The sequence below is a fragment of the Antechinus flavipes genome, chromosome 3 (genome assembly GCF_016432865.1).
Source record: "Antechinus flavipes isolate AdamAnt ecotype Samford, QLD, Australia chromosome 3, AdamAnt_v2, whole genome shotgun sequence".
NCBI classification, from domain to species: domain Eukaryota; kingdom Metazoa; phylum Chordata; class Mammalia; order Dasyuromorphia; family Dasyuridae; genus Antechinus; species Antechinus flavipes.
In genome coordinates, this window is record NC_067400.1 from 580,025,180 (window position 1) to 580,147,075 (window position 121,896).

A 121,896-nucleotide genomic window follows, 5' to 3' on the forward strand; every position below is an offset into this window, starting at 1 on the left:
GGGCATCCATTCATTTTCCAGTTTCTAGCCACTACAAACAGGGCTGCCACAAACATTTTGGCACATACAGGTCCCTTTCCCTTCTTTAGTATTTCTTTGGGATATAAGCCCAATAGAAACACTGCTGGACCAAAGGGTATGCACAATTTGATAATTTTTTGGGCATAATTCCAGATTGCTCTCCAGAATGGTTGGATTCGTTCACAACTCCACCAACAATGCATTAGTGTCCCAGTTTTCCCGCATCCCCTCCAACATTCATCATTATTTTTTCCTGTCATCTTAGCCAATCTGACAGGTGTGCAGTGGTATCTCAGAGTTGTCTTAATTTGCATTTCTCTGATCAATAATGATTTGGAACACTCTTTCATATGAGTGGTAATAGTTTCAATTTCATCCTCTGAAAATTGTCTGTTCATATCCTTTGACCATTTATCAATTGGAGAATGGCTTGATTTCTTATAAATTTGAGTCAGTTCTCTATATATTTTGGAAATGAGGCCTTTATCAGAACCTTTAACTGTGAAAATGTTTTCCCAGTTTGTTGGGAAGCGGATTTCTTCGACAAAGAGAAGATCCAATTCAGTCCCAGTTGATCGATGATGGACAGAAGCAGCTACACTCAGAGAAGAGACACTGGGAAATGAGTGTAAACTGTTTGCATTTTTGTTTTTCTTCCTGGGTTATTTTTACCTTCTGAATCCAACTCTTCCTGTGCAACAAGAGAACTGTTCGGTTCTGCAAACATATATTGTATCTAGGATATACTGTGGCATATTTAACATGTATAGGATTGCCTGCCATCTGGGGGAGGGGGTGGAGGGAGGGAGGGAAAAAGTCAGAACAGAAGTGAATGCAAGGGATGATGTTGTAAAAAAATTACCCAGGCATGGGTTCTGTCAATAAAAAGTTACAATTAAAAAAAAAAAAGAAATGGGAGTTGTTATTTACTCTTTGCTTGTCAATCACGATTAGAATACTATTATCATTACTTTTTTTGTCTTATGGATGGAACAAAAACAGATTCTTGAGGATAATAGCTGGTGAAAGAAGGGGAATAAATGGGGACCAGAATAGGGTCGGGAAGGAGTAGGAGAGGAATGAGTAGGGACTTACTGAGAATTTATTTAAAAAAAATTTTTTTGTCCAAGGAAGAATTAATTGAGCGATGATGGATGATGAAGGAGAACTGCGGATTTGATGTGTGTTGGGGTTTAAAAGAGGTGTGGAGCTGGAGAAGTGGGTGGTGTGAAAGGAGAAATATGTACATGCTCATGACAAAGAGATTTGTGAAGAAATAACTGAGTTAACATTAGTGAAAGATTGCAGAAAGGGGGTGGGGTAGGTAAGAATTCTCAATGGGGACCACAAAGGATATAATTTACTTAGGACAGCTAATGCTGATGGCCAGAGCTTGGTGGGGAGCTAGGGGGGAGGTGCAGGGAGAGACAAGGTCCAACCTGCTCTACAAGATATTTCTAAGGGAGGTGTATATCACTGGGGAGTGGCTGCATTGCATTGTTAGGCCAAATCTGCAAAGGAAGGTGGTGGCCAGGGATCATGGGAGTGCCAAAGGAGAAGTCAGAAAGGTACAATCAACAAGTCTTGGCAATGGATTGGTTATGGGGTGGGTCTGGGGGAGGGTGGAGGTGAAGGCAGTGACCAGGACACTAGATTTCCAGCCTGAGTGATGGGATGAATTTCCTTGGACACCATCACCATTCCAGGGCAGATCCTTTCACCTGGACTGTTGCAAGGAGCCTGCTGATGGGTCTGCTGCCCAAATCTCTCCCCACACTAGTCCGTCCACCCTTCGGCTGCCAAACTTTCTCTAAAGTGCAAATCTATGTCAATAAATTCCAGTCGCTCTCTTCTCCCTCCAGGATCAAACATAAAACCTTATTTGGTCTGCAAAGCTCTTCACAACCTGGTCCCCCTCCTACCTTTCTGGTCTGCTTACATTTTACTCCCAAGTACTTCCCCTATGACTGACTCTGACTTAGTAACAATGTCCTCACTGCTATTCTGGATAAAAGACATCTCCTGCCTCTGGGTATTCCCCATGCTTGGAATTTTCTCCTTAACCATCTCCATCTCCTTGTCTTCTTTCAAATCTTAGCTAATGACAAGTCTTTGCACTTCCCCTTAATTCTAGTGCCTTCCCTCTGCCGATTAGCTCCAAATTACCTTGGATTTATCATCTTTGTGCATGATTTGCATATTGCCTCTCACTAGATTGTGTGAGTCCTTTGAGCAAAGGATCCTCTTGAAAGAAAATATTGCCTTTTGCCCTTCTTTGTGGCCCTGGCACTTGGCACAGTGCCTGGCACATAATAGGTGTTTACTGATTGATTAAAGGATGGTGGACAGGAATAGGAAAATCATGAAGAAAGGAGGGCTTGAGGAAGAAGGGGGAAGTTGGGCAATTTCTCCTAGCTTTGTATCATCTGTACATTTGATAAGTATGCTATCCATGACTTTATACAAATCATTGATAAATAGTTCAAGAGTCCAGGGTCAAGTCCAGATTCCTGGGGAGGAAAGGGAGAAATCCATTATAGATTACCTTCCAAGATGACATTGAATTAATACCGCCTATTTGTTGATTCTGGGTATTTCACTGTTAGGAATCCATCAAATTATACTACTGTCCAGCTCATCTCTCTCTCTCTCTCTCTCTCTCTCTCTCTCTCTCTCTCTCTCTCTCTCTCTCTCTCTCTCTCTCTTCCATATTAATTGTGAGAAATTTCATTAATTTTTAAAACTAAAATCTAGATAAACTGACTTCTTTTCTCCAGCTACCCAGGCTTCTGTCTTCTCTGCTCCCTCCACCTAAATCCTGTAACTCAGACAGACATATTTCTCCCAAGAAGCCAAGATGTTGAACCAATGGACCAAAACGCCGTTAGTAGGCCACAGCCAGTATTTCTGTCTCAGATGGGTCCCAGATTCAGGATTTCATGGATGTCTTCAATAGGATCAAACAGAATAAAAAGGATGCTCACGTCAGGAAGATTCAGGAAGAACCCCACAGACAAATATCTGAAGAAAATGATGATCAAGGTTTTTGTCCTATGAGTTTTACAGCATCCCAGACTATATTTGGAGACTGATGCCCAGGATGTTTCCTAGAATGTTTTCACCTGCTTGGATGAGGAGTTTCATGAGTCATCCAAGAGAACCACTTTCTGGAGCTGCTCTCCACCATGAGTGACTGAGTCATGGAAAAGGAGGGGGACAAGATTGGTTTTGGGGGAACCCATTAACAAAAAGGACAGCTTTTCATGACATTTGCCCAGACCTTGAAACATGAGGCCATGACAAGGACCAGAACTCTCCACATCCTCCCTTCCTCTATCTTTCATGCTCCTCATGTTCTCTGCATTTTATAGAGACCTTCTGAGAGTTGATGAGCCCTTGTACTGGACTTTCTGCCATTGTTCAATTGTGTCTGGTGCTTGGGATCCATTTGGGGTTTTCTTGGCAAAGATATTGGAGTAGTTTTCCACTTTATTCTTCAGCTAATTTTTATAGATGAAGAAACTGGGGCAAACAGGGTGAAGTGTTTCCTACACTAGCATCATATAGCTAGGAAGTGTCTGAGGCTGGATTTGAACTCAGGAAGAGGAGTCTTCTTGATTCCAGGCCTGGTTCTTTATGCATTTTGGCACTCCCTAACTGCCTAGACCACACAAATTTGCCAATTGAGAAGGTTACGAGTCACTGGAATGGAACTCCCTTGATTTTGGTTGATGGGCATGGAAGCTCAGACTCTAGCTTTCCTGAGGATATTCAAGGGAAGGCAAATTGCCTCCTAATGAGTATTTACTCTAGATTCTGGGGACAACATAATTTAGTCATTTCATATCCCAGACTAAGGAGGGACCACTCTTGACTCTGAGATATCTATGGAATATTCAGTTCAAAATGTCTAAGAGGTATTTTGAGATTCAAGACTGGAACTTAGGAAGGAGACTGTAGCATTGGCCATATAGATCTAGGAGTCAGCTGGGAAGAAATGATCATTGAGTCCATGGAAGATGGGTTTTCCTCTCTAAAGAGGACCTAGGACGAAGTTTTGGGGTCCAATAGTTAATGGGCACGAGCAGAGTGAAGATCCAGCAAAAGAGACAGAAGAGTGGTCAGATTAGCAGAAAAAGAACCAAAAGAGAGCATTGTGAAAATGAGGAGGAAAGTCAATCAAGATAAGCTTTTATTAATCACTTAGTATGTGACAGACACTTGCTAATTTTTAAAAGATAAGTAGATCATCTATTAAAAACTTAAGAAAAAAGATGGTGGAAAATTATGCAGTAGAAGGCTTACATGACTGTGAGCTTATGAATGTAAGAAGTATTCATAGGGATAAGTCATGGATCTGCTTTGGGGTTACAAAAAAGACCAAAAAACAGTCCATAATGCATTATTGGTGGAGTTGTGAACTGATGCAATCATCCTGAAGAGCAATTGGGAACTATGGCCAAAGGGCTATAAAACTGTTGTATACCCTTTGATCCAGGAATGTCACTATCCCAAAGAGATCATAAAAAGGGGAAAAGGAAAGGTACAAAACTATAGCAGCTCTTTTTGTGGTGGAAGAACTGGACATTGAGGGATGTCCACCCACTGGGGAATGGCTAAACAAGTTGTGGTGTATGAATGTAATGGAATACTATTGCGTTGTAAGAAATAATGAGCAGGCAGATTTCAGAAAGATCTGCAAAGACTTATATGAACTGATACTGAGTGAAATGAGCAGAACCAGGAGAACATTATACCCATTAACAGCAACATTGTATAATGATCACCACTAATAAACTTAGTCCTTCTCAGCAACACAATGATCCAAGGCAGTTCCAAGGGATTTGTGATGGAAAATGCTGACCACATTCAGAGAAAAAGCTATGCAGTCTGAAAGCAGATTAGAACATACTATTTTCACTTTTTAAATTTTGTTTTTTTCCTTGTGTTTTTTTCTTTTTGTTCTTATTCTTCTTTCATAACACAACCAATGTGGAAATATCTTCAGCATGATTGTACATGTATAGCCTATATCAGATTGGCTGCTGTCTTGGGGAGGGGGAGAGAAGGGAGAGAAGGAGAAAAATCTGGAATTCAAAATCTTATAAAAATGAATGTTGAGAGCAGCTAGATGGTGCAGTGGATAGAACACAAGCCTTGGAGTCAGGAGGACCTGAGTTCAAATCTGGTCTCAGACACTTAACACTTCCTAGCTGTGTGACCCTGGAAAAGTCACTTAACCCCAGTTGCTTTAGGGGGGAAAAAAGAAAGAAAAAAGAAAAGAAAAAATGAATGTTTAAAACTATCTTTATATGTAATTGAGGAAAAAAAAAAACAACAACAAAAACAAAGTGCTATAAAGTGTGGAAAAGTCCCTGCCTTCAAGGAGCTCACAGTCTAATGGAGATAATGGTCAATGGTAGCAAGATTATTATAAGGAGAGAGAAAAGCTATTCAATCTGGCAATTAAGATATCATTGGGGGCAGCTACATGGCTCACTGGATGGACTCTGGCCCTGAAATCGGGAGGATCTGAGTTCAAATCTGGCTTCAGACACTTAATACTCACTAGTTGTATGACCTCAAGCAAGTCATTTAACCCCAATTGCCTCAAAAAAAAGGAGAGAGAAAAAAAATTGCAGAGACAGAGAGAGAGAAAGAGAGAGAGAGAAAGAAATCATTAGTAACTTTAGAGGGAAAAGCTTCAGCTGAATGATGAAGAAGGAAGCCAGCATTTAGAGGATTTAGAAGAGAATGAGAGAAATGGGGGGAGCCAAGTTTGGACTTCTTTTTTCAAGGAAATTAAATGAGGAGAAGAAGGATAATGTAAATGCTAGTTGTGTCTGGGTATATCCCACCCTTGAGGTCTCATACTTTTCATCTAGGTGTTTGGAATCTACTGAGTCTGACCTGCCACGTTTATTCTCACTCTGGTAGGTAGAAGGACCACCTTCTTGTGCGTCTACTCCAATTCTCTTGGGATTCTGGGAGTAACTCTAGTGAGAGGGGAGACTCTTTCTACTCACTTCCTGTCCCTTCTTCCTTTTACCTGCGAAGGCCAGCCTTCCCTCAGCCCTAATCCTGTCATAAAGTTCTGGTGAGAGAGAGAAAGGCCCTTTTCCAGGTGACCTGTTCTGTCACAAACCTTTCTCTTCTTAGCCACGTTCTCTACAAACAGACACACACACACACTCAATACTGCTCTTTCAAGTTATTCAGTTGTCCCATTTCAAGCTATACAAAAGGTGGGCCTGGCACCAGGGTGCCATCCAACTGCCAGGCAGGGGTATGATGAATGAGAATACATCCAAGCAAATGGGTACAGGAGTGAGTGTGCGAGCTATATGCATGTAAGCTTCTATGACTATAAATGTGGTTATAAATACAAACTGGGTATGGGCTAGAGTTGTGTTCATATGCCTGTCTCAAAGGCTTACCACTGACTCCTGATTTGGTTTGGGCAAATGAGAGAAGACTCAAAATAGAAAATTCTGGCACACAAAAAAAGAATTCAGGTAATTGAAATCTACAGTATTTCCCTATTTACCGGTTAGTAAAGTCATAAAAGGAAATGAAGTGACCTTGGCGTGACTCATTACTGATAAAGCCCTGCCAGAACTTTGTAATTGCCACTTCCTTTTAAAGGTGTTCATTAACCCTTTCTTTATCAATGGGTTCTAGAATTTTGCCAGGAATTGAACCTCTAGTTTTGCAGGCTCCATTCCATTCCATTCTTTTTTTTTTTTTTTTTTTTTTTAATTCAGAACAACAATGGCTCTTTCCCAATCCTGTAGTTCCTCTTCTAGTCTCCACAGCCTTTCAAATATCCTAGATAGTAACTAAACAGTCCCCACAGCTAAGATCTAAGGATTTGGATGCTGATGACTTGAAATCGTCAATAGTAGTTGGATTCTCTATGACTTCTATCCTTATTTATTCTAGATATCAGCTCCTTATTATTCATATTTGTTCTGCCCTTTCTTGCCTCTTCCTTAGCAGAAGCAAAAAATATAACAGAAACAAAAACCCAGAAGAAAAAAGTATTGAGCATCTTTACCCTCCCCATAGCTGGTTGTTGTTCCATCCATCCCACACAAAGTCTCTTCCCTTCTCTGCTATTCCCCTTTTTGTCCAAGTTACCTTTAAAGATAAGTAGGAGATCCCTGGAAAACTTAAGAAAAAAAATTGGTGGGAGATTATGCAGTAGAAGGTGTGCATGGACTATGAGCTGTATGAATATAGGAAATACTCACAGGGATCATGGATCTAAAAAACAAAAATCATGGATCTACTGAGGCATCTGCCTGAAGTTGGCACTGGATGATCAACTAACTGGTTGGGGAAGTTTCAAAACATCAGTATATAGGAGGCTATTAGAGCAACCAATTTAGTTAGACTATGAGCTCCTTGAGGGCAGGGGCTGTCTGTCGCTTTTCTTTGTATCTACACTAATTCACACAGTGGTAGGTATGTAATAAATATTTATTGATTTGACTTGACATATGTTGTCATTTCAGGGACTAATCCCTTAAACTGCAAAGATATTTGCTTGTATAAATCTGTAAGAGGTTAGAGTTTCTTTAGAATCATTACTCCCTCTGAAGACAGACCTCTTTGATTAGAAACAAAACAAAACAAAACTAGCACAGCTGATGAGAAGTGGGATCTGGGTCCAAAAGCATTTATTTAAAAATGGAAACTGGAAAATTAAATCTTGGAAACTAAAAACACTAACTCTGTCATTTCTACACTGGAAAGAAGTATTACAAAATGGCCACCTCTGTCTACTTTCAAATTCTATTTCCCAGCCTCCTTCCATCCTTCCCAATTAGGAATCTCTTTGGATTTCCCTAAAATGGTCCCTCTTCTCCTCTGAGAACAATTACGAAGATAATATATGTCTCCTAATGTCTCACGCTAATTTGCTTGGCTGAGAGAAACTAAAGAACTGAACTGAACAGCAGCAGAAAGGAATTGAAGGCCCTTTTACTATGCTTGTCAATTAATATATAGCAAACTACAAGAAAAAACTGTTCAATGGTTCTCTCTCTCTCTCTCTCTCTCTCTCTCTCTCTCTCTCTCTCTCTCTCATGTTTATTTATTTATTTTAAATAACTTTTTATTGACAGAACCCATGCCAGGGTAATTTTTTACAGCATTATCCCTTGCACTCACTTCTGTTCTGATTTTTCCCCTCCCTCCCTCCACCCCCTCCCCCAGATGGCAAGCAGTCTTTTACATTAAACTGTTCAATGTTGAAGGCAACCCTTCCTCCTTTTTTATTTTCCCAAAGCCTGTTAGGAATCACTGGAAAGTAACTATCAGTCCAGAAAGTAAGCAATAAATCAATGTTTTATAAGAGATTGATTTAATATTTCATTGAATCAAAGGGCTGGAAGTGATTCTTTTTTTGATAGCTTTTACACAGAAATATTTACTTTAGAAGGTATAATCATAAGTATACAAAATTACTGTTTGAAAGATGGGAGACATATAATCTTTCTCCTTCCTTTCACCACCTCAGTCTTTGGGGAGGGAAGAGGATTAGGTTCATAGTTTAGCTCTGTTCCCAGAGAATCCAGCTCTGGTTCCAAATCCAAACCCTCCCTCCCCCCCAACCTGTGCTGGCTCTTGTCCCAGGTGTCCGGGCTTCTCATGCAGACCTGGCTGGCTGCACCGTCCCACCTGCAATCCTGGCTCCACGGCCGCCACAGCTCAAACTCTCAGGTCTCATGAGGATCATGAAAGGAGGAGAACAACACAGAACAGAAACAAACATCTCCGGGCCCATTTCTCACAGGTGGGATTAAGGAGAAGAAAGAGGGGAGGGAAAGACTTTCCCTCTCATCCTTCAGTTCATCCTTTCATCCTTCAATTCATAGCATCTAGTCTGGGACTGGGAGCAGCAGGTAAGAGTTTCTGAAGAGAGCAAAATGGAAAGAGAAAGTGAAGGGCTCAGTCTTAACAATTTGAAAGGTTCAGGTCTCCTCCTTTGTGGTAGGGGACACAGAGGGCTCCATGTTAACCAAACTGAGCATAAACATTTATTAAGCACTTACTATGTGCCAGGCTAAGCACACAAAGAAAGGCCAAAAAACTCCCTGCCTTCAAGATGCTTACAATCTTATGGGTAAGACAAGATGTAAATAAATAAACAAACAAATAAATGAATAAATGAATGAACGACTAAATAAATAAATAAAAACTACACATGGAATAAGTAAACAATAGAGGAAAGGCACAGGAATTAGAAGGGGTTAAGAAAGGCTGTCTATTGAAGCCTATTGCCATGCTTTATTTATTCCCTATTATTTATGCCATTCTCAGCCTCATTTCCTTCCCAGCCTTAATCACTAAATGGGTGATGCGTCAGTCAAATTGAGATTTATTAATGACCTTAACTTAAAAGGACTAAGGTTTCCCACTGCATTCAAGGCCATCTTCAGTCTTCCTGGTCCAAATCTTGCCACTGGACCCAGATGGCTCTGGGGGAGAAAGTGAGACAGCTGACCTTGCAGAGCCCTCCCTCCCTTAAATCTAATTCACTTGCCTGTCGCCTTCCTGATGTCTTGGTTCTCTCTGAGAATCAGGGACAAACAATACCCCCACCACAAAATCTCCATGCTAAGACAAGTGGGCATTCTGAGAGAAGCCCTTGATGCACATTTCCTCTTGTCTGAAATCTGCCATCCCCAGCAAACAGGTAGAGGTGGGTATTTTTTTCACAGTCTCAATCCCAGATTCAGAACAGTTCCCTCTGATCACTTGTTTTGCCAGCACAGCACAGCACAAATATAACATGCAATCCCATATGTACAGATGAAAATCAATTCTCTTCAAATGCAAAGTTATTACACATTTACAGAACATGGGACATTTCACAAAATTCCCCAAAGAAGGCCCCCAAATAAGAAGCATCTGACAAAGTTTCTGAGATAGCTTTAGCTTAATAGGGTCTTTTACAACCCATGAGCAAAAGAGACAAGAAAAAGCTGCACCTGGGTTCCATCTCAGACAGAAACATGGTCTCCATGGAGCTCTTCCTACAAGAATTTGGTAGTTGGGGTCAATTTAGTCTGGCCCCTTTCTCAACTGTCCTAAGTGGAAATCTTCTAACTATTCCTTGAGTTCATCAGGCCATCTAACTGGGGACTGCACAAAAACTGTCTCATTTATTCAGGTCCATTGTTGAGTCCTGTATAAGCAGCAAGTTTGCTGTGAGAAATTTGGAATCACTGGGTTTTGCTGCTATCTAGTAGAGATGTTTCTACTGGGTTGGGTTTTGCTTTGTTTGGATATTTAAATAGATTACTTGGATTACTTGCCCTTTGTGAAAATAAAATTGTCTATTAACTTCTTAGGGTGAAAACACCTGAGCCTTAAGCTCCATTAAAAGCAATATTCTTTGCATCTTTTCTAGCTAAATCTACTTTGTTTTTTGTTCTGATGGGTGAGTTTCAGTTCCAATGGATTTACCCTGGCAGTAGCAATGATCCGTAGGGGTAGAAGGAAGGAGCTTGAGGGTCTTTTGGAATAAGGGATCTAGAGGAAATTTCCTAGACTTCGATGGGGATTGCCTTTACTAGAGGGATCACTGAAAGTGACTCTTGAGGAGCATCTGGTCTACTATATAACATGCTATAAGGATGTGTAAATAGCCATATCACTCAGGATGGAAACTTCTTTTTCTCAAAGTTCTCAACTGATTATGGCGGGGAAAAAATTATTGTCAAATTTATTATTTATGTATTTTAATATTTTTTCTTTTTAAATTCTGAGGCCCAAATTCTTTCCCTCTCTCTCAGCCTTCACCCAACCACTGAGAAAGCAAGTAATATGCTATCAATTATAAATGTGTATTCCTGAAAAACATATTTCTATCATTAGTCAAATTTCCCAAAAAAAAGAAAGTGAGAAAATTAATTTGTATTTAGAGTTCATAATTCTCTCTCTTTTTTTTTAAAATCATGAGTCTTTTGGATCACTGTATTGATCAGAGTAGCCAACTCTCACAGTTGATTATTGTTACAATATTACTGTTATTGTGCATAATCTTCTGTTTTTTCTCATTTCACTTTGCATCAGTTCGCATAGGTTTTGCCAGGTTTTTCTGAAACCACCATTTCTCACAGCACAATAATATTCCATCACAATCATATGCCCCAATTTGTTCAGCAATTCACCAATTAATGAGCATCTCTCAAACGTCCAGTGATTTGCAACCACAAATAGAGATGCTATAAAAATTTTGCTATAAATCTATGGGTCCTCTTCTTTTTTTGATCTCCTTAGAATACAGACCTAGTAGTTGTGTTTCGTTCTCAAAGAGGACCAAAATGACATTGCTATGTTAGAGTCGAGTTACAGTGTGTCTGACTGGGGCTGATCAACCATAAGAGCTCAGAGGGCTCTACCACAAGTCAGGCACAAATAATTCATGTGAACATTTGGGGTGGATTCTCTAAATCTGAGCATCAGGTTTTTCTTTTTCTTTTTCTTTCTTTCTTTCTTTCTTTCTTTCTTTCTTTCTTTCTTTCTTTCTTTCTTTCTTTCTTCTTTCTTTCTTTCTTTCTTTCTTTCTTTCTTTCTTTCTTTCTTTCTTTCTTTCTTTCTTTCTTTCTTTCTTTCTTTCTTTCTTTTTTTTGCTGAGGCAATTGGGGTTAAGTGACTTGCCCAGGGTCACACAGCTAGGAAGTGTTAAGTGTCTGAGATCTGATTTGAAGTCAGGTCCTGCTGACTTCAGGGCTGGTGCTCTATCCACTGCTGCCCCAGATTTTTCTTTTGAATTTCATTTTTGCTTTGTTAATGAGGGCATTCCATGCTGGGCAGTCCTGTGCCAGTGTCTCCCATGTCATACAATCAATTCCAAAGTTTTTAAGTTCCTGAGAGCGTCCTTTCATCTCTTTTTCTGACCACAACATGAGCATTTGACCAGTGTGAGTTCTCCATAAAATACTCTTTTAGGCAAAGCATAAGTTTGGTGGTTGATGTTTGAGGATGTATTCTGATGGAAGTGGATCTCTTCGATAAAGAGAGCTTTAATTGATCAAAGATGGACAGAAGCAGCTACACCCAGAGAAAGAACACTGGGAAATGAATATAAACTGCTTGCATTTTTGTTTTTCTTCCCGGGTTATTTATACCTTCTGAATGCAATTCTCCCTGTGCAACAAGAAAACTGTTCGGTTCTGCAAACATATATTGTATCTAGGATATACTGCAACCCATTCAACATGTAAAGGACTGCTTGCCATCTGGGGGAGGGGTGGAGGGAGGGAGGGGAAAAATCGGAACAGAAATGAATGCAAGGGATAATGCTGTAAAAAATTACCCTGGCATGGGTTCTGTCAATAAAAAGTTAAAAAAAAAAGTTTGGCGGTTGAACAATATGGCCAACTCATAGAAGCAGAATTTGGATGCTTGACAGCTTAATTGGAGAAAGGACTTTAGTATCCAGGACCTCATCCTGCCAAATGAGCTTCCCAATCTTCCCAAGAGATTAGTTTTCCTGGCATGGCACTGATATTCTGCCCTGGATTTACAAGTTTCGACAGGGGGCTCAGCAGATGGTTCTGTAGACCTTCTCTTAGGTGCTCAGTCTAATCCCTCTCCTCTCCCACACTTTCCTTTGGAGCCTCCCAAACACTGAAAACACCTGCATTAATCTCATTATCAATGAATACATTCCTGGAAAGCAAACTCTGCCCACAGCATTGAAAACTTCTCCATTTGCTGTAACTGATGGATCCACACATGGAGCTGTTTTCTTGGTGTTAATTGTAAGACTAAAATAAGCACAAGCTGTAGAGAATCAACCCATACTTTGTTACACCCAAGCTTCAAATTTTTTTTTTAACATTTTTTACTCAGTTTACAAATTGAGTGTAAAATCATCTCCTAACAAAGAGTCACTCTAATTCTCCCTCCACTTTGGTCTCTGTTCATTTCTATAAAGGCAAAGGAAATAGATTATCCTATGCTAATCACAATAGGCAGCGATGGAGGGATGGAAGGTGGGAAGGGGCAGGGGGAGAGGGTAGTCTCTCTTTTAGTCACTGCTACTTGCCAGAGTCCTCCTGTAACAGGCTGGCCCTTCAGCCAGAGGATGGTCATCTATCAGGTAGCCAATATGGTGTTTGCTGTTGGACAACTCCAGGAGAAATCCAGGAGAACAGAGTTCTACACGCAAAGTTTGTCAATCTATCCAAAGCCTATGGTACTGTCAGTTGTGAAAATTATGTCAAAATTTGGTTGCCTGGAGAAGTTCATCAATATTGTACATCAATTTCACCAAAGCCTGCTTGCCTGGGTCCTGGATAATGGATGATGCTCTTGCCCTTGCCCAATTACCAACGAGGGCTGTGTACTTGCCTCCATGGTTTTTAGCAGGATGTTTTCCTTCATGTTATCAGACACCTTCAATGAGGAGGAACACAGCATCATGTTCAGTTCCTGCACTGATGGTAAATAATTTAACTTGAAATGGCTATCAGCCTACTAGTTATATTACTAGATCAAAGGGTTTTTATAGCCTTGTTCCATGTTGCAACTCCACCTGTCACAATTCACTAGTGTACCTATTTTCCCTTGCCCCCTTCAGCATTTGTCATTTCTCATAAGTATGAAGTAGTAATTCAGAGTTGTTTTAGTTTGTATTTCTCTGATCAATGATTTGGAGCATTTTTCATATGACTATGATATAGCTTTGATGAGGGAGAGAATTTTTAACCAAATAAGAAATAGAGGTCATAGGAAATAAAAGACAATTTGTAAAATTAAAATGCTTTTCCATGTATAAGATCATTAAAAACAAAATTAGAAGAGAAATAAGAGAACAGGAAAATATTTGCATCAAATATCACTAATAAAAGTCCAATATAAAATATAAACAAGGAACTGGTACAAATATGTAACAGTAATAGGTATTCCCAATAAATAATTGATCCAGGGCAATGAACCATTTTCATAAGAATTTCAGACTAAATATGATCACATGAAAACATGCTCCAAATCACAATAGCAAGAAAAAGCAAATTAAAACAACGCTGAGATTTCACTTTACTCAGTGTAAATTGGCAAAGATGACAAAAGATTACATGTTAGGATTGGAGGGGTAGTATAATGGATAAGATTTGGAGTCAGAAGTTGTTGTTCAGTGGTGTTCTGAGGCCCCCATTTGGGGTTTTCTTGAAAGAAATACTGGAATATTTTTGCCATTTCCTTTTACAAATGAAGAAATTTACACAAATGGGTTACACAGCTAGCAAGTGTCTGAAAACAGATTTGAACTCATAAAGATGGCACTGTCGGCTTTATGGTGCCTCCTAGCTGCCCTGTACACAATAACTACAATTATATAAGTAAAAAGATCACTAAAGTCAGTCTTTGAATAAGGGGAAATAAATCACTTTAGTTTTTAGGGAACAGGTAATAAGACATAATTATCTCTCATAGCAATGGGGTGAAGGACCATTAAAGATAAGATGTAGTATAAATTGATATGGCTGCTATAGCTTATATTTTGACTGAATCATTTTTCATCACAAGGAAGAATGTCATTTGGAAGGGGGTGGGGAGAAATTATAAGGAAGTAAAGATAGACATACACCTCCTAAAATAAAAGGTGGTCACTCTTAGAAAATCACTTTTCCTATGAACACTGACTTTGCAGTTATCTTTATTTCCCAAACATGTGTATAACATAAAGAAAATGGCTATTTATATATTCCCCAAACATGGATGTATAACATAAAGAAAATAGCTATTTATATCTATCTCTTTATATATATATTCCTTTCTTTTCCATTCTTATTATTAGTTGCTATTTTCACAGTCAACTATGGCCCATATTTCTATTACATACATAGAAAGGGTAGAAACCTGGATTCTGTTGCAAGTCAGACCATACAGCAATATTTTCAAAACAGTAGACACTTTAAAGTTGGTTCATCTCTTTTTATGATGAATGTAAATGTCTTCTTTTGGTTGAATCTGTGCCGAATTAAAATTGTGAACTTATTATTTTAATGACATTAAAAATAGGACCAAAGAAGAACAAAATAATTTGTTTCCAGGGCACATGCTTTAAAAGCAAATAGTCATCTTCCTTTCATCTTTATAGGACCAAATCTAGTGGGCAATCTAGGTTCCTTTCTTGATAATATTTCCTTTGCACATGTAGCATCTGAAGATTTTCTGCTGAATGCCTTGCTATCAAATCATATGCAAAAACATTAACAGGAAAGCTGATCTAGTGGTGCTTTTTCTGTGGCCAAACTTTTTGTCTTTGACCTTCTTCAGAGATGGCAAGGCTATGGTGAGTTAATGCAACCTATCCTCAAAAGTTTTCTTATCAGAACTGTTCGGTTCTGCACACACATATATTGTATCTAGGATATACTATAATCTATTTAACATATAAAGGACTGCTTGCCATCTGGGGGAGGGGGTGGAGGGAGGGAGGGGAAAAATCGGAACAGAAGTGAGTGCAAGGGATTATGCTGTAAAAAATTACCCTGACATGGGTTCTATCAATAAAAAGTTAAAAAAAAAAAAAAGTTTTCTTATCTAGTAAATCTACTCCAGCACTCAGAAAACTGGACTTTTTGGGAACTTAAGGTCACTTCCTTTTATGAGGAAAGCTTCTGAAAAGGAAAAGTAAATTTAGTAAAAAAAAGAGCATCTCAGATTTTTTCTGATTGGAGCAATAAAATAGGGGGGAAATGTGCAATTTTAAATTCCCTTTAATGCAAAATTGAAGTGATGCAGAAGTTCTAAGCAACATGCATCATTCAGTTATTGCCCTACTCCCTCTAGTGGCTTTTTCTAAATTTGTACTTTAGCCTTTCAGAGAACATAAAGGAATTTTAATTCACAATCTTATACTTCTGAGAACATCTATGTTCCATCTTAAAAGTTTAATATTTTCTTTAACTGTTATTTTCAGATGGGGTTTATGGATAAATTCCCTACAATTAGACTGAGAAGGACACTTTTAAATATTACTTCTTTATAAAGACTCATTTAATGAAAAAAAAAAAAAAAAAAAAACAACTGCTCTCCATGCTATAGGAACTCCTGGACATCCCTGATGGCATAATTTTGTTCTCTCCTCACGTCCTCGGCATTTAGCACACAGCCTCTTCCATAGTTAACAAATGTTTGTTGAATTGACTTGTCTTCTTCCTTTATCAGGCACCTTGGAAAGACACACCTGTGTTCCCATTACATTTCCATTGATTGAAATGTTGTCAGAACTTTGAATACATTGACCAGTTGAAAATGTCTGCCTTGGGAAGGTGGAATTGATTTGAGGATTAATCAAAATCAATTGAAGCTCAGTCTGGTGATTAAAGAGAGTAAAACTGTGTAATACCATTTCTGGAAAAAATGAACAACCAGATTGTGACTATAAGGTAATAAGATATCTCATGGCTTAAAAGAGTCGGTTTTAAAAGCGATGTCCTAAGAACATTTTGAGAGATGAACCTATACAGACTCTGAAGGTGATGAATTTGTTGAAGAAAAATCACTTTAATTCATTAATATTTATTTATTTTTAAAAATAGTTTTTTAATTTTCAAAATATATGCAAAGATATTTTCAATATTCACCCTTGCAAATCCTTGTGTTCCAAATTTTTTCTCCCCCCCTTCTCTCCATCCCTCCCCTAAACATCAAGTAATCCAATATATTAAACTGCAATTCTTCCATACATAATTCCACAATTTTCATGCTGTACAAGAAAAATCAGATCAAAAAAGAAAAAAAGAATCAGAAAGAAAAGAAAAAGCAAGCAAATAACAAAAAAGGTGAAAATACTATGTTGTGATCCACATCCAGTCCCCAGCAATTTTAATCAAATAATGAGTTCTTGTCCCAGAAGTTGGGGTCTTTGGATTTATCAAACACTAGATTACATTGGCTATTATATCTTATGAACTTAACCTCTTTCACTGTAATATGTTAGTTTTGACAAATTTATCAATAATAATTTTGGGCAGCAAGGTACAGTGGAGAGAATGCCAGGCCTGAATCAGGAAAACCTAATTCAAATTTAGTCTCTGACTTTTCTTAGCTCTGCAATCCTAGGCAAATCATTTACCCTCTGCCAGCCTTGGTTTCTTCGACTTTAAAATGAGGATAAAAATAACATCTATCTCCCAAGGTTGTAGTGAATATCAAAGGAGATAATATTTGTTTTCAAGGCACTTAGTACAATATCTGGCACAAAACAGGAGCTTAAAAATGCTTGTTCCCTATCAGATTAGCTAAAATAATAGAAAGGGAAAAGGACAAAAATTTTGGAGGACGTTGAAAAATTGAGACACTAATACACTGTTGGCAGAATTATGAACAGATTCAATCATTTTGAAGAGCAATATAGAATTATGCCCAAAGAGTTATAAAACTCTTGATCCATAAATACCCTTATTAGGACTGTTCCCAAGGTGATCAGGGAAAAAGGAGAAGAACCTATCTGTTCTAAAATATTTAAAGCAGCTTTTTTGTGGGGGCAAAGAATTGGAAATCAAAGGGTTGACTATCAATTGGGGAAAGGCTAAACAAGTTATGTTATATTATTGTGATGAAATTCTACTGTGCCATAAGAAATGATGAGCTGGCTGATTTTAGAAAGATTTGCATGAAGTAATGAAAAATGAAGTGAACAGAACAAGAGGATATTGTATATAGTAATATCAACATTTTTTTTGAAGAAATCTTCTTTAATAGATCTTTTATAGTTAATATGAATATTTATAGTACCCAGAATAACTTGGGTTACTATACTTGGGTAGTATTCAGTTATTCTAGGTAATATATATATATATATATATATATATATATATATATATATATATACTCATATCAATTATAAAAGATCTATTAAGGAATATGCTATCCATCTCCATAGCAAGAACTAGTAAATAAAAGTACACATAGCAGAATTTTACATATATTTATAAATCTTCATCAAATGATGACCTACCTTAGTGTGGGGTAGGGAGGGAGAGAGGATGACAGTTGGGAATTTAAAATGTAACCCACAAAAAGAGAGAAACAAAAAATAAAAACAAAAAAAGGGGACTCTGTTGTTTAAATTGTATTATTCTCTTAGCCCATCATCCTATATATTTTTTTGGTCGATCAAAAAGCACATATTAAGCACCTACTATGTGCCAGGCACTACATCAATGATAGGAATGCAAAGAAAGGCAAATGTCCTCCAGGAGTTCAGATTCTAACAAGGGAGACAAAACTCCAGCAACTGTACCTGTAAGAGATGAGACATACATAGGGCAAGAGAGGGTAACCTCAGAGGGAAGGTGCTTGGTTCTTAGCAAATCTGTCCGTAGGAGGAAATACAGATTACCTCTTACATAAGGGAACGTTTCTGCTGGGCTTCGAAGGGAGTCAGGGGAACTAAGAGGCGAGCGTTCCAGCTATGTGGAACACAGTGCAAAATCCCAGCTGGTGCTTATTGGAATAATACTTAGAATAATAATATTATTATTAATATTAACTAATATCAATAATTATTATTTTAATAATAATTATAATGGGCAGCTGCCTATTCTAATGGGGGCCACTCTCACACTAATTGCAGATTCTCCCTTGCCACTTCACCACTCAGCTAAGACTGCTTTCCTGGCAAGATGGACATGGCTCTGGCCAAGATAAAACACTCCTATGGCCATGAGCCATCAACATTTCATGGAAAACCCATCCTAATCCAGGGACAGTGATAAACTGCCCTGGTGTGTCTATTTCCAAGTCCAACTAATGAGTAACCACGAAATACTGATTTCTTGAACACCTCCCACATCATATTGAACAAAGTGCTTTTTTCTTACTTCCTATAGATTGACTTTGCTGTTGTCAATTGATCAGCACCAGAATATTGGGAATATTTAAAAAATATTGGGAAAACCTCCTAGAGACTGTTTTCTCTGCTGGATTTTCATCCTCATCTGTAAATGTGTTCTACCTTTTGCCTTCCACTGGGCTGGCTTCTAATTGGTAAGAGTTCCCCATATTTCATCCATCCCAGACTCCCAGTCCTGCTCTTCATTTTTTTTTCTGCCATGGCACCTTCATCTTGTGGCACTTCACAAGACTGGCCCTCAGTATTCTCCCTCTCTGGCTTTCCCTGATGGGGCTCGCTCCTCTTCTATTTGTTCATTGCCCGGATCCTATCGGCTAACTGTGGATAACTCTCCGGGCTCCGTCCAGAACCCTTTTTTCTATCTGCCTTCATGGCTTCTTTAGCATTCGTGGATCCATATGATAACAGAACCCCCAGATGACTCCCTGTGTTCTCAATCCTAGTCCTTCTTTTGATCCAGTTTGGCCCCAGCATCTTCCTAACGGACATTTCAAGGATGCAGGTACCTATCTCAACTTCATTATCTTTCCCTCCTAAAGCCAATAGTCTTCCAAATTCTGAAGGGCTAGAACCCAGGATCCCTCTCTTCCCAGTCCTGTGGTTCTGTCAATTAACAAATCATCCCTTCTCCTTTCCCTCAGCGCCTCCTGTTTTCTCGCATCTCCACCAACATACCACCCGTCGTCAGGACGACTACCATGGCCTTTTAGTTGCTCTTCCTGCCTCAAGCTCCAAACCATCTCCACAGTTATCAGAAGACAAACTCTTAAAAGCAGGGGTTGGACCATTAAACTCAAATAGCTCCTTATTATCAGTCAGTCTACTAGCATCTATCCATTAGTTAATAAACATTTATTAAGTGACTATCATTGATGGGGATCCAGAGAAAGGTAAAAGCATTATCCCCTTCTATTAAGGAGGACAGCTAGGGGACACATAATGCATAAAGTCCCTGATCTTCCCGAGTTCAAATCCAGCCCCAGACACTTACTTGCTGTGTGACCCTGAGTCAGTCACTTTCCCTGATAACTTGTTTCCTCATCAGTAAAATGATCTGTGAAAGGAAATGGCAACCCACCCAGTATCTTTGCCACCCAAATGGGATCACAAAGAGCTGGACATGACTGAACAGGAACTGAACAAACTCTCAAGGAGGTCACAATCTTTTTTTTTTTTAATTAAAGTTTTTATCTACAAAGCACATGCAATTTTTCCAACATTGACTCTTGCATAACCTTTTGTTGCAAATTTCCCCTCTTCCCCCCCACTCTCTCCCCTAGCTGGCAGGTAGTCCAATACATGTTAAATATATTGAAATATATATTAGATCCAATCTATGTATACATATTTATACAGTTATCTTGCTGCACAAGAAAAATCAGATCAAGAAGGAAGAAAAAATATACTGTAACCTATTCAACATGTAAAGGACTGTTCGCCATGTGGGGGTGGGGGTGGAAGGAGGGAGGGGAAAAATCGGAACAGAAGTGAATGCAAGGGATAATGCTGTAAAAAATTACCCTGGCAAGAAGGAAGAAAAAGAAAAAACTGAGAAAAAAATGCAAAATGCAAGCAAATAACAGAGAAAGTGTTAATGCTATGTTGTGTTCCACACTTATTTCCCATAGTCCTCTTTCTGGGTATAGATGGCTCTCTTTATCACTGAACAATTGGAACTGGTTTGAATCATCTCATTGTTGAAGAGAGCCACGTCTGTCAGAATTGATCATCAGATAGTCTTGTTGCTGCTGTGTACAATGATCTCCTGGTTCTTCTCGTTTCATTCAGCATCAGTTCATGTAAGTCTCTCCAGGCTTTTCTAAAATCATCCTGCTCATAAATTTCTTACAGACCAATAATATTCTATAACATTCATATATCACAATTTATTCAGCCATTCTCTAACTGATGGGCATCCACTCAATTTCCAGTTTCTGGCCACTACAAAGAGGGCTACCACAAACGTTTTTGCACATGTGGGTCCCTTTTCCTTCTTTAGTATCTCTTTGGGCTAAAAACCCAGTAGAAAACACTGCTGGGTCAAATGGTATGCACAGTTTGATAACTTTTTGATTATTGTTCCAAATCTCTGGAAAGGCTGTATCCATTCACAATTCCACCAACAATGTATCAGCATCCCAGTTTTCCCACATCCCCTCCAACATTCGTCATTATCTTTTCCTGTCATCTTAGCCAATCTGGTAGATATGTAGTGGTATCTCAGTGTTATCTTAATTTGCATTTCTCTGATCAATAGTGATTTGGAGCACGTTTTCATGTGGCTACAAATAGTTTCAATTTCTTCATCTGAAAATTGTCTGTTCACGTCCTTTGACTATTTATTAATTGGAGAATGGTTTGAACTATTAAAAATTTGAGTCAATTCTCTATGTATTTTAGAAATGAGGCCTTTATTAGAACCTTTGGATGTAAAAATGCTTTCCAAGTTTATTGCTTCCCTGCTAATCTTGTCTGCATTAGTTTTGTTTGTACAAAAACTTTTTAAGTTAATATAATCAAAATGATCTATTTTGTGATTAGTAATGATCTCTAGTTCTTCTTTGGCCACAAATTCCTTCCTCCTCCACAAATCTGAGAGGTAAACTATTTTATGTTCTTTTAATTTGTTTATAGTATCATTCTTTATGTCTAGATCATGAACCCACTTTGATCTTATCTTGGTATATGGTGTTAGGTGTGGATCAATGCCTAATTTCTGCCATACTAGTTTCCAATTTCCCCAGCAGTTTTTGTCAAATAGTGAATTCTTATCCTCAAAGCTGGGGCTTTCGGGTTTGTCAAACACTAAATTGCTATAGTTATTAACTATTTTGTCCTGTGAACTTAACCTATTCCACTGATCAACTAATCTATTTCTTAGCCAACACCAAATGGTTTTGGTGACTCCTGCTATTGTTAGATCTGGTACAGCTAGGCCACCTTCATTTGCTTTTCTCTTCATTAATTCCCTTGAAATTCTTGACCTTGTGTTCTTCCAGATGAATTTTGTTATTTTTTCTAGGTCAGTGAAATAGTTTCTTGGGAGTTTGATTGGTATAGTACTAAATAAATAGATTGGTTTAGGGAGTATTGTCATCTTTATTATATTTGCTTGACTTATCCACAAGCATTTGATATTTTTCCAATTGTTTAGATCTGTGGAAAGTCTTTTGTAGTTTTGCTCATATAATTTCTAACTTTCCCTTGGCAGATAGATTACTTGGTTTCCTCATTACCTTACTCTAATTCCTTTAATCTCTTTTTTTTTTCTTATTGCTGAAGCTAGCATTTCTAATACAATATTGAATAGCAATGGTGATAATGGGCAACCTTGTTTCACCCCTGATCTTATTGGAAATGGTTCCAGTTTATCCCCATTACATATGATATATGCTGATGGTTTTAAAAAGAGGCTACTATTTTAAGGAAAAGTCCATTTAAGGGAAGTCACAATCTAAATGAGGAAAAACATACAAACAAGATCAACTGGGTTCAATTTCACAGTCCTTAAAAAGGCCTAGAAAAGGCTTTAAAAATTTTTTTTTCTTTTTTTAAATTAAAGCTTTTTATTTTCAAAATATATATATGGATAATTTTCAACATTCACTCTTACAAAACCTTGTGTTCTAATTTTTTTCCCCTCCCTTTCCTCTCCCCTCTCCCCTTGATGGCAAGTAATCTTGGTTAAACATGTATAATTCTTCTGTAAATATTTCCAGGAGTATCATGCTGCACAAGAAAAATCAGATCAAAAAGGAAAAAAAAAAGGGGAAAGAAGAGAAAAGTTTTCTTAAGAAAAGCTGAGACAATTCTTTTTGGCATTTAAGTCTTGAGAGCCTTTCAGACCGGCCTTGGTCTCAGTGGGGGGGAACAGAAGGACAGGCCAGCCACCATGAGGCTGATGAAGATGAAATGAATCTCTCTGACTCTGAGGGCTTGTGCTCTTTCAGCCTCCAGCCACCACAAAGGTGGACGATAGAATGAATCTATCTCTGTATCCCTTCCAAGTCTGTGTCTGGACCTTCTGAGTCTCTCTCTGAGACCTTCTGAGTCTGTTTCTGGCTTTGAGTCTGAGCTTATAAGCTCTACACTGAATATAAACCAGTCATTATATCAATATGAAACCATTATTTGTTGTAAGATTAAGTCAATCATACTGAATTTAGAGAACTAGAATTCCCCATGCTAAACTAGATAAACATTGTCTCATCAATTCCACTGAATTAACATCTTGTAAGAATCCTTGTTTCAGAGTTCTGGCCCATAACATTGAAGGACCCTCACACTGAGACTCCAACCTAACTTTCTGGCTTTATACATTATTTCCTTTAATGCATTTCCCAGTCCAGTCACGCTGGCCTCTTGGCTGTTCCTCATATGTGACATCTTGTCTCTCATCTCCAAACTGCTGCACAGGTCTCCCAACTTTCTCCCTTTCCTCATTACTAAGTACTTGGAATGAATTATTCCTTCATATCTAGTTTGAAAACACCAAATTTCCTTCAAAGTTCAGCACAAATGCTACCTTGTACATAAATGAACTAAGTAACTCTAGGAAATTGTCCCACTTTTGTGGACCTCAGTTTCCCCATCTGTAAAATGGATGGGTTGAACCAGATGATTACTGCAGTTCCTTCCAATTCTATATTCTATGATCTCAGGTCTAAGGTTCCTGCCAAGATTTGTGCCTTTGGTCATGTTTCACTTCAAGATGTAAAAATACCACTTCATTGAGAGTCGACAATTCTGGAATTGAAGCAACCGACACCATCACCATAATCATCAGATTCATATTTATAATACTTCATATACACGATCCCATTTCATTCTTAGGACAACAGTGGTGGCAAAGAACTGGAAATCATCAATTGAGAAATGGCTGAACAAGTTGGAGTATATGATTGTGAAGTAGTACTACTGTTCTCTGAGAAATGATAAGCAAACGGATTTCAGAAAAACCTGGAAAGATTTACATGAACTGATATAAAATGAAATCAGCAGAACCTGGAAAACACTGTATACAGTAACAGCAATACCATGATTCTGAAGGATTATGATGAAAGGTGTTGTCCATCTCCAGAGAAAGAACTGGGGGAGCCTGCATTTTTGGGCAAAGTTTTCCACCTACATGTGCCCCTGACTCTCTTTTTTTTTTTTTTTGGGGGGGGGAGGCTTATTCTATTATAAGTGCAGCAGGGAGTTACCTACTTTGAACTTTGTCAGAACCCTGGAGTTAAGGTAAAGGACTGCATATCACACACTGTGCTTTTCTGTCTTAATTCAATATCACCCACATATTACTGACCACAGAATGAAATTGCCACACAAAGAACAACTCACTATGTTATTTTTAAAAAATTAAGTTTATTTCTTACAGTTTTGAAAAACAAATAATTTCTTAGCAGGAATCATGAAGCTTCCAAAAGAATTACATTCTGCTTTTGCTATCTTTACAGCACAAGGTACATTAACTGTCCTTGCAGCATAGTATGCTCAATAATTGTTAATAACACACAAGACTAACTACAATTAAGACCATCACCTCAAGGACACTAAAATGTAGACAGTGTGTACAGATTACTGACTGGTCTTTTAAAGTTAATGACACACAACATATCTCCCAGGACCCTAAAGGGAAGGAGGGCCTCTAAAACAGAACACAAGCTCAAAGCCGTAATCAGGGAAAACAATTACTCAACACACAAAGTTAGAGATTGGGGTGGTCATGTGTAGGGAAACGAAGCAGAGGTTGGGCAAAACAGTCTAAAGAGAACTCTCTTTTTGCAGGGACTATCTTAGGACAGGATGAGCAGTGGAAATGGACATCAGTAAATCCTGTAAATACTCTTTCTGGTTTTGAAAAACTACAGGAAGAGTAAGAGAGAAATCATATGGCACACCAATGACAAGATGACTGCCTTTATCTAATCCTTGTCTCATTCCCAAATCATGGCTATCAGAAGCTTTCAATGAGTCAAACAATAGGGAAGACCCCCCACTATGTGAACAGGCAGGCCTTTCATTATAATGAGGATGTACATTTAAGAAAAGAGCCTTCAAGGAGCACAAGAACTCACTGGGAACAGGATTCTACTTCAAGAAAGGGAGAAGGATGGGGAAATAAGCATTTATATAGTGCCTACTGTGTGTCAGGAACTGTGCTAAGCTTTATAAATATTAGCTCATTTGATTTCAGAAGGAGAGATACGGGCCCAGAAGAGCTCAAATTCCAGGGGACTAAGTCAGCAGGGAGTCAGGAAAGTCATGGTTTTTATCACCCAAGGATCCTTCGCTCAGGAGGAAGGGCATTCCCAATCCTGGGGGATAGTTTCTACTCTGAGCAACATAAGTTCCAGTACTTTTTTGATCACTAAGTCTAGTGATTACTCTCTTCCAGTTGGCTTTAACCTATGCTGGTTATAAAAGGTCTCCTGGGCATCTAAAACATGTCTTCAATAAGCAAAACAATGGCATTTACAGAAAATGCCTAATTCATTGCAAACAATATGGCAGAAAGGAAATTATGCTATTGAGTCAACGTATCTAAACAATGGGCCAAATCTGAGTCTTATTTTCAATCATTCATTGACTGCTTGGTGAATGTTTATTATTACACAGATAGGTCTAGATAAGAAGCAAATAGCTGGCCAGATCTCCCCTCTCTTCCCTTATTATAGCCAATATAAATTTGGATTTTCAGTACTAGAAAATTAAATGCAACATGTGCTCCCAGCAGATGGGACTATACAAAGCAGGGAAAATAAAGCGGTTCACAGAAGTTTAATTCATGTCACACAACATAAGGTGCACAACTCTCGAGAAAACAGAAAAGCTAAAGTGAACAATAGCACCAGGAGATCGCTTTGGATTTCAGATTTCCTATTGCTTTTGTACACTAGTGCGTACCTTCCGACTAAAGCCACAATCTAAGAAGGCCAAGGGATGCTGGGCAGCCCCCCATACTTGGTCCCAAAGGGATCCTTGCTTTATTATCTATCATGATTCCCATTGATCATTCCCCTCCCTCCCTCCCCTCCAAAGCACAAAGCTGTAAGTTGGGCTCTGGAGAGACTTCCACATGGTTTCAGGGTCTTATTTTATCACATTAGATACAGATTTTAAGCATAATAGTTATCTTAAAATCTCATTACAAAGACCAATACATACTGCTGGTATGGCTGACTCTGGAGAGGATAAGCGAGCCCCTTAAATTCCACAGGACTGAACCAAACTGGAAAGCTAGCTCGTGAGTCAAAAGCACTGTGGCCCATGACAGGGCAGACCGTGCCCTCTTTGATGCACCCTGTGCCAAGGACTCAATGGCTTCCATGGCACCAAGTGGTCTCAAGAGCGTCAGGCTTCATTTTTTCCTCTTGTGCAGCTTTATTCAGGGAGGATTTCAAGGGTTCTTTGGAAGAAAATCGGGTAATTTCGTGCTGCGCTTTTTGGCAGTGTGTGTTTGGTGAGAAGCAGCTGTTCAGAGGCCTCCATGGCACAGCTGGCATGAGCCCACCCACAGAGGAGCCAAAGCAGATCTCTGGAGGACAAAGGGACATAAAGCCTCTGGGCCAGGAGACCTCGACATTGTCTCCTTGAAAACACTCCTTCAACACCCACAATTTTGAGGTCATTTTTCCTTTCTCAGAAGCCCTGGGTGGCTTCTGCCCTCCTCAACGGCACCTGCCACCCGTGAATGAACAAAAGGGGGCAGGAAGGGTAGCTTCCTTCTTGGTCACTCCAATTTCTGTATTAAAACCAATCACTTTCCTTCTCTCCTTTCCTCACAAGGCACTGTTTTCTTTCCCAGAATTCTCTAAGCTATAGAGATTATAAACTCCAAAGAAAACATGGTCATTAAAGTTACTCAGACTTGGGTACAAACGTTAATTTGATTTACAATAATACAATTTCGATAGCAAAAATGTTGAAGGAATTTAGTTAAAAAATATTAAGTGGTGCATAGGAGAGTTCCTCATTTTTCAAGAGTTATGTGACCAGGATGCATAATTGCCCCAAAGGCAGAAGTTACAAAGTGATTCCAAAAGTGAGAAACTGAAAGGCATGGATAATTTTTATTTAAAACATTCGCTTCGTGAAAAATATGCCCTGGAATTGTCAATGTGCCACCCTCACAAAAAACATAGAACACTGGCACTGGGAGGGACCTCAGAAAGCTTTTCATTTTACAGACGAGGAATGCCATCTTCAGGAGACACAAGGGATCTCTGTGACAGGACTGGGTTCCAGCCTCTGGATTCTGGATTCAATGTCCTCTCCAAGTGTAGATCATGATGATTCCTTCCTTCAATACTTTGCTGGTAGTTTGTTTAAAAAGAATTCATTTGTTTGTTTGTGTGTGTGTGTGTGTGTGTGTATGTATGTGACTCATCTAACATTCTCAAAAAAGGAGGAAAAGTGGGCAGCTGGGACTGCACAGATACAAAATTTCTCATATCTCATTGATAGGACATATTAAAACTGGCAGGTGAGGGACAAGGTGGAATGAAAACTAAAGCAACAATTGTATTGATTACATGGATTGGGGATATTGGGAAAATTATGATAATTATGGCTACTAGTGCGGAATCTGAAAATAATCTTAAGCAGATTTAAAATACATGTTGTTTCCTTCCTTAGAAGACTCATTTTGCAGCTCTAAACTGGTGTCTAGTGAGTAAGAGCAGTAACTGGAACTTTTCTGAATTCAGATTTATAAAGTGACTTCATTAACTGGTTGCCAAATAAACTGCCAAATGCTGATCAGAATCCAAAAAGTTGCTAATTAATCACATAGTTCCACCAAATTTACATTGGAATTTAATAATGATCAATTCCAGAAGTACATACATGAATATGTGTGTGTGTGCACACATGTTTAATAAACATTTCAGAATGTGGAAGGACCAGGGACACGTGAGAGATCAAAAAACAAAACCTTGCAGTGAAATAGAAGCCCACCAAAACCTATCTCACTATCATTAGCACAGGTGCCAGAACATCTGGGGAGCACGCTCAGAGAGGCTCCCTCTTAGGAGGATTCTGGGCACGATGGAGAAGCCACGTTGTGCACAAACGAACACAAGGCTCCATCCCTGATGCACAGGTGAAGAGTCAGCTGATTTCTCTTCTCCCCATCATGCTCAGAGACAGAAAATGGAGAGTATGTGAACTTGTTTTCAGATTGTAAACCACCTTCAGAACATCAATCATCTCCTTTTCTCTGGACTATAGGCAGACATGAGCAAACACACAACAACGAACAGTCTCGAGGACCAGTGGTTAATACAATAGAAAATATGTCAGACAGGAACACAGTTAGGTGCAGGTGGCCATCCATGATTAGCCATCTGACCCCACAGTCAATCGTGCCTACTGGCAGGTGTCCCGCTCTGAAAGGGGCCACCAGGGAGCGGGCCCCCCAAGGGCTTGTACATTGGGAAGGAGGGCCTGGGGCTCTCTTTCCTCCAGACTCTGTTAAGGTTAAAGAATGACAATATGCACATGGAAAGATGTCAAATTCATTCATTAAATGTGAATTTGACACTTCTTTCCAAAAAGTTGAAGGAAAAAATACTTTGAAATGGGCCATTCTCCTAGATATTAGATTTCTAGCCGTGCAAAATGTTAGTATATACTGAATAGCATTTAACATTTGATCAATATATTTGTTAGAAGCTAGTATACCAGTACAAAAATACCCACGCTGAACTGTTAAACTAGAGACTATATCTTTAAATCCATAAAATGGTACTGTACTGGGTGAATATAGTTCCAGTTTTTGGTACCCCATGCTACATATTAGAGAAGTTAACATTGCTGGAAAAAATAAAACCAACTGCCTAATTTCCCACAATTAAAATATGTCAGAGATGCTACATTGGGGTACTATTCTTCAAAGTAAAGTGCTTTTTAGAATCTCACCTAAAATTCTGAACATGAAAGACAACCACTAGTAAATCTGCTGTTACCTGTACTATGTATAACATACGTGGCTCTCAGAGCAGGACAGGACTGTGGAAGCCACGGCATCTCCAGCCCCTCGCACCCTCCTGACCCACACCAGTCGCAGGTGCAGAAACCCTCCCTTCGTCACTAAGCCACGGGAGGTCACTGCTCAGATCGGCCGCCCTTATAGTGCACAGCCAAAGGCTGGTGGCTCGCTGCGAACTGTTGGAGGTGCTTCTGGACGCCGGGTCGGGGCAATTTTCTGTTTGGGATTTTTCATTTCTTCTTCCTCTTCAGTCTCACTTTCACAGACATGAACCACCACACTTGGAGTAGACTCGGTCCCTGCGTGAAGCTCATATTTCTCTCCTACAGAAGAAATGAAAAGTTAAGAATGGGGCAACAGGTTCCTGAAGACTGTTTCACAAAATATGCTTAAGAGAGGAGCAGCAGTGAAAATCATGGAATTAAATCAGTCCTTTTAATATCAAGCTGCCTGACGACCCCCTCTAGGATCCTGAAGATATTTATGAATCTTCGTAATCTCACTAGACACTGGATTTTGGAGGATCGATGTCATCTTTTCCAATGTCAGCCTTCTCCATATGAATCCTGGCACTTTAAATAACACTTTTTCAAGCACAGCAGTCTTGTGCTCAAAGGGGCAGAAAAAAAGGAGCTTTTTTTGTGCAAGGAAAAGAATTAAATCAACCTGTAAAAATGCCTCTTTCAAAGGCATTTCAAAGGTACTTGCTTGATGCCTGGAAGGAGGAGGAAAAGAACTCTGGGTATAATAAAAACTACAATAATCTTGGTATAAAACAGTTTTCAGATAAGCTAGGTAGGATTAGTTTAACAACAAAAGGGACAGAAATGAAGGATGCCTTCATTTTGTAGAAGACGTAGGGGAAAGCCTCTTTTATATGGCAATCGTCTGGTTGTTTAAAGGGTTTTTAAAAATAAAAAAATGATAAAATGTGAAGATCAAGAAACACAGCTGCTGGGGACACAGATCATTTAACTGGACCTTTTTGCATACACCAAAATATTTGGAGCTGTACTTTTGGGCGCAGAGAAGGAGACAAAATGGATAACCACTGAATGTGGCTGGATATGAACCCTGTGCTGTAAGAAACAACACACATGATGACTAGAGAGAAGCACGGATAGTCACACGCAAGCTGCTGCAAAACAAAGTCAGCAGAGTCAAGAACATAATACACAAACAACTCCAATGACATGAACAGAAAGAACCACCAAAAGCCAACGGAAAATGAAGGTTGCAAAACTACACAAAATAAGGTTGGCCCCAGAGAACTCAAGAGGGGACTTTCATCCATTCCTTTTTAGGGCAGAGAATACTGCAAATGTCAGCTTCTTTTGGTACTGATTGGTTTTACTGAAAGATTTTACCCCTCCAATGTTTAAGTTTTTATCTTTTTTCTTTTTTTTGTTTGTTTGTTTTTTCGTCACTGTTATAACGGATAGCTCGGTGGGAGTAGAGATACAGGAGGAAATATAGGGCAAAAACTAAAATATGTAACTAAAGATTAATTAAAAAAAAAGAGTTTTCATGCATCGATTAAACGTTTTTGTCAAATGTATACACATAAACACAAAGCTTTGAGTCAACTGTATGATATTTGTGATAGCCATTAAAATGCTGAAATTTCTGAGAATGTACTGCATTTACAGATATGACACAGTTTTTGACATGTAATTCATTGATTCAGTATTCACATATATTCCTAAAGACATCAAAAATGAATACTCCCAATTTTAAAAATATTTGTGGTGTCTGTAAATTTTTTTCTTTAGAAGTATCAAGATTTCTCTGATGATTAAAATGGAAAAGTAGGCCTGATGTCATAGAAATTTATTTTCTATTTTCTCACTATGATCACAGCACAACAAAATGTGCTCCAAAACATCTTTAAATGTTTTATCCACATGAAAACTACAATGGATGAGCAGAATAAGACAATCAGTGTTATTAAATAAAAGGTGTTAAAATAATAAAATGGCCTTATTTTGCTGTAGCAATAAAATGACCAAGTGAAATGACTTGATTTAATAAGTCATCTTTTCAAAGCTGCTGCTGAGTATTTTTAACCCTAAAATGTCCTAATCTAATGTATTTATCTCTCTTTTGCTGTTCTTACATATTACATTGGGTTTGATGAGTATTCCAACATTCCAAAATGTGCTGAATTCAAAAATAGTGTAAACATATTCTTGTGTTTACAGATTCTGTAAAATGCATGTTTTCTCTGGAAAAAAATTCAAATAAAAAGAAAATACTGCTGCTAAAACAAATAAAAATAAAAAATTGGGCCTGTCCAAAGATTACAGAATGGTTAAAGTTCAGAGCATTTACATTTAAGTGTTTTGAGGCCCTGGGCTAGTAAGGAAGAAGGGCTACTGGTCAGCTCCCTACTTTATGCTGTTTCATGTCACTGAATTTACATGGAGTAGTTCATGGACAATTCAACAAGAGAATCATAAAATGTGAGCCGGTATGGGTCTTTATTGGGAGGCCCGAAAGCCCCCTAATCCAGACCAGTCTCCTGCCAGATGAAGAAACCAGGTCCCCCAGCTGGCCAGGTTTCTTCCTGCCTGACCCTGGTGACTCTGTGGACCACACGTCTACATGGTTTTCTTGGCAAAGGTACTGGAACACTTGCCATTTCCTTCTTGGGTGGATTAAGGCAAATGGGGCAAAGTGATTCTCCCGATGTCACATCTGCTCTGGGGTCTTCCTGGCTCCAGGCCCTGCGCTGTCCCCACTACACCAGCTAACTGCCCCTTCTTCAGAGCTTTTCCCTTTACACTGTGCAGTAGGGGAGCCGTGGAAACAGAAATGTGGGGGGTCTGTGCTGCTCGATGGCTGGCTCGAGCCTCTGCAGACTAAGTCAGCTCCCCAAATTCTAGGTGGTTCTGGCAGAGCTGAGCTTGGAAGGGTCAATGGCAATTTGGCTGAGCCTACCGTCTGTCTGAGCTGGCCCGCTGCATCTCAGCTCCCACAGGAGGTTACCCTCTCACAGGGCTGGGAAGCTTCCCTCACTGCCAGCGGGGCTGGGAGGAAGGGCTATCCCATGTCCTGGACAGGGAATCAAGAAGCTGGGCTGGCCAAGCTTCCCCATTCCAAGCCATCTTCTGCTTATCTGTCACAGCACGGGGGCAGAGCCCAAAGGCCGGAAAGCAATGAAGCCTCCTGCCCGCACCTCTCCTTCAGCCCACTGACTTCTTCTCTGACTAAGGATCTTACCCCAGGCTGGGGCCCTTCCAGCTCCTCGGGTCCCACCTTGTGGTGCTGGTGCCCTTTCCTACCGACAGTCCATGGCCATGGACATCACCCATGACTCAGAGCTTTTTTGGTTTTTGCCAGGCAGACGTGCCCCGTCACAGGGCTGGTCAGCGCCAAGTATCTGAGGCTGGACGTGGGGGAGGTGTACCTGCCTGTGGGTCTGCCCCATCCCCCCTCAGATCCCATCTGGCATCTCTTCTGTTTGGGGAGGGAGGCAAGAGACAAGAAAGGCCAACAGAAGGCAGATCAGACAGCGTGACCAACGATGGCTCCCACATGGCTCCCGGCGCTCCCAGTAGCTGAAGAAGGTCCCCCCAAGCCCGAGCTGGAGCAGGGTCCTTACCGGGACCCAGCTTGGAAACGGCACAGAGTAAGTCATAGTTTATGACAGGCATGGCGTCTTCCCCCTGCTTCCAGCCCACAGGAGGGGAGGCGGGCGGGGAGATCAGGAACTGCTTGGCGGGCTGCGGGGGCAGCAGGTAGGCTTTGTCTCCCGGGTCACTGGACATCTGCACCTGGAGAGAAAGGACAAAGGTCGGCCTAGTGGGAAGCGGATTCCCAAGCTTTCTGTTGACAGCCTCATTCAGGTCATGACACCCACACATCCCCGACCCGTGCAAGGACAATAGAAAACTCTGCTGCAGCACCAAAACAACAGCGAAGGCTGCAGCCCTCAGGCCAGGGCACTGCCGCCATTTTGCTTTCACCTCCACCTTAGAGATGGCTGCCAACACTGTCCCTGAGCCAGCTTTCTCAGGCCTCTGCTCAGGAGGATTTTCAGGAGGGCACAGAACATTCTAATCCCACAGAAAAACCATCTATCATGAAAAGAAAGAAATTTAAAAACGCTCGATTCATGAGAGAGAAAAGGAGAAGGATGATGGAATCTTTATAAACTAAATCTGGTGTGCATTTCCATTGGATTCCTCATAAGAGATTCTAGCTAAAAGGGAAAGGAAGGATCCAATGGAGATAAGGATGAGCTCCGGGTGCAATTCCTAATTGTCCTTCCTGCACTGAGGCATGGACTAGGCCTTGGGGCCCTCGTGTTACAGGTGATCGTTAGGGGGCTGCAGGGACTGCTTGAGCTTCCATCTCTTGGCTCCTAGATACACATACTGGGGGGCGGTCTGGTCTGCCCTTTCCCCTTTGTAAATCGGGAAGGCCCGCAGGGATGACTAGTTCGAGGTCAGACAGTGAGTCTGCAGCAGAGCTGGGAAATACCCCCAGGCTCTGCCCTCGCAGGTCTGCCCTCTTTCTTCAGGGCACAGATCTGGAGTTAGGGGACCTCAGAGTCACTGGGGCTGCTGCCCCCTTCATTCTATAGGGGAGAATAAGGGACTTCGCTGAAAGTCACATAACTGACCTTAGGCAGCTACTGGTGCAGTGAACAGAGTGCTGGGACTGGGGTCAGAAAGCCCCAAGTTCAAATCCAGTCTCAGAAATGCATCAGCGAGGAAGTTAAGTGCTCTCTACCTCCCATGGCAGTAAGGAAAGTGCCCATTCACAGGGCTGTTGTGAGGGGGTGACAGTTGTTAAGCACTGAGCAGTGCTCCTGGCACAAGGTAAGAGTTACAGACCAGCTCATTCCCTCCCCCCAGAAGATATCTCTTACAAATCAGAGAAAAAGAAAAGAAAAGCAATCTGCTCCCTGAAATACCTGTGCAAAATACAGTTTCAGCTTCTTCCCATCAAAGTCGGTCTCATGAAGCTCTATCCGTGCTCTTGCTGCTGCTTCAGGTTTGCTAAAATTTATTCTGACTCTTCTAAAGCTTTTAAATAACTGAAATGTAACTTGGTCATCATAGATTGTAAAAAGTGCTTCAAATCTCTCCTAAAAAAAAAAAAAACAACTATTTAATGGAAAGAATTTTAATTCACTGGAAATATAAAATAAAGGCATACAAAATCTATCACAAACACTTTTACACCTTTAAGAGACACTTTTATACTAAAAGGTAATTAAACTATTTACACTGATATCGTTTTAAACTCTCACAATTAACACCCTTGCCCCCCCCCCCAACCAATGGGATTACTGAGTTGCTAATTTGTCAAGTTTCTCCAATAGGCCTCCCATTTTACGCGTATACCTTGGAGAGTCACCTAATTTTGCCTTAAATTGGTACTGAACATACCAGTTTTTAAGTTCCACCCAAGCAGAGGTTGTGTCTTCTTTAATCTCTTTAACAATCTTCAGGACCTAGTAATGATGGAGCATGAGGGTGAAGCACTGAAGCCCCAAAATATAATGGGGTCTCAGGATTCTCCCTTTATGGATCATCATCTGTTGGGAAGTGAGGGTTGAATCCCAAAAATATATTGGGGTCTCATTTGGTGTCCCAAGGTGTCTCCAAAGAATCTGTAGCCTTAGACCATCTCCAAATCAAGAGGCAAAGATTTTAATCACACTGCTGACAGGGGGCTAATATTTAAAAGGGAGTTTTAGTGATTAACAAAGGAAAAGATGATAGGCTAAATTTCCTAGCAGATCTCAATTAACAAAGGGGAAGGTGTCATAAGGCAGGCTAAATTCCTAAAGAAATTACCCAATTAGTGGCGTATCAGTAAGTTATTTTATAGAAAAAAAATAACTTCAGAGGTTGATGTCATAAATTAGCCTTCTGACTGGATACAGTAATTGTGAGATCATGATAATTTTGTCAATGAAAGGAATTCACTAAGGCCTCAGTGTAATAAAGACCTCCTTAAGGATAACAAAAGGTCCATTTAAGGAGACAATCCTGTCTGTGCTCCTCCTGGCTTGCCTCAGAGAGTAGTGGGACAGTAATTCAGGCTCTCTCCTGTTAATGATCCTCTCTATGACCTATCTACCAAAGTTCTGGTTGGGGTCTTCTTCACCTTTCACAACTTAGATCTGAAGGACTGGCCAAGGGTCCACTCAAGTCAACTTCTTAGTACATTTCTCGGAGGACCCTCTGCCAAAGACATGTCCCCTAAAAGAAGAATGGCATCACTTAAACCCCCTCATATTGCTGAGGTTCTAAAAGGACCCCAAAAGGTTGGGGGGGTCACAGAGCAGTATCACAAGGTCTCTCAAAAGAATTTGAAGACTTGAACCCATATCCAAGTCAAGGGGCAAAGTTCATTGTAATTGTAAGGCCAATTGAAGCTGGCTTAGTTCCAAAAGAATTTAGCAAAGAACCAAGAGCAAGAAGACAAATTTATAGGACAGTTAGACCAGAGCTTACAGGTAGGTTTGAGGGGTGATCTATTCACTATTGTCTCAGGAATTTGTAATCTGACCCACAGATTATCTATTGACAGTAATGTTTGTAGGACTATCCTAAGGCCAGAAAACTTTAGAATGAATGACAAGACAGACTGCTAGAACAATAGCACTCCAAGAGTAGGGGGACCTCAGGATCACTGATTCTAAAACCATAAGAATTTAGAATCATTGACAGATAGTTAGAACAGAAGCACTCTAAGATTAGGGGACCTTAAAATTATTGCTATATTTCCCCAGAAGTTGTATCCTATCAATATAAATCACCTAGGTCATTCAGTAAAATCTTATTTTCCAGAAAAAGTGAGAATTAGATCCTTTCTATTAGTTATGATAATAGATACAATATTTGGATCAAATCTGACAGTGAAAGAGAAGAAGGAAGGGAAGAGAGAGACAGAGACAGAGAGAAGGAGAGAGAGAAAAGGGGAGAGAGTCAGAGAGATAAGAAGAGACAGAGAATTAGAGAGAGTGATGAGACAGTGAAAGAAAAGAGAGAGACAGTGAGGCAGATATACACAGAGGCAGAGAGACAAAGAAGATACACAGAGAGAGACAGGGGTGAAAGGAGGAAGAGGCGGGGGAGGAAGAAGAGAGGAAGAGAGGAAGGGAGAGAAAGAGGAAGAAAGAGGGAGGGAGGGAGAAAGAGACAAAGAAAAAATAACAAATTACTTAGGATAAGTGAAAATACCCCTAAGAAATAAAAGACAGAAAAATCTTCATTGTGACACTTGTTGTGTTGGCAAAGAACTAGAAACAAGGTGGAATGACACATGGACAATTTAGATGTTGATTGGAAGGGACAGTGGATAGTAAACAGCAATGGATTTGGAATCAAGGGAATTAGGTTCAAATTAACAGCTTAGTTATTTCCTCATATGTGTCACAGTAGTTCTTCCCCTCTCCTGACCTCTTTCCTCCTGGAAATTGAGGGCCAGGATGGTCACTCATTTCCTTTGAGATCTAAATCTAAAAAAGCAAGATTAATATAAAGTGAGACACAATGAAATAAATACAGGCAAGAGAATGATATATGTCATGGCTATGACAATATAAATTAAAAGAAAGGAGAAAGAAGGAAAGGAAGGAATAAAGAAAGAAAGGAGGAAGGAAGGAAGAAAGAAAGGAAGGGAGGGAAGAAGGGAGAAAGGAAGGAAGGAAGGAAGGAAAGAAGAGAGGGAAGGAGGGAGAGAGAGAGGAAGGAAGGAAGAGAAGAAGGAAGGAAGGAAGGAAAGAAGGAAGGAAGGAAGGAAGGAAAGAAGGAAGGGAGGAAGGAGAGAGGGAAGGAAGGGAAGAAGGAGGTAAGGAAACAAAGAAGTCAGAAACTCAGTGCTCTGCAATTAAAACAACCCAGCTTGACTACAGAAAGAGCAATGTCCCCCTCCCTTCTTTGCCTACGTGGGGAGGCCAGTGTGGTAGCTGGTATTTCGAGATCATTTTTCCTTTTTCCTTTTTATTCTCTGGCATAAGAGAAACTTGAAGACCAGAGGAATATATTCCAAAATGAAGATGCGAAAACAAAAAACAGATTAAGAAAATAGTGTGGCTGGGTCTTCAAGTGAATATATGGGTGCCAGAGTGAGCCAAAATAAAGAAAATGGATGGGCCCTTAACAATGTGAGCATCTTGTGGGCTCCAACCCCCAAATCTCCTTTCCACCACCTAGTTTACTCCTTCTGCCTAGGGAGGGGGAACCTCTCCTGAGAAGGAGAGTCTTAGCATCTCTGATCAGCTGGAAGGGAAAAACTTAGGCTTCCTTCCTTTCCCTTGTATCATCTTTTGCTCACAGAAAAAACAGTTACTGATAAGATTAACCTTTAATGTAATCATACTAATACAATCATCCTTTTGATAAAGTCCTGTCCCTCTTTAATAGTTTTCCTGGCAACTAAATCTGTACTATTTTTTAAATTTTAGTTTGAATAGAAGTCCTGGTTTCTGACTTCTGATTAATCACTTCGCTGAGTGCAGAATAAAATATATATTCATGGTTTCCTTAGCCTTCTCCTCAGGTCCATCTGCTGGCTGAGAGAAGCTGTCTTCCTGTGACCCCAGCACCAGCAGCACACTAGGCCCGAGGCTCAGTCCGAGCAGGGACTGCCACCAAAAGCCCTTGATGAGGAGCCTGGATGGAGGCTGGGGAGGAGGAGCCGGCCATGTTCCTCCTCCTCCTCCTCACCCTTCTTGGTGGCCAGTAGAGCCTGCCCTGGTGGGGAGGGACAGGAAGGGAGGGCCCCCACGGAAGGAGGCCTCTGCCTTCTTGCTCCCCATGGGCTGGTAAACAAAGGGATGGAAGAGCTTCCAGCTGGCGGTCTGCCTGCTCTCCGGCCACAGGGCCCTACTGTGTGCATGGCTTCCTCTTGGTAGAATGTGAGCTCACAGAAAACAGAAGCTTGTCACTCTTGGGCTTGTATTCTCAGGGTTCAAAACAATTCTTGGCATATAGTGGGAGTTCAGTTAGGTTTTTCATTTATTCATTCATTAGTATATTTTACTTCATTAACAATTAACAAGCTATTTTCTTTTTTTTTAAGAGGGAAAGATCTATGTTTTCTATCACAGCATCACTTTTATGGAAGTGTTTTGCACAAAAACAAAAAACAATTAAAAATGCTCCTACAGTACAAATACTGTAATTTTCTAGTAAAGAGATTAATTAATCCAAATACTTCCTTCTTCTACCATACCTTATGGATTCTTTGCAAACCCAAAATCAGTTAACAATCACTTATTAAGCACCTACTAAATTCCAGGCAACTCTCAATGTAAAGAAGAGGACAACATGCAAATATCTATTGATGAATAAGATACATACAGGATAAACTGGAGTAATCTCACAAGAAAGACACTGGCATGAAGGAGGACCAGGAGAGGCCTTCTTGCAGAAGGCAGAGTCTCACCCAGACTTGAAGGAAACCTGAGGAAGCAGGAGGTGAAGGTGGGGAGAGGCCATTCCAGGCCACTGCTCTGGACCATGCTGATCACAAGTTCTTGCCTTCACTATCCAAAGAATCTGCTACACCTGAATTCCCTTTAAATTAAATCTGCAGGCATTCCCAAATACAGGACTATGCGCTACAAAGTGCTGTTCAGAAGCTCATCTCATGTACCAGAGGATACTTGAAGGAACATTTCCTTTTGCCAGTGGAACATCTACAGGGAATCCTGTTTGGGCAGTCTGTTATTACCTAAAGAAGAGTTATCCAAGTAATCCAGATCAGAGGCTAAAAATCTCTAAAAGGGAAAAGCCTGAGCAAATTTTTTCTGAATAATTTAATCACTTGATTAATAAGGTCAGCAGATTAGTATTACAGAATGGTTACTTGGCCATCTTAGACCAAAGACCCCTAGTGGTGAAGGGGTCACAGTTGTAAAGGAGGGATTCCTGAGGGACTGGTTAACCCCAAAGCAGGTGTGGGCTAGATTAAAATGAAGGTCTTGGGGTACCTGACTTAGGTCACTCAAATATTGGTCAAAGAGACATCAATTTCCATATCATCTCATAACAGGAAGATTCCACCTGTGCCCAGACCTCTCTGAGCAAACACAGGGAGAAAGAATACATCTCTTAGCCTAAACTTAGAATTTCGTTTACTGCCTGATTAGAGCTTGGCTTGAATCTTTAACAGAAATTTCCCACACTGATTGGTTTCTAGATGAGGAAGTAGAAAAGGGGAAAACCTTGGTCCTAATACAATAATTAGTTATTAAATGTGAGAGAGATATTCATTGCTCACACTGCCCTATCTGGTTCTAATTAAGAAACAAAGTTTTCTTAGGGGATCAATAACTGACGTTACTCCATGAAGCATTCTTAACCATGGGGCTTACGATGGTAGCAATGTGAGGGGGGCAAAGGGAAGAAACCGATGGAGGCTCTGACAAAACCAAAGCACCCTGTAGTGAGCAGCTCTTACAGATAAAATATGCAAAGGAAGAGTAAACAGTTAAAAAAAAGGTCGTCCACTGGAGGCTCAGAAGGAGACTCGGTTCCCTGGTCTGGGTGTGGTGAACCTGAGCATTTCTAACAGATACTTAGACTAAACAGAAAATATTCTTCTCAGGAGCGGGGGTAAAAGCTGAGCCCACAGAAACATGGCCTGAGATTCAAAATGCTACCATGCTATTTTGAAACTGAGATTCTTATAACCCTGAGAAATTCTGACATCGGCCTTGTCAGCTGTGCCAGCCTAAAAGCACCATGCAAATGTCAGATATAAGAATTACCTACAAAACAGGTAAGAAGGGGGGTCATAGCAGAGTACCACATCTTGGGCACGCTTTTTTACCCTCGACATGCCTTTGTTCTGGGGCTCCTGCTGGCAAGGACACAAAAAAAGATCCGAAAGGCTGGTGGGCAGGAAATGAGCATTCTTCCCAGGGACCCAAATTATTTTTCTTTGAAAGTGGCTTTAAATGTGCTCTTATTAAAAAAATATATATATATATATTCTTAAATTATCTAATGGCAAAAAAAATTAACCTACAGAACCAATGACACATTTAATTACTGGATCAATGTATAGGGAGGAGGGTTGAGGGGGGAGAGCAAAAGGAGTGTTATACACTGAGTATAGATAAAATACAGTTGTCCCAGAATTTGCAGGGCTTAGGGGGTTCAAGACCCCTTTGAATGTGAATAACTATTTTTGTGAATATGTGAGTAATCTTTATTTTTAATAATTGTGATCATTTAAAAAATGTTTACACACAAGACAAGTAAACAACGCAATGCACCCTTAAAAAATTACAGCTTCTCCACAGAAGCTCACACACTATTCAGGATCTCTGCAGCACTTTCTTCCTGATTGCTTTCTCCTAGCAGAGGCTCACCACTAGGATCACTGCCCTGGGAAGGGGAAGAGGCGGCCTGAAACAGTCTGGATGGTAACTGTTAATAATACACACACACACACACACACACACACACACACGTATGCTTATGGGTAGTGATAAAATAGATGAATAACATGCAATATTTATGCATCTATAATTTATTATAAATGCTTTTAGTTTTCTTTATATATGCATATTGTCTACAATTTTCTTGCGGCAGATCTCCAAAAATTCCCATTTAATTATCAATGGCCAACCTGCAAACAACTAGAACTACGAATGTGGAGGGATAACTGTACTTTTATTTGCTATCATCTTTCAGAGATGCTTATGGAACGTTTCCTTTCGCCACTGGAATATCTACAGGAAATCACATGTTAAGCAACCTGAGAAATCAATCCTGTTATTATCTAAAGAAGAATTCTCCAAGTAATTCAGATCAGAGGCTGAAAATGACTTCGATTGTCTACACCATCAAGTCAAACACTAAAAAGCCAAGTACCACGTCTTCTTGCAGGAGACGAAAACACCAAGGGCAGCCCACCAGAGAGGGAATGCAAGCCATCCCCAAAGCCCAAGAGGAGTCAGAAATCCTGGGGGTGGGGGGAACCGGCAGCTGCCCAGTGGTGGGAGGTGCTGGTTTTTCCACCATGTTGAATCAACCCTGCTCCTTTCACTCCCCTCTCCTTCCCCCCTCCACAAGCAGAGCTAAGAAGTCAGTCCATCAGGGTGCTGAAGCACAATACAAGGGGACAGACAGCTGCCCAGCCCTTTGCTGTGACAGTAAAAAAGACGAATTCCCCCTTTGGGTCCTCTAAAGCATGGGTAGGTTCACAAATGTCGCTGCAGCCTCTCGTCTCCATCTCAAGGGATTCCAGCAATGAGAGGGGTGCTGTGCTTGAAAAGGACAAGACCACCTGTTCCAGGACCTCCTGGACACAAGGTTCTCTGCTGAGAACTTTTCTGCTTGGTGGCAAGGAGACTAAAGATACTAGGATAGGTCAAAAAGGACTACGCCAGAGTATAAAATACCCTCCTTGAGGAAAAGCACCCTGGACAGCTTAATAATGCAACATGGACAAGCTCCGAAATCTTCAGTGTATATGGGGAGAAACTTAAATCTACAAACTTCTATCTTTCACAATGCTTTCCACTAGTGGAAGGAAAATGCTAACTGATACACTTCTCCCTGCATCAGGGAAACAGATAAAGGAAAATCCACCCGTCCAGAGGAAAATATGGACTGTTCCTTGTTTTCCCCAGCTATTTGCTTTGTATTTTTATAGTCTTAGTACTTGCTCAAAACACTTTTTGGAAGATAAATTCTCAGAAGACTGGGCCCTGTGCAGATTATGAGCCATGCTGCCTGGTGAATGTCACAGTAAACGGTCACCCTGATGAAACTGTGTGGGTTTATTTTTCACAGTAACAGACTGTCAAATTACAAGTACGAGATACTGTGAAATAGTTGTGCTTTAAGGGGACTTCGCCTCTACACGTGGATGTAACTGGAGAAAATGGACTTAAAGTACAAGAAGATGTAGTTCAGAAAGCAATCTGGTGCAGTATGGCTTAGTGGTAGAGGAGAAGAGTCTGGGTCCCGACCGAGCTCTGCTCCTAAGGAGCTGCTGATCACAATGTCATCTCAGGCTGCACCGGTGGGGAGGGGGGCATTTAGCATTTGGTCAGTCAGAACAGCATGGAGCTATGAGGTGCTTACCCTGGGCAGGCCTTGTGTTAGGGAAGAAAGACCCAGGCCCTCAAGTGGCCTCCATTCTATGGGGCAGACCTGGACACAAGAAGTACACACACAACACACCCCAATTACGCCCATGGCAATCGGGGGCTGGGTGTGGGCCAGGGCAGGAAGGGCTGCTGAAGCTGGGGTGTGAACACGGCTGCTGAAGAGCTGGGGGGCTGAGAGGAGGTAGAAGGAAGCTGTTGTGCACTGCAGGCCTGAGGACTGGCCATAGTACAAAGCCACAAAGATGGGGGATGTGAGGGCAGTGTGAAAACAGCAAAAAATACGAGGCTGATCATTCTTAAAGGGTGGTCAGGGAACATCTGGGGGTTCCTGAGGCCCCTTCAAGGGGTCTGGGAGGTCAAAACTGTTTTTTATAATAATACTAAAATATTTTAGTTCTGAATGTGGCAAAAACATGTAACTAAAGTCCACACAAACCCTAGGGGCGGGGGGGGGGGGATCCTTAATAATTTTTAAGAATATAAAATGATCCCGAGAATAGAAAGCTTGAGAACTACTGGACTAGTCCACAGAATGGGTGAAAGGGTGTTCTGGGCTGGACCTGACCGAGGCGAATACCTCAGCAATTCAGTTTGCTACTAGAACAAAATGAGGGGGTCCCTGCAGAGATACAAAAGGAGATTTATTTAGCTGAGCTTAAGAAGACAATTCAACAAGGATGGGCCTTTCTAACCCTTGAGCTGACTCAGCTGAGCAAAGCTCCCACAGAGACCCACCAGCCATACCCAGGAGAGCCCCTGCTCTCCTCATGGCCATTCAGGACTCAGGAGATGAGGAAGTAAAGTGAGACTTGCAGCCTTCGGAGCCAACTGAGCCTTGACAAAGGCCTCAAACCTTGTCAAAGAAATGCTAACCTGGTCTGCATGGGCAGAGGGATGAGGTATTGTTGCCAACACAAGAAGAGCAGCATGTTTGTCACTGAGAAGTTTTAATTCCAATAGAACTGAGCTGTTCCCTCCATGTGACGTGTGGAGGTGACTGGGGGCTCCCTGGGAGGGCTTACTGGGCCCTATTTCATTTCGAGCTTGACGCCATGGATGTAAAAGATACCACCGGAGACATGGTTAAGTGCCACAAAGGACGGGTTGGTCATGCAGTGAGAGCCAGCACCCACGGCCGGGCAGTGTCCCCAGAAAGGTCCCTAGCACGCTGGGGGAGGGGTATGGGGAGAACTTATGGGAAGACACAAGAAAGGTCCCCCCAGAACTGGCTGGAACCCACAGTGCTGGGCGCGGCCCCATCAAGGAAGTCAGGGCCACCGAGTGCTGGGAAGAGATGTCCCTCAGCACCAAGCCCCTGTGTCAATGTTGCCCATGAAGCAGGCGGGATGAAGAGCTCTCCTTCAGACGCAGAGAGAAGTGCTCAGAGGCCTGTCTCAGGCCCCACACTGCCACCTGGCCGGGGGGAAACCTGAACCCACGTCTTTTGGTCCAAGTCCAGCAATCTGTCGGCTCTGACACAGTTGAGCTAACCAAGGAAATGCCAGCTTGTTTTGTGTTTTTATTTCCTTGATTTTCATTTAGAATTTTTATTCTCTATTCTTACTAAGATGCACAAATGATAAATGTAGAGTGAAATGTTTAAGCTCATGCTTAGAAAAGGCTTAAACTGAAGAAGGTGGAGGTGAGTGTCTATGAAGATACACCACGGGATTTGGGTCAATTAAGAGCGTGGCGTTAACAATGTCAATCCCTATGTGATCTACTTAATTTCATAGCGAGGAAACGTCTATTCTGTAGCGACAGGATATATCATTAATCCTTGCTAACCATCTCATGAATAAGTGTCACTGGTGAGACGAATGAGGGACAATCAGACAAACAAAGGACAGATGGCTCAATGAAAACTCACCAGTTTGACTAGAAAAAACAATTCAAAGTATATCTAAGCAATCTAGGAAATCTCTACTCTTTTTTCAGTAGAGATTCACATAAAAAAGAAAATACTTATGTTAAAGGACAATAATATAAATTATATTTATAAATGTAACACAAATTATATTTCTTCATAAAGCTAACTCTGCAAAGAAAGGTTGTATCAAATAATACATATGCTGAATCTCCACATTTGTCACTTTATACATTATAGAGTGATAAACCTTTTAGTAGGATTTTACTCTAGAGTAGTCTCAAAATCTCAAAAACTGCACATTTACAGAAAAATCCAAGCTACTTTAATTTTATCCTTACTTTAAAGAAGGGTAGAGATAGAGTTAAAGATAACTGTATCATGTGACAACTTCAAATCTAATTAAGAAAATAGGACGTTAAAATACAGTGCTAGCAACAAAGCTACCAAGATTGTCTTACCTTTGGTGCATCTATTCATATAATACAGTGTGTATATAAAAATATACATATATAGTTCAATGTGTATACACACACACACACACACACACACACACACACACACACACACAAAAAAAAAACCATCGGTTTTTCAACCACGTTCCTCTGTTGTTTTTTAGCCACTTCCCCCAAATAGAACAGAATCAAGATAACCTTATCTCTGTGGTATAAAAATACTTGGCAACTGGAAATGGATATTCACCTTTGGAGGCAAATAGCACTTAGATAATTTAGATCAAACACTCAGAAGGATGTAAAAGCCTATTTCATTTGTCCCAACTGCTGGAAGGCTATAAAGATAAGAACTATTGTGATTCAGGAATAAACTAAACTCCTTTGAAAATAAAACGCTTTTTAGCACTAGGATCTTCCTACCTCTACTGTTCAAAATGTGATCTCTTCTGCCTTTATGTGGATGACACGGATTACTCTAATATTAAATAAGTCAGAATGAAGAGAGTTGAAAGATAAGAAGAAAAAATGATATTATTAAGAGAAGAAAATTAATGAAGAGTGGGACCTCTTATCCATTTCAGTTATTTCTCTCTTCTATATATTCATCTGACAGATTTGTTTAAATTATCCCCAAAGTCTTTATGCATTTTTAAGTACCCATAGCTTTTCAAAGCCTGCCACAGCATGCTTGGTGACATGTGGGGTGCACGGGGCTCCAGCCCTTCCCACTGCCTTTCAGCTTCCATATTTTTGTCTAAAAAGGGGATAATGATACTTATACTATCTGTCCTACATGTTATTGGGAGGAAACAGCTTTTTAAATGGCAAAATGCTAAGTGGGAATGAAAACACATTCCATGGTGATAAATCTCCAAACTGCTCAAAGTTTGCTCCATGGCCAAATATCATGAGATCAGATTAAGTTCTCATGAATATAATTTTTGGATGAATGAGAAATTGCACATGACTTCCTCCTACTACAAATATTCCAAAATTATCTTTTCTATTTAAAGTATGGAAACTAAGCCCTAAACTTGGTTTAAAATACACACACACAAACTCATCCTGCCTGAATTTAGAAATGTAGAGAAAAACCAGTGAGGGTGCAGAGACTGAAAAAGATAACTAAGTTCTATTTTAAGACTTAAGGGGAAGGAAGAAACTTTCACAGAACAAATACTTTTGGGGAAAATGCAAGCACTGATAAAAAATAGAAGAGAAATCTTACAGTATAAGAAATGAATAACTAGTTCAGATGTTGGTTATTAATCCATCCCCAACACATCCATTCCCTCCAAAATGTTGTTCCTAAAACACAGATGTGTTAAACCAATGACTATGACATATTGGGGAGTGTTCAGAGAAAAGTGATAGGGAAGGATCTTGAGTCAGTACCCCATGAAACTGGTTAGAGGGCTTAGGAATATTTAGTGTAGAAAAGAGAAGATTCAATATGACCCAAGACAGTAGTATATAAGTATCTGAAGGATTGTAAAGATGGAAAAGAGATTAGATTTAATCCTGTCTGGTCCCAGAGAAAATGGGATAAATGATGGTAGGTGGTGGCAGGAAGGCCATCCACTTTACAGGATTCACTGTACTAAACAGTAACTGAAGTCTCATTCAACTCTGATTCTGTGATTTGTTACCCTCTCTCTACTTAAAAAAACAAAATTTAACAGCGCCACATTGCCTCTAGAATAAAAGACAAACCTTTGGTCTGGCATTTAAGACACTCTTAACAGTCTTGCTTCTATCCATCTTTCCAAGTTTCTACATTTCTCTTTTTCTCCTCATGCACTCTTCATTCTGCTAGCTATTTCTTAGACATCAAAACCTACCTCCTTCTTCTGAACCTTGGCATCAATAAGGGGTCCTCCACCAGGTGTGGATGCCCTCCCTCCTCATTTTTGCCTCACAAAACTTCTAGGTGATTTCTTCAAAGCCCAGTTCCTTCACAGCCTTTGGATGTGTTTTGTATTCACTTATTTTTTACATGGGGACCTCAGAAGGGTATAAGGTCCTTGAGGAAAGACATTTTTTATCTTTGAATCCTGACTACTTTGAATAGCAAGAGTTGTGTTTGTAGGGTTGAACTGAATTTTAGGTATTCATGACTAAGACTCAAGAAAATGAGGCAAAAACCTACTTTTTTCCAGGCAAATAATAAACTAGAAAAGGTTAGGCATTGGAAAAATGAGCTATCATTTTGTTCCAGCCAGCTTCTACAGAAATATAATTAGCCAGATCACATAAAGGAAAATCTCATTCAGAATTTGTGATGATCTTACCACATTCTATATAATTTTTATTATGTAAAGAGCTCAAAATAACTTCTTTGTATGAGTTTGCCTCCAAGAGTAATCTAGGCTAAATCAGTAGTTTTTTGAGCTCCTACCAGTTCAGAAAATTAAGGATTCCTTCAACTTTAAGATTCAGCAATTAATTCTTTGACATAAAAGAGCAGCGAGGTCGGCGATCCACCTCTGAGGGCATTTGGGCGGTTCACAGAACCTTCCTGTGCCCTGGCTTCCTCCAGCTGCTGCAGCCTGTCAACCTCGCCACCCTTTCACATTGTAGCCCCATTTTACCCCCTGCTCAGCAGGCAGGAGCAGGCCGGCTTGTGCAGGCCCTCACTCTGATGTTTCCTTGCCCAGTATCAGGGAGGTTTGGCCACACTGGGCATTCTGGACCTGCCAAAGCAGTTCTCAGGGCCCAAGGCTACAATCTAGGCCAGGGTGCCCGACCTGTTTTCCTACCCTTGGCCAGGGTGGTGGAACTACTGCTGGAAACCCTTTTCAGACTAAGGTTCTGAAGGCATAAAAAAAACTATATGGGATTATCAGTCACACTGAAATATGGGTGTCAGGCTATAAAAAAAGCAGGTGGGCCCCCCGTGCCATCTGTTGGGGGTCAGTCAGACAGCAGGGTCAGGGCGGGTCAGAGGCTGGTATACGTGGGTACGTGTATGCAGAAATGCACCTGTTTCCATCTCACACGTGCACATGTACACACATATAACCTATGGGCTGCACCCGTTCGTTATTTATTGGGCGCCTCCTATGTGTCTCACAACAGCCCTGCGGGGCAGACACCAGTTTTACCCCCATTTTATACCGAGGCAACGAGGGTTAAGTGATTTGCCCAGATTCCCAGTGCTATCTGCAGACAGGCCACAGTCTAGTTTATCAGAACGGTTCCGAGGGGCTCTTGCTAATGTTCTACTGCTCGAAGCAGACCCGAGGACATCTGGGGAAGCCACTGCTGGGGCTGAATCCAGCACCCCCAACACGTGGTCACCCAACATTCACTTAAAACCTCCCCATGACGAGGAACCTCATCTAGAAATCGCTGGCTGGTAAGAAATGTTTCCTCACATTCGATGGCCACCAGAGCCCCTCCTCTGCGCCTCCCACTGCGGTCAGTGGCCAAGGCACGGCCTCCCTGGGAGGTCCTCTGTATTTGATACCTCCCAAGGCCTCCTCCAGGCCCGGGGTTCCATCTGTCTCCCGCCCACGACCCCCACCAGACCCTGCTGTCCAGGGGCCCTCCTCGGATGGCTGACTGCCCCTCCCGGAAAGAAGGCCAGCCGTGCTAGGCCCAAGTGGGCCCCCTTTGCTGCGGTCTCCGTTACAGGTCTGGAACCACAGACGCAGTCTGGTGAATTCTGTGCGTATTTCAGGGTCCATTACAGGCGCACACATTAGCCAACACTGCCATGTTTGCTGAAGAAGCACCTACGACTCACACTCCTGGGCCATTTTACAGTTTGCAGGGCTGCACCTGGCTTATTATTCCCCCTTTCCAGATGAAGAAAGGCCCAGGGATCCATGCTCACACTAGTCCCTGAGCCCCAGCTCCTCAGCCCGGCGCTTCCGCCAGACCACAAGGGGATTCCGGCCGATGACCAGCCACAAGCTTGGAAAAGCCCACAGGCCATGAAAAAAGGGCATTTCCTCCCTAATTCCAGACTCAGGACCGGTCTTCTCTAACACAAGGTGAAACTCCAGCCCAGAAACTAAACGAATGTAGAAACAAAAGGGAGCTTGGAGCAATCTTGGAAAAGCACTGAGCCGAGACCACATACGAGCCTGCATCGGGCACCTGTTGGAGAAACGACAGCTGCTCTGAGAGAGCCTCCTAGCATCTAAGCAGGCCCTCGAGGGCTGACCGTGCACAGCTTCTACCTGGACACATGCTCTGTGAACACAGAAGCAAATTTACCTTAAGACAGTAAGTCTCCTCAGGCTTCACTGAGCAGTTCTATAGCACCTACTGTATGCCAAGCATTGTGCTAAGAGTTTTATAAATATTATCTCATTTTCTAACAACCCTGGGAAAAAGGTACTGTTATTATTCCCATGTTATACATCAGAAAACTAAGGTAAACAGAGATAAAGTAACTTGCTCAGCTATTAAGTATCTATGGCTGGATTTGAACTCGGGTCTTACTGCCTCCAGGCCCAGCACTCTCTCCAGTGTACCACCATAACCAATATTCTGTAATAGATCTAATTAGGATTTTATGACAGGTGATCTTGAATATATCCACATATTACCTACCTTCTGCTCTTGCACCTCAAACACAGTTTCATGTACACTACATGCAAAAAGTGAGGTAGGCAGATCACTTAAATCCATCATCTCTTCCAAATCATCCTCATTTTCACCAAAAATCATCTCTTCCTCCTCTTCTTGGTCACTGCTGTAGAGATCTGACTGGCTGTCACTCCAAGACTTCATAACGTCCCTTAGCATTGTCCCCTAAGAGCAGATCTCTTTTTCTAAGTTCCACAATGTCAACAAGGCACCTGTTATAAAAGAAACCAGAAATCAGACCAAAGCACATTCCCTTATAATGGATATAGTGAAGCACTTTTATTGAGCAAAGATGAATGGGCCCCTGTTTACCTCATAAACCAACTCATCTCAACCTTCTACAATTGAAAACTATCAATATCGGATTTTATTTTCAATATAGTTGCCTTATGCAATACATTTTGCCAGCTCTAAGTGAAAACAGGAAAAAGGTCAAAACAATTTTCTAGCATGTGTGAAAAGGCAAATACACATTTGTGTATTTGTTTCAAAGTAGTAAGAGGAAAACACGAAACATGATTGTGTCTGCATGTTTGTTTTCCATTTAACTTCCCCACAACACTGAAAATGGCAAATTGGTAGGTGCCCACATGGACTAATTTGCCATCTGCAGCTGGAAATCTGCTCTCTAGTGGTGCAACTGCTTTTTCTTAATTAGTTAGTTCCTTTCAAAGATATTAAGTAAGCAAAAGTTCTCTATAAATTTAGTCACTACCAGTTCTGAAAATATTTCCTGTAAGTACTGAGATAAATCAGAAAACATAAAACCTTTAAAAAGAATCATTACAGAATTCTAGTAACTAGAGAAATGAAAGAGACTTGGATCAGCTCTTTCATTCACCAGGTCCAGAGCAGAATTCTATAAAATAAGATTCTCTGAATAGCTTAACTTTCATTAAAAGTCATTACATCTTAAAGTAGGATGCTTTTAAAGTGTAAAAAGCAGGTTTTAAAAAATCAGAACTGCTATATAATACATATAACAGTGTTTTCATTTCAATAGAATTTTATTTTTTCAATTACATGTAAAGATACTTTTCAACATTCATTTTTGTAAGATTTTTAGTTCCAGATTGTTTTCTTCCTTATCTCTCCCTTCCTCAAGACGGCAAGCAATCTGATATGTTATACATATACAATCATTTTAAACATATTTCTATATTAGTTATTTTTGTGAAAGAAAAATCAGAACATAAGGGAAAAGCCATGAAAAAAGAAAAGCAAACACCATCAACACGAAAGGTGAAAATACTATGCTGTGATCCACATTCCTCTCTCTGGATGCAGATGGTTCTCCTCATGATAAGACCATTGAAACTGGCCCGAATCATTTCATTATTGAAAACAGCCAAATCTGCCAGAATTGATCATTGTGTAATCTTGTTGTTGCTAATGATCTCCTGGTTCTGCTCATTTCCCAGATCTCTCTAAAATTATCCTGTATATAATTTCTTATAAAACAATAATATTTCATAACATTCATATACTATAACTTATTCAGCCATTCTCCAATTGATGGGCATCCACTCAGTTTCCAGTTCCTTGTCTCTACAAAAAAGAGCTGCTACAAACAGTTTTGCACACATAGGTCCCTTTCCTTTTTTATGATTTCTTTGAGATACAAAGATCCAGTAGAGAGACTGCTAGATCAAAGGATACGCACAGTTTGATAGCCCTTTAGGCACAGTTTCAAATTGCTCTTCATCTGGATCATTTCACAACTTCACCAATAATGCATTAATGTCCTACTTTTCCCACAACCCCTCTAACATCTATCATTATCTTTTCCTATTATCTTAGTCAATCTGATAGGTGTGAGGTAGTACTTCAGAGTTGTTTTAATCTGCATTTCTCTAAAGAATAGTGATTTGGATCATTTTTTCATATGACTATAGATGACTTTAATTTCTTTATCAGAAAACTGTTTGTATCCTTTGACCATTTATCAATTGGGAAATGACTTGTTTGCTTACAAATTTGACTCAGTTCTCTATGTTATTTTAGAAATGAAGCCTTTATCAACTATAAAAATTATTTCCCAGCTTTCTCTCCTTCTAATCTTGGCTACATTGATGTTTGTATAAAACCTTTTTAACTTAATGTGATCAAAATGATTCTTTTTGCATTTCATAATATCTTTAGTTCTTCTTTGATCTGTACTATTATTTTATTAGGACTTTTCAGAGAGGTGGAGGAAGGGATGTTAACCAGCTGGTACTGAAAGTCAAAGAAGCAAACTATTTTTCAACAATATGATTTCTCTTTTTAAAGTTCCATCCAGGAGAAGTAATGGTATATAACTATGGTGGAACACAATTCTGTTTATTTTTTTTTTTAAATCAGCATAATGATGAGCCAGGACTAATGATAAAACCTACCTCCAGCTATAGAGGTGAAAGACTCATGATTCAGAATGAGGGGAAAAAAAATTGGGAGGAGGGAGATATGACCAATGTGCAAATTTGTTTCAATCGACCATACTTAAGTATAAGGAGTTTGCTTTCCTTCTGTTTTCAATTGGAGGAGGAGAAAAGTGGGTTTAGAGGGAAGAGAAGGAAAATTTGGGGTGATTAAAACAAGTAAAAACTTTAAAAACTAAATTAGAAAACTAAAGTTCCATCTTCTTACTCCTCAAAAGAAAAAAAAATCAGAACACAGGAAATAGTGTTTCCTGTACCTGAACTTTTTTAATTTTCATGATGTGATACCTTCATTTCCTGTTTTCTACCTTTCTATCTTTAAGACTATCATGAAAACACTTGTCCTCAGTGTTGCTATATTCCTATTAGTTCTATATTCCATTAGAGTTTTTTTTTTTTTTTTTTTTTTTTTGTAAAACTTGTTTTTAAAGTGATTGTACCCAGGCTTGAAGTACTGTTTTATTGCTATGGTACATCAGAAGAGTTTAATGTGATTGCTGCTCACTTAACACATATACACAGAACACAGAGTCTTTGCCTCATCTGAACTGTTTGTTTTATGGTTGAACTCGTATACTCCTAAATGAGATGTGTAGCAGGACAGGACAAAAACAAAACCTCAATCTGTCTTCATTTTTACAAATACCAGTCCACAAAACAAATAAAATTCAAAACAAAATTTAAATAAGCTATTCAGAGCTAAAGCTAACAAATGCTCTACTCAATATCTCAATAAAGCATGAAAACAACCTGCAATTCTTGAAGGCTGTGGAAGTTCTGATCAGGGGGTCCTAATTAGGGCAACAAATTTAAAGGACATAGGCTTATATTCCTGTCCTAGGGTAGAAACAATGAAGCTAAGCATCTAGCTAGTAAGAAGACTTTGTGGCTGGTAAGTTGTTACTCTATTCCCAAGTCTACCATCAAATAGACATACTCAACAGGAAACCAGGATCTCCATCTCTACCACAGCCTGCAAGTGGGTACCTGCCCCCTTCCCTTAATTAAGGAAGAGAATGCATCATTCTTTTTGCTCCCAGACTGATTTGGACTACTTGCTTTAGCATAAAAATTCTTAGTTATGGGCAGTCTGGCTGACAAGTCTTAACAACTTGTGGAGGTTTAGGGATAGACTCAGGGATGGATCATGTGTCTGACTACCAACAATCAGCACAGCTAAACTTGTAACAGGGGATTATTTTCTCCAGCCACAGAAGCTCACAAAGAATCAGCTATATTGAGATGACTGCTATCTATTCTACACTATGGAAAGAATCTTCACTGATGAAAACACAAATCCCTGAAGGTATAAAAATAGTCAATTGAAAAAAAAATTGTATGAATTTTGCTACCCCACAATGTAGTCAATTGTCTTTGTAAGCCTCTGTGGCTGAGGGAAAAAAATATTCCCCTTCTGGCTAACTTTTTGGTAATGAAGCTCTACAAATTTAGCTACGCTGGTATTTGGTAGACAGTTAGGATTTTGCATTATTATGTAATGAACATCTTAGCTGTATTGGAATTAGAAACTGGCTCTCTCTTACTAAAGGCAACATTAATATTTCTTGGCATAAATTCTTTCACTGTACAGGCATGTGAGATTTTTTTTTTTTTGATAGAGCTCATGGTCAAATAGTTTCACAAATTCCTACCAACATTCTAACTCCAGCCAAATCTGAACAAAAACAGGAGCCAAACTGAAAACATCAACTGGGTAAAACAGTCTTACTGGAATAGAAACAGGGTTGGTCAGCATGCATTAACAATCCGTGAGGGTCAGTACTAAGCTGTGACTATTGGAACTGTTAACTTTTTCTTAGATGGGGCTGCTCCTAATATTTTGTGCCCTCAAAGCACTGACTCTTGCTGTAACAACAGAATGGTTCTAGCTTCAACAAGCAAACATCTGCATGGATCAGAATTTAAATGCCTCTTCAGTGCTAACGGTAACTAGCAAACTGAAGTCTAGCAAATGGTTCTTTTAGGACACATGAAATAAATGAAAAAACTCCAAGAAGAATGATCTTTTATATTGCTACAATATTCTTTCTGCCAGAGAAGTCTGACAATCTTCCAAGGAACGATGTCAAGTTGCTTAGCCCATCATCAATTAATCATACTATTTCTGTCAAATTCTTATCAGAGAGATTCCTCCTTAATTAAAGTATTTATAAGGGGCAGTACCCCCCCCCCTTTTTAAATAATGTAGATTTGGAACTAGTTAAATGACCATAATCCTTGAAAAGGAATGGGTTTCTCATCACAATACTTGCAGAGTCTGTGCCCTCTCTAGGATCATATCATCCCTCCTAAGTGCGGGCTACCCAACAAAGTAGGATTCTATTTCCAGCTCTACAAAGCACTTGCTGTGTGACGTCGGGGAAGCTATTGGACTTTTCCATGTTGCAATCTCTTCATCTGTAAAATAAGAAAAGATACTCACAGATGCTGCTGAGTTTGAACAGATTTGAAGGCATGCCACATTCCTCAAAAATACTAAATCTTGTCAATTTGTGAGTCTTCAGAGGTTGCTTATTATACAAGCCTTTTGCTTGAACCTCCTACTCCCTTCTCATTTCATCATTTGCTGGCAGGAGTTGACTATTTCTAAGAAGTGCTGGGAAAAGGTTTGCTGAGGACAGAAGCTTGCACTATAGACAAAAACGAAGATTTCTGCTTTTCTCTGGATTTCATTGGATTCTATGCTATCCCTATATCCCAGGAATCTTCAAGGAGGATGAGGGTAGGGATTTATTTGGCTGAATAGGGGAATCAAATATGAATACAAGAATTAACTGTCAAACAAAATGAGGGAAAACATCAAGCTATTAAAAATATTTAAGTTATATGACTCAAAAAATGTTATACTGATTTATGTCTATTTCATTTCCCCAAAATATTTCCTCCACTTCCAATTATTGAAGAATCAATCTCAACTTTTGCATGTTACATAAGTGTTCTCAAACTCTGAGATTTCCATTGGGATTGGGAGGGGGGTGCTGTTTAAAGAACTCTGTCTATTGCAACTCAGTATCTTATTATTACTATTTTTCTTGACAATTGTACCTAGGGGTTATCCGTATATCATGCTACTCCTCAAACCAATCTACAAATTTAATGTCTATTTACAAAGCTCAGAGAGCTGATCTCTGCCTTAGGAAGTCCTGGGTTCAAATCTACCTCTGACACATATGCTAAAAGTCTGGTTCTGGGCAAATTACAACTTGTTAGCATTCAGGGCAACTCTCTTAAATGGCAAATGACAGAGAAGATGTAGACTCAAAGAGGCAAAAGGACATCTCTCTTCTGGAAGTTCTGGAAGAAGAGTCTGAAATCAGACCCTAGACATCATTCAATATCAAATTATAAAGGTCATTTTAAACTTGGAGGGAAATACAATTTTCCTAAAAAGCACCGAGAATCTCTTTCACAAGAACATGACAAGGTTTTTGTCAGTAGTAAGATGATAAAATATAAAGCTAACTTACATGGCTAAGGAATGAATGGGCACCTTGAATTTACAGGTCTCACACCAAAAACATCCTAAAACTATCTCTAGACCACTTCAAAGATTTCATCAAATTGAAACCAAACCAAACTGAAAAGATGTGATGCACAAACCTGTGCTGTTTAATCTCATGTTAATCACAAGAGAATTGTTCGGTTCTGCACACATATATTGTATCTAGGATATACTGGGACATATTTAACATGTATAGGACTCCTTGCCATCTAGGGGAGGGGGTAGAAGGAGGAAGGGGAAAAATCGGAACAGAAGTGAGTGCAAGAGATAATGTTGTAAAAAATTACCCAGGCATGGGTTCTGTCAATAAAGTTATTATAGTAAAAAAAAAATCTTATGTTAATCAAACTGTAACATAGGGGATCACAGACATCCATAAGAGTCAGTTGCTACTAAAGGCAAAACAAGAATGGAATATTCTTTGAAATTAGTTAAGTTCAAAGGTGAATGCACTATATCAGTTTCTGTTAGATAATTTGCAATATAGAATAAATCAGTTTTTTACTCCCTAAGGAAAATATTTCTGTGGGCTTCTGTTTTGGACAGATGATCTTGAAACTTCCTTCTGAAGGTAACACCCTCTATCCTAAGAGCCTTTGCCAAGCCCCATTTCTGATATTCTATGTTCCAAGGCTTCTCTAATTCTCTACATTCTGAGGTTTCTTTCAGAGTTTTCACAGTCTATCCCTTGAAATAACTGGTTGGAGTCTGACATTAAAGGGAACCATTTAACTAAGAGACAAGTATGGATTTTAGATTGTTTGTCACAACAATGTAAGAAAGGCAGAGCGCAGACATCGCTGTCCTGGAAGAGATGAGGACTTACTTAAAAGCAGTCAGCTCTTTCTCTGAACCTGGCTGCAGGAGTTACTGCAGCCTCAGTGACTTGAGACAAGGCGCTTAGCAATCCCCTCACCCCTGGCACCCCCGGCTGGTTCTCTGTTCTGGGGTCCTTTCCAGATCTTTCACGGCACAGACACACGCGGCTGCGCGTACGCACCTATCCCGGGCTACACCACCTGTACAGCAGGCTCCTCAGTGCTCTCAGTCCCCGGCTTTTGGGGGAGGGCTGAGCCCGTTCAGGGGAACAGGCAGAGTTTCTGGGTGCAGGCTTCCTGCCCAGCGCTCTTCCTCCAGCTGTCTCCTCCAAGGGCCTCCACAGCCTCTCTGCCCAGGCAGGAAGTCCAGAGTCAGGTAGTACAAGTTTAGGGAAGTTACAGAATCGGCCAGGCGATGGGCTTTTGGGAGGAAAGGTATCGCAACTGGGGGGCTCTTGTTTCGGGGGGCTTCGGAGCAGAACTAAACCCAACAATGGCGCGGAGCCAGTGATGGGCACCGACTACCTGGCCCGAGGGAGCAGGATGATTCAGAGATGAGAGCATCTCCAAGGCTGCTGATGACCCCGGGCTTGGGGGGGACGACCCCTTTTTCCTCCACCCCCCGGGGTGCGACCATAGGTTCAGCACGGGAGCGGATTTGGAGGAGAGGACCACTCCCATTATTTGACAAAGGAGGAAACTGAGGCAGGTGGGGGCAGTCACTTGCCCAGCATGAGAAGGGCGCGCCTGTAGCGGTGTCACGCGTGTCGCCGCTCCACGAGCCGCGGGGTTTAGGGATGGGGGTGGGGGATGCAGCACGCAGGGCCTGGGGCTCCGTGCAAGGGAGGGCGGGGCCGAGATGCCGCAGCTGTCAAACTCACCGAAAACTCCAGAGGACGCGGGCGGGCGGGCGGCCTAGAGGAGGGGACGCGGGCCCGGAGCCGGAGCGACCGAGGCGGCGGCAGCGGCGGTGGCTCCAGTGCACCGAGCCCCAGAGGCAGCCACGGGCCGCCCGCGCGCCCCCGTGGCCTCGCGCGCTCCGGCCCCGCGCGCCCTGAGCGCACTCCCGCTCCTCTCTTCACTCCTCCCTCTCGTTCCTCCTCCCTCCCAGCATCTTCTCCCTCCCCCCTTCGGGAGAGTCGGGGAGGCCCGCGAAGGGAAGGAGGCGGGAGCGGACTTAGATCGGAGCAGGAAGCGACTCCTCCTCCCCGTCTTCCCGAAGCTCCGGGTGCGCGTGCGCAGACCTCGCTCCTCGGCTCGTGACCCCTTCTCTTCTGCCCTGCCCCTTTCCTGCTACCTCATCCCCTCCTTCTCTATTTCTCTTCATCCATCATTTTCCCTCCTCCTTTTCCCTCCCTCTGCTCTTCTCATTCTCTCTCTCCCCTACCCTCTCATTCCTCCTCATTTCCCTTCTCATTCCCTTTCCCCTCTCCTCCTTCCCCTCCACCTCACTTGCGCCTCTCTCCCTTCATTTTTTACTCTTTCCCCACCCCTCATTTCCCTTTCCCATTCCTCATAATTTCTTCCCCAAATTAAGTCTTTCCATCTCCCCCTTGGAATTAGAGGAGGGAAAGGGGGGAGCTAGAAGCGGAACCTCCCCCTCAGTGGTGATTGCGCGTGCGTATTCTCCCACTCTTCCCCCCGCTTCGCACAGGGGGCGCAAGCGCTCTTCTTTCCTGGCAGGATGTCCCCGAGCTTCGCCTTGCCCTCCCTGTCACGTCCTGCATCCCAGTCTAGTCCCACCCTGACCTTTAGGCCCGGGGCACGAGGGGAAAGGTTCTCCCCCTCGCCTTGCAGTTTGCAATTTCTGTAATAGAGACATCTATAATGGAGGAGGGAGACAGCACAGGCAGGAAAACTGAGGCACAGCAACAGAGGGATGGAATCTGCCGCCAGTATTGGAGCCGGACCGGACTTAAGTCAGAGACAGGACCGATGCTCTGCCTGCCTTGCCCCCCCCCCCCCCCCCATCGCTGTGGGCCTCCGTAGGCCTCTCTGGAGCCCAGTTAACTTCCCTGTTAAGCAAAGGTTGAAGGATCTAGTCACTAAGACAGGGGTTCTTAACCCTAACCCCTCCCCCGCACAAGATTTCAGCAGGACATTTTGACCATGTGTGGGGAGGCAAAAATACATCCTCATTTTCCCTAATCTCTATCTGAAATTTCGCATTTTCTTCAACAAAAACTTCTCAGCGATCAGGCTTCATTCACCCGGCTGCCAACAAAAGGGTCCGTGACTCCAGGCTCTCCTTGTGTTTTACCTGCCTCGACGTGCCCTTCTAAGCACCGGAAAAAGAGACCCAAGAATATTCCGACTCGGACTCAAACACAGAAAGCAGACACCGTAGGAAGGCCTTCGGATTCCCTAAAAACAAATAAAATGAAACCCTCAGGACTATTCAGACCCCTGGCCTGAAATCCAGGCACCCCGGGGACTCAGACTTTGCTTGGCTGGTGTCAGGAGCTGAGAAAAGTTAAGCCAATCTCCATAGAAAATTTATGACTTCTGTTGTGTCAGGGAAGCTCTCCTGTGAGAGGGATCATTGCCCTATTTTCCTCTTGGATAACTGACCTTAAGCTCCATCTTGACACTTTCCTGCTACCAACTGGAAGCTCCTGTGGCCTGGTGTTGCTCATTTCCACCCTCCTCAGGGGGATTCTGAGAATGAAGTTATAGTTGCAGGATCCCTAGCCCTGTCTTTACATAATTAACAGGGCAGTCTAGTCAAATTTTAACAGAAATAGGAGGCCACTAAATCATATCTAGGAAATCTGTGGATTGACTTAGAAAACCATATTTGTATTTTTAAAAAAACTAATGTATCAAAATCATTCTGAAACTGCATTTTAATTTGGTTCAGTGTGGGCTGTGTGCTTGACAACTTGGGTATAGGGGAAAACAGTAAAAAACATCCCTCTCCTGCTTGGGAGCTGGGAGACTTAAGGCTGCAACCCTTCTCTATTATTAATTGGAAATGGAGGATGAATCCCACTTTGGGGCTTTTTCTGTAAAACGAACAGATTGGATTAGATGAACCTTAGGACCCCTTCTGGTTCTCTCCAAAGTTCTTCCCGACACTAATATTCCATCTTCTTAGGCTCCTTCCAGGTCTCTACCCCAGGACTTCTTAGAAATAGACTGAATCCTCGCTCCCCTGTCTAGTTGGAGGATGTCAAGCTGCTTATGAATATAGAATCCCAAGATTCATTCCATTGGTCAACTAATACCACTACATTACCCTTCTCTTTTTCAGACATAAATAGTTCAGTCTAGGAATACTTACCTTACAGCCCCAGTGGTCTCTCCCAAAAACTAGATGGCTCCTTTCAGAACCTCAATTTAACTATGCTGGGCGCCCAGAACAGCAAGGTCTTCACGAACTTTCACCCCTCGCTCACCCCTTTTAAGCTTCTCTTTATGTATAGCATTTTCCCATTAGAATGTAAGCTACTTGAAGACAGGATCTTTCTGCTTGCATTTGTATCCCCTGTGCTTAGCTCAGGACCTATATGTTCTTGTGAAAGCTGTATGTTTATTGACAGTATAAGAATATAATAAAATATATATGCTCTTCTTGAATCAAAATAACAGATCTCACTCATGCCTATGCTGGCTCTAGATAATCCAAACTTGAAGATAAGTACTCGAAGCACATTACTTAATTTTTTTATTATTATTTTTAAATATCACTTTGTAAAATTACTCTCAACCAATAGACACATTATACAATTAAAAAAGAAATGCAACATGCAGCATCAGGTTTGTGAAATGAACACAATATAACTTTTGCATATGGTACATACTGGAAGGCCACAAGGTCCCATGATTCCTATAGATCCCTCAAGGTAACATCATTCTGAATCTCAACCAGTGACGGACCAAATTTGCTCAGAAGCTTAAAGCAAAAAGGGCATATCATGCATGTGTATATGCACACTGTACAGCAAAGCAGTTTGGCTTCCATTAAAGAAACCGATGGATCAATTGACCTGATGCACAAACCAATGTGATGATATGATGACTACTGCTAAGAGAGTCCTGGGGCACTGTCTAATATGTGCACTGGATCTTCATCTATTATCAAAACCCGTGGTGGCCAAACTCAGAAGACGATATTCTTTTTTTCTTTTAAATAACAAATTTTATTGATATCTTTTGTTTTTACGTCATCAAGATTTCTCTGTTTCCTTCTCTTTCTCAGAAAGTCATCCAATAGAAGAAAGACTATTTCTTAAGAAAAAGGGAAAAGAAAATCAACAAATCACTCAATACTTAAAAAATTGGACAATATATGAATTATTTCACACCCAAAGATCCTACCTCCCTCCACCTGTAAAAGAAGAGGAGGTATCTTATCATCTCTCTTCTTTTGGGCCACATTTATTCTTTATAATTTCATTTTTGAGTGTTTTTCATTTCTCATTTTTGATTATGCTTATTCTTCCATTTCCACTATTGTTGCCATTGTATGCAGTATTTTCTTGGTTCTGCTAACTCCACTCTGCATCATTTCATATAAAGTTTTCTCATACTTTTCTGTATTCATCACATTTGTCACTTATTATAGCACCATAATACTCCATTACAGAAAGATTTCATTTAATTTAAGTACAAAATCTTCAGCATTTCAATCTCCTTCCCCATTATTCTCCTACTTCCATCATTCCTTCGCCTCCCCAAAGGAGGGTATATGGTGGGGGTGGTGGGGATGTGGACAGCAGAGAAGAAACATTCAAAAGCATGTCCCAATCAATCAATCAATAAACATTTATAAGTGCCTACTATGTGCCAGGCACTGAGCTGAGCCATGTCCAATGGCCTTGTTCTGTATGCTGAGTTGCTGATAGGGTGAGATTTGATTTCCAAAGTGCTAACAACTGGCAAGAAGGAAAAAAGGATCAATTCGGAGAGAGGTGAAGGACTATAAGTGTGAAAACACCATATATACTGTTAGACTCGGTAGAATATCAGTTAAGTTTGCTCACCTTTTTTCCCTTTTACTTTTTTCTTTGTTCCTGGGGATGACCCTCTGGCTAATGGCAGACAGAGTTGGAAAAGAAGGTGATGTAGAAAAAAACAGAATAAAAAGGAGGAAGGTTGGGGAAGCAATGAATGGAAAGCCAGAGGAGCTTGTTGGGCTGATCAGCAGATTGCTGATGGTAGCCACCCCCTCAGAAGCAGGTGCTCCTTGTTGCTAGCAACAAACAGGCTGTTTACTCAAGACTCACACTCCCCACTTCCCAGGGTCCCTGTAAGCAAAGTGTGTTGTAAGCCTGAAAGTACCCTGACAGTTGTGTTCCTGTTATGAAAAGACAAAAGAAAGGAGGATACGCTATATGGTTGACTAAGTTTAAAAGGCTTCACAGAACACTTCCTGAGGTCTCAAAAGCCTTTCTTTCAAGGTGGGTTTCTCATTTGACTAGGATTAGGTTAGAGATGTCCCCAAATTCTGCATTCTTCAAAACACAACAGTAGGAATAGCACAGCCTGGGATCCAAGCAACTGGGTTCTAATCTCAGCTTTGCTACCACCTTCCTGTATGAATCATTTCCCTGCTTCCGACTTCCGTTTCCTCATCTGTAAAGTGAAGGGCCCTCCCAGCTCTGACATCCTGAGTTCTAAGGGCCCTCCCAGCTCTGACATCCCGAGTTCTAAGGGCCCTCCCAGCTCTGATATCCCGGGTTCTAAGGGCCTTCCCAGCTCTGACATTCTGGGTTCTAAGGGCCCTCCCAGCTCTGACATTCTGGGTTCTAAGGGCCCTCCCAGCTCTGACATTCTGGGTTCTAAAGGCCCTCCCAGCTCTGACATTCTGGGTTCTAAGGGCCCTCCCAGTTCTGATATTCTGGGTTTTAAGGGCCCTCCCAGCTCTGACATCCTGTGGTCTAAGGGCCCTCCCAGCTATGACAGCCTGAGTTCTAAGAGACTTCCCAGCTCTGACATCCTGTATTATAAGGGAAAGATCCCTCCCCTATCTGACATTCCACCCACTCTCTCTCCACTTTAAGAGTCAAAGCTTTCTCTGTTTTACATCAGGATTACTTTTAATCCACTATCAACTTTGGTCCTTCTAGGTTATCCTAAGGAAAACATTTTGTACCATGTCTCTCTTATATCTTAAAAATAAGTACTTCTTCACCTTATCCATAGCCTTTAGACTGGAAGATGCTGGGGCTATGATATTTAAATTGGTGTCCAGCATGGCCCATCAGAATTAATATTCTAATGACATTTGTTTTTTCACACCATTATCTGACTTGGCAGTGCTGGGGGCCAGAGGGAGAAGTGAGGCTGTTTCTAAGGTGGGGTGGAAAGAACACCATGGATCATATGATGATTATTGATCTTATCTAAGAAATTCTGAGGGAAAAAACATTCCTTTGACCTTGCCAAGCCAGCTATGGTGGAATGAGTGGAGCAAAATACAAGCATGAAACTCAATACGAAGGAGTTTTAGGCTCCAACTCTCCCAAGAACTTCTTATATGATCCTGGATAAGTCTTTTGAGTTCAGTTCCCTTTTCACTAATATTAGGATCTTGGATTTCTAAGGTTACATCTAGCTGGGTTCTTCTGTCTTCTAATGCCAAATTCCTAGAACCCTAGATCTAGAGTTGAACAGAACCTCAGAAGTCATCTGTTCCAGTCATTTCATTTTACAAATGAGAAACTGAGGCGCAGGGAGATGAAATAACTTGTCCAAGTCATCCAGGTGGTAAAAAAATTAGATATGAAATTGGAATCCAGGTCTTCTATATTTATATTTGTGCTATATTTGTAGCATAGTTGAAGGTCCCTTTCAGTTCTGACACAAAGGATTTATTACAATCAGGGTTCAAGGTCCCCTTGGTTTACATAGATGTCTATTCTATAATTTTATTTATTTATTTATTTTTGCTTCTCCTCCCCAAACCCAGGTTCCTGGGATTAAGTGATTTGTCCAGGGTCACACAGCTAATAAGTGTTAAGTGTCTGAGGCCAGATTTGAACTCAGGTCCTCTTTACTTCAGAGCAGATGTTTTATTACACCATTTAGCTGCCCCTGTTCTCTAAATTATTAAAAAGACATCTAGACTGAATCAAGGGGAAATCACTTTACATAGACACACTGGGAACTAACCCCCTCCAGAGAATGTTTCCATTACTCAAGTAGGTCTGTGTGGGCACAGGATATCCTGAAACACATAACTCAATAGATACCTATCAGATTCAAGGAAAAATGTCAAGTTGAAGTTCAGCTTGTGAGTCTCAAAATATCAGGCAGGAGGAGGTAATGAGCAATTTTTTCTTCCAAATGAACACTGAGATTTCTCAGGTGGCCTTAGCTTAGAAGAGATAAAAAGTCCAGGAATGAACAAATAAATCTCTGTTGTCTGGAACATGTAGGGAAGCTCTATAAGCAATATTATTCTAGTTTATAATAGTTACATAGTCCCTGCTATTGTCAAACAGAGGAGAGAGTTCCCTGATCGATTTGATAAACTGTACTTCTGCCTAGGATTTTGGGTGTAAAAGCTGTTTCCTAATTAAACCCCAGATACAAGATTCTTTTAGGCTGAAATGACCTACCTATCTTTGTTCTGATTTCACAAACTTTAACAACTAACTACAAAATACTTTTGTGTAATCCCTTTTTCCTTGGGCCCACCATGTCTGTTAGCTACTCCTGGGTGCTAGCCCCTTTGGAAGAGGTGAATCTTATTTTTTCATAGGCATTATTTGCTTCAAATGTTAATTAATGAATTCTCATCATTATGTCTGAACATGTGGGAATCCTGGCTTCTAAAACATAAATTGGCAGCATCCTGAAATAAAAGATGGGGAGTACATATTTCACAGACTATCATGAGCTAGTATTGAAGATATTTTCAAGGACATGGGCAAGTGGAAAGGGAGACCAATTGAGGCAGGGATGACATGGGCCTTGGGACTGCAAAAAGTCTAAAGGAATGACCCAGTGCATGGGATAGTTGGAAAGATTAGACAACAATCCCACAAGAGGAGGGAAGGCCCACCCAGATAAACTCAGAGATCCAGAGATTTCAAAAACAGTCTCTGATTCATCTTATTAATTGACTTTCTCTCTGACATCTAGCTATGGCAAAGCTATTGCTCAGCTGTTGACTTCTCAGCTCCTAAATTTGGAAAAAAAAATTCATAAAGCTATTTGTGGCTCAAAATAAGTTTCAGATCCAGATGGATACTAGATCCAAATTTAGAGACACTGGTTTTGTTTTTCACCAGAGGGAATATTTGTGACCCTTGGAATACAGAGTTGGGTGCACTAGCCTGTTACCTGTCTTGTGTTTTACATTTCATTGACATAAATTACAGATTGCTCACTCAAAGATTTTATCCAGTATGCTAACCCATGGTAATCTGTCATTATACAGACCTGATCACAGATAATTGAGAGGGATATTTGGAGAGTGATCATGCCTCTGAGGGAAGGACAAGAAAGGAAATAAGGATCTCAGCCCCAGAGTTCTAACACTTCAGCATGTCTTAGCCTCCGCCAGGTTTCTGTTTATTTTCAATCAATCAACATTTATTAAGCACCTACTATGTGCCAGGCATTGTGCTAAGCACGGAAGTAAGTAGAACTCAGGAATCTTTCATTATTTATTTAGGCAGACGCATAACCATCGAATAAGATGTGAGATCCTAGAAGAAAAACATACATGGTTGAGGCGTGTTCCTTATTGCATACCCCAAATACTGTGTTTAGTTTGTTTTGTTTTGTTTTTGCCTTTTTCTATGCAACAGTTCAAATGTAGAAGACTAGTACAATTTGCTGTTGGTTTAAGACAAATCACTTCTGAGTTCCCAGCTCTGTGGAATTCTCTACGTGAAAAACGAACAAACAAACAAAATTGGAAAAGCAAGTTCAAGCCTAGAGTTTTAAACTATAACAGACTGGAAAGCCCAGGTAATAAATAAACAAACCCCTCCCGGGCCAGGCTGGATTTCAGTTTCTTTGGAGACCTTACTCATTCCCTCTTTGTGTGTTCCAGCACTCGGTAGGGCGGCGTAGAGGCGGCTCTGGAGCCGTGTTCCTCTTGCATGACGGGCAGCGTGGCAGGGGTGTAGATCTCAGAAACATTGTCGTTGTTCTCCAGGGCGCCGTAGGAAAAGGAAGCTTTGAGGTCGGGTTGGACGGTTATTCCCTTGTCGTGTATATTCTGCATACCTGAAAAGAAGCCCGGTTTTTTTTCCCCAAAGAGGGTCCCATTAGGGTGGATGGGGGGAATGGGAATACAGCTTCACCCCAGCCACTGGCTAATTAGAGAACTCATCATGTACATTATCGCATCATGTACATTGTCAATTTCCTGAGTGCTTTGGATCTTCAAGGCAACATCCATAAAGGCAACCCTTGAAAATGACAGTTGCTTAGCAACGGTGGAATGAATCTTTCAGAAATTAAGCATAATAGACCAAGCACGGCAAAGGAAGCCATGAATGGATACCGAAGGTAGACATTCATCTGCTTTGGTATAAAATGACCTTGGGAACTAGGACAGGGCCTTGCACATAGTAAGTGCTCAAGAAATGAATGTGGAGTCAAAGGGATGAGGAGCATTCTCAGACTGCTGATCCCAGAGACAAATCCTGCCCCTGACACAATACTGGAGTCAGAAAGACTCAAGTTCAAATCTTTCCTCGGATGCAAATCAGCTGAGTGCCCCTGAGCAAGTCACTTTCCTCAGCCTCAGTTTCCTCATCTGCAAAATGGGAAAAACAATAGCATCTGCCTTATAGGATTATGAGCAGAGGTGTGCCAGAGGCGGTCTGAGCTGGCTGGTGAGAGCCGATTGTTAAATTTTCAGTGGGAGCATTTTTGCTCTATACAATGAGGAGGTTCGAGTACTGGGTCTCTTAAGGTTCCAGTTAGTTCTAGAGGTAGATTCTAGAATCTATTTCTAGATTGCAAAGGATTATAATCCTGTGGAATCACTGATGAGGCAAGTAGGTGTCTCTAGGGAGTCAGAACTGAATCCAAATATTGGCTCGGGCAGTTTAACTGTGTGAATTCGGAGTCACTTTTAGCCTCAGTATTCCCATCTGGGGATAATAATAGTCTCTACTCCCCAGGGTTGTTGCAAAGATCAAATGACAGAAAATTTGGAATGTGCTTTGCAAACTTTGCAATAACTTTAAGTTATGTCAATGTTAGCTATTATTATTGATCATGACAGAAATTCACATAATACACATTTTGGAAATGTTCGGTATTATAATCACACTCAACATTTACAGAACATCTTAAGGCTTACAAATGCTCCACATGTGTCATTTGTTTGAAACTCACAACAACCTTGAGCGGGGGGAGAGGGCTATTATTATCCCCATTTTACAGATGAGGAAACCGAGGCAAGTGCCTTGCTCAGGCTTACACAACTTGTAAACATCTGAGGTCACATTTGAATTCAGATTTCTGACTTCAGGCCCAACACTCTATCCCCTGGATCATCTAGCTGTTCATAATTTAGAGAGTCAGTGCTCCTCAATGGATCCAAGAAGGTAGATTTAGCCCTGGAAAATAATTCCTGGACTCAGGGACCACTCTACTCTGGCACTCAACAGGGTGACATCTGAAGGCATCTACTAAGTCTGCATAGGATCCATAGAGGGCATTTGCATAGGATCATCCATGGTGTTTTTCTGAGGAAACATTTCTGGTCCTACCTTTGAATCTATAAGCCAATTGGACATAACAGATTTGCAGTTTCATGTACAATCATCTTATTATTATACTATTATAATAATGCTTGTATTATTCTATAAATTAAAAATAAAATAAAATCTTAAAAACATCTATAATTCCCCACATCACGTGAGAATTAATTTTTTTTTCCCATAAGAATTAGTACCAACCAGTGGTTTGGAACCTGCAAAGAGGTGCCAAATTTAGGGTCATAAATCCAGAGCTAGAAGCAATCATACAGGACACTAACCCCCTCATTTTGTAGATGAAGAAAATAACATCAATTATTAACTGTCTGGGGTAGGATTTGAAACCAGGGCTTCTCACCTATAAATCCAATGCTCTAACCACTGTACCATTCAGCTGCTAAAAATGAGCTGTTGAATTTTTTCCTTGAACAGGCTTCATTTCTAGAACTTTCTTTCTTCATTGCATAAAACTTGACAGAAGTTCATTTTCAGAGCATGATTTTAGATTTAACTTGAGAGGAAAATTATTGCTGAATTTGGAGCTTGAAGGGCTCTAAGAGATCACCCTAATTCAACCCCTATATTTTTTTGGGAAGGCAATTGGGGTTGATTCGTTCAGAGTCACATAGCTAGTGTCTGAATCTGGATCTGAACTCAGGTTCTCCTGACTCTATTGCACCACTTAACTGTCGCAAATCCCTTTACTTTTGACAAGTGAGGAAGTTGAAGCTTATTAAGGTAAGGTATAACAACTTGGCTTAGGATGTCGAGGAATGCAGTTGGGAATTAAGAAGTTCTGAGTTCAAATCCTGTCATTGATATTTAGATTCTGTGTGACAATGGTTATGTCATCTCATCTTATGAAGCCTCAGTGTCTTCATCTGTAAAATGTGGCTAAGAAGACCTGAAGCCCAGGATCATACATTTAAAGTAGTTTGCAAAATTTATATATTTTTCTATATATTTTATTATATAAATGCCAATTATTATTATGGAGTGACTTACCCAACATCACATGTAGAAAATTAAAGAGGGGCCAGAATTTGGAACAAATCCTGACTTCAAACAGAATCTGACTTTTGTTTGTTATGGTTTCCCTCTCTCTTTGCCTGTTCCTCAAAATTCTCCTAGGCCACAGGGAGCTGGTGGGCTTAAATTTGCCTTCGATGCTTAAAAAACTTCCAGCTTTCAGGGCTGCCCAGGCATTTTGTAGTTAGTGAGACATACATTTAGATGTTCTTGAAAAACAGGTACTAGTAAGATGCAAATGAAGGCATATCCCACATTGTATCTCTGTTTCACAATAACACCCAGAGGCAGTTAGGTGGTATGGTGGATAGAGCGCTGCAGGGAGGAAGAACAGAGTTCAATCCAGCTTCAGATACTTGTGTGAAGCTGGGCAAGACACTTTCGGGCTGCCTACCTCAGTTTCCTCAATTGTAAAATGGGGATAATAATAATAATGCCTACCTCCCAGGGTTGTTGTGAAGAACAAATAATATAATGTTTATACTCATGGTATTTAGTAGGTGCTTAATAAATGCTTGCAGGGCTTGAATTAGTCCTTCCTATGTCATTTAAAAAATGCTATGATTTGGGAACAATGGGTAGATGGAGTACAGAGATTCAAGGAAGAATTCCCTAATGGGGAGCTGTCCAAGAGGGGAAAGGCTGCCTTGGGCAGTAGTGGGCCACCCCCAAAGTAAAAAGACCCTTCCTGCCTCAGTTTCCTCATCTGTAAAACGAGAAGCTTGGAAGAGGGGACCTCTGTGGTCTGTTTCAGCTCTGAGTCTATGATCCAATAATAGGTTTCTCTTCACCTGCTCATTCTGCTCCTCTGAGCCAAGGCTCCACACAAGAGAAGGTCTCCGGCTTAATCCCAGACCTAGAGCCAGAAGGCCTCCCAGACATCCCGTCCACTGCCTCCCGCATCATTTTGCAGATGGTGACTTGCTGCACAGACAGCATCACAAGGGGTGTTATTTGAACTCTGGTCCCTGTTCTTTCTATCATACTGTACAAAACCCACAGGTGCGGCAAAAACGTGCAGAGGAGCCCATGGGCAGATAAACCTTGGCTGCCTGCCCCACTCGGGCCACACAAACTGGGGCGGGGAATGCAAGATAATTTAGCCTGGGGGCTGGACCACCTTGGGTCTTGTCTCCTGTGCTACTTTGCCATGTGTGCAAATGGTCTGGGGTTCTCTAAATCAAGGTCAGAACTTGGACCTGCGGAAGCTCCAGCAGGCCCTGGCCAAGTGGAAAGGCTTCCAGGGCAGACCTGGGGACACGGCCATCATCAGGGGACCAGCTGGGAGGAGTTCAGGGACACTGGTCCACAGAAGGTCTCTGGAGATGACTTTTTTTTTTTTTTTTTTTGGTCACAGCAACTCATGAAATTGTCCACTCAGAGCATGGTAAGGGTTGGGACGGAAAGGAAGGAAGGATGACCTGCATCAGCCATGGGGAAGGTCCATTCTGATGAGATCGTTGGTCTTTCAAGGTCAGATAAGGAACAGACACACATACACACACACACACGTGTACACACTTACACACACAGAATAATACCTCACCTCCTCACCTATCTGGATCTTAGCTGAGGAACAAGGAAGGAAACATATAAGGCCTCTAAGCAGCCAGAAGAGACGCCCCAAAGTCCATGCACCAGAGCTCATGCACTTGCACCAGAGGCTGGATTTCACAGCACCACGAGAGCGCCCCACCTCCCAGCCACTAGCTTCGGACCCACCAAAGGTTAGAAGTGGCCAGTCAGAGAGGAGGGGGCACGCTGACATGACGGAGGAGAGAAAAACGCCACAGCGAAAGCAGGAACGAGAACTCACAAGACACAGCACTTTGGGGCGCTTAGCCTACGGGCAAAAAGGTCCAGACCCCCCAAAACCCGAGGGCGGGGCTGCATCCTAGGACACCCACAACAGGTGTTCAGATGGATGGCTCAGAGTCAAACCAAGGGTTAAATATCTTCAGCATCCTCTGCTTAAGGGGATAGGGAAATATAGAAAACATTGGATTATTTTAAAATAATGGCTGACATTTATGTAGCCCTTTAAAGTTCCCAAATACATCTGTGACATTCTTTGGATCTTGCTGCCACCCAAGGAGGTTGTGAGCAACTTGAAGGCAGGAAGCTGCCTTCTACCTTTAGCACAGTGTTAGCACACAGTAGGTGCTTAATGCTTGTTGATTTGAATGGATTTATCATAGGCACTCTTTATCTTCATTTTACAGATGAGGAAATGGAGGCTCAGAGAGGTCACTCAGCCAGTAAATTTCAGGGGGCAGCAGTACTGAGGAATGGATGGAAGACTTGAGAAAAGGCAGGAAGCCCCGGGGTTCAAAAGTTATGCTTAGAACTAGCAGTATTATGCTGGTTCAGTCACTTGCCTTGGTTTCCTCATTTGTAAGATGAGGGAATTGGACTGGATAGGGGCTGTGGTCCCTTTGTAGCTTTAAATCAATGGTTATAGGTAGGACTGAAAACTGGGCCTTCCTGATTCTAATTCTGATGCCTATCCATTATGCTGAGTACTCTCTTTCCCCTGCTCCCCTCTCCCCTTTTCCCTTTCTCCATCTCTTTGTCTTTCTTCGTATTTCTGTCTCTTTCTGTATGTCTGTCCCTCTCTATCTCTTTCTTTCTCTTTATCTGTCTCTGTTTCTTCCTCTGTCTTGCATCCCCTCTTTCTCCTTCTTTTCCTCTTTCCTTCTCCCTGTCTTTTTCCCCCTCTCCCTTTCTTCCTCACATCTCTTCCTCTCCCTCTCCCATTTCCATCTCTCCTATCTTTCTGTCTCTCTCTCTCTCTGACTCTATTTCTCTCTTTATCTCTTAGTCACTCTCTCTCTCTTCCTCTCTCCTTCTTTTCCTCTTCCTTCTCCATCTCTTTCTTCTCTTTCTCCTCTTTTTCTTCCTTGCATCTCTTTCCCTCCCTCCTGTCTCTCTCTCTCTTTCTCTCTCTCCCTCTCTTCTTTGCTCCTTTGAAATTTAGCATTTCCTTCAGTTGTTCAAAAACATCATCCTGAGAGAAGATCCCAAGGCTTCCCAGACCACCAAAGGGGTCCAGGACCCACAAGATTCAGCGTGGGAAGCACCTTCCAGATCACCTGGGGCTTAACCCAGCTCTTTATTTGCAACAAGACAGACTGCAGGCTCTCTCCCCTAAGGTCTAGGGGGTAGAGGAAATCTCTTTGTCCTGCAGGGGACAGTTCAGTAGCCCCAAAGAAGGTCCTGCCAGTCTAGGAGGCAGATGAACCCAAGTTCACATCCCACCTCGGACGTTTTTTAGCTGAATGACCTAGTCTTAAGTCACATAACTTCTCGCCCTCAGCTTCTTCATGGGAGGGGAAGGGGGAACTCAAAAACCTCTCAATCTGTTAACCATCTCTAGCTCTAAATCTCGGCCATCTGGAAAAGCCCTGATTATCCAGAATCACTCTTACACCAAGGGTTCTCCTGCCCAGATTTTGAGGTACTAGGCAATAAATCTATTAAGGGAGACAGAGTTTCCCTTCACAGACTAAATTCAAAAAAGGGAGAATTAGGGATGTGCATCAGAAGAGTTGGGGTTTCTTTAGAAACAACATCTAAGTGAGGGGGAACCAAACCAAAATTCTCAATAAAAGTCAAGTGGGAGATCAACATGGGGAGAGCCGAGTTCAGGGGTAGTCTCATACACTCGGTAGCTGTGTGAGCCGCTCTTTCCCTCAGTTTGTTCAACTGTAAAATGGAAATGTAATAGTTTCACCTCCCCAGGTGGTTGTGAGGATCACGTCTGTCACGTGGGCACAGAAGGGGCTACATAAATGTTCATTCCCTTTCCTTCCCTTTCCCCTCGGAGGAAAAAAGAATCATGGAGAAAAACAGAGATGACATAACAGCTCAGCTAACCTTTTGTGGGCAAAGCTCTCAAGCTCCCTCTCCCCTCCTCCCAGCCCTTGTCTCCCCCTCCTCCTCCCCTCACCCCCATTCCACACAGTCAGTCAGAGGAGGAAAAAGGGTTACCTGGCATGGCATCCATGGAGATGTAGGGTTCAAATGGGACGGCCTTCTTTCTGTTCCTTGTGATCAGGAAGACGCCCAAGAAGGCAACGAGGCAGCTAAGGGAGCAGATAGGATGGGTGAGAAATAAGGCAGACGGAGAGGACATGAGGCAGGGTGTGGGCTTGGGAGGCTTGGTCAGCAGGACGCAGGGCCAGGTCAGCAGGGAATGGCATCATACATACATACATATATAAACACATGTGTGTGTATATGTATATATTATGAATATGTGTATTATGTATACACACACACATACACACATTCATTTCTCTCTATTCTTTTTCTTTCTCCCTCTCCCATCCTCCTTTTCTCTATCCTCTCCCCTTATTTCTTTTTCTCTTCTATTCCTCCCTCCCTCTTTTCCTCATCTATTCCTCTCTCCCCCCTCTACCTTTTCTCTCTTTCCTTCTTCTTCTCTCTCCTTCCTTCTCCTCTCTCCCTGCTTCTTTTTCTTCTTTATTCCCCTTTCCTCTCTCTTCCTTCCTCATCTATCCCTCTATTCCCCGTCTCCTTTCTCTCATTTCTCCCCCCTCCTCCTTTCCTCTCTTTTCTTCTCCCCTTCCCCCCAGGACGACTCTGTCTGTCTGTGCCCCCTTTCCCAACCTCCCTATTCCCCCAGTCTCTTTCCTGAGCTCCTGTCCTCCCTCACTCTTCTCTCCCGTCTCCAGTCCTGAATCACCCCTGCCTTTCAGACAACTCAAACTGAATGTCCCATGGGCATCTCAGGCTCATTGTGTCTAAAACAGAATGTACAGTCTCTCTCCAAAGTCCCCTCTCTTCTCAGCTTTCTTATGACTGTCAAAGAAGCCAGCAGACTCCCAGTCGCCAGACTCCCAACCCCGGCTCTTCGCTGGCACTCGCTCCTTAGTTCATCTGTCCAGTGTGGGTCATTTCGACTTCTCCCATCAAGTCCCCTTTTCTCCTCTCCCACGGTGAGTCCTCACACCTCGTGCCTGAGCTACTACAAGAGCCTTCTCCCTGCCTCAAGACTCTCCTCACCACAATCCAGCCTCCCCTCAGCTGCCCATGTGACTTTCCTTGCAGGTAGGTCTGACCGTGTCCCCTTCTGCTCAATAACCTCCAGTGGCTCCCTAGTACCTCCAGGACCAAATATAAAAGCCCTTCCTAACCAGCTTCATACGCATTCTTTCTCTACATTGATCTGGCCCTCTTACACACATAACACTTCACCAGATACTATGCTAAATGCTTTACAATTTTTATTTTATTTGATCCTCACCCAGAGAAAGAGATATTATCATACCCATTTTACAGATGAGGAATGTGACAAAGATGGAGGTTAAGTGACTTGTTCAACTGGTCATCTGTTCAACTGGTCATCAACAGAGTATCTGACTCTGCATTTGAACTCCAATCTGTTTCACTTGGCTGCCTCTTGAGTCTCCATTTTCTCATCCAGAAAATGAGAGAGGTTGGATTGAATGACATCTAAAGACCAGTCCAAGAGTCAATCTATGATTTTTAAGCAGAGTGACCATTTTGGTCTCAGAAAATATAGGACAGAAGGTGTTCCCCTCCTTCTGTTAGAGCTGAGGCAAATGGGGATGACTAATGATGGGTTACTACATATAGCCAAAGGCTGTCATATTGGCGGTTGGTTTTTCTTAACTGTTGCTTTTCCTTGTTATAAGGGAGTATATACAGCTTGAAACGATAGTGGTATGAAAAACAAAAAGCACAAATAACGCTTTAAAAAAAAATTAAATTGTGTGTTTGTGCGAGGCAATGAGGACACGCATTAACTCACCCAAGTGCAAACATACATATGTGGAGAGCGTCCTCACCGATGAAATCCAAGTAAAACGTTGCTCCTAACAGAAAAAAAAAACCACAGACACACATACTATGTTTAAATGCTTTTTAAAAAATATAAATAAAAAATTTAAGAATAATTAAAAATAAAAATAAACTTGAACATAGTCCAAATACACAATATTCACAGCCGTACTTTGCTGAAACAGAGTCAATATATCCAGTGATTGGGGTAAGGTTGAACAAACTCATCTTATTTAAATATAACAAAAAAGACTGCTGTAAGAGATGATGAATGTGATGAATACAGAGAAGCCTGGATAGACTGACCAGAACTGATGCAGAGTGAAGTAAGCAGAACCAGAGAAACACTGTATACACAGTGACTACTATCATATAGAACAGGAATGAGGAGAAATTATAACGTAGCCTCAGAGAGAGTTGCGAAAATCATCCCTTCCTCCTACTTCTGTTCAGCTCCTTCACAAAGGGGTGGAGTCCACAGAAGGAGAACATTGCATATTTTTTTGAAGTGTTTGACTGGTTTTGCTAGATTTTTTTCTTCTTATCTTCCTCTGTATCTTAAAAAAAAATTCTCGATTATAAAGAATGGTTTTGGAGGCAGAGGGAGAGAGGATTACATGGGAAGTCTAAGCCATGTAAAAATAAAATATAGCAAAACATTAAAAAAAAAAAAACTACCAGTGATCTTGTGACAAAGAGAGTCATCTACACCCAGAAATAGGATCTGAGTGTAGATAACAACAGAGAATTTTCACTCTTTTTGTTGTTGTTTGGCTGCATTTTGTTTTCTTTCTCATTTTTTTCTTTTTAATCTGAGTTTTCTTGTGCAAGAAGATAATTGTATACATATTTATAGAAATATATAAATACATAAATACATATATATGTACTGGATTTGACATGTTTAATATATATTGGATTACTTACCATCTAGGGGAGGGGGTGAGGGGAAGGAGTGGAAAATTTGGAACACAAGGTTTTGTAAACATCAGTGTTGAAAAATTATCCATGCATATGTTTTGAAAATAAAAAGCTTCAATAAAAAAATAAAAAACTAAACTTCAACAAAAACTGTCAAACACAAAATAAGGGGCAAGATTTTATTTTTTAGTTCCATCATCTAGCCTTTATTAAGGCAGAACCAAAGGCATGAACAACTAAGAACAAAGTAAAGAAAATGCCTTTGAGTGCTAAGTGCCTATAACAATAATAACAGAATCTACCTAGTACAGGATCATAGAATCAGGCATCTAGAATTGGGAGGGACCTAAAAGACCACAAAGTCCAAGCCACTGACTTTACAAATGAGCAAATATGCCCCAGAGAGTGATTTGACAGCTTGTAATAGAGGCTAGATTTGAAACCAAACAACTTATGATTGGCTTTGTGTACCTCATCTCCTTGGAGTCTCTCAACAACCCTGTGAAAAGAATTATTCTCATTTTACAGATGAGGATACTGAGGCTTACAGGGATGGAGTCACTTGTCCATTACTGTAACTCTGGTATAGGTCAGAGGGCTGAGCTTGAACTTAGGTCCAGTACTTTTACCATTAAACTACATTGATTTATCTTGATTTTGAATTGTGGTTCTGTATGAACTTAAACAAGTCTTTTAAATTGTTTGGAACTCAGTTTTCATTATTTTTAATGGATACAATATAATTTGTATTATTGTAGATACATTCTCAATGTTCTACCACCATTTGCTCTTTTTTCTTTCTGTTTGTATTTTTTTTTTTACTTAATAGTATTTTATTTCTCCAATTATTTGTAAAGACAGCTTTTGACATTCATCTTTGTAAGATTTTGGGTTCCATATTTTTCCTTTCTCCCTCCTTCACCTTCTCTTTCCCCAAGACAACAAGCAATCTGATAAAAGTTAGACATTGTATTTTTTTAAAAAGATATTTTATTTTTTAAATAGTATTTTATTTCTTCCTAGTTACATGTCAAGAAAATATTTAACATTCATTTTTACCAGATTTTGTATTGCAAGTTGGTACTCTTTTTGAATCAGCTGAAAACACACTAGCTGAATCTGCCTCTGACACAGAATACCTGTGAGACCCCTGAGCATCCTCAGCATTCTCATTTAGAAAACAAAGGGACTGGGCTACATACCTGAAGACCTTCTTCCTCCCTGTTCCTCAAAGAAACAACATTCTACTCATTTGTTCCATGCTTTTTCACTCGCTGACCCACATTTGGGATTCTTTTTCTCTCTCAGCCCTGGCTTCTGGCTTCCTTTGAATTCAAACTAAAAATCTCTAAAAAACCTAAATGTCTTCAAAAAGCCTTCTTAAGTCCCTTCAATCTACTGCCTTCTGTTTGTTGATTGTTTCCAAATTATCCAGTCTCTAGCTTGTTTATATGTAACTGTTTACATGTTGTCCTCCCCATGAGGAACTGTGGACTCTTTGAGGTCTTTTACCTTTTTTTTGTAATCCCAGAATCACTGGAACATAGTAGGTGCTAAATAAATATTTATTGATTGTTTTTATTATTATTGATTGATAATATTATTTATCATTCATTCATTTATGTATCATTTATTATTTATCTATTATCATTTATCTAGTCATGTGACTATTGATTCAAATATAGGCCAAATTCTTAAAAATCATTTTGGAAGGAAACAAAGAACCTGTGCAGCCAAACATACTTATATTTCTGATAGCTGGACCAAATGGAAGCAGAATGTAGGGGAAGAAGGAAGCCCAAGGCTTAGATCCCACCCCTCTTTCTCTCACACATTCTGTGTTCTAAGGGCCCTCCCAGCTCTGACCTCCTGGGTTCTAAGGGCCCTCCCAGCTCTGACCTCCTGGGTTCTAAGGACCCTCCCAGCTCTGACCTCCTGGGTTCTAAGGGCCCTCCCAGCTCTGACCTCCTGGGTTCTAAGGGCCCTCCCAGCTCTGACCTCCTGGGTTCTAATAGCCCTCCCAGCTCTGACATCCCATGTTCTAAGGGCCCTCCCAGCTCTCACCTCCTGGATTCTAAGGGCCCTCCCAGCTCTGACCTCCTGTGTTCTTAAGGACTCTCCCAACCCCCACATTTTATGTTCTAAGGGCCCTCCCAGCTCTGATATCCTGTGTTCTAGATTCCCTTCCAGCTCTGATATTCTGTGTTGTAAGAGTGTTCCCAGCTCTAATATCACAGTAGCTAGCATTTATATGGCTGCTTGCCAAATACTTGACATATATTATCTTATTTAATCTTCCAAGAACATTGGAAGAGTTATTCCCATTTTACATAGAACATGGAGAATCAGAGCATATGTCCTGGGTCACACAGTCAGTAGTAAATGCCTGAGGCTGGATTTGAACTCATACCTTCCTGACTCTATCCACTGTACCAGCTCATTATCTTTCATTATAAGGACCATGGACAAGTGAATCAAACACTGGATTTGGAGCCGGGAAAACCTGGGTTTAAATCCCACCTCCTGTACTTACCAGCTCTGTTAATTCTGTGCCTCAGTCTCCTCATCTGTAAAATGAAAGGCTTGGATTTTCAAGTCCTCCCTAATACTAATATTCTATAATCTTATAATTCCCATTACACAGAATGATCCATAGGAAAAGGCTTGATAAAAAATGCTTCCTTAGTCATCTTTATACTGTCAATTTTTTTTTAAAGGAAAGAAAACCTGGTCATTTCATAATAGTTACCTGCTGTGATTGCAATGGTTGTCGACAGAATGTAGCCCACGCTGGCAATCAAGGAGGAATCATAGAGCTGGGTGGCCTGGCTTAAGAAGCTTCAGTAAAAGAAATAAGCACATCCGTCAGTTCCTTGCAGGAAAGATCAGGAACATTATGACTCAATTCCCTAACTATAAGGGGGATATACAGGAGCCTGCAACATCAAGAAAGCATCTAGCATCAAAAGAACTAAGATTACTATTATTTTCATATTACTTCACATCACTTTTGAGGAAAGACATGGTGCTTGAGAAGATCCAGGTGTACCTGGCTCTCTGCTGGCCCCCTTTCCAATTCAGTCCAGTGCCCGGCACACAGCAGATGCTTAGTAAATTTTTATCAACTGGCTGATGGATTGTCATGGTTCAGAACAGAGGATGAAACATCGATCACTCCTCTCTACAGAAAGATGGAAAATTTGGACTCTTCCACTCTCAGACCCTTCTGATTTTCTGCCTCTGTCAATATTCTTTTTTCTTCTGCCTGAAATTCCAGCCCTTTCTTTTCTAAAGAATGGATTAATATTCTGTAAGATCCATTTCAAATGCCTCCTCCATGAAGCCATCTTCTTTATCTATTCAGATGTGATCTTTATCTTCCTTCAACTCTTATTAGTATCTTGACTCTCTCATCACATTTTTATATCATTCTTCATATAATATTTAACTATATTTATGTATTATATATGTATAAATTAATATATAATATCAAGCTATGATATAGTTCTCTTTTAAAAAGAATATTTTACTTTTTTCAACTACATGTAAAGACAACTTTTAATACTTATTAAAAAAACTGAGTTCCAAATTTTTCTCCTTTCCTCCTTCCTTCCTAAAATGGTAGGCAACTTGATATAGGTTATATATTTGTAATTATATCATAGCTCTTTTGTACACTCACTCCCTAATAGACTGTAAACTCCTTGAGGGCAGGAATTCCACCATTTTGGGGAACTCTTTGTAACTCAAACACCCAGGAAAATACCCTGCAATCAGGGACTGAGTAAGTCTGAGCCAATTAAGAATAATTAGAGAAATTACAGAGTTCTCTCTTAAGCAACTGACATGGATATGAACTTAGAGAAGGAATTGTGTTGCTTCATCATACATTTTTTAGATCCTCAGATAAGAGAAATCTTGTGGGATCTTTGGCCCATTTGTGACAAATGAGATAACATCCCAGAAGGCGTCAGCTGGGGAGTATATATATCGTTGATATCTTTCATTATGATGTTCTTTATTTCCTATGGTTTTAAAAGTGGGACCCAACAATGCTGAAAAATTACCCATGCATATCTTTTGTAAATAAAAAGCTTTAAAAAAAATTTTTTAAAAAAGATAATTAATTCTGGACATGGCTTTTTTCAACAATGAGATGATTCACGCCAATTCCAATAGTCTTGTGATGAAGAAAAACCATTTGCACCCAGAGTGAGGACTGTGGGGACTGAACATGGACCACAACATTGTATTTTCACTTTTTATTGTTGTTTGCTTGCATTTTGTTTTTTTCTTTTTTTTTTCCTTTTTGATCTGATTTTTCTTGTGCATCATAATTGTGGAAATATGTATTAGAAGAATTGCACATGTTTAACATATATTGGATTACTTGCCAGCTAGGTGAGGGGAAGGGAGGGAAAAATTTTGGAACATAAGGTTTTGCAAGGGTGAATGTTGAAAATTATCCATGCATATCATTTCATTATAAAAAGCTTTAATAAAAAAATAAAAGAAAAAAAGAAAAGTGGGACCCAATCAGCATCTGATGGGAGATGGTGAGGGGCAGCAGGAAGAGAAGATGACTTACGCGGCTTGATAGATGGCCGTGGCGACCATGCACACCAGCATCACGTAGAAGATGGGGTAGTCGAGCTGGAGGTTCCCTTGGATTGATAGGACCAGCATTCCTGCCACAGCCTTGACAGTCACCACTGTCATGGAACCTAGAAATGATTTATAGAAATTTAAAAAGTGGTTTTCTTAAAAATCGCCAACACACACACACACACACACACACACACACACACACACACACACACACACGTTATGGGCATTTCCCAATAGTAACTCTCCATTCCTATGGAATCCTACCCGATAATAAAGAAAAGCAGACAAAACTGAATGATAAAACAATCACATCACAGTGCAAGCCACGTGAAGGCAGCTGGCTGGCTTGGTACACAGAGCACAGGACTTGGAGGCAGGAAGACCTGAGTTCAAAGAGTGCCCCAGACACTTACTAGCTATGTGATGGAGAAGTCACGTCATCTCTGCTTCAATTAATTAATTATCAATCAATTTTTATTGAAGCCTTTTATTTTCAAAACAAATGCAAGGATAACTTCTAACATTCCCCCTTGTGTTCCAAATTTTGCTCTCCCTTCCCCCCATCCCCTCCCTAGATAGCAAGTAACCCAATATATGTTAAACACGTTCTGCTTCAATTTAAATAAAATTGGGATAATAACAGCATTATCTTCCACTGGGGTGAGGATCCAGTGAGATATCTATAAAGTGCTTTGCAAACTTTGAAGTACTATAGAAATGCTAACTGTTGTTATTATTATTATTATTATTATTATTACTGTTATTATTATTCTGTACTCATGGTCTCCTATCTCTCTACAGAAAGGAAATCCTCTGTTCTGAACTACAGCCATCTATCAGTCAATAAATAATAATTTTTTATTAAAGCTTTTTATTTTCAAAACAGATGCATAGATAATTTTCAACATTCACCCCTGCAAAACTTTGTGTTCCAAATTTTTTCTCTCTCCTAGACAGCAAGTAATCCAACATATGCAACTCTCCTGTACATATTTCCATAATTATCATGCTGCACAAGAAAAATCAGATCAAAAAAGGGAAAAAATGAGAAAGAAAACAAAATGCAAGCAAACAGCAACAAAAAGAGTGAGAATGCTATGTTGTGATCCACACTCAGTTCCCTCTCTCTGGGTGCAGATGGCTCTCTTCTTAATAAATAATTATTAAGCACCTATTAAGTGCAAGGTACTGGGCCAAATGCTGGGGATACAAAGAAAGACAGTCCCTGTTTCCAAGCAGCTCACCATCTAATGAAGGAAACAACAAGCAAACTCACTACATTTCATCTGTGTCCAACTGCCTTTTAGGGAAATTTTCTATGTTATCTCTATTATAATAGGGGCTGGGCCTGTGAGGAGTTTCTATTCACATCCCCAGGTCTTAGCAGAGTCCTTTGAACATTGTTAAGTATGTACAGCAATTTTTCATTCATTCATTCTTAGTCACTGTGTTTGCAGCTCAAAAGAAAAACAAAAATAAAAACAAAAACAAAAACAAACAACAACAACAACAAAAAAAACCCAAACCCTACAAACCAGGAGACGCACAAACTTAGGGTCATCTCCACTCCTTAAGCTCCTATGGACTATTTGTGCCTAACTTGTGGTAGAGACTTCAGAGGTCATATTGGATGATCAGCCAGTCAGGACACACTGCGCCTTGACCCCACACAGTGAAGTCATTTTGATCCTCTTTGTTATAAAAAAACAATGTATATTTTCTGCCTTCTTTACTCTCATTCATTCCTGTTTCTTTGTATCCTCATATTCATTATTTCTTATGCTACAATAACATTCCATTAGTCTTATATCACAATTTGTTCCACCGTTTTCCACATTGATGAGGGCTTGCTTTTTTTTTTTTTTTTTTGCTAGTATGGTTACGAGTATTTTATGTAAAGCTTTTTTTGTGGGGGGAGAGGGTCTCTTTGTTATCCTTGGAAATTAGCAGAAGGGAAATCATTAGGTTAAATAATTTCAAATAATTTTCCAGAAATGACTGGATCAAATCACAATTCTATCAACAATATATACATGTTTTAGCAAAGTGTCACAGAGGACCTAAGTGGGCCATTCATTCAGGGTCTCAAGTTGCAGCTAAAATCTCACCTTCTAGAAACCTTTCCCAATCCCTTTTCATTATAATGCCTTCCCTCTCCTGATTATCTCCAATTTATCCTATCTATATCTTCTCTTTATCTCTGTTGTATGTTATCTCCTCCCCATTTCTGCATCTGCCTGTGAGCTCCTTGAGAGCAGGCTTGCCATTACATCAATGCACTGTTTTGTACATTTTTGTTTGTTTCCAGTGCTTAGCACTATATTGGGTATATAGCAGGTGATCAATAAATGTTGACTGACTAGGTACACAGTGAGCACTGAATAAATGTTGATTGAGTGAAAATTTTTAAATAAAAAGAAGCAATTTAGGATGCTTGGCTTTAAAAGCTCTTTATAACCTAATCTCACCTAACTTTTCAGTCTCATTATACAACTCCCCTTTTTGCACAATATAGCATAGAGGGATTGGTCTTCTTCATGTTCTGCATGAAGAACTTTTCCAACTGTGAATTGAAACAGTTCAACAGGCTGATTTCAGAAAAACCTAGAAAGACGTACATGAACTGATTATTGAGTGAAGTGAACAGAACCCAGAGAACTTGGTACTTAAAATAACTGTATATGTACAATCTTATTGATTGCTGCTTTGGAGAGGTGGGGTGGTAAGAGAGGGAGGGAGAAAAAATTTGGAACTCAAAATCTTACAAACATCAATGCTGAAAACTATCTTTACATGTAACTGGAAAAATACAATGCAAAATTTTTTTTTTTTTTTAAGTATACAGCTCAAGTACACGGAACCTTGTTTGAGTCCTCCAATTCTTAATGTTCCCTCTCCTATTCAACTCTCTTCCTTTTATTTTTTATTTAAGATAGACGATGTACACGTTGTCTTCCCCAACAGGATGTAAGTGTTCTAGGAGCGGTGGTTATTTAAATATTTTTGATTTGTGTCTGCAGTTGCCTACAGCAAAATACCCCAGCTCATGGCAGGTGCCTAACATTAAATGCTTGCTGATAAGACTGGAAAGGCAGATAGGGAGACCAGCAAATAGGACCTTACTAAATACCATTTCATCATACAAATCTGATATTACAGCATAAAAAGAGTAAGGATAGTAACATCTCTTATCTTGATACTACTTATCATGTTTCTCAGGCGCCAGTTTGATGGCCCAGGCTCCAGCTTAACTCCCTTACAGGAAGTAAACTGAATTATAGCCTTTCTGACCTTTCTTCCCAGAAACTGAGCTGTGAGCTTGGTCCCTTTACTGAAGCTTAAGCCAGGACACCCAGTAAAGGCTCTATTCTGTCTACAATTATGGCCATCACAGCAGCTAACTATAGTTGCTTAATTAACAACATGGAGATTATAACGTATATGCAAACAAGTCAATTAAGTATTCCTTCCTAAACTCAGAGGCTTGTTCCTGTTGTTCCATTCTGCCTAATTAGGATTATAAAAGTAAAGAATGTCAAGGAGCTGGTAGAGTTCTTAGAACATAGAATGTAAGAGTTCTGGGAGGGATGTTAAAAAGAGAGAATATCAAAACTGGGAAGGAGTTCAGAACACAGAATATCAGAGCTAAGAGGAGGTTTAGACTATAGAATGTAAGTGCTTGGAAGAAGGCCCTTAGAACCCAGGAGGTCAGAGCTGGGAGGGCCCTTAGAACCCAGGAGGTCAGAGCTGGGAGGGCCCTTAGAACCCAGGTCAGAGCTGGGAGGGCCCTTAAGACCCAAGAGGTCAGAGCTGGGAGGGCCCTTAGAACCCAGGAGGTCAGAGCTGGGAGAGCCCTTAGAACCCAGGAGGTCAGAGCTGGGAGGGCCCTTAGAACCCAGGATGTCAGAGCTGGGAGGGCCCTAAGAACCTGGGAGGTCAGAGCTAGGAGGGCCCTTAGAACCCGGGAGGTCAGAGGTGGGAGAGCCCTTAGAACCTGGGATGTCAGAGCTGGGAGGGCCCTTAGAACCTGGGAGGTCAAAGGTGGGAGGAACTTGAGAGCACAGATTAATAGGAGAAATCTCAGAAGGTGATAGGATTGTTGCCTTCAAGTATTTGAGGAATGGTCATGGTGGAAAGCATTAGATTTGTTCTGCTTAGCTTCAGAGGAAATAACTAGGAGCCATAGGCAGAAATTATAGAGACAGATAAAAGTGTAATCTAATTGATATGTTTCTAAAAGGAAAAACCTGATCAGAACTATCAAAAATTAGAATCAGGAGGTAAAAGGATTCCTTATACTGGAAGTTCTCAACAGAGACTACTTAACCAATGGGCATTCTCTCTTATATATCACTCAGTTAAGTATTTATTAAGGGCCTCCTGTATGCACCGGGCACTGGGCTAAGTGCTGGTGGGGAGGAACAGGGTGGTCAAGAAAGACACAAAACAATACTTCCTCTCAAGGAAGCTAACATTCTAATAGAGTGAGTTGGACTAATTGAGTTTTTTTTAATTTGGAAAACGAAGGGGTAGGATTAAGTAATCTTTATAGTCCCTCTCAACTCTTAATTTATAGTTTTAAAATTCTAAATATTAAAATTTAAAATTCTAAATAAATAAAATGCTATATAAACAGATGTAAAAATTATAAAATTCCTAAATATCATGCAAGACTTCTGTGATAGAAGACTCTTAAAGTCCTTTGTTCCATATAAGATCTTATTGATCTAATTTTTTAAAACATCCATTTCTAAAGACACCAGACTAGTCGAGAGCCAATTAAGTGCCTGTTCTCCCGATGGCCAATTTCTTAAGACTGGGCCATGGTAACCTGTCACACACATATTCTGTTTATACTGTAGGACAAAGGCAGGGTGATCTGCCCCAATTTGTGTATACATCTCTCTCTTTCAATCCTCTGCCCAGGACTTGTCATGCCAGTTACTGCCAGAGACAAATGCTCATCCCACAGGGTTCAAGTGGCCAGCATGTGACTGCACCCTTGCCCAAGCCAGAAGGAAAAGAATTGGAACTGTGACACATCACTTTTTAAATTAAATTAAATTTTTTTGCTGAGGCTTAAGTGACTTGCCCAGGGTCACACAGCTAGGAAGTGTTAAGTGTCTGAGATCAGATTTGAACTCAGGTCCTCCTGACTCCAGGGCTGGTGCTCTACCCACTGCGCCACCTAGCTGCCCCCACATCATTTTCTTAAAAGGTTATTAACCTTTGCGTGTGATGGGAGGGGATGCATTCTATCTCCTCATTTGGGGGGTTATCCTAAGACCGGCCCGAGATGGGAACTCCCTGGTAAATGGCCCAGTGGGTCCCAAACTGGGCAGGTTAAAGCTCCTTTTCCATCAGCATTTTGGGTCGCAGTGGCTGAAGTGCTGCCAGCCTGGGCAAGATGGGGAAATTCAGTCTCAAAAGAAAAAAAGGGGGGTTACCAACCCCTTAGCCACACCCACATGCACACTCCCCTACATTTCAATGTAGATAGAAAAATAATGGGTAGATGATGGACAGACAGGTATGGCCATGTGGGATAGCTGTAAAACGGGAGGGGGTGAGAGCCTTGTAATCAACATGATAGACAGCACATGTACGGATATTTATATCCATGTGTGTATCATCTGTGTATGCATGTGTATGTGGCAGCTAGGGGGCTCCATAGTGCACAGAATGAGACTCCTCTTCCTGGAGCTCCAATCTGGTCTCTGACACATCCTAGCTTTGTGACCCTGGGCAAGTCACTTCACCCTGCCTGCCTCAGTTTCCCCATCTGTAAAATGGACTGGAAAAGGAAATGGCAAATTACTCCAGTATCTCTGCCAAGAAAACCCCCAATGTAGTCAGGAAGAGTTGGCCATGACTGAAAAACAAGAGATTTTTACTTAGAACAAACACACACACGGATCTATATCTATAAACACAATTGAATTTGCATACATGGCCTATATACATGTACATGTGCACACATGAGTATATGAACATATCTACACAAACTTCAATTCTGTAAACAAAGCCATAGATCCAAAGCTGGAAGGGCCACCATTGAGCCCAACTTTCTCATTTTACAGACAAAGACACTGACTCCAGAGAAAATAAGACTGCCAGCTTGTCCAAGGTCACAGCATCCAGTAGGTATCAAACTCAGGATCTGAACTCAAGGTCACACATATAGTGTCAAAGGCAGGATCTGAACCCGAGTCTTTAGACTCTAGAATCAGGGTTCTTTTCCTGCACCGAAGTGCCTCCCTCTTAATGACTTTTGGACATAACCACACCCTCACTTCCCAAGGAGCCTCTTCAAATCAAGAGAACCGATTAAAAACCAACTACTGACATTATATCATGTGTTTTGGGATGTGGGTTTTTTTGGGGGTTTTTGCCAGTTGCTGCAGAAAATGTAGCGATTACTACAGCTCAACTTAATGATTTCAATATTTAATAAGTTGCATGTGAGTTTTTTTTGGAGGGGAGGGGAGAAGAGATTAGAGGAAAAGGAGAATAAAATGAGAGAATGAGAGGGAGGGATGGAAGGATGAAGGGGAAAGAGAGCAGGAGAGAGGAGAGGGAAGGAAGGGTGGATGGAAGAAGGGAGAAAAAGAAGAAAGGAAGCAACAAAGGAAAGAGGGAAGGAAGGAGAAAAAGAAAATGAAAAAAGACAATCCTCACCAAGAAGAGCGACCAGGAGGAGGATCACGACTATGTAGTTGACGTTTTTCTCCTTGTAGAAATATAGCAGTAAGCAGAAGACAATGATCTCCACAAGCTACAAAAGAAGGGATAAAGCATAATCCAAACTCGTCCAGGTAAAGCCTGCAGCCCCACAGTCCATCTCTACAGAAACCCTCCAGGAGAGCCCTTCGACTATTAGAAGAGAGGGACAGAGGGGGGACTGTCCGCTGAGAACCAGCCTGGCTCAGCCCGGAGGCAGGACGGGGTAGGTAGAGGTCTTGGCTATGTGACCTCGGCAACTCCCTTTGCTATTTGTAAAACCACTAACATTTACCTCATAGGGTTGTTGTGAGACTCAAACAGGCTCAGAAAAGTCATATTATTTCAGAGCTGAAAGAGAAGTCAGTAGTCATCTCTTCCAACCCATACCCAATAACAATAATGTCCAGGATGAGGCACCTGCCAAGTGGGCCTCCAGCAGCTGTTTTGGGGCTCTTGTAAGGGAGAGCCCCCCTTAGCACTCTGGGGAAAATTCCAACGGGGAAAGAAGCTCTCCTCAATATCTGACTTTATTTGGCCTCTTGGCAAATGCCCTCCGTGGCCCACCAGAAAAAGTCTAATTTTTCTGGACAGCCCTTCAAATACCTGGACCAGTTTTCACATCCATGTTTGGATCTTCCAAGATAAAGATTTAGAGTTCCTTCAACTGGTGAGTAACGTCTAGAAGTAGGGAGGATGGCGTACCTTCAACAGCTACTCAAGTGCTAATTATTGTTATTATTATCTTTGTTCAGAGTCATTCATCACTAGGTTAACCGCAAGGCAAGGGCATGTCTTAGTGACAGCTCACAGATTTAGAGCTGGAAAGGATCTTAGAGGCCATTTTGTCTAAATTTTCCCCACTCCCCACCCCTCGGGTTTCACAGATAAGGAAATAAAGAAAGGCTTAGAAAAATAAAGAAACTTTTAGGGGCACAGAGTCATTAATATTAGCAATGGGACTTTGACCAGATCTTCCAGATGCCATGACCAGCCCCGTATCCAGGACACACAGTGTCTACTAAAGACTGTCTATTAAGTAAGAGGATTAGGTGTGATCCATGACAAAATCACAGATCCCTGAAAAATAAAACCTTTTCTCTCCCTCGCTCCAAAACTCTAAATGAAGTTTTTAGCTTTAATGGCTGACATTCTCTGTTCTAAAGGCCCTTCCATCTTTAGATTCTAGATACTAAGAACAAACTCTGATATAGCAAGTTCTAAGGTTTTTCCCAATCTGATATTCTATGTTTTAAGGTCCCTTCTACTTTGATATTCTCTGTTCTAAACTCTCTGTTCTGTAGCTGCCACCACTTCACTGCCGCCCCCCAGCTTTGTCATTCTGGCTTTTAAGGTCCCTTCTAGTTCTGACATTCCAGATTCAAGGTTTGTTCCACTCTGATATTCTCTGTTCTAAGGTTCTTTCAATTCTGATATTCTCTGTTCTAAGGTCCCTGACATTCTCTGTTCTACAGTCCTTCCAATTCTGACATTCTCTGTTCTAAGGTCCCTGAAATTCTCTGTTCTAAAGTCCTTCCAATTCTGATGTTCTATGTTCTAACGCCTTCCAATTCTGATGTTCTATGTTCTACAGTCCTTCCAATTCTGACATTCTCTGTTCTAAGGTCCCTGAAATTCTCTGTTCTAAAGTCCTCCCAATTCTGATGTTCTATGTTCTAAGGGCCTTCCAATTCTGACATTCTATGTTCTAAGGTCCCTCCTAACTGACATCCTGTGTTCTAAGATTCTTCCCACTGTGACATTCTCTATCCAAGGTCCCTCCTAACTCTGATGTTCTACGATTCAACAACCACAGATCCCTCCCACAACCACATTTTAAAAGGAGACAAATGCAAAGCCTGTCTCTTCCAGGTGTTTATGACCCCAGCTGTGCTTTCTAAGGGAAGGCCGCCCAGGCTTCTCTTACCATGTAGAGAAGGAATGGCCAGCTCACTAAGTGCTTTGTGATGTTTTCTCCTGTCATCTTTTCATGACTGTTGGGTCCAAAGGTAACCAGCAAGTAAGTGCCTATGATGGCCAAGCCACAACCTACAAAAGACAAAACATAACGCCCTGTGGGGGAAACAGGGACACAAGACACAAAGACGCGTTAGTGGATTAGTAGATAGAATGGGACACGGAGTTATACTTCATGGAGGCAAGGGCTCGGGGAAGGAAGAGCTGGCCGCTGGCACGGGGAGGGAGCCTGACCTCTCGGGCCAAAGGAGCCAGAACAGAACAGGAGCCCACTAGCATGGAACAGTCGGACACACAAAGCTGGAGACTTCACCACAGGGAGGTTCCCGCCCTCCTCCTTTGCTCCTCAGCCCCAAACTTCACAGAAAGGAAAATAAATGAAGTCAGCATTGCTCACTACTAGGCTGTGGTTTATTAAGCCCAGGAATGGGGTGGGGAAGCAGCCCAATAACCCTCAGGGAAGCGGGCCCATCAGCAAACGTAAACGAGAGAGCGGGCAGAGAGAAATTGGAAAACTTACTCAGAAAATCTTTGGGTTTCCATTTTTCTTTGATGAATATGATTCCTATTATGGCACTGGCTGTAGAAAAAGATACACAGGACAGAGAAAGAAGAGGAAAGATTTACATCAGCTCTATGTAGGGTTCCATCCCCCTTCCCTTTCCATGGGTCTAAGCTATCTCAAAGTGTCCCTCTTGATAGTCACTTGTTAACCCTGGATTTGGAATCAGGAAAGGCAGGTGCGAGGGGCTCAAGTCATGCTTCCAACATTTATTAGCTGAGTTATTTATAAATTGCCTCAGTTTCCCCATCTTGCAAATGAGGGAGATACAATAGGGGATTCTCCTCCAGTTCTAAGCTTATGCTCTTTTATTGTTGCCATTATTCAGTCATTTCAGCTGTGTATGACTCTCTGTGACCCCATTTGGGAATTTCTTGGCAAAGACACTGAAGAGGTTGGCCATTTCCTTCTTCGGCTCATTTTACAGATGAGGAAACTGAGGCAGGCAACATAAAGGGCTGGTAAGTGTATGAGCCTGGATTTGAACTCAGGAAGACTTCTCGGCCCTATGGTGCCATATAGCTACTTCTATGACTGGGGATCTAACTGGTGTAGGCACTTTTCTGTGGCCTAACTAGAGACCAAGAAAGAGCAGTTGACTTGGAGACCCGTATTGCAGAGGTGGCTCTGTTATTAACGGTCACTTCCCTTCTTGGGGACTCAGTTTCCCTTTCTGTAAAATGAGCACATCATCCTGACAAAAATAATTGGGCTTAAAAATGAAGCTTCCAGGCAGCCTTCCCTCCCTGCTTTCTCCTGTCCACGATATACCTGGCAGTGCCCTCCTGCCAGCGACCCATGCCCAGTGCAGGTCCCTCTGTGGTTCTCTTCCCAGATCACAATAAAAGGCCAGATTCCTCCCCCCATCAAGTCCCCCTGATCTTACCGATGACAGAGACGGCGCTGAGGGGCACGATGAGGGAGAGGGGCGCGAAGGCGTAAGACGAGAACACTCCCAGTTCTCCCAGAAGCATCAGGAACAGGCCGAGCCACCACGTCTTGGTCTTGAAGTAGGCCCGGGGGTCCTTAGAGCCGGCCAGGCGGATGTGGCTATATTTCTACCAGAGGGAGACAGTGCAAAGCATACAAGATTGGGGGCTAGACTCAAGACGGGGTGCCCTCCAGCTCCACCTTTCTGCTCCGATGCTCTCCTGCCAGTTACTTCTCAGCTGGGGGGATCCAGCAAAGTCACCTCTCCCAACCTCGGTTTTCTCACCTATAAACTCAGGGTACTGGACTACATTATAGGCCCCTTGCGAAGAGCATGAGACCATGACAAGTCTCCAGGCCCTGCCATTAATGCAGGAGTTTACAGCTGATTTGCATGATGGTCCAGAAGTCAAGAAGTCCAGATTTGCTCCCGTGTGTGATATGGGGCAAATCCCATAAATTCACCACGTCTCGGTTTCCTCATGCTTAAAATGAATTTCATTTCATAGATTTCATTCATAGGCTTCAGTTAGTTTTAGTTCTAATTTTAAAATTCAATGATTCTGTGATTATCTCAATCAATCAGCTAATGATCATTTATTAACACATCCTTTGTGGCCAGCATATGCCTGAGTAATAAGTGGCCCTCCAACCTTCCCTTTGACACCTGTGAGTGAGGAACAGCCGCTATCTCCGAGATAACCCACCTGTGGAGAGCTCTGATTATAAAGTTTTTTTCATATATTAGAGGATGTTTGTCTCTGTCTACACCTGCTAGAGAGGTCCGAGCCTTTTAAGGCTAAGAACAACAACCTTCTTACATAGTATTCAAATATTAGACTGTTCCTCAAACCTTAGAATACAGCAATTACACCGCTCCTAAGTCTTCTCTTTTCCACCATAACCCTTCCCACCTACTATTCACTAAGCACCTACTATGTGCCAAGCATAGTGTTAATTAACATTAGGGACACGAGAACAGCAAGAGAGAGCATCTGCCCTCAGGGGGCTTACAGTTCATGAACAAGACAACATGCAACAGTTGGACACCGTGCATTCAGGATAAATGAAAGGGGACAGGGAAGGCAGCAGAACAGTTTCCTCTACAAGGGAGGTATTTGGGACCAGAAGGAAGCCAGGGAGACCAGGAGGGAGGGCACTGCAGGTACGGGGGGAGGGAAGGGCCAGCAGGGAAAATGCCTGATGTTGGGAGACAGAATATCTCAAGGCACAGAGAGAAGGTCAGTGTTACTGGGTCACAGAGCACAAGTGGGTAGGGGGTGCAAAGTATATGAAGCCGCAAAAGGTTGGGGAGGACATTAACTGCCAAACCGAGGGGTTTACATTTGATCCTGAAGGTGGCAGGGAACCACTGGAATGGACTGAGTAGGTGTGAGGTGATATGGTTGGACCTGAGCTTTAGGAAAATCACTTTAGTGACTGAGAGGAGGATGACGGGGCCGGCCCCCCAGCAGCTACTGCAATAGTCCAAGCATGGGGCGGGGGGCAGGGAGGGGAGAAGAGAGGAAGGGGGAGAGGAATGGGGGCAACAATACCAGAAGGTGTTATAAAGCACTTTTTTTTTAAGCATTTGTGATGTGGTTGGGGATGGTCATTCCACCCATTGGGCCGACGGTAGCCCCTCTGTGACTTAGGAGCCAGTCCCAGAGGGTCTCTGGGAGCTGAGAAATACTTCATCAAAGACATATCCTGGTGATGAATGGTCTCGAAACTTAGCTGTTGGAGAAACAAAGTCCACCATGGGGCCCAAGCCGCAAAGGGTTCCTGCAGGGTAGGTCCTGCTGGTGCGGGCTCAGAGGCCATTGGGTGGCTCAGCGAGTGGAGGGCCAGGTCAGGATCAGGGGGACTCAAGGTCAGATCTTGTCCCCGACATTCACTGGGTGACCCTGGCAAGTCAATCTCTGCCTTGGTTTCCTCAACTGTAACGTGGGGATGACAGCAACCCCTCCCCCCATCCTGGCTTGTTGTGAGGCTCAAAACAGTTATAAGGGATTTAGGACAGCGTCTGACATTTAGTAGGCACTTAAAAATGATCATTCCTTCCTTCCTTTTATCATTCCTTTTTTCCTCCCTTCTTCCTTCCTTCCTTCTTTTTCCTCCTTCTTTCTTTCTTTCTTTCCATTTTCTTTCTCCCTTTCTCCTTTCTTTCCTTCTTTCCTTTTTTCTGATAGCAGAACCCCCAAGAACCAAGGGTCATGTCACAAAGGGGCTTTAACCTTTAATAAAATGTTATTTTTTTCAATAAATATTTATTTTCACTTCCTTTTATCCTTTCCCCCAATTTGAGATAATAATAATAAAAAAAACCCCAAAGCCTTTGTAACAAATATACACAGCTGAACAAAACAAATTCCTATGTCCAAATATATATTCCTCATTCTGCACCTAGAGTCTCTCACCTTTCTGTCAGTCTGATAAGCACCTACTGTGTGTCCTAGCACTCTTCTAAATAGTAGGGACATAAAGATAAACGCAGGGCCTCAAGGAGCTTCTGGTCTAATGTAGGAGACAACATGCAAATAACTACATATAAATAGGTTCCACATGGGATAAAAGAAGGGGAGACTAGGAAGGGTTTTTTTTTTTTTTGGCAGATGGTGAGACTTTTACTGCATCTTAAAAGAAACTGGAGAAACCAGGGAATACAAAAATTTCTCCATCTGTACCCTACGTCCATGCCCTCCCTGCTTCATCAGCGGTCCTTGGGAGCATGATTGGTCACCTGTTAATCAGAATTAAACCTTAGGTCCTTAAGTCAATGACAAAACAATTCTCTCTGGAACACACTGAGATGTATTTTATCAGTAAAAAGAATAATGGCTTCTGGATTTGGGTTCAAATACAAACTTCTATGCTGGCTGTCTGCGTATCTCTGGACAAATTATTCCACTTTTCTGTGTCTCAATTTCCTTATATGTGAGGGGCTGGACTCGACTAATCTAAAACTCCAGCATGCACTCTACAATCCTACAATTCCCAATGCTTAACTCAATACCTGGTACATAGTAGGCACTTAATAAATGCTTATTGATTAATTAACTATTAAGCTACAAATGCTGCAGAGAAGCCTCAAAAACTCCTACTGTAGGTAACAAAAACAGGACAAAATTTCCCACCTTGGAGGGCTCCATTCCCTTAATAGATTCTTGAAATGCCATTTAAATTTCTGGTGTCTATTTCCGTCTTCCTCAGATAAGACGATAAGGGTTTTGATGATGGTGGCTTGGTGCCTTATTCCTTACTGCATCCCCTACTGAGCTGAATCCAGGCCCCAGGATGTTGTAGGCACTCAATAAATATTTGTTGTTTCCTTTTATTTATTTTTTTGCTGAGGAAACTGGGGTTAAGTGACTTGCCCAGGGTCAGGAAATGTTAAGTGTCTGAGGCCAGATTTGAACTCAGCTCCTCCTGACTTCGGGGCTGGTGCTCTATCTGCTGGGCCATCTAGCTGCCCCTAAATATTTGTTGAATGGGGAAAAAAATAAAATAGCACAAAAAATGATCATTCCTAATGTGTTGGATAATGTTCTGGTTAAACCAGTTCTCAACAGTCAGACAACCTGGCAGGGAAGGAAATGGAAGAAATGTGTAGGAGAACTTTCTGTAATTCAAGCAGAATCGGTTGAGGAGAGTAGTGAAAATCAGACCCGCTCTCTAGTCTGGTCCATTCATGACACCCCCAATACCCGGCGGCAGCAAGGCCCTAACATTCTATTTTGCTCATTCTTGTCTGCTATGTACACACTCTATTGCTGGAAATACGTAGCTGGAAAATGATACAGTCCCTGCCTTCAAGAAGCTTATATAGGAATAAGTGATATACAGCATGACAGCTGATAGCGTAGCGTGATCCTTGTCTCCATTAAGAAGCACACTGTCTAGGAGCAGGGACATGACATCCTACCCTACTCTGCCCTAGAGATCACAAGTACAGTATCGAGCCCAGTCCTGCGAGGCACTTTAGGGAAGGACAGAGCTGAGCTCTGTGAAGAACAATCCCGGGAGGGCACGTTCCAGGATGATGGACCTCCACCCAATCCCACAGGAGAATCTGAGTTCTTGGTCTACAGAAGATGAGGCATTTTCAAGTGTTTGAAAGGCACAGAGAAGGGGTTTGATCTGTTCTGTCTGGCCGTCCAAGGCAGAATTAAGAGCAATGTGTGCAAACTTCAAAGGCCCAAATGTAGCCTCGATGTCAGGTCAACCTTCTGGCAGAGTTATTCCAACACACAATGGGCTGTTTCAGGAGGGAGGGAGCTCCCCCTCACTAGTAAGACGTGTGCTTGAAGGCAATTTGGTTCAGACCAGAGGGATCGCAGATTTAGGGGCTGAAAGGTCCTAGGAGACCATCTAGTCCAATTCCCTCTTTTTTACAATTAAGGAAACTGAGCTCCAGAGAAATTATATGCTTTGCCCAGGATTTCTGAGGCAATTCAGATTCTGTGATGAAGGGAATGGGCTAATGAACCAGAAAGACCGAAATTCAAATCCAACTCAGATATTCACTAGCTGTGTAACCCCGGACAAATAACTTTAAATTAAAAACAAAACACACACACACACATACGCACACAATAGAATATGTAATAATAATAATATGTGATAATAAATATAATAAAAAATTATTTAGATTGTCATTAAACTGTTGGCATTGAGAATCAGACATACATAATAAACCTCCCAAAAAATAGATACTGAAAGGTCCTTTCTGCCATGAACTAGACATGTAAACAAGCTGGCATCTCTGTACCACACCAGTCAAGTCAGCTTCCTCCATGGCCAGCTGCTGCTCCAGCTTTTCTGGGCAAGTCATTTAACCTTTGTCTGCCTCAGTTTCCTCACCTGTAAAAATGGGAATAGTAATAGTGCCTGCCTTCCGGGGTTGTTCTGAGGATAAAATATTTGTAAAGTGTTTTGCAAGCCTTAAAACTCTATGTAAATGCTAGCTATTATTATATTATGTATATTTTATATGAACCTATCTGCATATATATTTTATCTCCCATGACCCCCAGGAAAATATAAGCTATATGAAATGAAGACTTTAATTTTGGTATCCCCAGTGGCTAGCACTGAGCAGATGCTCAGTCAATACTTGTTAAATTTTAGCAAATGGATTCAGATGCCCACAGCATGGAGCAGCATGTGGCAGGGTCAGGGTCCCAAATGCAAGGCACAGAGGGACGTGAACACAGCCTGGCAAACCAGGGCCGCTTAAAGCCAAGCTCTGGCTTACTTTTCCCAACGGCGTTGAGGACCGACACTCACCTGGAGATTGAGGGCTATGCTGACGACGAGATGTCCAAAAATAGCCAGCAGGGCGCCAATCAAGTTTTCCTGCAAGGAAAATGAAGGGGACAGAGATGAAATCCTAGTCCCAGTCACAGGAGCGATGACGTCCATAAGACCAAGTGAGGCGAGGTCCAGAAACAGCATCAGAAGGCAAAAATAAAAGAACCACTCGACACAAGAGTACCCAAAGTGGTTATTTAGGATGAAGCTGGGCCATTTACTGATTCCTGGTCTCTGGGACAGAAGCAATGTCTGCCAATTAGGCCAGGCTAATTTTTCCTGTAAGAGTCAGGGAAGCTGTCCCTGAGGGCCCAGCGGGTTAAGGATCCATCCGAACCTGTGCTGTATCTTTGCGGAGCATCCTTTCCATCCTATGGCTAAGTAAACTTCTTTTTCTGAACTGCTAGATAGCCTCCAAATGTCTCATTCTGTTCCTATGCTATAACTGAAACACCAGCTGTGCTGAACCAGGCCCAACCTGTAACAGAACTGGAAGGGAGAACACAAAATATCGATGCTGGATGGTACTTTGGAGCAAAGGATGTGAGACTTGGAAAAGACTCAGGAATCTAGGATGAATGAGCTTGGAACATGAAGGGGAAGTTCTAGGAAAACAGATTTAGAGATGAAAAGCATAACCTATTCCTGCATTGTTTAGATGGGAAAGACAAAGGCCTTAACAGACTTTCTAAAAGACAAAAATGTAAGTTGCAAAATCGAGATTTGAATTCGGGGCCATTAATTTCAAATTCCAGGCTCTTCCTCCTCCTCCTCTCTCTTCTTCTTCTTCCTTTTTTTTTTTTTTTTTTTTTTTTTTGACGTAATGCTGCCTTCCTGACGAAGGAGCTAGAGAAGGCTTGAAAAAAACAAAATTAAAAATTGATGGAACCTTAGAGATTCAACCTCTGATTTTATAGATGGGATTAAATGAAAACAAGAAACTGAGTGCCATGTTGAAATGCTTTGCCCAAGGGCAAGAGCTCTTGGCTCTGTTACTTGCTGGCTGGGTGACCTTGAAGTGAGGATGATTTTCCCTCTGTGCTTTTAGTTTTCTCATCTGTACAATGTCAGGAAAGGGCTGACACAGAGTTAGTCTAGATCATCTCTAAGGTAGCTTTAAACTCTAAAATCCTATGATTTTCTGCTAAGAAAAGTGGCTCTAAAAAGCTGGAGGAAATTAAAGGGTTAGTTAGGATAGACAGAATTGGAATTTCATGTCCAGAAAGAGAACTGATAAATTCTGAGGGCAGAATGAAGAATATTTTCTCCCCTTTTGAAATTTTTTCTTGCTTTTTTTTTTTTTTTTCAATCTGGCTAATGGTTCATACAACCATGTCTTTAATGGTATTATATTGCTTGCCTTCTCAGTGGGTAGGGGAGATGCTAGAGGGAAGGAGAGGATTTGGAAGTGAAAAGAATACTTTTTTTTTTTTTTAAAGCTTGGAATTCCTTGAAGGATCAAGACAAATTGACACAGTTCATTTTAGCAGGATGAAAATGTTCATTTCAAGGTCATATATAAGTGTGTGTATATATGTATATATATATATATATATATATATATATATATATATATATACATACACACACATATATGCATGCATATATGCATATTATGCTACAAATATTTCACACATAAATATATATGTCACAAATGCATATATACACATACATACATATAATATGTGGGGGGGGGGGAGAGAGATGGAGAGAGAGAGGAAGAGAGAGAGAATCGATTGATGAACCTGGTGCTTCCAGTATTAAAAACTTACTTTATGGTAATTATGTTTCCTTGAAAGCTGAGAGAAAGACATTGTGGCAGAGTAATAATAGAGATCTGACTTGGGAATCGTGAAGATCAGGGTGCTGTCTCTGACTAGCTGAGCAAGTCTCTTAGTAATGCCCCCAGCCAACTCTTTAAGACTACAAATTACAAAGAATTGTTCAGTCTCTATTGGTAGAAGAAATTTCCAGAGTAGAAGTTCCCTACTGACAAAAATCAAAGCTCCTGATTTAAAAAATAAAAAATAACAAAAACATGTACAGTTTGGGTGAATTTTAACTATATCAGGTTATTTTTCATCAACTCCCTTCTGTAAATGAAAACTATTTAACCAACAAGTCATTATTAATAATTGGCACTTATAAATAGGGCCCTTTTATTCAAAGATTTCAAAGGGCCTCAGACATGCTAATTATCTCTCAAAACCCTTCTGAAGTAGTGATTGTTCCAGTTTTATAGTTTTCTGAGTGTTTTTCCTTTCTTCTGAGGGTAGGCAAAGGATAGTTGGGACTTGTCACACAGCAAAGTTCTGACTCTCTATAACAAGACTAGGGGTTGCCAGTTGCGTCAAAGTAGGGTTGTCCCATCTGTCAGATGCATGTGTGGGGCTGGAAGCACAGCCCAACTCCTACGAGTGACAAGGAGGAACATGGCAGCCACACAGCCCTCCCAGGCTCTGCCGTTCACATGATGTAGAAATGGGAAACATTGCCCAGTTTGGGCCTTTTATTGTAGCCAGGAGGAAAGCCAGGTAATTGGCCAATGTCAGACAGGAAGGCCTTCAAACTCCTAATTTAGGTTGTCTATTCTTGAATGGAATATATTCTGGAAAGGAATTTGGAACTAGGGATGTCAAGCTGTGAACGTCCTTTGACCCAGCAGTGACTCTACTAGGCTTATATCCCAAAGAGATCTTAAAGGAAGGAAAGGGACCTGTATGTGCAAAAATGTTTGTAGCAGCCCTATTTGTAGTGGCCAGAAACTGGAAATTGAATGGATGCCCATCAATTGGAGAATGGCTGAATAAATTGTGGTATATGAATGTTATGGAATATTATTGCTCTGTAAGAAATGACCAAGAGGATGAATACAGAGAAGCCTGGAGAGGTTTACATGAACTGATGCTGAGTGAAATGAGCAGAACCAGGAGATCATTATACACAACAGCAAAATTATGTGATGATCAACTGTGATGGACATGGCTCTTTTCAACAATGAGATGATTCAGGCCAATTCCAATGCTTTTGTGATGAAGAGAGCCATCTACACTCAGAGAGAGAGGACTGTGGGGACTGAATGTGGACCACAACATAGTATTTCACCTTTTTTGTTATTGTTTACTTGATTTTTGCTTTATTTTTCTTTTTTTTTTCCTTTTCGATCTGCTTTTTCTTGTTCAGTAAGACAATTGTATAAATATGTACAGAAAAATTGTACATGTTTAATATATTGGATTACTTGCCGTCTAGGGGGAAGGAGTGGGGGGAAGTGAGGGAAAAAAATTTTGGAATAAGGTTTTGCAAAGGTGAATGTTGAAAATCATCTATGCATATATCTTGAAAATAAAAAGCTTAAAAATAGCATATATTAGAAATAATTCATAATTTTAGCAAAGTAGCAGGATACAAAATAAATCCCCATAAATTCTCAGCATTTTTATACACCACCAACAAAACCCAAGAGCAAGAGATACAAAGAGAAATTCTATTCAAAATAACTGTTGATAACATAAAATATTTGGGAATCTACCTACCAAAGGAAAGTCAGGAATTATTTGAGCAAAATTACAAAAAAGTTTCCACACAAATAAAGTCAGACTTAAATAATTGGAAAAATATTAAGTGCTCTTGGATAGGCCGAGCGAATATAATAAAGATGACAATACTCCCTAAACTAATCTATTTATTTAGTGCTATACCAATCAGACTTCCAAGAAAATATTTTAATGATCTAGAAAAAATAACAACAAAATTCATATGGAACAATAAAAAGTCGAGAATCTCAAGGGAATTAATGAAAAAAAAATCAAATGAAGGTGGTCTAGCTGTACCTGATCTAAAATTATATTATAAAGCAGCAGTCACCAAAACCATTTGGTATTGGCTAAGAAATAGATTAGTGGATCAGTGGAAAAAGTTAGGTTCACAAGACAGAATAGTCAACTATAGCAATCTAGTGTTTGACAAACCCAAAGATTCTAACTTTTGGGATAAGATTTCATTATTTGATAAAAACTGCTGGGATAACTGGAAATTAGTATGGCAGAAATTAGGCAAGGACCCACACTTAACACCACATACCAAGATAAGATCAAAATGAGTCCATGACCTAGGCATAAAGAACAAGATTATAAATAAATTAGAGGAACATAGGATAGTTTATCTCTCAGACTTGTGGAGGAGAAAGAAATTTGTGACCAAAGATGAACTAGAGACCATTATTGATCACAAAATAGAAAATTTTGATTATATCAAATTAAAAAGCCTTTGTACAAACAAAACTAATGCAAACAAGATTAGTAGGGAAGCAACAAACTGGGAAAACATCTTTACAATTAAAGGTTCTGATAAAGGCCTCATTTCCAAAATATATAGAGAACTGACTCAAATTTATAAAAAATCAAGCCATTCTCCAATTGATAAATGGTCAAAGGATATGAACAGACAATTTTCAGAGGATGAAATTGAAACTATTACCACTCACATGAAAGAGTGTTCCAAATCATTATTGATCAGAGAAATGCAAATTAAGACAACTCTGAGATACCACTACACACCTGTCAGATTGGCTAAGATGACAGGAAAAAATAATGATGAATGTTGGAGGGGATGCGGGAAAACGGGGACACTGATGCATTGTTGGTGGAGTTGTGAATGAATCCAACCGTTCTGGAGAGCAATCTGGAATTATGCCCAAAAAGTTATCAAAATGTGCATACCCTTTGATCCAGCAGTGTTTCTATTGGGCTTATACCCCAAAGAGATACTAAAAAAGGGAAAGGGACCTGTATGTGCCAAAATGTTTGTAGCAGCCCTGTTTATAGTGGCTAGAAACTGGAAAATGAATGGATGCCCATCAACTGGAGAATGGCTGGGTAAATTGTGGTATATGAATGTTATGGAATATTATTGCTCTGTAAGGAATGACCAGCAGGATGAATACAGAGAGGCTTGGAGAGACCTACATGGACTGATGCTAAGTGAGATGAGCAGAACCAGGAGATCATTATACACTTCGACAACGATATTGTATGAGGATGTATTCTGACGGAAGTGGATTTCTATGACAAAGAGACCTAACTGAGTTTCATTGGATAAATGATGGACAGAAACAGCTACACCCAAAGAAGGAACACTGGGAAACGAATGTGAACTATTTGCATTTTTGATTTTCTCCCGAGTTATTCTTACCTTCCGAATCCAATTCTCCCTGTGCAACAGGAGAACTGTTCGGTTCTGCAAATATGTATTGTATCTAGGATATACTGCAACATATTTAACATATATAGGACTGCTTGCCATCTTGGGGGGGGGGTGGAGGGAGGGAGGAGAAAAAACGAAACATAAGCGAGTGCAAGGGATAATGTTGTAAAAAATTACCCTGGCATGGATTCTGTCAATACAAAGTTATTATTAAATAAAATAAAATTAAAATAAAAAAAAATAGCATATCAGAAAGAAAGTTGGCTTTGTAGTCAAAGAACCTAGATTCAATTACTAGACTAGTCTTTGCTTCATCCTTGGCTGTTTATTCCTCTATTTAAAAAAAAAAAAAAAGGTACTTAGACAAATGACCTTTCAGGTCCCTTTAGGACTAGACTTATGATCCTATGAAATTCTTACATTTTATTTCCAATAATGAAAAATCAGGCCCTGGTAAACCCAAATGTCATCCCCTCCCCTGCCATACTTCTCAACTTGTAATTTTTCAATTCAGATTTTAATAATAGTCACAGAAAACAATTCGGTCAATTAGTTAACAAACATTTATTAAGTGCCTATTAATAGCAGACACTGTGCTAAGAGCTGGGGATACAAAAAAAAAAAAAAAAGAAAAGAAACAACAACAACAACAACAAAAACTCAGCCCTGTCTTCAAGGAGCTTACACTCTAATAAGGGAGAAAAAATGCAAAGAACTCTACATAAAAAGCTAAATAAAGAAAAAATAGGAAACAATCAACAAAGGGAAGACACCTTTCCCTTTTAAGAGTTTGGGAAAGGTTACCTAGAAGGTAGGATTTTATTTGGATCTTGAAGGAAGCAAAGGAAGCTGGGAGGGAGAGATGAGGAGGGAGAGAAATAATTCAAACCAGATCCTTCCTGATTCTGAAGGATAAATCTAACAGCATTAAATCAGCAGTATTTTCCAATCTGTGCTCCTCTCATAGACCAAGATGTTGGTACTGCCTGTTCCCGGGAGATGATATTCTGCCGCCCATCTTGTCAAAAGCAATTCCAGCTACAATCCCTCCTTCTATAGGAAGTTTTCTCAACCAACTGCAATAAATTGCACAATTATTTGACCCATATATCAAATTGTTTCTAATCTAGGATCTTTGCCAGAAATGCTCGATCGTTATTAAGCACTAGAATATTTATTATATTTCTGCAAATATCCTCCTTCTTAGAGACTCTCCAAGTATTTCCAAATTTTTCAATGATGAAGTTACACACTAGCTACATCTGAGGGCTGATATGAGGAGATGCTCTGTAGACCGGGAAGATCAGACGTGGGAATGACTCGTAACAATTTCCACCACCTGAGGCTGTGTCTCAGGGAAAGCAGGCAGACTCTCCACCTACTTACTGATGCAATGCAATGGCTTTTGAATGATGGAGGGAGGGAGTTGGATGAGATGACTCAATTCTACTTCTACAAGCTTGCAATTCACAAAGCTGAGTTCGCTCCAGCCTCTCTGGAGACATGGAGCACCAGGTCAGAAAGAAGGGGCTTCTCTGGCAATGAATCAGCGCCTAGTGTTAATTACAGGCACCAATAAATACTTCTGGACCCGACTTCAAAGCCCAGCACTCTATGAAAACCCTGCATTTGCAAGGTGCATGCAAAGTGCAACTCGGTGGTGCGGTGGATAGAGCACCAGCCCTGAGGTCAGGAAGACCCGAGTTCAAATCTAGCCTCAGACACTTAATATTTCCTAGCTGTGCGACCCTGGGAAAGTCACTTAACCCCAACTGCCTCAGCAAAAATAAAATAAAATAAAGTACATGCAAAGCATGTTAGGTGAGTTAAAAGCGGTATACAGTTTGGGAGATTCTGAAGTCAAGAGCTCATCACCTTGTTGGGGAGGTGGGGACACATACCCAGAAAAAATGGAAATAACAAGACACATGACAGGTACAGAACAAGCAGAAATAGATAATACAGGCCAGGGGAATTTATATCTGTACCTGGAAAGCAATCTGGCTGGAGATACAGCCGCCCTTGCAGGTGCTGTAGTCACAGCTCTGGACACCAGAAAAGAGAATTCTAGCTACCCAAGTCCTTGCCTCTGTTGGGAAACTGATAGGATTTTATCAATGGATATGATACTAAAGAGAAGGCATTAACTGCCTGCTTTGTTGCTGCATTCTAAGGATCATGGGACTTTTCCATTTGATTTTCAGCTGAAAGCTTCCCCAGGTGATACTCTTGTGCTGATATCTCAACCCAGTGCTTTGCATATGGTAAGTGCTCAATGGATCCTTTATTCACTTATTTATCCATGAATGAGCAAATGACAATAGATTAGACTACAACGCTCCAGACGAAATATTAAATACCTAGCAGTTACTGGGCAGAGAATCTTTAAATGAGCTGATATCATGCAGAAAATCCAGGAAAATAACTGGCTGAATAGACCAAACCACTGATGATAGTCAAAAATGTGTGTGTATGTGTGTGTGTATATATGTGTGTGTGTGTGTGTATATATATGTGTGTGTGTGTGTGTGTGTGTGTGTGTGTGTATATATATATATATACATCAGTAAACTTATTTTTATTTTTAGTGCTATGACAACAATAATAACAACTACCATTTATATATTGCTTAAAGATCTACAAAGTGCTTTACAAATATTTATTTTCACAATAATACTGGGAGGTAGGTGCTATTATTATCATCCTCATTTTGCAGATAAGGAAACTGAGGCAGAGAGAGGATCACATGACCTGTCCAGGGTGACATATATATATAGGACTTCAGGTACCCTCTAGATCCCAACTTCTTAAACTGTGATTCAAGACCTCATATGGGATGAGACTTTATTATCAATAAATGTTTGATTTGTATATGTTTATTTTATATACCTACATATCCTGGATCATGTAAAAAATTTTGGGCAAAAAGGGCCCTAAATCAAGAACGGGAATCTTAGCCTTTTTTTTTGGTATCTTAGACCCAGACTTTGGCAGTCTGGTGAAGCCTAGACTCTAGCTCATAATAAGGTTTTTAAATCTTAGGAAATGCTAAATTTCAGTATAGAATGTCGAAAATGAAGAAGTCTCTTTTTTTCCATACTGAAGTTCATGGAATCCATGAAATCCATCCATGGGTTCTTTGGCAGGGTTAAAGGACTCTGGGGAAGGAACCCCTGATATAAACTAATCTATATCTGAATAATAAACCCCTCTAAAATCACGATGAAAAAGTGGCCATTCAGTGAATAAAGTCTGGATCTGGAGTCAAGAAGATGAGTCTAAATCCAGTCTTAGATTCTTAGTCGTGTGAAAACTCAAGCTGCAATTTCAAATAACATAGGGAAAACTATAAAAGCCAATCCATACAAAGGTAACCACACCTTCATCTAATATACAAGCAAACAAACTTGATCCTGTGCAAGTCATTTAACATGTCTGTCTCAGTTTCCTAATCTAGAAAATGGAATAATAATATCATCTACAGCAGGATTGTTTTAAGGCTCGAATGACATAAGACTTGTAGCGCACTGAGCACAGTGCCTGTCACATAATAGGTGCTATGTAAAGCTTAATTCTTCTTATTATCATTAACTTCCTGACATATCATATGTACGATGGATCCATTTGGACTTTGCAGTCCAATCTCCAACCCCCCCTCCCAGATTTCTATCATGTAAATGGTTGCCTAGCTATTTCTCTACCATATTGTATTTGTGAAAATGATCCCTTCTGATTTTTGTCCATGTCTTGCCCATAAATCTTTCACACATAGGGGACTTACCCAATGTACTGGAAGCTTCTGTTTAATATATACCCATTCTATTTTTATTCATGAATTCAATTGAATAGTCAGAGCCTAGACCCCATTTTGCAGATTAGGAGTAGTTGACATGATCTATCCAGGATTACACATTCAGTAAGTGTTCAAATAACAGATTCTCAGAGCCGGAAGGGACTTGATTCACCATCTAGATCCAGCTTCTTAAACCGTGATTTGTGACTTCCTATAGGCTCCTTGGTCTATCTGTGCAAAACCTTAAACCTAAAAGCATCACCCAGTCAAAGCTTTGTCCTGGACTAGAAAATAGCTTGGTTCCAGATACATTAGAATCCCTCAGGCAAGCTTCTTGGGTTAGGATAGCCTCTTCCCTTTCAGCTTCCCTTTCTCTGCAACATGGACTTGTAACCATTTCTCCTCTGGCAAACTTAGTTTAATTAACTAATCAATCAACAAAACATTTACTTAAATGTCTACTAGTAGGCACCGGAGAGACAAAAACATAAATGAAATGCACAAAGAGTTAATCAATAAACTTTTTTTTAAAATTTCTTACTATTTGTGATACATTGGGGATATAAAGACCAAAAAAAAAAAAGGTCCCTTCTCTCAGGAGACTTATATTCTACAGCAGAAACATGACAGATGCACAAGTGATCAACCAATCAACAAGTATTTAGTACCTTCTCTGGACCAGGTACTGAACAGACCGGGAACACACAGTGAAAAGTCAGACGGTCCCTGCCCACAAGGAGCCGCTGGCTAAAAATAATCCCACTTCTGGAATTTCTTTCTAGCTTTGTGGGTAAGGGCAAAGTCACTCCGTTTCCTCACTTACCAAATGGGTATCTCACAGGGCTATCCTTGAAGTTCTAATGAGCCAATAATGTCAAGTTCTCCAAAAATACCTCTCTCAAACCTCCTCTGTGACTCCACATAACCTAGGGAAAGCTCAAGTTGCAGTTTCATATGACACAGGGAAAACCATACCAAAAAAAAAAAAATCCACACAAAGGTAACCACAGCCTTAATCTAAAGTACAAACAAAGGCTGGGCTGTTTGTTCCCTTGATCCTCTCAGCTACAGACCAAAGGTCCCACCCTCCCTGGAGCCTTCCTCGAACATCACACCCTCTGAAATAAGTAACTGAAGGGTAAATTGAAATTATCCAATTAAAAAAAACAAGATTGCTATATTCTGTATTGACACATCCGTCACTGGCCAATAAAACTTTTCTGAACCTCAGTTTCCTCACTTAAAAATGAAGGGGTTGAATCCCACCAGCCTCTCTTAGCTCGAGGTCCACAAACCTCTGATTCTATGAACTTTCCTTTCCTCTCATTTCTTAAATCGTGCATCTCCATTTAAAAAATAAAAGTTAAACAAAGTCACGATTGTAATTGATGGTACAGGGAATTGTCCACTTTTGTAGTTTGTCATCTATGAGCATTCTCCCCAATTTCAAGGTGAAGAACTAAGATCAAGGGACTTTTCACAGAAGTCACAAAATAAGAGATTGAGGATACAGTGGAAAAAGTACTGAGTTAGAAGCCAGATGGTCAATGCAAGGGGAGAGAACACTGGGGTTGGAGTCAGGAGGATTCTTCAAGAGCTCATATCCGACTTCAGACACTTACTAGCTGGGTGACCCTGGACAAGTCATTTCATCCCGTCTACCTCAGTTTCCTCATCTGTAAAATGAGCTGCAGAAGGAAACAGCCAACCACTAGTATCTTTGCCAAGATAACTCCAAACAGGGTCATGAGAAGCCAGACACGACTGAACAACCCCCAAACAACAAGCCCAAAGCCAATTTTGACATTTTATTTCCTGTGTGATCTTGAATGAGTCATCTCACCTCCAAGGCCCTTTCATGATCAAGTGATTTAAATCCCAGTCTCCTGTCTCTGAGTACAGCACTTTCTCTTTTCTTTTTCTCCTAGGTTTTCTCTTTATTCAAAGAGTTACAAAGAGAGGCTTGGATTGATGGGGGAAAATCTATGTGGGAGGTGTGGGATGAAGAGGAAGGACTTCTTGGGGGTGTGGATGCTGGCAGCCACTGAAATCCCAAACAAGATGGCTTTTGGTGATCCTTCTGCTTCCAAAGGAAGAAACAATGGACCTTTTATCCCATTTATCTGGAACAGATGATGGTGATTTGCTTTGAAGAAGACTTATAATGGGTTGACTTGGGCCTGCTCCTCTTCCTGTGGCTAACTGGCATTCCACGTACCCAGTGGGCCATAGGAAGGGGAAGAGATAGTCCAGCTGGGGTCCAGCTCCCCATGGCAGAGTTTCCAACCTCAGCTATTACTATTTTAGTAGCGTGGGTCCTTCAGCAGGACCCCATGACCAAGTCAGCACTGGTCTCTTCTCTTTTCCTGCTATAGATCAAACCCTGCTTTCAGCTAATCATCCCTCCAGAAAAGTCTGAATAAGCTAATTCAACACAAGGCATTAGTACTATCCAATGAGAGTTTATTTAATGTGGACATTGGCTTTCAAGAAGAATCAGTAATTCAACCGATGGGAATGAAACTATACAGGTGTTTTTTCAGACATCAGTAGTCAGATATCTTTAGACCTGGATACCTTAATAATAATAACTGTGTTTATATATCTCTAAAGTTTGCTAAGCATCTTCTGACTTTAATCTCATTTGATCTTCATAAATCCTCATAGAATCTAAGAAACAGGTGCTATTATTATCTTCATTTTTACATATGTGGAAACTGAGGCAGATTAAGGTTAAATGATCTGTCTAGTGTCACACAGCTAGTAAATGTCTGAGAAAGGATTTGAACACAGGGCTTCTGGACTCCAGGTCCAGAGCCTAATCTACTGAACTATCTGGCCAGATTTTAATTTTATTATCGAGACTCTCTGGTCAAATGTGAAAAACTGACAATGAGTCAGGGACCTATTCCTAAGAGGTTCAATAGTAGAGAATTACAGAATCATAGAATTTTTCTTTTTTGGGTAGAAAGATTCATTTAAGTTAATTAGGGACAATAAACTTGTATGGGCCTCAATTGATCTCTAAGGCCTCTTTTAGCTCCAACAGTCTTTGTCTCTTCCAGCTCTAACATTCTGTTTCACTACCAGAATACCCTGTATTCTAAGGCCTGCCTTCCCCTCAGTTCTGACATTGGTTCTAAGGCCCTTTTAGCTCTGACATTCTGTGTTCTAAGGGCCCTCCCAGCTCTCACATTCTAGGTTCTAGGGACCCTCCCAGTTCTGACATCCTGGGTAATAAGACCCTTCTAGCTCTGACATCCTGGGTTCTAAAGACTCAGATCAATATTCTCTGTTCTAAGCTCCCTCCCACTTCTGATATTCTGTGTTCTAAGGGCCCTCAGCTCTGACATTCTCTAATCCACTACTACCTTAAAAATTCTCTGATTCTGTACTCCTCTATTACCCCCCCCCAAATAATAAACTCTTGAATTTTAAAATGAATAACTTATATTAAGAAGGAAAGCTGGGGGAAAAGTTGGCCTTTTAGTCAAAATTGTCATTTGACTATAAACTGAACTCCAATTGTATCTTCTGAAGGCCCCTTCTCTTCTGCTAATGGCATTACCTATTTAAATGCCAAGCTGATCAAGCTTTCGTCACTTAATATTTACTGAAGGTCCCCAGCCTAGCAGGGACAGTCCAGAAAACAAGTATGGATTAAATCCCCCTACTTCCTCCAAGGAGAAGACACGGTGCAGTTCTATCACCTTTGGCTGTCCCTGCCACCTGAAACTGGTGTGGGCTGGGGGAAGGGGTGGTGGCACAAGGCCATCCCCTTGACATTTCAGGCTGCCCTCCTCCTTCCTTCTCTCTCTCTTCTTCTCTCCTCCTATTATCTTCTCTTTCTCCCTGTCTTCTCTTTCCCTTCCTATTCATTCTTTTCTCTCTTTATCTTCTCCTCTTCTATTTCTCCTTCCCTTCTCTCCCTCTTCTCTTTCTCCTTCTCTTTCTATTTTTTCCCCTTTGCTCTCCTCTTCGCTTTTCCTATTCTCTTCTCTTACCTCTCCTCTTCTCTCTCTCCAATCCCCTTCCTCCCTCCTTTCTTCTCTTCTCTCCTTTTCCCTTCTTATTACCTTCTCTCTATCCCTCTACTCTCCTCTTCTATCTCCCTCCCTCCTTCTCTTTCTTTTCTCCTTTTTCCTTCCTATTCTCTTCTTTTTTCCTTTTGCTCTCTTCTCTCCTCCTTTTCCTTTCCTATTCTCTTCTCTCTCTCCTCTTCTCTGTTCAATTCCCTTCCTCCCTTTTCTCCCTCTTTTCTTTTCTTTTCTCCTTTCTTTCTCTTCTCTTCTCTATCCCCTTCCCTCCCTCCTTCTCTTTTTTCCTGTCCCTCTTCATATATATATATACACACATACACACACACATATATATACACATGTATCAACACAGACATATAATTACACATATAAAGCTAGTATATATGCGTTTATGTGAATAAATACACATTACACATAAATATACTAGCTATTACAGTCTTTGTAAATTCAATGCGTAACATAATATCTTGGCACATAGTGGGAGATCAGTAAATGCTTTTTTGGTTGAATTTTTATTAAGCCCAAAGCTGTCTTCCTCTGCTTTCTACCCAATGGCCCTAGTTCAGACCTCCAAAGCCACAGAAGGAGAATGATATATTGAGTAGAACACCAGATAAAGAGTCATGATGACCCGGGTTAAAATCAAGGGAGTGCTGAAGCCTTGATTGTTAAATATTTAGTGTGGACACTCACACCTCACTTTGCTGAACTGATTATATAGAATTTCAGAAATGACGGAGAAAATGTTAATAAAGCACAATAAACTGTAAACTATATTGTTTTCAAAGAGCCGGTTGCTAAACATTTACCAGCACAGCCCTGGTTAAAATCCACGTCAGACACTAAGTTGTTTGACCCTGGGTATGTATTTTGATGGCTTGTTTTCTCATCTACAATGAGCTGGGGAAGGGATGGCAAATCACTTCGGTATCTTTGCCAAGAAAACCCGAAATGGGGACATAAGGAGTCGGCAAGACTGGACAGCAACAACAAGCTCTTTGAGGGCAGGTCTGTTTATTTTAATATTTGGGCCCCCGAGGTCTAGCACAGTTCTTGACGTGGAGTAAATGTCTATTAAACTGAACGGAACTTGCCACTCCAAAGACAATGCGGAAACCTCATCGGGGTGGCTGTTGCCCCCTGTGTTGTCACAAAGAATGGGGCACTTTCTAAGCCCTGTCACAAAGAACCACACATTTACTCTTCAGTGGAAGAAGGAGCCACACAATTCCTATTCACTGGGCTATGGGCTTGGATCCAAAGCCTAAAAGCAGCTCCCTCCCCCAGCCTCAGGCTGAGATGTCCCCTGGGCTTCTCAGAGTGCAGGAGGGCCCACTCTCTGAGAGCTCATCCCCTTGGTCCAAGCTCCTGACATCCATCCAAAAGGAGAAGCTAACATGCTGGGGAGCGTTCTCTCCTCTCACTTGAATTCTTTCTGGCCTCCTTAAACCTATTTCTTTGTGGGGCAGCTACTTAAAAAGCCCAGTCTGATTTAATAAATTGTTGTAGTGGATAGAGCTCCAGCCCTGAAGTCAGGAGGACCTGAGTTCAAATCTGGTCTCAGACACTTAACACTTCCTAGCTATGTGACCCTGGGCAAGCTGATTTGAAGGGAAGTGGCTGATATTTTGGCCAATAGAATACTTGGGTTTAAGAAGTCTGGGAGATTAAAATTATAATCAAAGCAGTATTTCTGGTCTTGGCACAAAAGACCTGAGATTTCCATCTGGCTCGGCATTTACTAAAGTAGACAAGTCCTTGACTATTTTTCTCTAAGCCTCAGTTTCCCTTCCTGTAAAATGGCTGTCTGTACCACCTGTCTCCCCCCGAAACAAAATGAAACAAAAGGCAAAAGAACTTTATATAAATCATAAAGCAGAATGTAAATGTGACCTGTTGTAGTCCTAGGATCTTACTGTTCAAAAAAGATCGGACAAAATCTCTCTGTGTAAATTCTGCCCATTAAACAGATTTGTAATTGCTCTTCTTTTTTTTTTTTTTTTTTTTTGGCAAATGATGCATAACACTTAGGATGATTTCACTAAGAAAGATCTGGACAGCAGTGCAGTAGATAGAACAACAACGGATTTGGAATCAGGAAAATCTGAGTTTAAGTGCAGCCTCAGATCTTTACTAGCTGTGTGATCTTGGGCAGTTCACTTACTTAACTTCCATTTGCCTCAGCTTGCTTGTCTTTAAAATGGGGATAATTCCTAGATTTGTTTGAGGCTCAAATGAGATGATTACAAAGTACTTAGCACAGTGTCCGGCATATTATTGTTCAGTCATTTACCATTGGGATGAGAGGAAGGGAGGGAGTTTGGAACTCAAAACTTAAACCCCTCGCATCCAAATATAAAAAATTGTTTTAACACATAATTGAGGAAAAAAATAAAGTATCATTAAAAAAAAAAAAAAAAACTTGGAAGAGATCTAAGGAAGAGATTGGAAAAAAAATTATGAACAGAGAAAAGATTTGCAAATATATTCATATATACATGCTTATCATTTTATATAGTATATATGCATATATGCATATCTGTAGCTACACATGTGTAAATATATCTATATAAAGAGAGCATGTATGTACAATACATAAATAAAACAAGACACATTAAGGTTTTGCACATCACCACTTTCATCTGTCTTCCCAACTTTCCTCGTTCTGTTAAGAGAACTTCTGAACTTGCAGTCAATCTCTGATTCATCTTCAGTTCTTCCTTTCCCCTCTTTCCTCACTCACTGGTGACATCTCCTGATTCTGTCTCCAAAATCTATCTCGAGTCCATGCCCTTCTTTTTATCGCATCATAGCCAGCAGAATGTAGAGCTCATCACCTCTCATCAGGACCACTCTAACAGCTTCCTAACTGGACCTGAGAGTTCTAATCATTCCAAAATCCTAACTGCTACTTATCCCGTGGCTGACTTGGAGCAAACTCCTGGATCTCAGTTTCCTTGTCTGTAAAATGAGGGCTTTAAATTTGCCTCTATGACCCTTTTCTCATTTATCTTCCACAAATATTTACCAACTCCTCCTGAAGCAGAAAGCTGACCACATTGTTACCTTCAGGAGAATCTGTGGCCAGCTCCTTATTGCCTCTAAAACAAAACACCACATCCTCAGCTTGGCACTGGGGCTCCCACTCACAAGCTGGCTCTGGCTACCTTTCCAGCTTCATTTCCTATTTTTCCCATTGGCATCCTCTACTCTCTGGCCAAATGGCCCCGTTTGTCATTCCCCGAGCTGGAATCCATCCTCTCTTGCTTGTTTTGCAAAGGCCATTTCTTCCCCGGCCCCAAAATCTTAGAAAGCAATTTCTCCTCTTTTCTGCTCTGAGAATCCCTGGTTTCCTTAGGCATTCCCAGATTCTTTTCCTTAATTATTCTCTCTCCTCCAATAATCCTGCATAAACAGACCAGTTTTCATAATGCAACCCCTAATAGAGTGTAAGTTTTCTGAGGGGAGGAGATTTTTTTTTAAAATTTTATCTCTGTATCCCCAGTCCACGTAATAAATAAATGCTCAATAAAATGTTTGGGGGTTTGGATTACCTAGCTTCACTCAATTCCATGAACGTGTTTTAAGCACCTACTGTGTGTCACACAGGAGCAGCTAGGTGGTTCAATGGACAGAGTTCCAGGCCTGGAGTCAGGAAGACTGAAATTCAAGTCTGGCCCCAAACACTCACTAGCTGTAGGACTCTTTACCTCAGTTTTCTCATCTGTAAAATGAGCTAGAGAAGGAAATGGCAAACCTTCCAATATAATCCCTTGAGAGCAGGAGTTGCATTTTTGCTTTGTTTTGTATTTCTGGTGCTTAGCATTATTCTTGGCAAACAATAGGTGCTTAATAAATGCTTATAGATTGAATGACAACCTTGGATTTTTGCATGAAAAGGGGGAAAAGAGCACCTGAAAATATTCTATAGAGAGTTGTGTGAACAGTAAAGTATTACAGAAATGTGAGCTCCTTTTATCGCTTCTGTCCCAACAGATAGAAGGTCGATCCTTAATAGCACAATAACTGCCACTGTCTGCTTGAAAGTTTCCAAATGGGGGTATGCACTACATCCCATTTGAGCCTTGCAGATACATGTTAGCATAAAGGATTTCCTTTTTGCTAAAAGAGAGGCTCAGGGGCATCAATGACATCACACAACTTGGAGGTATCAGGAGGATTTCAATCTGGGTCTCAGTAACTGGGGGGTTCTTTCAAGGTTCAAGGACCTAGCCTGTAGAAGGCTGCTCTAGATTCCCTTAACACCAGTGCCCGCCCTCTGTGAGTGACCTCCCATTTATCCTGTCCAGATATTTCCAGATATTTGTGTGTACCCAGATATTTAAATGCTGTGTCCCGTTAGACTGCGGGCCCCCTGAGACCGAGAACTGTCTTTTTTGTGTCTTTCTTTGGCTCCCTGATGGTCAGAGCAGTGTCTGGCACATAGCAAGTAGATGCTGGAGAGATGTTCACTGACTGACTCACAAGTTAACTGCCTCAATCACTGCTACATTATGACTGGAAAAGCAATTTTATATTCATGATCGGAACAGTAAGTTTAAGGCCAGATGGAATAAAAAAGAAACAAATCTTTCCTTTCCTCTTCCTTCCTTCCCTTTTTTCTTTCTTTCTCTCTTCCCTCTTTTTCTTTTCCTTCCTCCATTTTTTCCTTCTTTCCCTCCTTTCTCTTCTTTTCCCTTCCTTTCTTCTCTTCTTTTTTTCCTTTCTCCCCTTCTTCCTCTCTCTCCCTTCCTCTTTCCCTCTTTTTTCCTTCCTCTCTCCCTCCTTTTTCCTTCCTGTCCTTCTCTTTTTCTTTTTCCCTTCTTCTATTCTTTCTTTTTCTTTATTCTTTCCTTCCTTCCACTATTCTTTTCTTCCTTCCTCTCTTCTTCCCTCCATCCTTTCTCCCTTTCTTTTCTTCTCTTCTTTCTTTCCTTCTTTTCTATTTTTCTTTTTCTTCCTTCCTTCCCTCCTTTCTTCCTTCTTCCTCCTTTCCTTCTTTTTTCTCTTTCCCTCCCTTCATTCCTTCTTTTTCCTCTTCCTTCCTTCTTTTTCTTCTATCTTTCTCTTTTTTCCTTTTTTCCTGCTTCTCCTTTCTCCATCCCTCTTTCCCCTCTCCTTTTTTCTTTCCCTCCTTCCTTTCTTATTTTCCCTTCAAGGAAGAATACCCTGAATTATCTTTTTTTTTTTAAAAACATATTTTCATTTTGAATTCCAAATTCCTCCCCTCTCTTGCAGCCCACAAGAATTCAAGAAATGTGATAGCCACTATCACATGAGGTCACTGTACAATCTTAAATAACTATAAGAACTATGCTGACAAGAGAACTGTATGGATTTGCACACATATTTTGTATCTAAGATATACTTTAACATGTTTAACGTGTATGAGACTGCCTGCCATCTAGGGGAGGGGGTGGACGGAGGGAAGGGAAAAGTTGGAACAGAAGTGAGTTGAAAGGACAATGTTGTAAAAATTACCCATGCATATGTTCTGTTAATAAAAAGCTATTAAAAAAAAAAAAAAGAACTATGCCTGTTTGTCATATGATAACTTCTCCAAAAACAGTAATTGTTTAGTTAACAGTTATACCATTCTAATCTCTAGGTCTTAGTTTCCCTTTCTGGGAAATCAAGATGGTCTACCACATTTAAATGTCTGACTGGAGGGGTCAAGAGATTTAGATTCAGATGTCAGCTCTTCCACTAGCTCACTATATGATCTTGAGCAAACATTTCCGAGCCTCAGTTTCCGCCCCTATAAAGTAAGGTTTTGATAATCTTTAACCCTTAGTTTGGTACAGTAGAAGGAACACTGGCTCTGAAGTCAAAGGTCCTGGGTTCACAATGTACCAGTGCTTCCAACTCATGTAATCTTGGGCACGTAACCTTAAGTTCCTGAGACCTCAATTTCCTCATTCTAAAGATGAAGGATTAGACTAGCATTCTTAAACTGAGGGTTGTGACTCTACATGGAGTCTCATAACTGAATGTGGGGATCATGAAATTATGATTTATTATAAGTAAATATTTGATCTGTATACCTATTTTATATACCTATATAACTGGTGTCACATAAAATTTCTTGGGCAAAAAAGGGTTGCAAGAGGAAAAAGTTTAAGAAGTCCTGGCCTGGAACATGTCTGAGATTCTTTTTTGCTCTAAATCTATGAATAACCTAGAAAAGGTGATTAAACATGTAGCAAAATCTCCAATAAAAGCCATCTAAAAAATATTAAGTTCCCCAGTAAAGAATTAAAAAAAAAAAAAAAATCAAAGGATCAAAAAGTCCTTGCCTTATAAGAGAAAGAAACTTCATTAACCGTGACAGTCATGCTTGTGGGTGGAAGCTGCTGGAGCTGCAGATCAGGGCTGTTGGCTCCTTCCATGGTGGTCTTCTTGGCTAACTTGGTAACTGAAAATACTTGCAGGTGGAAGACTTCAGGTAAGCCAGACACCGGAGTCCATCTTTCCTTCCGAGTTTTTACCACTTCCCAGCCTCAATTTTCTCATGGCTAGGTAAAATAAATTTCAAGTCATTCATCAGTTCATTCGATCCTTCATCAACCCACCCAATCAATATTTATTAATCACCTACCGTATTCAAGGCACTATGTTAGGTGCAGACCTCCAAGTTGCTCTTTGCTAATCAATAGCCTTGTTTCTTATCACAGACAGTTCTCAAAAGTAGGGGTGTAAGTTTAAATTTCTTCAGCTGTCCTACTATTAAAGGTGACTTAAAAAGTCACCCAATAGATTTAACATATATTTCTACCATGTTTAACATATATTGGACTACTTGCCATCTAGGAGAGAGTGGTGGGAGAAGGAGGAAGGGAAACTGGAACACAAGGATTTGCAAGGGCTAATGTTGCAGAATTATTCATGCATGTGTTTTGAAAAATAAAGAACTTTAATAAAAAAAAAAAAGTCACCCAATAAGCCCAATGTACATTTATAATAACAGACACAAGCTATAATAAGACCTTCCTTTTAAAAAAAAAAAAGATTTATTTTTAATATACATTGCTTTATGAATCATGTTGGGAGAGAAAAATCAGAGCAAAAGGGAAAAACCATGGGAGAGATAAAAAAAAAAAAAAAAAAAAAAAAAAGAAGTGAACAAAGTGTTGATTTACATTGTCTCCATAGTTTTTTTTCTTGGATGCCGATGGCATTTTCGTCCAAAGTGTATTGGGATTGCTTTTGATCACTGAACCACTGAGAACAACCAAGTCTTTTATAGCTGATCATCTTACTGTTGCTGTGTACAATGTATTCCTGGTTCTACTTGTTTCGCTCAGCATCAGCTCATATAAATATTTTCAGGCCTTTCTATAATCAGCTTGTTCATCATTTTTTACAGAACAATAATATTCCATTATCTTTCTATACTATAACTTGTTCAGCCATTCCCCAATTGATGGACATCTACTCATTTTCCAATTCTTTGCTATCACAAAAAGAGCTGCTACAAACATTTTTGTACATGTGGGTCCTTTTCCCTCTTTTATGATTTCTTTAAGGTACAGACCCAGTAATGGCACTGCTGGGTCAAGGAGAATGCACAATTTTATAGTCCTTTGGGCATAGTTCCAAATTACTCTCCAGAATGGATTAGTCCACAATTCCACCAACAGTGCATTAGAGTCCCAGTTTTCCCTCATTCTCCAACAATAATCATTACCTTTTCCTGTCATTTTAACCAATCTAAGAGATATGAGGTAATACCTCAGTTGTTTTAATTTGCATTTCTCTAATCAATAGTGAGTTAGAGAATTTTTTCCATATGACTACAGATGACTAATTTCTTCATCTGAAAATTGTCTGTACATCCCTTCTGACCATTTATCAATTGGAGAATGACTTGTATTCTTACAAATTTGACACAGTTCCTTATATATTTTAGAAATGAGACTTTTATCAGAAATATTGGCTGTAAAGATTTTAAGATCTTCTTAACTGGTTTCCCTGACTCCACTATGCTCCAATTTCCAAATCTATCCAAATGGATATTTATTAAATACCTGTTGAATCAGTCCACAAGCATTTATTAAGTGCTTATTGTGCCCTAGATAAGGGGGAATATTAGAAGGAGGAAAACAAGGCCAGTATTCCAGGGCTTCATGTTCTCATGGAAGACAATATGTAAATAACAAGGTCTATACAAGCTATACACAGAGAATGTAGGAGTTAATCTTAGAAGAGAAGGCATTAGTGGCTGGGAGATAGCAATAAATAAATACTGTTTACAAAATAAAAGCTTCCTGCAGGCAGACTGTACAAATTTTTATCTCTAGCACTTATCATTTATTTTATTATCTCTTCATTATCTCTGGCACTTATCACACAGTAGGCACTTAAAATGCTTATAGATTGCTTACATTAATAAGTATTTGTTGTGAACCTTCTATTCACCTCCCTGGTGCTTAAAATCTGCTATCCCATATTCCTTCATTTCTTTCCTCCCTTTATAATCCAATCTAAGTTATATTTCTCCAGTGTTTTCTAACTATAATATCTGCAATTCTACTAATGATAATAGCAAAATACTTTAAGATTTATAAAGTGTTTTTGCTCATTTTGTCCTCTCAACTATCACTACTATTAGCCCCATATCACAGATAACACTTGAGTCTCTTGATTCATACCCATGTCTCCCTAGATTCAATCCATCAGGTTTCCATTATACTCTACATCCTTCATATCCCTGTAAAACAAAACAATTCTCCAAAACAAAACAGCTTCTATTCTACAGAGAGAGAGCTACCTGTGTTTACCCATCTTCCTCCGGCTGAGACAAAGTGCTCTCAGTCAGTGGGGTAGGGCCTGAGGAAGCTTGAGTGTCATTACAAATGACAGGGAGAATTCCTAACTTAATGACTTGGCGCGGTGGGCTATTCCATTCCCATTGGCAGAAAATGCCCAACTCTTGCCAAGTCCCAGAGTAAGGAATCTCATAGATCTATTATTTCCGTAGTACCTTAAAGTTTGCAAAGCACTTTACATGTGGTCTCATTTGATTTTCATATCAGCCCAATGAGGCAAGTGCCATTATTCCTATTTTATAGATGACAAAACTGAGGAAGATGAGGTTAAATGACTTACTAGAAAACTCAGTTACAGAATGGCTGAGTAAATTGTGGTATATGAATATTATGGAATATTAGTGTTCTGTAAGAAACGATCAGCAGGATGATTTCAGAAAGGCCTGGAAAGACTTATATGAGCTGATGGATGAGCAGAACCAGGAGATCATTATACATGGCAACAACAAGATTATACAACAATCAATTCTGATGGACCTGGCTCTTCTCAACAGTGAGATGATTCAGAACAGTTCCAATAGACTTGTGATTAACAGAGCCATCTGTATCCAGAGAGAGAACTACAGGGACTGAATGTGGATCACAATATAGTATTTTTTTTTTTTTGCTATTGTTTGTTTTCATTTTGTTTTCTTTCTCATTTTTTCCCTTTTTAATCTGTTTTTTCTTGTGCAGCATGATTAATGTAGAAATATGGATAGAAGAAAAAAAGAAATGTACCATTGCTACTTTTCTTACTATGCTGTTTCATTAATTTTTTGTTCTTTTAAGTAATTGTGTCATGTGACTAGTAAAAATAAACACAATACTGAAAAAAAATGATAAGGGCAGCGAGTGGCACAATGGCCTAAAGATAATTTGACTTGAGTTCAAATCCAGCCCCAGATACTTAATAGCTAAGAATCTGGGCAAGTCGTTTCATTTCTATCTGCCTCAGTTTTTTTCACCTATAAAATGGGAATAACATGAACAGAAATATTTATATTATATTATTATTATAATTGATAGTTAACAAATACTTAAATAATACAATAAATATAATACAGCACTCTGCTCATAGGGTTGTTGTGAGGATCCAATGAGATAATATTAGTAAAAGAGCTTAGCACAGTACCCAACACCCAACAGATGCTAATTAAGTGCTAACTGCCTTCCATCTCTTTTCATTATCACAAAGTTGGTTAAGGGTCTGAGATAGGATTTGAAAGAAGGTCTAGATAGGAATCAATTGTGCTCCCTTACTGCCTGTGCCTTATAGGTCCTGGAACACTATGAGTTTAGGGTGCCCCAAAAACAACCAGGTGAGGATGTCTTGTAGGCAGTTAGCAGGTGTGTTTTGGATCCGTGGACTGTGAACCACGGAAGAGCTAAATCAAGTTGTACGAGCAAGAGATTGCCAAAGAAAATCATGTAATGAGGGCCAGGAAGAGGTTTAAGGGCAGATCCTTGGGACATAAACCTGTCAGGTAGTTAAACTGCTATCAGTCATGCCCAGATGGTCACTGGACCACAACAGATGAGAGTCTCTATGGGGGGCAAGGATTCTTGGTTTAAAAGGTTTGGTATACCTGAAATAGTTGGGAACTGGGAGGCTCAAATCCAGTCTCTGACAAATGATTTCTTTGAGCCTCAGTATTCTCATCTGTAAAATGGGGGTGATTATTCCCAAACTATTATTACTGGGAGGCAGTTAGAGGGCCAGAACAGGAGGCAGGAAGAGCTGCTTCTGATGTTTACCAGCGTGAACATAAGCATGCTATCTTAAGTCTGAATTTCCTTATTTTTAAAATGGAGATGTTCACTGATCAGAGGTGAGCCTCAAATAGGAGAAGTACAGCTTAACCTTTATTAATTTGTTATTCAACCTGTAAGTATTTATTGTGGAAGGCCAATTAAATACCTACTAAGTGGGGCAGCTGGAGAGACAAAGAACTGAAACAGTCCCTGCATTCTTTTTTGGAGAGGCTCATGATGGAGACGACATATCCATAGCCAGAAATATACAGAATATATGGAAATGAAGACAGGATTGGAGATGAAAGGAAGCTGGAGGTGGAGGAAGAGTGATCAGGAAAGGGGACTTCTGACTTAAGTCTTGGGAAAGCCATAGAGTCCCAAGGACAAAAGTAAGGAGAAAAGAACAATTCCCATTCAGGGAAGTGGGTGGGACACCAACATAGACAGCTGCACGAGTTAGAAAAGCAAGGTCAGGCCCTCAGAACAACAGAGCGGATGGGAGGGAGTAACATGTAAAAAGAGCCATGTCTGGGAGAATTTTAAATGTTAAATGGAACAGTTGCTAATTGATCCTAGAGATAATATCTGCAAATCTTAAAAATATTACACAGGGGTCTCAAAAGTCTTAGTGCAATTTTAAACTTTGATAGCTTAAAATAATCTAAACTCAAATAGCTTTAAGATTTTGGGGAAGGTTAACAATTGTTTTTTACATGTAATTGGCAAAAAAAATTAAGCGTGTTTTACATGAAGATGTATAATCTATATAAAATTTTTTGCCTTTTCATGGAAAGGGGAGAAGGAGGGAGGGATTTGAAACTCAAAATGTTAAAAAATGAATGTTAACGCTTTTTACACATAATTAGAAAACAAATATATAAATTAAAAGATTTAGGGGTTATTTTGTATCCAATATTATCGATTATCATAACCTTCCTTCCTTTAATCTTTGACCTAAAAATATATTCCTAGGATTTAGAAGTGGAAGGGACCCTAGAGCCCAAATCCCTCATTTTTACAGTTAGCTAACAAGCATTTATTTATTTAATAAATAAATTTAATAAATAATTAAATTAAATAATTTAATAAATAAATTTAATAAAATGACATGATAACTTTATTATATATTTAGAAGAAATAGCAAGTTGTACATAATAGATTGGTGGCTTCATTTTTTTTTCCTCTTCTGCTCTGTTATGGAAATGTTTGTTTTATTTCTTAAGTTCAGAATAAAATAAATAAAATTCTTTAAAAAAAACAAGCACTTATTTTTATTAAATATTTATGTAACAAAACCAAGAGGCCAAGTAGATGGTCACATAGCTAAAGGAAGACTTCAGATCTAGTTTCTCTAGTCCCAAATCCTGTTTGTTTGTTGTTGTTTTTTAACCAGACCATTCCCCTTTGCTACAACTTTTAAAGTACTGGGGATTCCATGCATACATAGAATCAGACATCTCAGGGTACTGAAAAGATCACCTCAGAGGTCATCTTATTGAAACTCTTCTTTTACAGTTGAGGAAACTGAGGCCCAAGGAGGAAGAAAATAATCTACTCTAGCAAAAACAAGGATCAACAGGATATGGTCTCTAACGATAGCATTTAGATAACATTTTAAGGATTTGCAAAGTGCTTTGTTTCACCTCCTTAGATTCTCCTGACAAACCTATAAGATAACTACTACACATGAGGAAACTAAGGCTCAGAAAATTTATGTGACTTCCTTGCCCGTGGGTAACTAGCAAGTATCAGAGACATCATTTGAACCCAGGTCTCTGTTGAGTGAAGTATCCCTTCCTAATGGAAATTTCCCAATGTACTCCATGGAGTACGTGGTTCTTCAAAGACAGCCTTTCTTTGTTTCTGGATTTTGATCTCTCTACAATACAGAATATTCTCAAAGCCAGTAACATCATCAGATGAGCTTTTACATCTGTACTCAATGGGGAACAGGATTCACAGCTGAAGCTCTGACTATCCTCCATGACTTATTTTTCCTTCTTGTCTCTAACAGGCCCATAACCCAGATCTGTTGGGAGGGGGTGGTCGCTGTCTCTGAATTAATCGGGCAATCAACAGACACTTTATAAGTTTTACTCTGTTGCAGATATTATGTTAAGTGCTGGGGATACAAACAATGGGGGTGGGGGGAGAAAAAGACAGCAAATCCAAAAACCAGTCTCACCTCTTGTGGAAGGAGACAGGGGAGGGGAGTCACAAGTGGAAAAAAGCAGGAAAGGAAGCCAGACTTGGAAAAACTTTAAATGCCCAGAGGAGAAATTCCTATTTAATCCTAGAGAGGATCTGCAAACCTTAAAATACATTTTAAGGAGACACCATTGAAATAACTAGATAAAATATCTGATATTTATCTACACTGACTCGGTGTAGATAAAATTCTTATTCTCCAAATCCTTCTAAAACACAGAAAAGTGTCCATTCACCCAGACAGCCCAGACTTGATTAACATAATTGAGGGTATGGTAATCCTGGGACATGCTCTCACTTAAGGGCCCAAAGGAAAACCACACCAGGAGGCAGGAGGTTTAGGGTCCAGTCCAAATTTTCCTAATCAATGATTGGGTGACCTTTGGCACTTCACCCCTTCCCAGTCTCGCTGTCTTTGATTATTAGGTGACATCTATGCTCTCTCCTAGATCTCGGGCCTGATGGAGGGGCGGGGGAGAAACAGCTTAAAATGGTCCCGCTGGCTCAGAGATGCTCTTTGGTTTAAGCCTTTCTCTACTGAATTAAGAGAGCGCAGGCCAGGTGAAGGGGGTGGAGGTGGGGACGAAGCAAAAATCGGAGGCTTGGGTCACAGGTCTACAAGCCCTTTGACAGGTGAGTAAATTACAATCAGCCCAAGGTCACACCTGGCAAGCCTCAGAGGGGCGATTTGAACTCGGCTTCTCTGCATCCAGACCTGCGTTATTTCTACAAGCGTAGATAGAAGGGGGCACCCATCCGGGAAGCTCTGGGGTGTGGCCCGTAATAGAAGAGTTAAAAAAAAAATAACCCTCAGCTAGAACAAGAGTCTGGGATCGGGCCATACATACACGTCCCTTTCTACCTGAGGTCATTTTTTTTTTTTTTTTAAACTAAGCTTAATCCATTTCACTTCCTGGTTTGCTTTATCCCAGCTATCACCCTCCATCAGGTAACAAGATATCCCCATCCCCCCACCAGGCATATTTTTTAACCACGACATCGGTCAGAAAATGAGCCCGGTAACAGGAAGCGCAGCCCAACTGAGAAATGCATCAGAGAGGACTGATATTGAATTAACTTTCCATCTACGCGGGGAAAATAAACCCAAGCCCTCCCTTTCCCAAAGCGCCCTCCCAAGCCCCAGGCCGTGTCCGCCAGGGCAGTGGGCTCACCTGCTTTTCCTCCCCACAGCCTCCATGCGTCAGCCGCCCCGGGCGGGGAGGACCGTCCGTCCGCTTCCAGAGGGAGAGGACCCCTGGTTAATTTCTTCTCCAGCTGGGTGCTTCCCGGCTGGTGCAGAGCTTCGCTCTCCGAGGCGGGGCCTCCGCGGGCCTGCCACTGAGCAGTGACGCTCCGTGACGCTAAGCGGGCGTGAAACCGACATCCCCAGGCTATTGGCTGGAGCCCGACAAGCTTGCCTGAAGTGTGGGGAGGGGAGGGGGAGCCCCGGAGAGGCGGCGGGGAGGGGACCCCCGGGGGCTCCTGGAGCACCTACGTTCCGCCGCCTGGGCTGGCCATTTCAAGGACAGGCTGGGCAAACGAGCTTTGAACCAAGTCCCCGTTGAGTAAATAAACCCTTGCGAAGTAGAAAAGAAAAGTAATCCCGGTTCTCGGAAATAGCGCTGGGATCGCACGGATGCACTGCGTGGAAGGTTTGGAAAGTGTGTGAAGGATGGTTAGGAAGGGTCAGGAAGGAATTCTGGAATAGAAACTGCGAAGGATGGGAAGGCTAAGACGCAACGAGAAGCAGAACGAGGATGGTCAAAATGAGAAAAGGAAGGCGGGAACAACGAGAAGTTTGCCACGGTGAATTCTATAGGATTTGGCAACTGCTTGCTTGGATTGATTAAGGG

General features: G+C 40.8%; 2 protein-coding genes across 4 annotated transcripts; both read right to left on the bottom strand.

The window, feature by feature from the left end:
• Window positions 1-24,251: 24,251 nt before the first annotated feature.
• Window positions 24,252-59,188, bottom strand: RCAN3 (RCAN family member 3). The gene is made up of 5 exons (XM_051988221.1): window positions 56,555-59,188; window positions 48,877-49,124; window positions 33,820-33,993; window positions 32,503-32,674; window positions 24,252-29,221 (listed from the first exon to the last, which is right to left on the bottom strand). Exons 2-5 carry the CDS (start codon window positions 49,069-49,071, stop codon window positions 29,037-29,039), a joined length of 726 nt encoding a protein of 241 aa, XP_051844181.1. The 5' UTR covers window positions 49,072-49,124; window positions 56,555-59,188; the 3' UTR covers window positions 24,252-29,036.
• Window positions 59,189-59,323: 135 nt separating this feature from the next.
• On the bottom strand, window positions 59,324-121,359 carry NIPAL3 (NIPA like domain containing 3). Of its 3 annotated transcripts, XM_051988212.1 has the most exons (13): window positions 121,216-121,359; window positions 113,567-113,785; window positions 94,209-94,277; window positions 88,876-89,047; window positions 87,948-88,007; window positions 87,378-87,523; window positions 85,409-85,505; window positions 78,711-78,846; window positions 76,872-76,960; window positions 73,173-73,236; window positions 71,366-71,460; window positions 68,922-68,944; window positions 64,733-64,859 (listed from the first exon to the last, which is right to left on the bottom strand). In XM_051988212.1, exons 2-13 carry the CDS (start codon window positions 113,657-113,659, stop codon window positions 64,830-64,832), a joined length of 1,074 nt encoding a protein of 357 aa, XP_051844172.1. In that variant the 5' UTR covers window positions 113,660-113,785; window positions 121,216-121,359; the 3' UTR covers window positions 64,733-64,829. The 3 variants fall into 3 exon arrangements, with proteins under 3 accessions (XP_051844171.1, XP_051844170.1, XP_051844172.1); XM_051988211.1 differs by lacking the exon at window positions 68,922-68,944 and having other exon boundaries at window positions 59,324-64,859; window positions 87,378-87,499; window positions 121,216-121,350; XM_051988210.1 differs by lacking the exon at window positions 68,922-68,944 and having other exon boundaries at window positions 59,324-64,859; window positions 121,216-121,350.
• Between the last annotated feature and the right edge of the window lie 537 nt (window positions 121,360-121,896).

Excerpts from the sequence above, each read along its gene's own strand:
- RCAN3 (XM_051988221.1), bottom strand. The coding sequence starts at position 49,071 with ATGCTAAGGGACGTTATGAAGTCTTGGAGTGACAGCCAGTCAGATCTC. Across the intron at positions 32,675-33,819 it reads TGAAACTGTATTTTGCACAG|GTGCAGATGTCCAGTGACCC; the intron begins GTATTTCAGGGA and ends CTTTCTCTCCAG. Across the intron at positions 29,222-32,502 it reads CGTTTCCAAGCTGGGTCCCG|GAGAGAAATATGAGCTTCAC; the intron begins GTAAGGACCCTG and ends TTTCTTCTGTAG.
- NIPAL3 (XM_051988210.1), bottom strand. The coding sequence starts at position 113,659 with ATGGAAGGAGCCAACAGCCCTGATCTGCAGCTCCAGCAGCTTCCACCC. Across the intron at positions 85,506-87,377 it reads GGCCATTCCTTCTCTACATG|CTTGTGGAGATCATTGTCTT; the intron begins GTAAGAGAAGCC and ends CTTCTTTTGTAG. Across the intron at positions 64,860-71,365 it reads CTCCATGGATGCCATGCCAG|GTATGCAGAATATACACGAC; the intron begins GTAACCCTTTTT and ends GCTTCTTTTCAG.